Raw genomic sequence first — 103,113 nt, forward strand, 5'->3', positions numbered from 1 at the left:
ATCAATGTTAGAACTCTCCTCCAGCTGACAAGAAATAAAACACGAGCACAAATGGCTCTTTTCTACTTATACTCATCAGTCTGATTGCAACTCTAATGGCAATAGCCTGCCTGTTTCATGACAGACTTGCTCCAGCTGTGAAAGAAAACCACATTTATCCATTTTGCTAATAGAAACAGGATAAAAATAGCATATCCTCAGAGACCCCATCCCTTACAGGCTGTCGGCAGACACCTTGACCCATTTCTGCCATCTGTCAGAGCGGATGTCTTCTGAGCTGATGCAGTTGTGCAATTTGCCCAGTGTGATGGCAATAACTATAAAACTCTACATAGAGAAAAGGATCTCTGCTGCAATTCAAGATGATTGGTGTTTGTATCCCCACAGTAATCTGCAGCTGCTTAGAGCTGTCCTCACATTATGGGGTATTCCACATGAATAGCACGGTGAGTTCAAGGTTAAAAGTCCACTGCAATTAGCTATGGGCTAGCAGGCTTGTCCTGGGAGCAGAACTGATTTACCACTGGGCTTCGGCTGTTTGCAGGCTTCCTACAGGATTTATTCATGCTCAGCTAAAAAACCGCAAGTCAATAACCCCCACCCCAAAGGTGCTCAGTGTCCTCCACAATACAAACTGCGGCAAAGAGAAATGATGCATGGCTTCAAGGGAAAGAGGAATTCTGAACTTCCCTCAGCACTTCTGCAGCAAGTTAAGACTCTGATCTGTAGTAGACAGCAGGCAAACAAGGTGAAGTTGCAGTTTTCCTCAATGGATAACTGCTAAAGAAAAATAGTAAAAACATTGTGTTTGCATAGGGATCGTTTCCAGTAATTTAAATGAAAATTGCACTTGAGGAAACGAGAGTAGGAAAGTACACTCTGTGTCTTTTAAAACTTATTTTTTAGTTAAAATGATTTAACAATTAAAAAGCAATCAGCTTTTCTTTCCTTTTGCCATGTTTATAAATAAATGTGTACTTTAACAGCCTATGCCCTGGCTGCACTATGTTAAACATTAGCTTAGGAGGATGGTGTTTAAACAGAACTCCCAAGAAATCCAATATATGGGGCTGAACTCTTCTTCCTCATTATTCCTGTGCAGGTCCATTAGCTTAGTGCATCGGAAGAGAACACAGCACACGCTTAAAGCACTGTTACTTGTCTTAGAATCAGTCCAAGTGAGAGCAAACGCAGTGCTAACCTCTAGTGCTCTCCAGTGGAAAACGATGCAATCACCTCGAAGTTCACCACTTCTCAGGCTTTGGCGTTTTTTAGAACACCCATTGCTTTATTCAGTGCTGCCATCAGGTTCCTTGACTCCCTTGTGCACAAAATACTCATATTTAATGAAAAATAGTGATTTCCCCAATTAGGAATTGTGTCCTAAAAGTTGTGCTGGGGGAAGTTTAGATTGGATATTGGGACAAAGGAAGGGCTGTCAAGCTCTGGACCAAGGCTGCCCAGGGAAGTGCTAGAGTCACCATCCCTGGAGGTGTTTAAGACTGATGTGTAGATGTGGCACTGAGGGATGTGGTTTAGTGGTAGACTGGGCAGTGCTGGGTTAACGGTTGGACTCGAGGATCCTAAAGGTCTTCCCTTTTCCTAGACCATTCTATGATAAAAATCTGGGATGTGAAGCAGCGCTGAAGCTTTTCAATCTCAGGTGTTTTCAACTTTACTATGAATGTCTAGAATAGCTCACACCATTCCCGTGACAAAGCACATGATCCAAATCCCTGGAAAACCAGCCTTAGCAACTGCAAGATGCTTTCCAAGTCGTGTTATTGCCAATAAACCAGGATTCCTCATATTATCTGGAGACCTTATCAGAAATAAGGGCTCCTTTCGCTGTCAGATGAGCCAGCACAGCAACCCAGGAGGGGTTTGGGAGCCACCAAGTCCTGAGCTCTGGGTTTAGCTCCGTCAGTCACCCCCACGTGAGTCCCTCCGTCTATTTATGCCTCTGTGGGTGCAATAAATAGGTAGCGGCGCTTCCCCGGAGTTGTCAGTAGCACTTCTCACATCTTCCCTTCACACATGAGGGTTTAATGACACGGCCCACGGCTCGGAGCTCGGCCTCCCGCTCCGCAACCCAACACCCCAACGCCGCACTCCGTGTCCGCAGCGCTCCGCCCCACACCGGCCGCATCGGCTCTGGCTCCGGTGCTCCCCACAACGCCCCGCACACACCCCGGCCCCCTGCGGAACCCGATGGAGGCCGCGGCTGCCCCGGGGCCGCCTCCATCCCCACGGCCGCCGCCATGGCCCCACCCGCCCGGCGCGGCCCCGCCTCTGCCGCCTGACGCGCGCCCCGCCCCGGCGCGGCGGGTGAGGTCAGTGCCGTGCGCCGCCGCCGTCCGCCCCCCGGGCTGCAGGCGAGGCCCCGCCGCAGAGGCAGGAGGAGCGGCCGGGAGCGCCCTGAGCTGCTGCCGGGCCCCGCGAGGGAAGGCGCTCGCCGGCAGCCATGGAGCTGGCGGACGGCGTGGTGTACCAGGAGGATCCCGGCGGCCCCGGCCCCGCCATGATGTCGGAGCGGGTGTCGGGGCTGGCGGGCTCCATCTACCGCGAGTTCGAGCGGCTCATCGGGCGCTACGACGAGGAGGTGGTGGCCGAGCTGATGCCGCTGGTGGTGGCCGTGCTGGAGAACCTGGACTCGGTGTGCGCGCACAGCCAGGAGACCAGCGTGGAGCTGGAGCTGCTGCGGGACGACAACGAGCAGCTCCTCACGCAGTACGAGCGAGAGAAGGCGCTGCGCAAGCAGGCCGAGGAGGTGAGGGCGGGCGCCGGGCCCGGAGCCGGTGGAGGGCGGCGGCTCCGCGCTCCTTCCTCCGCGCAGGCGGGGGGCACTTCCTGCCCGACGCGGCGGCGGCGGTGGGGCTGCCGAAGGCGGGGAGCTGCGGCACCCGGGCCCGGGGAGCGCCGCGGCCGGTGGCGGCTCCTGCCGGCTCCAGGGAAGGAGGCCCCGCGGTGCGGGGTGTATCTGCCTGAGCGACCCGGGGCCACCAAGGGACGGGCTCGGGTCTTGATGCGTTTGTGGAGCGGGCAGGCGGCGAGCGCCATCCCTGCCCGTGCCGCGGGAGCCGGTCCGTGGTGCTCCGGGCAGTGCCGGGTGCCGGTGAGCACAGCCGGTGACGGAGCTGCCGTGTGTGTCCCGTCCCTAGCACCGCTTCTCTTGGCGGCCTCTTAAGTAACTCTCCCTCAGCGCTGGTCAGCAGATCCAGAGGGGAAAAGCAGCCCTGCTTAGCAGAGCAGACATGGACCCACGGACTGGCTTCTCTGCTCTTTCACTTTCCGTTTGGATTTTCCCCTTGTCAGGAGGCAGGTTGTCCGTGTCAAAGCGGTTGTAAAGGGTATTTACAACAAACAGGGAGAATGCATGGGAAAACCCATGGAAATCTCCGCTGTGTGAAGTTCTTTGGAGACGGTGCATAGAAGCTGCAGTCAGCAACAGGTGGTGCAGGCTGTTCAGTGGCACAGGCTCTGCCTTCGGGTGTTGTTGCAAAAATGGAAATAAAAACACCTAAGAACTATTTCAGCATAAATAAACTTGTGAAGTGTTCTTTTCTGCCAGATTATAAACCACCGCAATAGAAAGCAGCTCTGCAGGACAACTTCCTCCAGTTCATTGTCTCGCCAAACTCCTGTAGGGAATTGGATTGACAGCATTATCTGTAATAGAACAAGCCATCTTACAAGTCTATTTCCAGACTTGGTGCCCTGTGCTTATCTCCCTGTGGTGTGTTTAGTTTCTTAATTTCCCCAAAATCAGAATGACAACAACACCACTGAGGGTGGAGACAGTATTGACAATGAAATCTAATTGGGAAACTTCAGCCCTGTACAGATATTTGTATGTGGTATTGTTACAAGTGAGGGCAAAATGTTGCCTGCATACTGTTGCAGTGCTTTGTCAGTTTGTTAACAATCAGTATGGTGTGAACTGTGTCCCTCCAGCTCTTGGACCAATAGACCTTTCTTCTTCCTTGTCAAACATGTGGTTGTTGTAGGATGCCGTATGGATTTCAGTCTGGGGCCTGTTGCCATAAAGAATCAATCGCTAGTTCTGACACAAGCTGTGTGTGAAAGGCTTTTTTAGCATACATTTTATTTTTATTAAGAGCATAAGAGGACTGAGAAATATTTTCTGAACTAATTAACGAGAAAATCAGTTGTGCTTAAAACACAGGCAGCACTTGCCAGGTTGAAAACAAGCAGGCCTTGGGAAGAACAGCAGAAACATAATGTGATGAAATAGAATACGGTGCTAATTGTGGTGGTGTGGCTCTGCAGGAGCTGTATGTACTGGTGCTGGTAGTGTATTTCGCTGCCATCCCCATTCCTCTGTGTCATGTTACATTAACTTGAAGGCACTGCAGTTACGTAGTCTAAAAACTAGTACTCATGCTGCAAGACACTTCGCTAATGCTTTCCAAAGTGCAGTTAGACCAAAGACCACGTTTTCACCTGTAAGCGCAAAGGTCACCTGTTATGTGCTGTACGTATGTGAAGATGTCTGTCATAGATACAGCACGGTATGTTCATGAGAGGTAGATGGTTTATTCAGGTCTGATTGTTGCACATTTTTTATGAATGTAGAGATAATCCGATGGGTGCAGTATGGTTGAAACAGAAGGAGGGACATGAATATAGCACTGTTTTTCTTGGACAACAAGTTACTGGCTTAGTGTGTATCTTTCCTTGTGGAGGTTGCTTGTGTAAGCTGACAGCAAAATGGAGAATTTTGAGCTACTAAGTTCAGTATTCCATACCATCTGTTCTGACTGCCCTGAAGAATTAACATATCCCTTTTTACTTTCTGCTTGCTGCTTAGGAATTTTTGTTTGCAGCAGTATCTTGATGAATATGAATAGCTTATTACTTGAATAGGCATCTCCTTACACCATTGACCATGTTACTAAAGACACATCTTGAAAGTTAATGCCCGTGGGCTTCTATTAAGGTGATTTCAGAAGTTCTGGGCCTCTTCAGTCCTCTGGGCAGCAGTCATGATCTTTTTAGTTGCTGTGAAGTCCCCTGTCTGACTCTCACCATGGTATGTTTTGTGATATGGCTGAAGTAATAGAGGAACCAGCTGTTCTGTTTACAGTTCTGCATAACTTATCTTCCCACTTAGTGAATGCTAGGCAGCACGCCCTGCCACAAAGAGGTGGGAGAGGAAGAACATTTTGGGGTTCTGCTATTTTATACACTAGTAAGCTTGACTCCTGGAGGAGTACACGGCTCCATACCTGTGTGTATGGTGCGGGCAGAAGGTGTTTTGTGTAGACTTGGAAACAAGATAAAATCTGCTCCTTCTAGCCATGTCAGGCTGCCCAGTGTATCTTTTAGCTTCTCTGCTGTTGGTTGGAATTAAGCTGCTCTTGAGATCTTATGTTAAATACATGGTTGCTACTTTACAACCATGAAAAAGGATTTAACGCCATGAAAATCAGTTGAGGCAGCCATCAAGTTCACTTTTCTAACTGTTCCCAAAGTTAACTTTCTTCCTTCAGATTGTATGTTAAGTAAACACTCTGCAGTAAGAGTTTAAGTATTTTATGGGAGAACAAGAGTAAGATCCATTGTACAGAAAGTTTGCTGAAGTAGTGTGAAAGTTACTGCGTTGTTTTCAGGAGCATGTGTTTTTCTCTACCCCAAGTCCAGCTGAGCTGGCTTTGTAGTTAATTCTCTTTACCTGCTCCAGGAAGAACTTGCTATTGGCTGAAAAGCTGGCATTCATTGCAGTAAAAATTACTGAAGGGCATGTCATAGGGTAATAAAGACTGCCAAGTAGGTGGAACCCTGACATCCGATGCGCTTGGTGTTGGAACTGGATTGTGTGACGGGAAAGCAAGTTAAAATATAAGAAAACAGAAGATGACTTAAATATAGGAAAAGATGTTTCATTTGGCTAGCACTATATTACTGAGTGATTAAATGGTTGTATGCATATGAGGTCTCCAAATGTGTATGCTGTGTTGTTCCATTGTGTAGTCTGAGTTTGTATTTATGACAGTGTTTATTGCTGGAAACTTTAAGTAGATTAAAAATGGATGACAAAGAGTTCTGAACCTTATTGGTGAAGTACCTTTTATTGGAGGTCTTTAAGAGTAGGTTAGGCAAATGTTTTTCTGAAGTGACACAGTTGATACTGCCTGGAGAAAATGGGAAGGATTAAATGGGAGTTGCCAAACATAGTTTCTGAAGGTATCACAGGCTTGGATTTCAGCAGCAGGCACATGCAGGAGGAGGTGTGCATCATATCCTGTGCTTATGCATCATCATATCCTAATCAAAATTAGGATCCAGACATCAACACAGAGCATCTGAGCCTTGAAACAAGCTGACTTGTTAAGGGCCATTGTAGCCATATATTCTATTATGTTGTGGTATTGGGTGTGATTCTTTCAGAGGTGGATTGGTATCCTTCAGCTTGTTCTTAAAGAAAAAAGCACCAAAAATGTCTCACTTCTTGTTAGAGTTGTAAGATATGGCTTTGTGGCTTAGGCAGGATGTCAGTTAAAATGAGGAAAGCTAGAAGTTTGTCTGCCTCATTATTTTGCGTAACCAGTAGCTCAGGATGAAACAAGAGTACATCTAATATCTGTATTTTGAGTGGCTATCATGTTCCTATGTATGTTGTGGGATGTATGTTAAATAGTGCAGGTGGTGTGCAATGTTTGAATATACTGCCAATGTAAATAAATAAAAGAAGAAAAAGGTCTTTCAGTGTGGATGCTCAGTCTATCTTTGACTTGCCTAGTCCTGCCATCATAGAATGGTTTGGGTTGGAAAGGACTTTAGGATCATCTAGTTCCAACCCCCCTGCTGTGGGTAGGGATGCCTCACACTGTAGTCATACAAGTGTAGTCAGGACAAGGTGATCGATATCCTAGGACTCTGCCTCTGTTAACACCATTGGAAGGAGAGATGAAACCAAATAGAAACAAAGTCTAAAGTATTCAATCCACAATTTGCTAAGCTGTAGTTTTCAGCAGAGGAAAAACAAGTTACCCAGCTCTGCTTATAAAAATGCTTTGAAGAGATGCAACTTAAATTCTAAGTTGAACAAATTGAATGTAAACTACTGGAAGGTAACAAAAGCATTTAATACAAAACTTGTTTGCATCCTTGCTGTTGAAGGATTTCAGAGGAAATATTAAATGATATCTATCTTTAGTTCCATGAGTAACAATGACATTGATGGCTTTGAACGGCTGTTTATTCAAAAGTGTGATTGTCACTGGTCTTTTGCAAGTTGAGACACATCTGACTTTGGGAAATCATCAGAGAAGCAACTAAACAAAGATGTTACAGTTCTATAATTCTTCTTTCATATTTTCCCATGTTGAATGTAACAAGCCATGTGGGTCTTTAGCCTCAGTGCCAAATTTGTGTCAAACTTCGAAGCCCTTTTCTATAAGGGAGCCTGCTAAGAATAAGCCAGACATGACTTGAATATTTAATATAAAAGGGGCAAAAGTTTTGTATCATTTGCTACCAAGGAGACATGGAACAAGTTGAAAGTTGGAGTTTTTCAGCATGACACTGACAAATTAATCTTCCCAAACTTTGTGTTTAGGGGGTAAAAGGCTTTTCCACATCTCTCTTTTTCTGAAGCAGGAGAACTCACTTTAAATCATAGAACCCAAAGCAGTGCTACCTGGGCTTATGTCAGCTGTTTCTCAACTGTTTCATGATTTAGCTTCAAGCACAGTCATATGAACACCATGCCTAGTCCTGTGATAGCCTTGTCTGAAAGGAGCTCTTGTTCCAATTCATAGATTTGGATGCATTTCTACAGTAGAAGTAACATTTTAAGCAGAACTTCTTCTGATGACCCTGTAAACTGAAGCTATTTTCATAGGGTTATGAGTGTCTGCTTTTGTAAAAGCTATAAAACACAGTGGCTAAAGCTCTTTAGAAGTCAGTGTGCGCATAAGTCAGTGCAAGCATTTAAAGTGTTTTGTGCCTCTAAGTTTTCCTAGCAGTATGTAGGAAAACACATTCAAATCACCTATAACATCACTATTTTTAAGTTCCTGCCTCCTCTGTCTCTTTGCTTCCACGTGGTACCCAGCTGCAGCTTGCTTTCTCACCCTTCAGCTATCTTGGATGTCTGTTTTTTTTCTGCAAAGGCTTCTTCTGTGCTCTTTCTCCTTGTATAATGGGCCTTCTCCATAACTTGTGTTTTGTGGCCTTGCCTTCTCTTTGCATTGCAGAATAGAGTGTACTACATGTCCGAAGATATCTTTGGCTCTTGGTGTTCTTTGTGCTAGCGGTACATGTTGACTTTCTGAAGGTTTTGGTTAAGAAAAACAGCAAAAGTGCTTTAAAAACTGCTGTTACGATGAATTGGGAACTTTAATGCAATAAAATGTAGACACTGACTGATGTATGCAGCAGTGAGACACCAAGTCAGTAAACCAAGGTAAGCAGCAGAGGATGGTGATCAGCACAATTGCAGAGTGCTTGGGAATAGTTTTCTATGCAGTTGATGAAGACTGTAAGCATTTGTAATTTATATATCAAATGATAAAAGATTGGGTGGGAATTAAAAGACAGCATATAATTTTGGTTTGCCCTGTTGCTGGCATGTCCCTACTGTGGTGTCAGTCCCTTTGTGGTTTACAGGTGAAGATAAGCTTCACCAGTGTTCAGTCACATCTAAGGATGCCCAGACTTTCTGTATTCATGTGCAGTGTTGACAGGCAAGTGTCAAGTTAGGAAAGAAGGAAATAATCCATATTTATGTTAGTCCCAGGCAGGCTTCATTGAAGTAGTTGGCACTTAGTTGATAGCGATTACACAGAGTAGCCAAGGTGGGATGCTTGGCTGGTGGACACTGGGCTAAAATAGTGTTCTTCATGTTTAAATGTGTGCTGTAGATGTGTTTAGGAAACTTGCTTGCACCCTTCCTTGCTGGGGAGGACTGCTGTACTGTTTCCTACATGCTGCTTAAAGTGAAAGTCTTTTTAAAAACAAATCTAGGAATGATTTCTCTTCTTTCTTTTTGGAGAAAGAATTTGCTCAGGCTTAAAAATCCAAACCCAAACCTGTCATTAATTGTTGAGCTTAACTGCACTTTTTTTTGTTTAGAAATTCATCGAGTTTGAAGATTCTCAAGAACAGGAGAAGAAGGACTTGCAGACCCGAGTGGAAGCACTAGAATCACAGACTCGACAGCTTGAGCTAAAAGCAAAAAACTACGCTGATCAAAGTAAGTAAAATATATTGCACTCCCTGTAACTGATGGTAGTGTGTTAACTTCTGTTCTGTGAAATGATAGCACAGGTATTTAGCACATGTATTGTCTGATACCTGTATTTTGACAGATAACTGGGTTTACTCTTGTGTAACTTTGTTTTCCTTAGTATTAAGGCAAACAAATCAGATACAAGCTTGTGACTTGTAATCTGATTCTTCTGCTGTCCTACTTGTGGTTGTTTTACCTTTAGACCATGCCATTTTCATATTTACCTACTTTTTCAGGAGAAAACCTGAACATGTAGAACTTATTCCCTGGTTAGTGATTATAAAACAAGTGAATTTTCTTCCCATTAAACTGTTTGTGCTAAAAATAAATGTAACCTTCACGTTTTGAAGCACTGCTGGGATGAGAATACCACTGATGCCGATTTTCATTAGCTTTTGTATGATTTCTGCTGCATTATTTATTTCTATGAGGCACTTAGTTTTTACAGAAAGAGTTAGGGGAGATCACTTCCACTTTTAGAGATGTTCTGTGTAATTTACAAAAGCTTGTTTAAGTTTTGGAAGAGGGATAACAATGATCAGTTCTCCTGATACACTGAAAGTTACAGCGTGAATACATTGCAGCTTAGACATTCTGCTGAGCTGCCTCTTAGCCAGGTATGGTCATTGAATGACTCTGGATCACCCGCTTTTCTACTACTAGTTGAGTAAAGGGTGGAGGAAAAAATACTCAACCCCACATGAACCTTCTTGTTTCATCTCCCTCAACCCCCAGTCTTAAATTGAAGATGAAAGACCTATACTGCTAGTTTTTTCTGTAAGTGTTAATCGTGCAATGAAAGTTCTGATTTTTGTTTTCATTTATCCTTTTTGGCACAGTGTAGAAACAATGGTCAATGTGAATTAATGGAACATTTTGCCAAGCTTCTAAGCTAACTCATGTCGACATGAAACTAGCTTGTCTATCAGTTATTATACAGCTTTTATTGCTGGGCCATACAGAAATATAAAGCAAGACTGAAGCAAGACTGATAAGGTTGAGGTAAGATCAGTTGCGAGAAGCAGAGTGTCAATTGTCAAAGTAGCCCCTTTGCACAATTCTTTCTTCCTTTATTTCTACTCAGCTGCCTTCTCTGCCTATAAGGCACCAAGCTGTAGCTCTCTTTTGGAACTGAAGGTATAATAATCTTCTTGTAAAGTTTAATTTTCAGTGGCATGAGTGAGTCTATAGCATATTAGAAGTATTAGTGCACTAGTGTTAAGGTTAAAGTGGGTGACATGCAGAGCCGAACCTTTCTGAAATCTCAGTTGTCTAGAATGCTGTTGGCAAACCTTAGAGGTGTGTACTTCAGGTCCATTGCAGTTAAAATATTCTTGGATTCTGTACTGTGATGGAGGAACCCTTCAAGCAGTCTTTTCTAGTGAAAACAGGGATGATTGTTTCCTAGGAATGCATCTTTAAAGGTCAAGTCAAGCTAAAATAGAGAATTGAAAGCATATTGTAGAGACTACTATCAGAAATGCTGTGTTTCTTGTAAATAGGAATGTGTATGTGCTTAAAAGCAACAGCAAAGGGGAAAAGAAAACATTGGAAGGAGAGCTGAGTGATCTGTTTTCCTAACGAAGCACACTGTTTCCAGAAGGCCTCTGCTCTAAGCCCACAGCCCAAACAACTTGTTAATGGGAGACCCTGTACTCTGACAACAAGATTATGGTGTCAAGATTGCATTATGTCATATAAACCTTTACTTTTTCTGTTACTGTAATAAAAAGTACAAAGTAGGTGCACAGAAAACTAATTTGAATTCCTGGCAATGTATGTGACAGCACACCTGGTGTTTCTTTTACACAGAAGTTACACTTACCATATACTGATGTGCACAGCACTGTTCTATGTTGTTCTGTGAATCTATTTGTGTGAAATTCTTGGTTTTGCCTTGAATATTAAGCCTTAGTGTATGATTTTAAAGCTTTAGTTACATTTTATGTATATATATGTGTGTGTATCTTTATAATGACAGTATTTGCATGAGAAAATTGTTCTGATAGAACCACCGAGTGTTGGCTAGAAGTACTTGGTTTTTATTTGTAAGAAATAGTGTTGGTGAAACCAGTTGTACTACCTTAAAGTTCTGATGCTGGGGCATTGACTTTTAAACAGTTACAAAATGGTTTTATTGGAGAAAAGCCTCTTGTGATGGCTAAGATGCAACTCTGGAGAAGCAATGGGGTTGTGTTGAACATTGAGTTTTGCTTATCATTTGGGTTGGTAAGTTGTCTGGGACAACATGAAAGACTGTTGCAAAGGTTTTGACATGCTGCTGATGCAGAGAAAGATCAAAGGGTGTAAGCACAGTTGTTGAGTACCTAATGAATATTATGCAAGTGAACTGAATTTTGTGGTACTCTCAATTTCTAAGGCATGAAAAACTGTACAAGCGTATATATTGGTGAAGTAGTCTAAGTCTACCTTTTGTTTTCTGTTTTATAGGCAAGGTGATTTGTATGTCCTGTGATAACAAAGGTACCAATGTGTTGTTTTAATTCACTGGACACAACTACAAGTTGTCTTCCTATATTTTTCTCTTCTACTTCCTATGCTACTGCCTATGCACATAAATAGTCTGTGGTATTGCCAATTGGTACCATGTCAACATGGAGAATGGTGATAGTATTATCAAGGAGAATGGGAATTGCAAAGCCTGGCACAAAGCAAGTAACCAAGTAATACCTGGCTTTGCTTTTTCTTGTGTCAGTGCAGAGTCTGAGATAAGCAACATCAGTTTATGACATGATTAATAGAGAACAAGAAAGACTTGTCGCCTCATGCAGTACTTTAACTACCAGACTGCCTGCTTCTTGTAGGCTACTTCCTGTGTGCTGTGTGTTTTTCCTCAAACAACCAAGGCCTGTAAGAACAAGTTTTGTCTATTAAAACATTTTAATTCATTGCCTTAAACACTGTCCAAACTAGAGCATTTTTAGGACAGCTCTTAAGTTACATGGTCTGGTTCCACATGATCGTACATGCCAGATAAAATTGCTCAAGAACCCACAGTTTTGTAATGTCTTGAATTATAAGTGCATGGTTTTGCAATCTTTGTGGCTGTCACACTAAAGAAAAAGAAATAAAGAAAAAGAAATTTTTATTTGCACTTCAGTTTATCATGTGGGATAGCATTAATAGCCACATGTGCAACCAGCTGGGTGGGGATAAATCTGCCATTTGAAATTAAAGAAGTGAAATAAGAAGCTTATTCTGCCAACCAGTTTCTAAGTTCCTGTGGTTCAGTCATGGTTTTCATTGCATGACAAACTCAAGCAGTTGCTTTCAGCCACCTCTAGATGAGTGAACTACCCTAATCTGCGTTTCCATAGGAGGAAATGGAAAGAGGGAGCAATGAGAGCGTGACCTGGTGGCACTGCTGGGAGGAGTGTGAGCCGTGGTAGATGATGAAATCCTGAATGTTGGGGAACAGACACGTATTGAGTTACCAATCTTGTGTGATGTGTAGCACCCGGTCCTGGTATTTGATGGGTTGTGGTGGTTGCCTAAGTTTGCTGCCAAAAAAAGTGTGACATGTTGCGTCCTGGGATGTATTGGTAAACTTTACAACTGCTTAAAGAAGGGCACTAGTGTAAGGATTTGTGACTTCTAATTGAGTGCAGGAATGTGCTGCAGTGGTGTGGGTTGCTGGCCTGTGATCCATCTCATCTCATTTTGCACTACTGCTCTTCTCCTTAACCATCTGTGGTTACCTCTGCCCTCACCTTAATGTGTGCTGGCTGTCAGCACCACCTGTGCAGGGACCAAGGGAAAGAGTACCCATGCTCTTGGGGGTCTGTGGCTTGTGGCAGTTAAAGCAAGTTAAATATCACAGAGTTCCTGGAGGTTTGTGTAGGGATGATGTTGGTACAAGCAGAGTTTTTGGAAGTGGGTTGTCAGCAAGCTTGTGCTGAATACGGGCAGATGTCTTTGGTTTTGTGACTTGACTTTCATGGATTATCTTTCTCAACAGCAGAGGGCAGCTCTGAATGGTGTGGAGGGGCAGTGAGCATGGAAATGCCAGGGTTCCAAAACCCTATTAAACATAAATGTTTAATACTTAAATTTAATTATGTTTAATATAAATTTAATAATGTTAAATGTTTAATAATGTTAAATATTAATAAATTGAATAACTTTAAATAAATTTAATCATGTTTAATACTTAAATTTTTCTCTTCTCCTTCCCTTCCACTCAGTGATGAGTCCAAGGCAAACACCAGTCTTGATATAATTTTATGCATTTCTTACAATAGGTTGTATATATCTGACTTTCACATTATTTCAAGTCTTTGCTATGGTGAGACTCCTTCGCTCTCCTTGTAATTAGTTTGCAGCATTGGAATGCTTCAAATTTCAGCCTTCAATCTGGAAAACCAGGCACATAGAGCTGTTAAAAACTTGTAATAGAAATCCACAGCTCACTTGTCCAGCAACACTCCATAAAGGCACATGATACTGCTTTGGATACTGCTCAGTCTCCAGTTACCGAAGGGGATAAGAGCCTTTCGTGCTCATGTGATGTGCTACTGAGCTCTGTGGGCACTACAGAGGTTTAATTTATTTCCCTTTCTTGCCTCCCTTTTTGGGAACATTGTTTCTGTCTATGTATTACAGCCTGTAAGTTAATTATTTTGGTGTAGAAGACAACTGTAGTGTGTTTTGGCTTACTTCAGGAATAAAACAGCTTTGGGTGTGCTTTCTGGAGGGATCCTTCTCAGAGTAACTTATTTATAAGAGGATCTGAAAAGCATGATATCTGCATGGTTGAGGTTCTTTCAGATGGAGGTGGTAGGCTGTGGGAGTAGAAAGATTTGGTTCCTTTTCTGGATCTGCCTAGTGCTGAATTACAACCAAGGTAACGTACTGCGTTTGACAGGACAAACAAAGCACTGATATATTTCCATAGCTCAGTTTATGAAAATCTTGGCTTTTTAATTTATGCTCAAGTTAGATGTTATTTGGGGAAAATAAAAAAGGGCTTTTAGGCAAAACAAAAACCTCAAAACCCAACAAAACAACGAAAAACCAAGAAGCAGCTCTTGCTTTTCAGAAACCAAATGTGACGCAACTCTCGAGGTGATTGTATTTCCTATGTCAGGTGACATTGTGCAGCAATTGCTGTTGCTTGCTGCAGGTTTTATTTGGAATATGAGACAAACGTTTTGGCAGCTGACCTAAAAACATGCAGATTTGATTTCCTTGGAAGCTGAACAGAACTATTGCTTTTGTTGGCTTCAAGAGAAAATGCAAGACCCGGTTCTGTTATCTGCAGATGTTACATTATTTGGTATTTGATTTTCATCTGAGCTAAGCAGATAGCAGCATTACTGTAATGTACACCCAGGTACACAGCCTCTTGATATGATCTGAAGGCATCTGACACTGAGATATACCTGCATAGAGCTGCAGCAGCAAGTTAACACAGACCTGTCTAGTTAAGAGGGAAACTTAATATGAGCTATTCAGCTCATGTTGTTTTGGGTTTTGACTTGAGTTGTGATCTGTGCACATGATGATGTGAATAAGTAAACTGGCATGAAATGCATCTGTCAGTAATGTTATTTCTAGGTATGCCTCAACCTTCTATTTATTCTAAGGGATACAAGAAAGGTTTTCAATAGGTCCTTGAAAGAAGTTGAAGAGTTAAGGGTTTATTCAATAGGGGTCTGGATTGTTCCTACCTAGTTTTCAAAGACTGAAGCAGCAAAACTCATCTGCTGTCCAACAAAGAAGAAACAGCAGCTGGACTTCTTGTATTTCTTCATTAACAGATTCAGAGCTTACTGTTTACTGCTTCTTTCTCAGTGCAGCAGTTTGTCATCCGCATGGGTTTGTTTACAAAGCACATTCTTCACTGCTCTTTCCTCCACTGTGCCTCAGGTATCGGCTAAACTTGAAGAATTATGGAACCCCAGACTGGTTTGGGTTGGAAGGGACCTTAAAGCTCATCCAGTTCCATCCCCTGCCATGGGCAGGGACACCTTCCACTAGAGAAGGTTGCTCCAAGCCCCTGTGTCCAACCTGGCATTGAACACTGCCAGGGATGGGGCAGCCACAGCTTCTCTGGGCACCCTGTGCCAGTGCCTTGCTATTTAGAGTATTTCAATAAGGAGATGTGTGAGCATCAAACTCTACTTGAAAGGAAGGCTTTGGTTTGGACTAAAGCATTTCTCAGTTACCTTCTTGCTGCCTTATGCTGGGAAGTCACAAGAGTACCTGCTGTGTGTGTTGTGTCTGGAGTCAGTAGCCAGCAGATGGAGCAGGGGGTACAGTAACAGAGTCATCCTGCAAGGCTGGAGGTGAAAATAAAAGGGAGTAGAAAATTAGAGCAGCCGTTGGCCTGCTTTAAACTTGTCTATTAATATACATGAACAAAAGTGATGAGAGGAGGTTGAAATCCACTGACATATAATTAACTGCTCATATACTTTTTTAAATGAAGAAGCATTGTGCTAGTGATTTAGGTGTTGGAGTTTGTTATAGTAATTCCGCAGCTGTAAATGTCGCAGTCATAAAGAAAATGGCTTTAAATGTCTCATGGAATTTTAGGTCCCTGAGTTGCCACTGGTTATCTGGTTTCAAAAAGCAGTCTAGGCTGCTGCAGCTTCTGTGCTCAGGCTGATTTCATGTTGGATTTCCTCAAAAAGTGACTGGTTTCAATAGCCAAATGTAGAAATGGAGCCTCCACTGTTTTTGAAACAGTCAGTCAAAACTTTTCTCTTTGAAACACTGTTTTGACCAGAGATTTAGAGTGAAGTTGGTGCTGGATCCAAATGCTTTTTAACTTGATTTTGAGTAAAAGTTGGCTTGTATATATCCTTGTTCATCTGAATTTCAACCCCTGTGAAGCATCTCCTGGCATATGGTTGTCTTTATATCAAAAGTTGTAGCAGAACATTTAAGGAGATCTTTTAAGTTCTATATCAGGTTTGTGGTGATAAATTTCACTGATTTTGTGACTCTGAGACATAGTGAATACTTGAGCAGTCCAGAAGTGTGAGAGATAAGATCATGCAGCTGTATGCATTGATATTTACTATCAAAAGAGCATTCTTGACAGCTAAATTATCTTTGTAATTAAAGTGTCCTGCTTTTTAAACTGAGAACTAGACCTCTAGTTCACAATAGTAAGAGCTACTTGAAGATGTCAGTCTTGCTAAGGAGCGAGATTTATCACTTGCTTTACAAATCAGTTTTCTATGCTGATTATTTCCAGATGTTACCTCTTTCAGGTTAAATACTTGTTTGATAGCTTCAGTCTCTGTTTCAGTCCTGGGTTCATGTGTGTGCTCTTTAGCAACTATTTAATAGGTTGTAAGGTTCTATTGGCTCATGAGATTGATTATGCTTGTTCTATACCTTAACTTCAGCATAGGACCTGCTTTTAAGAATGGATCTGGATGAAAGCTGTGCAAGGAGAGCCTTCAGATAGTCTAGTGCTAGGAAAGTCTCGTTAATGAGCTGGATCCCTGTCCTGGCTTGTGTAGCAGGAATTTGTAATTCCTCTTGAAGGCATTGTACCAGTTGGATTTGGCGTTCTAGCAGGTCTGTTTCTCTTTCTCCCCCTCAGGCTTATCAGCAGTTTGAGGCAGAGGACAACATACAGATGGAGGGTGTTCCAATCTTGGTAAAAGCCATCAGACTTGGGAGGTAAGCTCTGATTTTTGAACAGGCAGGGTGGGCAGCTTTGCTGCCTCATTCCTCGTAATGCTGTCAAGAGGCAGAAACTCCAGAGGCTTTTCTCTAGTTTGCTATAATATTTAATCTCCCATTTTTAGGTGTGATTGGTTTGAGAGAACTTCAATTAGGTTTGGTACTTCAGGTCACGGAATGTGTCAGGATATTGACAGTGCTGGAGAAGGTTGGAAGTAGCCTTTGGGCATGAGTTTGTGGTGTTGCTCCAGTGGATGCTTTTTCATCAGCCTTAGAACTACTAGAATATTTGCATTTTATGCTCATCCTTATGATGCTGGAAGACCTTTAGAATTTTTCCATGTAGACGTTAACCATGAGTAGTGAAACTTTTTTGATGTATGTTATATTCTGCACACATAATATCTTACACAATGAAATTTTGCTACCTTCTGTGATTTTAACAAGGGTATAATGGCTTTATGAAGGCATTATAACAAAAAGAGTGGATATTTTGCTTTTAGGATATACATTGTCAAACTGTTTTTATCATCTACCCATTAAGATACCTGATATCTTAGTGGGGAAAAGTCTTAGACTGAAATATCCGAGGAGCTGTTTTTGTTGTTAGTTAAGTCAGATTGATGGGAACTGTGTCTGGTTGCTGCTTTGCAGACCCAGCATGTTGGGCAGTGCCAGTGCCCAGCTCCATTCCTCCTGGGGGGATGTTATCAGCATGGTACCAGACTTCCACTCTTTGTGTGCTGGTGGAGTAAAATGGAACTGGGGACAATTGGTTTTAAATGTACTTGTAGGTGTCAGTGGATGGCGTTTTATTTTGGTCTCCTATTTAGTTTCCTATTACTGCTGATGGGAATATACCTTTAATAGTGGCTTAATATGTTTTTCCATGGCTTTGGGGCAAGAATCTGGTGGTCTTCCTCAAAATCCTTCTGGCTGTTCTTCACTAGGTTCAAGTATCTTTTATGTTCAAGTCTGTAGTGGTCTCCAGCCCTCAGGGAATATTTGATCTCTTCCGGAGTGCTTAGATGGCAAAGAGGAACATATTCTGTTGGTTGTTTTGTCAAGATCAAGGCATGATTTTGGTAGAATAGATTTCTGGTGTTGTGTATCATCCTGCTGGTATTGGAAAAGCCTGGTTTGAAGATTATTGATGTGGTGTCTGTTGTGGGTATATAAATTTGGTGTGCATCTGCTTACCACTGGAATTTCCAGCTCTAGGACTGTAACATGTTACACAGCTGGAAGTGGCTTCCAGAAGAAAATGCTGAATGTCAATTACATCATCTTCTAGGCCATTTCTTTTAGCCTTTCTAAGTAACAAAAATAGTTACAGGATTAATAGAGATAACCTCTTAAACTATGCAGTACCCATATCTATGTACATTTGTCTTCTGTGACTTGGGGAACTACTTAAAACTGGGCTATAGAAGGAGAAAATGGTGTGCTTTCTTATGGAACCTCAACCCTTGTGTGAACTGTTATATCTGTAATGGCAGGAAACACAAAGGTAGCTACAAAGAAGGTGTTTGTGACACCAAATGTGTCACTTCATTAAGTGTGCTGTGTCAAGTACTATTTCCCAGAATGCACTGGATAAAATTAATCTCTAGGAGCTGGCTGTGCTGTCTAGACACGAGCATGCCAACAGCCTCGGGGTGCATCACTGTGGTTTCTTTGCCAGCCCCTGGTGAGGCTGTATTGAACCACGATTTCCCATCCAGCATGGAGCAGTGGTGGTTCCCAGGAGGCAGTGTGGCTGCCGGCCTCCCCCTGGGTGCTTGTTTCTAGGAGAGGGACCTGATTTCCCAAAGCATGAAGCCAATTAGTCATGCAGTTTGCACTTGCTGATTTCCAGGCTATTTGCCTGTCCTAAAGCAGGTTTAGCACAGCGGAAGGGTTTCCAGGCCCTTGGTCTGCGGGGAAGGAAGACGTGCTGGGAGCTGTAATGCAGAGCCCAGAGATGGTGGATTCCCAAGTGAGCTCAACCATTGCTGGTTGGGGTATGGGCAACTAAAGCCATTGAGTTGTGCCTTGTAGCTGCTGACCGGTTGTTGCTAGGATGGCTGTGATAGTCAGCTGTTGTAAAATGTAATTACTTCTGACTACAATGCTGGTGGATAAATCTGGTTTGTCACATTTTGCTTTTGTAACTACAAATTCTGACACTTGTTTCTGTAGGCATTTAGCACAAACTTCCATATAACCTCCCTTTAAATGTATGAGGAGGTTTAAAACATCTGTTGCCTAAAACTAGTAAACTAAAATCTTCCATTCATTAGGTGTTGTGTCTCAAAAACAATGTATGTATGTATTGTGCTTTTATATTTTTATTCGTGTTGTGCTGTTAGAACTTGTACATACTTACAGCTACTTGACCTAAAGGGGTTTTTGTTCAGTTTTGAGAGCAGTGCTGAAATGAAAGTGTTCAGTCTTCTGTTAGTATAAATAAAATTTGATACAATAGGTATTTATAGGTGGAGTGCAAAAGGTGTTGTTAAGGAACTTAATGTTCTTACGAGAGCAAGATTAGATTAGGAGCTAAGAATGTTTACACAGATTTGAGTGAGTAGACAATTGTGTATTCGGGTTCCAGCATTTGGTTCTGGCAGAGATTGGGTTTTTTAATTGAAAATACTTGCAGTAAAGTATTGTGCCAAAATACAGAGATTTGGAGCAAAAAGCAGTGGTATAGTGAAAATTCATTTCAGAAGATCCAGTTGGCAATAGGAAGATGTGCAAATGGCAGAGAAGGTGCTGGTATTTGTCCTCAGGTAACGTGCATTTGACAGCGAGTCTTTGGAGATGGATAACTATGAATTTCAAGTTTCCCAGGGGTATTTAAATGTGGCAAGTGGAATAAGAGAAGCTCAGTTATGGAACTTGAAATGTGCTTATGTCACATAAATATTGTGCCTCGAAGTACCTAAACAAATAGATGGAAATTGATTTTAAGCAGCAAAAAAATGATTTCTGAGTAGAAACAATAAGTTGTGTGAAGAAAATTCTGAATTTTTTCAGCTTTTCTGCAGGTTAATTATGCAGGGGCATTGCAGTTTGTTACAGTTAATCTCTTAATATGAACCCATTGTCTAAAAGTTCTACTAAATCTGGTAGGTGTAGTGCTCGTTTCTTGGAGTACCTACAGAAATACTCAGGTATTTTCTTCTCCTTAATCTATTGCTTTTAATGCTCAGTGGAATATGAGTGGGTGCCAGCAGAACTCTTCATTTCTGTACTACAGCATATGACTTGCAGCTATTTTAGACAATTCCTTGTTCATATTTGCCCTAGTTAAACACCTCTGGAGATGATGGGTTCTAGGAAACCAGTGTGGAGCCTTTAGCTGGAGCTCACAGCTCTCATTTGAGACAGTAGGTACATGGTGTGGCTTCTCTCTCTTCCTGTGGTTCCTGTGTGCACCTGTGAACCAGCCTGGATTGATGGGAGCAGTGGTGTCCTTGAATATAAAAATCCCCTGTCATTGGACTTTCAATCAGCTAGGGAAGATAATATTGGGTTTTGAATGAGAACTGCAGATTATAAGCTTGTGCTGCTGCTGATGTACTTGGGAAGCTCAAGTGATGAGAGTTTAAAAACACAAGAACAAACAAGCTTTATATCCCAGTCTCTTCACTGCTAAGAATACTCTTATCACTGATCTGGTTGCCTGGTCCCAGGCAAGTCCATCTTATTTACTAGAACTCTGTATTGAATTTTAATTCTTCTATATTTTTCTTCTTCCAGTTAGCAGACTTGAGGAGAGGGAAGCAGAACTCAAGAAAGAATACAATGCACTTCACTCAAGACATACAGAGGTAGGTGGTTATGCCAAGATAAATTCAGGGAATCTGTAAAAATGTGATCTGTGGAAAACTGTTGTGAGCTGGGAAAATTATTGGATGGATTGGTTTATTCACTGATGCTTGGATGCATGTATTGCTAATGTTAGTTGTAACCAGGCTTCATCTGGCTATGTAGTTTTTTCCTCATTTACATCTAAGTGTCTGTTTCTCCATATTAGTTTGATTACTCATTTGCCCATTTTGTAGCTTTGTCAGAGAATCAGAAGTTTTAAAAAGCAGGAATTTACTTTTTCATATTTCAAAGTTAATCCTTCAAGGAAACAGGAAGGCAATTGCAATTTCTGTTTGCATTTTCTGCAGCAGTTTTCTGTGCTGGTTTTTCTTGCACCATGGAGGGAACAAAAACTTGCCTCCTACTGAGATTCATGATTAAAGGAAGTCCCTGCCAGGCTAATTGATAGCTGTTGAAAACAGGGTTTGCTAATGAACATGGGACAAGTTTGACTCTGTCAAATAAGCCACAATTTTAAAGTTGATTCTGAGGCATAAAGGGACTTGCAGTGCTTTGATTTTTAGTAGCAGGTCATCTTCCCCATGCAGGGAAGCTTACTACCTGACTGGTATACTTGTTTTAGTGAGGGCATTATTATATTCTCTGAATAATTCTTATTAACCTGAAATCCCAGTACTGAGTACAGTTCTCCTCCTTACTCTGATTGCTCTGCCTTTGTTTGAAAGGTCAGCTAGCTGCTTTTAGATCATCACTAGCAAGGAAGGGAATACAGTACTGACTGTTCCTAGTTCAAAAGACCACATGTGGGGAAACGGAAAGATGACAGATGTTAGGTTTTGTTACTTTTAATACTTCCTTAGCAATCTTCAGATGAGTGCATTATACTGACAGCAGCCGAAGGTGGCTTGGAACCACAACCAGCATGTAGCTTGAGTATTGTGTGGCAAGACTTCTATAGCTCTTAAATGAAAATATTAACGCATTTTCTGAAATCCTAATGTATTTAACATCGTTTGTTACTAAATAATAGCTGTAGAATGCTGCATCTATTGAAAATGGAAATTTAAGTAAACTGAAAAGCTTAATGCTCCCTAATTAGTTTTACACCCTTTTGAATTGGAAGTACTGTGTGCTTGCAGAGTTTTGGCTTATTTTAGTTAGAACCTCTGAGTACTATTACTATAGAAATGGCACTAACTGAATGTATTGGGCACCATTAATTCAATGAAATGCTAATGAAATATTCTGGATATCTTTTTACGTAGGTTTTGCTCCAAAATGGACAACAGCCCCTGCTGGTTTGATTCCAATTTATTAAATGCTTTTACATCTTAAATTCACTTTCTTTGGTGTAGGGAGAGGTGTTTCCTTGGGCTTTATTGTTACTGAGGTGACTATGTCCTTTCTTCATAAATAAGGTGTAATGCAACATGGTATATTCACACCTCTGTGCTCATGCTTTCTGCACTCCTTACTTCCTTCTGTCTTTGCTTCCCCAGTCTCAGCATTATTTATTTTTGTCATTTTTAATGTTTCAACTCCCCCTTTGTTTAGAAAATACTTGGCTTTTAAAAACAAACACCTTCAGGTTAGGGTGCTTCTGCTTTTGTCTGCATAGACTTTGATCCCTGGTTTTAGGTGACAAGCATGCGTACGTGTTACTAGAAATGCACACAATCCTCAGGACACCAGCTGGCAGCTGCTGAAATGCAGCAGTGTATTAAAGATAGGAGATGGAGATTTGATGGGGGACTGGGTTTGTGGGCTGGGAAAGCTTGGGTCTGGGCTGGGAACTAAGGACAAAGAACAGCTACCAGTGGTGTGGCTGTTGATTAAAGGTTGGGAGCCTTTTTGACAACTGTGTGACTAACCTCAGGAAGCTAACTACATGTTCTTTATTTGCTGAGATATTTTTGAGCACAATGAGAGAGACTGTTGTGAATCTTGGACAGTATGGACTTCCTGCTCTATCTCGCTTTAGTCATGGACTGAAATGTCAGGAGGTCAGTACTTTAATGCTGGTATCTGGTGTTTATGACTCAGGGACTGAAATCTCTGAGGGCTGGAGAGAACTGATAACAGCACCCATCTTGCCCCATCCTCTTTGGTTCCCTGGTTCCCTTTCTCCAAACGAATTCTAGTGTTCTAGGTCTGTGTAGTAACTTTTTAAATGCAAGATACTTTGGCAAATATCCAACCTACTTTAAGCATTAAGTTACAAACTTTATTGGCTTAAATATTTCTGTCACAGTACTTGTTTCTGAAGCCTTTCATGTTTTTCTAGGAAGGAGTATGTTTTTCCTTCTGAATCAGCTTCACCATTGTCTTTGCAAGTGATCCATCTTTGGTAGTTACTGCCATGGCCATTGTTTTTATTTCAATTGACCAAATAATGAGCAGAGCATTAGAAAGTGGGATTTTTTTGGTAGCTCTAAGATGTTGGCAGTGATTACTTTGACAGATGTCTTGTTAAAGATGCAGCCTGACTACGTTTTCTGCAATCTGGATTTCTAGCAGTTTGTCTCTAATTCTGCCTGTCTTCAGTATTTGCTTCCCTCTATTCTCCCTTGATTCTTAAATTTAGAGCGTAGTATTTCAGATTATGTCTTTCTGTTCCAACTCCTGAGTTCACTGAGGTTCTGTAACTATGTCCTCTTTTAGCACTAACCCTACTTGCCTTCAAGAGGAACATTTTTCACAATGAGGACAATCAACCATTGGAATAATCTCCCCAGGGAGTGGTGGGTTCTCCACCACTGGACACTTCTAAGGTTTGCCTGGGACATCTACTCTAGGTCATGCTTTGCCTCGAAAGGTTGGACAGGATGATCCTCGATGTCCCTTCCAGCCTCATACTCTGTAATTCCGTGGTTCTGTCTGTGGTTACCTCTTTGCCACAGATCACTGCCCTGCAAGCTTGCTGGCTCAGCAGCTCACAGGAGTTTCACCTCAACAGTTTCAGTTGAATGGACCAAGACCTACATAAACTGAGCCACGGAAAGCTACACCTGTGATGTGGAGAGCTGAATCCCTCACCACAGTGTCATTGTGATACGTACATGGTGTCTGCAGCTGCAGCTTGGTAGAGCTCTGGCAAGAACCTTTAGCCTTCTTCACCCTTCCTTTAAATTAGCTTCTGTCATTCTCTTTGCTCTCCATAGAGTGGGAGATGAGCTAGTGGGTGTGAGTGGGATGTATTCCCTTAAGCTTCTTCCCTCAGTAAGTCAGTGCTTGAGCTAACTGCCTGGATTTTAAATGGACTGGAGTATGATAACCTGAGCAGTTGCATTGGCAGGTTAGAAGGTGGAGTGTAGCTGCGCATTGTAGCAGGTAGTGAAGAACGTAAATGTTCAGTCAGAACAGAATGTACGCATACAGCCTGAACATGTTCTTACATCCATATCATGCTTAGCTAACATACTGTCATTCTTGGTCTTCCTCTGCTTGCAGCATATCTTGATCTTGTGCTGATCTCCCTCTGATTTTCCTCTGTTCTCATGCTCACAGCAGATGAGCAATAAGACAAGTATGCTGGAATCTAACTATGCAAAGTCTTGTTTCCATCTTTCTCTGGCTACAAATGACCAGATTCAGGAAGCAGTAATAGAGCCAGAGTTCTGTGTGCTGTAAGTTAGACTTCTGTGCTAGAAGGCAAATGCAGAAATCTTCAGACCTTTGCTTTATAGACTTAGAAAGGAATTTTGCTACTCAATTATAAATTTATCTCATACTATTTTATTAACTAGAAAATTGACTTGTTATACTGCCTGTCTAAAGGCAGTTCTGTCTTCTTACATACCTCTTGGTGCTTTTTTTACCTTTGCTGCAAGAGACGATGCCCTGCTGATAGTGACTTTTAGAGCAAGCCCCCTGACTTAGGAGGCAAAGGGTCTTGCTTTCTTTTTTTCCATAGTTGTTGGGGCACACTTCATAGCTATGGCACTGGTGTCCATAGCTATCTGTCCATGCCATAACTATGGCAGAAGGCTGTTTTATGACTCAGTTGGGAAACTGAGGCAAAGCAATACTTTAGCATCTACTTCAGATTTGACTAACACCTGTGACACCTCTATGTACAAATTTCCAAAGTAACATTCCTTTTTTTTTCCATTTAAGGAAGTGTTTATCTTTATCCTTTGGGAAACACAAAACTAAGATGGTTCAATATCTCTCCCTGACACAGAATATGGGCTTAGTTTAATGAAGCATAATTGGGCCATGGAAGTTTCTCAGTGTTTTGCACTGATACAGTGTGACAGAGCAGCAAGCCTGTCTCTGGCACTGGGAATGGATTTTGTTGGGTTCATGTGGATAAGCGTATCCCCAGCAAGTCCCTGTGCAGGGAAACAACCTTCTAGGTGGATTTGACTAGTTACAATTGTGAGTAAGGGTGGGTACCAGTTCCAGTGTTTTTGAGATGAGACTTAAGCTACCTGTTCAAACAAATAGTTTTTCCAAAGCTTTATGCTAAGCATTGGCAGCTTGATTCATAAAGCCTCAATTTAACATCTTTACATGCTGTTGTATTTGCCAGCAACATCATCTTGTATGTGGATAAAGGTGAGTCAAGCTCACCAGTGGGAATGATGGTTTTATTTAGGTGACAAGCTCACCACAAATCCTGAAAGGTAAAAGGTAGTTACCTGGAAGTGTTTAGGACTCCTGTTCTGAGTCAACTTGATTCAAAAATGTCTATTACCTTAATAAATTCATATTATGTGGGACACAAATTGGTCGCACATTCCCAAAGGGAGGAGCCACTTGTGCCAAACTTGATGGGATCAGCAGAATGAACAGCGAGGGCTGTAGCACTGAGCCTGGTCTGGCAGCAGGAGCATTACAAAGACCTGTCCTGGGGGAGTTAAAGCGTTGGTACAAAAAGGAAGGAGGAGTGAAAGAGAGAGGAAGGTATAAAGGAGATGCTCTCAACCTGGTTAAGGAAAAGGTGCAGGTAACAGTAACCACGAGATGATATATTCACATTTGTTTGTGACGAAGTACTAAGGTTGTGTGCATTGGGAGTGGTTGTATTTGTAAGGGTAGGAATAGCAACTAGTGACAGGATGGTAACTGTCTTTCAGTGAATGAAGTTTAAGACTTAGAGAAACCTCTAGCACTTTCTGCAGTTGTTGACATTGTCATGTGCCACATGAGGAAACCAATCTGAGTGCTTTTGAGATGGACAGACATTGCATGGTTGTCACTTGCATTCAAAGGGAATGGCTTTTATATTTGTGCTTTAACATCTTTAGAAGCTCCTTGTGGTCAGTTTGTACACAATGTGCCCTGAAATGAGCTAACGCATGAACTGTGAAGTGCTGTTAACTAAGGGTAGTTCCTCTAAATTCTGAGTTTATCTTTAATCCCCTCAGCTAACGGTACTTGAGCAATGTATTTACAACAGTGCTGAGATGGTCAGTATTTATCACACCTTCTTTGGAACATTTGATGATATTTAAAATAGTTGCAGACTTCAGGGGCAGCCAGGTGAGCTGTCAGGAGAAAAAGGTTATGGAGGATGACCTACTGACTGTAACTCTTACTGAAGAGAAAGGTAGTAGATGTAGTCCTTTATTGATCAGCTGTACCTTAGTGTAACTTCAGTAAGAATTCTGCTGAGTAGAGAGCAATTAAATCAATTTAATTGTATTTTTAAATTGTAATATTAAAACAGTTTGCTTTGGCTAGCTGGGTAAGCTCACAGCAGAGCAAAACTTTGGGTCAGATTTAGAGCTCTGAGAATTCTGGTTTTATTTGGACCAGGATGGTGCTTCAGGGATATGCTGAGCCTCAGAGTAATTTAGATTGAGATCATCTCTGGAGGTTATCTGGTTCACATCCCAGTGGTTTTGGGGGGACTCTTTAAAGGTTTGGTGTAGATGGGCAGTGAGCTGCCTTCCCAGTAAACTACAGTATTTAATTTAGTATTTCAACCTTTCGATTAAGTGGTTTTTAGTAGTTGTGAATCCATGTGCTGTGTTGGGACAGATTTGCTTATTTTACCATCAGCATTATTTTCATCTGCAGAACAACACTAAACCACATAGTCCTTTGAATTGACCTACCCTCCAGCCTCTATATGTGGATAATAAATGTGATGAGACATTTCAGTAAACAAGAGAACAGACTGAGAGGAGGGAATCAAGTAGGTTAAATCATATACTTTGCAAAACATGGAAGTTATGCAGGTTTTACTGACCCTGCTCTTTTTTCCCCAGTGTGTTAGTTGTTCCCTGGAAGGGTACTGGTTGCGTAGCTCCTTTTCACTAGCTAAAAAGCACCACATGTGTTGTGTTGAACATTTTACTGTGAGAAACCAATTAGTGTGCTGCAAATTAAAGTGCTTGCAGGCCCATCGGCTTTTGTTCAGTAATATCTCCTTTTCATAGTGAGGGGATACATGAACAGATACAGAGCCTAGATACAGAATGGTCTAATGTGGATTTCAAAGTGATGCATTTTTTCCCCTAACATTTCTAAACTAATTTGGATTACAGTAAACCTGTGTAAAACTGCACAAGAACCACTGGAACACTGAATTTTAGTTGCTTTGGAAGAAACAGCAAAACCAGGAAATATGGATAGTTGAAGGTGAAGCTTTCAATTCTTTTGAATTGCTTCTGTGTGTGAGCAAGCATTAAAAACATCAGAAAACAAATGAGATGATCCTAGTGAAATGCTGCATTTATATCATTTTGTTGGAGGATAAATGTGAGCTTTTGACAGCAGTTAAAGTATATTATATAATGTTTCTCTAAAAATAGCAAGGTGGTTTTTTTTTCTGGTCTGAATTATTTAGTTCAGGTGAATGCTGGGAAACCCAGGATCTGTACATAGCCAGTACTTAATTATATAGGCTCTCCATCAATCGGGGTATCTTAAGCCAGTTCACTCCAGTAGAAAAATGAGTATATATTCACATACAGCTAATGCTGGCAAGCAGTGTTTGTGGAGAAGCTGATGGTAACGGAAGGCAGCAGCATCTAAAGGTCAAGCTTATGGACTTTGGACACATCAACCTTGACTTGAAAGTAATGTGGAATTGCAGGTTTCCAGGTCCTGCTGAATTTAGTCTTAATGAGTGTAACTGCCCCCGGAATAAAAGGTTATGTAATATTGGTTGTGTTAATAAAGCTCTCCTGAAAGCGTGCGTATAGTCTCTACAATAGCAGAAGACATTAGTTTTATGGAATAGGTATTTTGTTTCCATAGGAAGCCATTAAGAAACAACCTGAACACCTCTCAGGAAGGAAAGTACACTGACATCTTCTGCAGTGCACCTGTGATTTTCTCATGTACTGAGTGCCCTATTCATCTCTGAATGTGAGTGCAGAAATGCTAAAAATACCAAGTGTCATGTAGGCGTCTCTTCGGGCTTTCCCAGCTTTCATTTCAAGGACACGTATGTCCAAATTAACCTTTTGGAGTGATGCAGTGATACCTGTAACTTCTCCCAGTGCATGTCCTGGATCAGTTACACGCTGAGTAGCAGCATCCTTTGGCTGATTGGAATTGGGGTCTGTTAAATAAGTCATGACTGCAGGAGATAGCATGTTGGCCTGGGGCTGTCGCTCTTAAGAAAAAGAGCAAGCAAGAGAAACTCTTCAGTGCTGAAAATCCACCTGCACTCGCTCATTTTTGAGATGTCAGTTTAGATGATGTAAAACCAGAGACTTCACTTCTAGAAAATATAGAAAGCTTCAATTTATTTGAATGTAGCAGAAACACCCCAAGATGCTGCCTTCAAATTTCTGCCAACAGAAATAACCTGAGTCTTAGATTGTGGATTCATTATGCTTAATATTTGAGGTACCTGTTGTCTGACCTTCACAGTACTTTGCAATTAGCTTGTAGGCTTGTGTCACAGGATAAATGTTAATATCTGCCAGATATAGAGGTCTTAAAAAGCCTCCAAAATGGATTTGACCATGGTACTTCTGTTCAAAACTCCTTTGTAATATCGCATGCACGTTGTGTGCCCTTAAGATGTTCCCTGTGCATGAATGCACAAGTGAGTTCTCCAATGTATTTATTAGGGGCTTCTCTTCTGGTTTGTGGTTTTACACGCTGCGTAATTTTGCTGCTCTTTCACCTATTGCTTTTATGCTTCTGAATGCCTTTACTATTTTTAGCATTACAGGGGGAGATTATATTGTACTGGCCAAGAATTACATGGTTGTAGTAAAAGTAGATGTAGTTAAATATTTCTTGTTGTTTCTCTGTCCTTTTAAACAGATGATTCACAATTATATGGAGCACTTGGAAAGAACTAAACTTCATCAGCTAACAGGGGGTGACCAGCTCGAATCCACACCGCACAGTAGAATTAGGTAAGCTATTTACTATGCTCTCACCCTGAAATGAAAGAGAAAAAATCCGTTCATTTGTGTTTGCAAGACTTTGTTCTTTAATCCTACAACAACGGTTTGGCTGAATCAGAAAGATTTGTTGTATGATTGGAATGTGGTAAGAGAATAGTGTAGAAATCAGTAGAAAGAGGCTTTTGCTGTTGCACTGTTAAATGTCGAGATACACTTTATACATCAGCCTTAAATGAGTTTGGCTTTTTTGGAGTGTTTGCATTCAGGTAGGCAGGGAAAATGTCAGCAGCTGTCCCAAACTAATGGATATCCTGCCGTGGCTTTGTGTACGGGTTGGTGGAGGTGTGCGTCGTGAGACCTGCTTGTTCTAAGGGCTTGATGTGAATATATTATGCAGATTTTGAAGCTTTCTAGCCTATGAACTCTGCGTGGAAGGAGGGGAGAATAACTCCAGGGCTGGCTGTGTCTCTGCGTTGCTGCATCGATGCTGCGAGGGGGAGGAGAGCGGTGATGTCATTGCTCTGGAGCTGCTGCAGAAGAGTGGAAAGCTGCTGCTGATGGCATTGTTTTTGTGGCAGCGGCTGAATGACAGACTTTGCCTACAAAGATACACCCTCGGCCCCTGTGTAGCCTTCTCGGTTCCGGCGTTTCACCATGCCAGCACAGCGCCATGAATCCTGGATGCATGCTGCTATTTGTGTTTGGCTTCGTTGGCGGGGCGGTGGTCATTAATTCTGCTATCCTGGTGTCTCTCTCGGTTTTGCTGCTAGTGCACTTTTCTATTTCTACTGGTGTGCCAGCTCTGACGCAGAACCTACCAAGGATACTCAGGTACTCTGCCCTGCTGAACCTTGGCTTCATGGGCTCTTTCTATGTTCTCTGCTTTCCATTTTCCTTTCATACAGAAAGAGCAAGGGTAAATTAGAGATGTCAATTGTGTATAGATTTCAAATTCTTTTGTAAACTTGTTTATGAACTGGGATGTAGCAATATAGGTTTTTTTATACACTCAGATTTCATCACCTTCTAAATAAGTACAAGGTCAGTTTATGTGTATCTCTTAGAAAGGTATTACAATGGTTTATTGTAACCTGCAGAAAAAGCTGCAATAATGTCAAGGATAAAGCTCCTGTTCAGTGTATTGTCAGGTAGGTGGCTGATCTTGATAGCCATAGATGTATGCAGTCTGAGCCCTTGTACTATTAAATTTCACATTTTACAGTCCAAACACCTATGTAAGATGAGTTAATTGATGATCACAAACCCTCAGAAATTAGTTGATCATACTAGTTTTAAGAAATCTGATTGTTGGTTGGTGAGGAGAAAAAGAAAATCTTAAGCATCAGAGCTATTAAAGCCTGTTCACTATTGTTTAGCCAAATGTTATCCTCTCCTCTTTTTCTATACTTGTATGGCCAGTTGCCAGCTCTGTGTGTCCCCTCTCAAGTTATGTTCTGTTTGTCCTAGTTGCCTGGAGCAGTAGCAGAGATGCATTAGAATGTTGTGACCAAAAGTAATCTTGACATGGTTTAGTGCTACAATTACAAATGGAGATGAGCTGAGAAAGTTTTAAAATGCGGCTTTCTGACCTGAAAACCTGACATACTTTAATTGTGGTTGTAAATTTAATAGTAAACTTTATGTATAAAGTGGAAAATGCTGGGAAATAGTGTTCTCTGAGAGCCGTGTGACAAATACATGGTGTGTGTAGACTTTCTGTAGTAGATGCATTTAGCATCCATCTCTCAGCACAGAAGAGTTCTTCCAAAGGTTAAAAGCCAATCAATAAATGAAAGAAATACCAATTATTAATAACTGAAAAGAAACATGTATGAATATTTAAATACAAAGAAATACAATACATTTGAAGCATAACTCTATAGATTGATCTAGTTAGTAAAGCTGTGTTTGCTTAAAAGGAGGGGGGAAAATCCAAACCCGAAACAAATAACCACCAGCTCTAAAAAGCCAAAGCAAAATACTGAGTTTCAGTAACTTTTATTAGATTTTATATTTAAGCAAGCAGATGGCTTTAGAAATAGGGTTTTTGCAATGTGCTTTTGTTCCCGTAGGGAATATTTAATGGGACTGAGGGGTTTGGGGAAGCAATGCTTTTTCCCGCCCTTAGTAATTGCTTTTAGGAATTGCAGGAATTGGGCTGCAGTCCCTTAGTCTTCATTTAAAAAAGATCAAAATATAGGATGAAGGAATCTAACTGTAGAGGAACTGTTTCTGCTTTTCAGATTTTACAACAGCATCTGGTTGCTTATCCTAAATGCTTCAATACATCACTTCAGAATATTAGTTTAGACTTTAAAAACATGTGCCTGCCTCCTGCTCGCTGCTGTATTTCAAGGTGTTTCTCGGACACTGGGGGAGTAGAAGGGGTTCTTTGCTTCCCAGCCAGCAACCAGGGAAATAAGTTGAAATTGCTTCAGTTGAATTGGGTAATTTCATCTAATGCAGGCACACAAATAATAACCTTCATTCCCAAATGAAACCCCCCTTTCAAATTTCATTTACTCCATTGCCTTGCAGTGCACCTGAGCTGTGTTTCAGCTCATCAAAATATGTTCAGTATGAAACTGATTTAAAACGATTCTGTAAAAAAGGCAAATGTCAGTTGTGAATGTGTTTTTTGTCACTCATTTTGTTTAAATTCTCTCCTCTGAGGACCACAAAGAAGATGGGCTTTGTGGCATATCCTGCAAGTAAGCAAATCTGCCTGCTCTGAACCATTGCTCTGGGAGGCGTTTCCCAGGGCGAAGGCACAATGTGGGCTTTATCACCGGCTTTCTTTGCCCCTGAAGGGCAGCTTTTTCCTCCTCTTGTTGCTGGATTCCTTAACCAATGAAAGGGTTTCAGGCTGTCTTTTGACATAATCTAAGCTTGTGTGGCGTGTCTTTTGTTCCCCACACACATTAGAGTGGTGGGAAACCTGAAGAAAAGCAAAACCTGTTACAATAGTGGGAACCCTTGGAATCAGATTCTCTTTAGTTCTGTGGCTGTTTTTCATGATGACCTGTCAGCACACTTAGTTTGCAGGTGCTGAGCAGTATCTGATGCTTTTTATTTTCTAATCCTGACTGCTCTTGCTTTACTTCGCTAAACCACCTCCAAATCAGTGACCTAACTTGAAATAATATTTATGAAACTCCAAGATATATGTGATGTGAGAATTAGTTGCAAAGATTTCTGTGACAAGGAGCATCTTTGTTCTACTTGTACTGGAAAGGTTCATGCGATTAAAATTGTTTTGCCCTTTGAACATTGTTTTCTTGGCGATGTAAAATTAACAAAAGGAGTTTATGGCTTAATTGCTAAATACAATCCTTTCTTGGCTACCTTTTCTTTTATGTAACAGGACAAAAACCCCAAACCCAATGAAATTTATAGGAATTCTTGCTTTTCAATATTCCCTGTAATGTTTTTGCATATAATTTATATGCAGGTACTAATTCTGCACAGTCTACCTAGGTTGTGTTTCATTTGTGAAAAGCCTTGCAAAAGAAAGTATATGTGATTGAGATTTGCCTTTTATGATGCTGAAATGTGAGATTTCACGTATCTTAATACTTTGGATTATCTCTGCAGGGTACTTACAAGCAATGTATTCTCAGCATAATTTTCTGCCATCACTTGTGCACATTTTTATCTTTGTCTTCAGTATCCTTAGAGCTGTGCTGGTTGATTACGGTCCTTCTGTGTTTCATTGTTCTGACTGAACAAATAATTTGCTTTATCTCAATTCTATGCCTGGCTGGTATTTTTCCTTTTCAGGGCTGGCTGCAGCATCCTCTGAATTGCATTCTGCACACTGTTTTTGTCTCCTGCTACCAGGAAGAATTAATCCTTTTGTTCACTGGTCACACTACCGATGGGGAGATTGACTTGGGGGTATTCTTTTTTAGAGGGTCTATATATGAAGCTTTGGAATTTCCAAACATTATTTGCTATATGGAAGTGATAAAAGTAGCAAAGATGGTGAAGAGATGAAGTAATTTGCCTTACTAACACAAGCTTTTGTATAGCTTTAGGGTGAAGTCAAAGTGTTAAGACTGCACAATTTTTGGCTGTGCTAGTTTTTAACATCTGTAATTCCTTGATCCAGTTGTTTTCAGTTATACAAATCCGTGTAATTCCTGTGATCTTCAGGAGAAAAATACTATGCATTTTGAGATGAGTTGGACTTCAGGCTGATTTTTTACAACTTCAGCAAATGCTTTAGTTAAGGGTTTAGCTGTTGCCTGTTGTAGCAGTTATGTGGTACTGTATCTTGCATAAAATGTGCAAAATGGTCTTTTTAAGAGTGGCTGCTAAGAACCATAGATTGAAATAAGGAAGCAGTTTCATCTTACGCTCCTCTTTGTATTGCAATTCTGTAAAACTTTTGTTTACTATAGATTAGCTACAGTACAATCAATAACTGCTATCTAAAGCCATGGAATAGACTGTTTGCAATCAGATGATGTGAAATGATGCTGTAATAACATTCAGTTTGTACATTGTGTATTTAATAAGAGCACAGTGTATGAATGTTTGAACCTATGGTTTTACCACTACCCACCTGGTTTCAGAGGTGTACAGGAGAATCAATAATGTGACATCTGAAATGACTGATGAAACCTGTCTCTCTCTTTCAAACAGAAAGGAGCGTCCGATATCACTGGGCATCTTCCCATTACCTCCAGGAGATGCACTGCTTACGCCTGACACACAGAGAGAAGCGGGGGAAACACCTGGGTCAGAGCACTGGAAATTCCATGAGCTAAGCCAGCCACGGTCCCACACAAGCCTGAAGGTGAGCACTCAGCTTGGCTGCCTTATGTGCTCAGAGAAGCTCCCATAAACAGGTTATAGGTTGGTGGGGGAAGAAAGCAAATTGAAGGGGAGCTCGGAAAACCCTAAATCACCTTTGTGTGAGCCAGATATGTTGCTTACTCAAATGAGCTCTGAAGGAATTTACTGGAAGAAACAGAGCTTGGGTTGCATTTTCCAAGTGAGTGGTAATATAGGCTACTTCTTCTCTTACTCATAGGAGTGGGTTTTGTCTTTCTAAGGAACCTTTCCAAAAGGTCAGTCACTTGTTCTTTACACATTAGATATGTAACTAGATAGTTGTAAACAGGTCTGTTGGTTTAATACTGGTTTAGAAGGAAAGCTTTGATTACTACACAGGCAGTACTCTTAAAGCAGCCTCTGTTACTATCAGGCATAGAGCGTAGGTATACCACAGAGCTGAGAATGACCTAACTTTCCTAAATTAGCCTGTGATTATGATTTCCCTTACATGTAGCTTGGCCATAATTCCTGCAATTGTTCAGTGTTCCAACAGTGAGCGGGTGGCATAGAACAGGCTGCAGACATGGAAAAATGGGGGAGTGGTGTTGGAGTGTGATGAATCTGGCAGTCAGGACTAGGGTGCATTAAAACACAGCAGGAGGAGAGAACTGCAGGGTGGTGAGCAACCCCACGATGTGTAAAGTCTCCCTTATATATTTATGTCAATGAGGGTTTTTTTCTTTGGAAGACTATGAATGTACTGTTAGTTCTGAAAAGGCAGTCAGCTGAGGGGAATTTCCTCCTAAGTGAACTTCATACCTAGCAGTGAAATATTAAACTGATAAGAATTAAAAAGCTTACCACAAATTATTGGAACCCAGGCTTTTTTCTCCTAAAGGTCATATGAAGATAATCTGAAGTATAAGTAATGGTTAATTATAACCATGGTTATAATGGTTAATTATAAGTAATGGTAATTATAACCATATCAAAGTAATAAAAAGGAGTTTAGATCAAAAAAGTCACTTAAGCTCTTGGCTAGGACCATTTTTGTATTTTAAATTTGTCCTATACCAGTTAACATCAATGGATTGACAGACTTCACAAGAGCTGCCTGAAATACAACTTCAGAGTAGGTGGAGATAAGGTATAAAGGGAATTCTCTGATCCCATCCTGTCCCCTGAGAAACTTATATTGGTTACTATATATTGTCAAAATAGGCTTCTTGGTGTAGTTCTAAAGATAATGAACTGCTAAAAGATTATTCACAGCACAGACTGTAATCTTTCAAACCTAGTTAGGGTAAGCTTGATTAGGTCCAAAGTAGCATCTTTGGTTTTAGATGAATGTAAAGTACTTCTGAAGTCATAACCAGGATTTGAAACTTTTTTCTCCTTATGCTTTCATTTCCTCTGAATACTTTAAACATGAAGTATAAGGCACAAGCAAGATTCTGCTGCTTTGAGGCATCTGTTTTGCTTTCATGCGTGAACATTTAATTAATGGTGTCTCTTGTAAAAGTATCACAAAGAGAAGGTGTCAGGAGAAATGCAGACGGAAAAGACCGAGTACTCTGTAGCTTGCATAGTAGTGACATTGCTGGATATCGTAAGACAACAATACACTTAGCTACAACTCATTATTTTCTGCTTATTTCTGCAAAGCATTGCAGATGAGCTGCTACTTCAGATTTAATTACCTAATTTTTGAACTAATTGGCCTTTTTCAGGCAAAGTCTTTTGGCAACATTGCCAAAGAAGTCCAGTTTGCTAAGCCAACCTAGCAGTGACTTTCAGATGCTTAGGCTTTGAGATATTTTTTGATTAATTCATTGTCACTTAATGGAATTGTGTTTCATTTTCCTTAATTGTAGAACAAATGTTCATGATTGTTTAATCAGCAGAGTTCCAAGAGTTAGCTAACAAAATAAATGCAGTATAGTCAGGAATGTGAAATAGATGGGATTATTTGAAATTCCCATAAGGAAAAGACTGTTCTCTTCGCTTCTTCTCTTGTGCTATCAAGCTGTTTTTCTTGAGCTTTGTGTTGGAAGTCGGTGATCAGTCTGTGCTGCATCAGTTAGTGCATGCTTTCGGAATACAAAGATGTAGAAACGTTTCAACAGAGCCAACAGCTCCACTGAGGTTTTATTCCTTGTTTGTGTGAGCTCTGGAGTCCCTTGGTGAGGGGTAGCATTTCCTCCCTCCTCTATCTGCTTGCTGAAGTATGAATCATTATCCAGTGGCTAAACTTCACCAACTCAAGAGGCAATTGAGTAAATTGTGTAGCTTTCCTTCCTTTTTTGTCTTATTGACACACTGAGAGATGAGTTTAGGGGCATCTGTTATTTGACTGTATTTTTGAATAATTTTGTCAGAATATCAGATATCATTAATTGTGGGGTTTGTATTTTACTAAAAAAGGATAAAACCTGCAATAATTGATAGGCAGGTTTTGAAGTGCTGAATTTTGTGTCTAGGGCTTGCAAATTCCATGTGGGGATGTCATTATAGGATAAAAGCTTTATATTGATGCTGACAAACATAAATGTGTGTTTCCTGCCTACCCCCATGAATTAAATGTTTATTTTTCCAGGAAGTTCCAAAAGTAAAAGTTTTGAAGTTATAATTCTTGGTAATGTTACACTGTGTACAAATGGGGGAGTGTGTGTCTGTATGCAGGTCTTACCTAATTTTCTTTTAGATAACCTTAAAATTCAGTTTCCCTTCCTTTTCAAAAAGGGATGCTGGCAGTACGATGAATTCGTGCTTCATAAAACCTAAACTTGCTTCATTCCTGCCAAGTTCAGGTTTCCTGAGCCAACAGATACATTCTCTTTAAATGTCACAGACTTGTCTGGGAGCTTTGCTTTCACCTCCAATTCCCAAACAAAACCCTCAAAGAACCTGTTATCAAAACTTACCATCCTGCCTTCACTGTGCGCACACCAGCCTCCTTGTTTCACCTTGATCTTTACCAAGGAGATTCCTCTAACTCTGTATGCTAGAAAATACTGGCCTAAGCAGACTAATTTGTTTTCCTATCTTCAGTGTCTAAGTCATAATCAAGACTTCTGCATGGTGGTGTGGCTCTGGTCCTGAATGGGCGGTAAAATGTGAATGAGAGGAGACAAGCTGCAGAAGAGGGCTGTTAGTAATACCAGGTAGTAGCCTCTAGTTATATCAAACACAATCGCCTGCCCTCGAGCACAGTGCCTGATGCAGCCCTGTCTGAGTAATGGTCATAATTGTGAGTCAGGAGCTGGATTAATCGCCAGACTTGTGGTTCTTGATGCGCTGTCACTGACATGTAAACTGTTGCCAGTAATCGGCTTCTAAGGAGGAGCTGTTTACCAATATTCCACAGTTGATCTGAATTCAACCAGACAAGCAATCACTGCAGTTCAGTGTCTCCTTCCCAATGTCATCCAGGACTTACAGTTAAGATTGGGAAGCATGTAAAAAATAGTCTGAATGCAAATGCTATACATGTATATCAGTAAAGTCATTGTTCTGCATCAGTGCTTTAATAAGAGTATGTTTGAAGGTATCATGCAGATTTAGCAAAATTGATTTGATACCAGCTTTGGGAAGATTGAGCAGTTCATTGTGCAGCTAGGAGGATTACTAATATGGGAATACTGCCTGTTGTCTAGGAGACTTTACCAGAAAACCACCATAAAGTTGTGACTGTTATTATCAGCTGAGGTCAAATATTAGCATTAAAAACAAGGGCATGTTTTATGTGGTTATAACCTTCCTAAGAGAAGTGAAACAGCCATAGTCTAAAGATGAATCTGGCAGTACTGGCTTATTCTTCTCATTCCTGTTTCTTTGCGTTTGCATATTCTTTAGTAAAATACAGTAATTTTGGTTTTTGTTCTTCAGTTTATATGCCAAACTCTTCTAATAATTCATTGAGTTATTTTTTTAATGGCAATTGCTGTATTTTAGGATGAACTCTCTGATGTTAGCCAAGCAGCCTCAAAATCTACTACTCCAGCATCCACAGCTGCTTCAGATGTACCTGTACTGCCTGCTGAAACTCCTCAGAAGGAAGATGTTGAAGGGCTTACAAAGGGTGCAGATATGCCGAATGAGAAGCTGGACATAGGCAAGAATATTGAAGTACAGGTAGCTCAAGAGACAAGAAACGTGTCCACTGGTGAGCTGCTTTAACTCTTCAGTGTATGTTTACTAGGGACCTCATTTAGTCTCTTATGAAATACCTTAATTATTGTGTCACAAATGAGAAATCATTTTTGACTCTGGTTTTAGGAATACAAAGTTTTGCTAAGAGATACAGGTCTATTGTTTATGGGTAGCTTTAGCCCTTAGTTTTCTAGAATAAGAATAATTTATGACATTTCCTTGTAAACAACAGAAGTGACACTCATCTAGACATAAAAATTCATGAGGTGATGGACATCTGCTTGGTTTCATTTGCAGATGTAGTGGGAAATAACTGGCATTGGATGACGTATGGTAAATTCAGGAGATACTTAGAAATTCCACTGTCTGCACTATCAAAATCTGTAGGTCTTATTAATTACCTTGATAAGTCCTTGAACAGAAGTTTACTAAGTTGGTGATAGATGAATAACAACGGCATGCAGGTAATGTTGTTAAGTGGTGGTGATCTTGTCTATGGAGATGTATCACTTGCTTTTCCCTAGGTGGGAATGAAAATGAAGAAAAATCTGAAGTTCAGGCAATCATTGAATCAACTCCCGAGCTGGATATGGATAAAGATCTCAGCGGATATAAGGGTTCTAGGTGAGTTGTGTGTTACGATGTGAGTAGGAAGACTGAACTTAGAAGGTACCAGACTTCAGTTTTGAACTCATGACTTGTTTAGAAACTTTACCAGACTGAGATCATGCTTTATATAATGCATCTCCTACCTCTGTGGCCTTGTTTCCCCAAATTCCTTCTGAGCTTTTGACTACAACAGCAGTTCTCTTGCTACACCTGATGAATGTTCAGGGTATTTCATCTTACAGCTCACTTAAGAATGTTTACATATTCTCTCTATATGTTGAGCAAAGGGTCTAACTAAAAGGCCTTTTCTCAGTAGATCCAGGTTTCAAGGTACTAGCAGTTTCCAAGCTGGGCCCTTGTGTGTTTACCCATATCTTTAAAATCTGGATTTATGGCTGACTGCAGAGTTACAGCATTTATTAATCAGATTCTGATGGAAGAATCCCAGTGTTAGCAGAATGCATTCACCTGAGTCCGCTTCCCTGCAAGCTTTTCCTGGTGAAATATAACATTTATTTCCAAAGCTCTAGAGCCCCATGGAATAAATGCACAAGTGCTGTTTGAATAGTGTGTGTGAGATGCCTGATCTTTTAAGCAAGCCTGAAAAAAATTTAGGGTCTATCCCCAAGTCCTTCAAATACATTATGTGTCTGTGTATTTCACTCCTGTGATGAGGTAGGGAGAAATTACCTTGTATATTGAAGCTTAATGGCATAAAATTGTTGCGTGAAAGGAGCCCTTTTTCTGGCCAGAGGAATATTTTGATCTCTGTTTGGTTCTCTTGCATTCTTGTTATATTAAATGACCTTCAGTTTGGCTGAGCTGTTTGTTCTTCAGGCATTTGGGCTGACTAAGTCCTGACAGGGCTGAATTTCTATATGCCTAAAGGTGATATGCTCTAATTTATTAAACTCCTGAGCAGCTCAATATCAGCAGCTACCTCAAGTTTGGGATCTTGATGCCAAAGTAATAATTGAAAGTAGAATCTAGGACTCTCAGCCAACTGAAAGCTTCTGAGAATTTTACTTCTGGATTTTTTCTGGGGGGAGGTAACAGATGAACTGGTAAAACCAGAGATGGAGCTTTCTTCATTGTGGGAATGTTTTCCTTCTGCTTTTTGATGTCTTGTTTTAATTCTTTGAATAGCACTCCTACCAAAGGCATAGAGAACAAAGCATTTGACCGTAACACAGAGTCACTCTTTGAAGAGCTGTCATCTGCTGGTTCTGGCCTAATTGGAGATGTGGATGAAGGTGCAGATTTACTGGGTAAGAAAGGTTATTTAAAGATGCAGCTTACAGGAACTTTTCTTGTTAGTGGAGTGCTTAATTATCCTTGCTGGATTTACTGTTAGGATTCATTTGCATTAAAATCATTTGAGTATCATCTTAAGATGGTCATTGGAATGCAAAATAGCAGGAGAAAGTGATTGTTCATTCTTTCAATATAATGATATCAGCCTTAATCTTTTGGGGCACTTCTTTGTGGTATTCTCTGTTTCAGTTTTCCCTCTGTTCTCTGACACAAGGGTGTTTATCTCAAGCAAGGATGTCTGTCTTGTACTGGTTTTAAGTAGTTTAATGCAGATTGTGCCCAGTCTTTAATGCCCTGGCTTTATCACCTCTCTGTGGAATTTAACTTGTAAGAGAGGATTGCAGCAGAATGCAGTCGTGGTAATTTGAGAATCAAGCCATTAACTGGAAGGGGAGGGGAAACCCACACTTTTCCCCCTGCTACTTGTGTGCTGACTGAACAAAATAGAAGTTTTGGGAATATGAGTTGATGGGGAGCAAAAAGGTCATTAAAAGCATCTCTCTGTAAACATGACAAGATATTTCTGGCCATATTGATGTTCAGGCCTTATTTTGAGATGATGAAAGCTGGTACTATGGAATGCATGAAATGCAAATGCAGCTCTTGTGTGTTTTAGAAATGGGTTGTATACAGAAAATCAACTATTTGCTTCTCTTGTCTGATGCAGCAGAAATACAGATTGTCAGTAGTATTACTTAGAACTGTTGTGTCTGCAATCTGCATTTCTGGTTGTTCAGTGTTCCACCAGAAACTTAATGTCAGGCAGGTGATGTTTCTGCAAAGTATTACTCACCAGGAGTAATGGGCCTGTCTCCAGTCTGAGATGGCTTTTCTTTGTCACTCTGTTGGCTTGAGCAGTGAGGACCATCATATCCTTATTGGAACATACTTAATCCAAACCTCTTACACTCTGTTGTCACATGGGCAATAACACATTCTGCGTGCAAAAATGCAGATACTGGGGAAATACCAACTTCTATCCATTAGCTATGTGATTAATTGTATAAAGAAACAATTACTGTCAGGACTTCTTGACAATAAATACTTTGTTTTCCATGGACAAAAATATAACTTTTTTAGTGTAACCTATCAAAATGTTGTCACTGACTACTTTGCCATTAACCTACTGCAGTGTGTGCAAAATGAGCACATTGTTATAACTGCATTTGTAATGTAGAATGTGTTGGTTTAAAAGTTTTACTATACAATCATCATTTCACTCTGAATACAACCATAGTCCAGATTACTCTCTATTACTTATGAGCCCCATCTACAACCGGGTTAACCAGTGTATTGCGAGCGTTTGGACTGTTCTAAGAAAGCATTAAACTTCAGTTTGAAGTTCTGTCCAAGTAGTTAATTGGGATTCTCTAATCTTTTCTCTTGGGCTGCATACCCAGGGGAATATTCTGGTGTGTATGCTTCTTTCTTAACACAAGTTCTCTGAAACCTGTTGCTTCTGCAGTTAGGCTGTTCTTGGCTGCTGCGCTCATCAAATACATTCTCTGCCTTTTTTTCCCTGCTTGGTAACATATTTTTTTTTTGCCTTTGCACTCTGGCTTTCTAATTTTTGTTCTTGCATTATAAAGGGGGTTGAAACCTGTTGGGAAGTGATCCCAGGTGCTTTTATCTGTGAATACTGGAAACATTTAAAAAGCAATAACCACTTGAATAAAACCTCTTGATGACTGTAGTGCAGAGGATTTGTCCAGATATTGGTAAAATAGCGATAGCTGATCCAAGTTCCTTTGCTATTAAATGTAATTTAAATCCAAAACTCAGAGAAATTCCAGAAGAGGAAACTTTGGCTTGCATGTCTACTTTTAGATACCCTTTTTTGTTGTCCAAATATCCAAGTCATCTGTTAGCAAACTTACTTGCAAGATTGTGCTCATAGAGTAATTTAAAAAGCTTCCATCATTAACTTTTCCATTAGTTAATATTGAATCAGCATAATTCCTGTTACCAGTGTAGTGATTATTTTTGCTGTGCAAGATGTAAAATAATTATTTTTTGCCTGAAAGTTTGTATCTTTTTTTTTGTATATATTTTTTTCTTTAAATCCTGCAAATTATCTGATTTTAGGCATGCAAACAGGAGGGTGAGAAATTGGTTTTCCATAGCAGCATTTTGATTTGAACCTCTTACTGAATGGCTTTGCGTTTCTTCCAAGTACTGGGCTTCTAAATGATATTGCAGAAAATGAGCTAGACATTTCTTAGGTTACTGATTTTTTCTAAGAGATCTAACCAGTAGAAATGGTTGTGACAAACTTTAACAGCTGTCTCTTGTATAAATCCTGCTTCTAATCACATCCCATTGCCCTTTGATTCCTTTGGTAGCACCTTTGTTTTAATTCGCTCTTACTTCATAAGTCTAAATCTTCTATTGCTCTTCGCTCATACTACACCTTACATGAACTGTTTCTTGTTCTTGTTTTTGCTCTACATGGAATGCATGGGCTTTAAAGACCATAATTTCTTTGGTAAGGTATCATTTGCTCTGGGGAAATCTGCAGGGCTTTTACAATCTGAGCTTTATAATTCAGCATGTCTTGTGTCTATAACTGGTATACTCTTGTGTTTAACATGGTATAAAAGACTGTTGAGCATTTTAAACCTAGCTTTGTGTGCTGATACTTCTCAGTAATGCTGTGGTTGTTTTCATTTAGTAGTACTGTAATCTTCAAAATGGATAGTGTAGGTGGAGGTAGCACTAGCCACTAGTCTGTGGCTAGCCAGGGTTACCTTTAAGCTTTAATTGAAGTCAGACTGGGAAAAGGTGGAGGGAAAAGCTAATTGTAGAAGGTAGGTCAGTCCTGAAACTTCAGATAGTTCACAGTCTTACTGGCAAACTTGTCATACCTAAAATTCAGCTGGTTTTAGACAATGGCAAAACATAGGTTTTATAAAAGCATCCCTTTTATCTGATAATTTCATGTATTTGTTTCTTTTAAAAAGGAATGGGTCGTGAGGTTGAAAACCTTATTTTGGAGAACACTCAGCTTTTGGAGACAAAGTAAGTGAGAATATAGTATGTAAAAAATCCTGGCCTGCTCTGTTGTATTTTGTTCTGTCTTTAATATCTTCACACACAGAAAAAGGAAGATATACAAATGTACTTTCAGTTCCAAGAATAGTGGTGCTACAAGTATTTTGAGTCTGCAGGTCTATCTGACTAAATACATAGCTTAATTCTTCTAGAATTCTAGTATTCTTCTGGAAATTAAGGATCTAAGAAGCAAAAAGCTGCTTTTTGTTACTGCTACAGAAATGCAGTGCTATGTCCCACTGTGATCCACTCCCTGTACAGTTACAGCTATAACTGCAGAAGCTAATCCATTGGAGCACTGTTGAGGAACCTCTAAACAAACTGTTCTGATTTATCAGTCCTTTTTTTTTCTAATACACAGTTGTGAATGTGTTTGGGCATTTGAGATTTGGGGGGAGTGAGTTTGACCTGGTTTAGAAAGCTGTACTTCTTACAGCAGCTCTATGTAAGAAATTTGTAGGTCTTCAAGAGCAAAATCAGGCTGAAGCTTTACTATGAGTCCACAGTCATCCTTGTAATGGTGTATTTTAAATGTTTGTGTAGAAATGCACTGAATGTAGTGAAGAATGATTTGATAGCAAAGGTGGATGAGTTGACCTGCGAGAAGGATGTACTGCAAGGTGAATTGGAGGCTGTAAAACAAGCAAAACAAAAGCTTGAAGAGAAGAATAAGGAACTGGAAGAAGAGCTGAGGAAGTAAGTTTAATGCCATGGTTGTAAAAATGATAGATAAAAAAACCCCACTGTGGTATCTAATGCAGCTATCTTTCATTTTGTATTTAGAGCTCGTGCAGAAGCAGAGGAGGCAAGACAGAAAGCTAAAGACGATGATGATGTAGGTGTATGTGTGTATGTGGGGTTTTGCATTTATAATTCACAATGGGACATTATAAGCTCACATGCGTTGAGTGAGTGCTGCTAAACTTTACCGCTTAATCAGCAGTGAACTTCCTCCGTGTATAGAAAAGATAGAAGATCTAAAGAGCACAAGTAAACTTAAACAGACCATGTATAGTTTTCTTTCCTTCCTCTCTGCCCATTATTACGTTCTTTATGTTGAGCTGTTTTTATTCAGATTATGCTACATACAAAGGATGGGAGGAGAGGAAGGTAAAATCAAATCAGTTTTACAAAGCCCCAAATGATTTGGAACCTGGAGTTGTGCCCTAAACTGACTCTTATTGGAATACAGAGGCTGAGTGCAAGGCCCTACTGTGCTCCTTTGTTTGTCCTATGCTTGTTTTTTTTGTGTGTTCAGAGTGATGTCCCCACTGCTCAGCGGAAACGTTTTACTCGTGTTGAAATGGCCCGCGTTCTGATGGAAAGAAATCAATATAAGGAGAGGTTGATGGAGCTTCAGGAAGCTGTCCGATGGACTGAGATGATAAGGTAAAAGGTTCTTCTCATAGCTCCTTGGATTTTACAGGCTTTTGATTTATTCTTTTTTTAGCTGCAGAGTGATCTGGTCAGTAGGTTTTGAGGCCTTAATTGTCCTGCTTGTGTCCCCACATGCCCATGAACAACTTTGGTTTTAAGTTTAAGCTTCATAGCAGCCTTCCAGTACCTGAAGGGGCCTACAAGGATGCCAGAGAGGGACTCTTCATCAGGGACTGTAGTGACAGGACAAAGGGGAATGGGTTTAAACTTAAACAGGGGAAGTTCAGGTTAGATACAAGGAAGAAGTTCTTTACTGTGAGGGTGGTGAGACACTGGAATAGGCTGCCCAAAGAAGTGGTGAATGCTCCATCCCTGGCAGTGTTAAAGGCCAGGTTGCACAGAACCTTGGGTAACACGATCTAGTGTGAGGCATCCCTGCCCATGGCAGGGTGTTGGAACTGGATGATCTTAAGGTTCTTTCCAACCTTAACTATTCTATGAATCTAAGTTGTGGGCATATAATTTAACATTGTCTGAATAGGTTCTTGATGATATCTCAGTGAAGATGCATTACTTTGTATGATGTGCAATAAGCATCCCTGGAAGAAATGTGTGTATTCTGTAACATTTACAAAACTTGGTAATTGTAAATAAGATTAATTTGGTGGGCAGGAAAAATTGATATATGTGTGTGTGTGCGCGCACATCTTAAAGCAGTGAGCCTGGTTGTCAGAACAGGAATAACATACAGTCTTCAGACTGAGTGTAATCCATTTGTAAGGATTTATCTTAAACAGCTTTAAAACTGTGCAAAGTTTATTAAATATAAACAAAGATGGTCACTTGGTCTAATTTGCATCCTGAATATTGAGTTGTCTGGAAGGTATGATTTTCAAAGCAAAAGTGTTCTGCCTTGGAGTTCAGCCCAGCTTGTTCTTGACACATCCCACATGTCCAGAGGTAACACTGTCATTTGGTGCCGCCTGCTGTCAGGCAGAACAATGGCATTTGATTTTCCTATTGTCCTCAATCCCTGTGAGCCATTTGAGTCTGAGAGGAAAAATACATATTCCCAAGCAGACATGACTTGCTTTTCCATAGCTCTTTATCTGCTGTAGAAAACCTCTCCTATCTCTGTTACTGTGTCTGTGGCTTCAGGAACAATCATTTTGTAATTTTTTTTTTCACTGATGTGTTGAAGAATAAGAGGCTTTAAAATAAAAAACAATAGTTAAAATATTAAAGAAGTAGGAGGCAGAAGAATTTAGGATGGTTTGCTGTTTTCTTCTAGCTGTTTTCATTGAAAAGTGTTACACAAATTTGTCTCTTCTGTCTGAAAAGCACTTCCCAGTTGTGTGTTTGATGCAAGTAAATGTGGATGATGTTTCCTGTGTTACTGCAGTTCACCTAGTGAGAATTGCAATATTGTGCTCTGATCAGAAAAGAAGTGGCAATGGGAAGAAACAGGCTTTGATACTTTTGATATGTTATCCTGTTTTTTTTTAAGTAAGAGTTACACACTGTTCCTTTCCTTTTTTTAATTAATGCTTACTCAGTAAAGTTGGAATTCATTTCTTGTAGAGCATCAAGAGAAAATCCAGCCATGCAAGAAAAGAAGAGATCAAGCATTTGGCAGTTGTAAGTATTGAAATGCAGCTCACTGGCAAAACCAAATAAAAGACCCTCACCAATTAGCTGGCACATTTTTGTATGTTAGCTAATTATCTTTTGGCAGATGAAGATGTCTTAACTCTTCTCCTCTTGTTACCTAGCATGCCAGCTCGGTAAGGCTGTTCTTGAAGACAAAATGTATCGTAAGCTGCATCACGTAGTGAATGGCTGTGCACTTTGTGAAGTTAAATGCCAAAGTGCTGTTATTTTTTTATTCTAGCCTGATATGCACCAGGACTCTTGTTCTGATTGTTTTATTATTATTCTTTTTAATGGTGAAAAATAGAAACCTGAATAGCTTGTGTGGATTGCATTTATTTCAGCTTCCTTTTCCTCTGTGAAGTCCAGCTTAATGGTTGCTTAAACTCTCCATTCTAACTTCAAGCTCTTTAAATATGAAAGTGTTATTCACAACAAATAACTGTCAAATAATCCTTTTGATTTCGTGGTTTGCTGATAGCTGTTCTCTTTTAGCCTGGGAAATGGGATTTTTTAAGTGCTCTGTGCATGAACTAATATGGTTCATAAAACTGTCTTCCAGATGTGATGCTCACATCCTAATTTTGTTGGTTCCCTGTAGATGCTCATTCAAGATGAAGATCCCATTAAATTGATAGACAAATGGGATAAGAATTCCCTTAGAATTTTTCTTACTGACATGAGTTTCTATGCTTTGAGAGTGTTGCTGAGTGTGGTGGCTGATGCTATGTTGGGCTCCAGTTTCTTAGTCTAACTGGCTTGAGCAGGCTAGCATATGCAGTGTTTTGTCTACATAGTTAAATTTAGATGCAACTTACAAATCTTAATTTCCATCTTTCTGTTTCCTTCTAGCTTTAGCAGACTCTTCAGTTCATCTAGCAATACAGCTAAGAAACCAGAACCTCCTGTCAATGTAAAATACAATGCTCCAACCTCACATATTACTCCATCAGTCAAGAAAAGAAGCAGCACCTTATCTCAATTACCCAGTGACAAATCTAAAGCCTTTGAATTCCTCAGTGAAGAGTAAGACATTTTGCTTTTATAATACTAGATATGCTTTATCAAGTATTTGCTCTTTTATTTTTCTGAGATAAATAGTATGTGGATAGGTGAAGTATAATGTTCTGAAATGAGTGTTGATACATAAGAAATTAACATGGTGCAGACTGAAAAGTGTTACTGGATGAGAACTTTGGGAACCTGGCAGTAGTATTCTCTGTGGTAAATATCACTGCCTTTCATAAAAGTGCATTTAGGCACAGGAGGCAGCACTTGGTACACTTTATAATACAAGTGGTGTAGCTGAGCAATAACTGTACAGGTACTTTCACTTAAAGTTCAATGGAAAAAAAGAAAAACATGAGTCAGGCTAGCAAGTATCTGTAATTGTTTTTCCCTCCTGTCCTTCTTTTTGGCAGTGTATACTTTTGGCTTACAACTTTTAAAGCTTCTAGTGGAGGTACATGACCCAAGTTTATTGTCTTTAGGGATGCTGATAACAGACTTTCTAGTTTTGCCTGTCTTTCACAGGTCTCTTAAAATAGCCTACAGGAAACCTGGTGTCATGTGAAAAACTAGTGATCTTTTTAGTAACCCAGTGCTTCCACAGAGGTCTTGTATTGAGTTTGACAGCAACTCCCATTAAACAAAGGATTTTAAAGAGTATGAATGACACGTTCTTTAATAATGATTCTTCCCTAGAACTGAAGCCAGTTTAGCCTCACGCAGAGAGCAGAAGAGAGAGCAGTATCGCCAAGTGAAAGCACATGTTCAGAAAGAGGATGGTAGAGTGCAAGCATTTGGCTGGAGTCTACCTCAGAAGTACAAACAGGTATAAGGCTCATGTTTTGAAATGTAGCGGTAACAACTTCATGTTTTGTGAAACTTGAACAGAGAATAATTTAAAAGCTTGTGCTTTGTGGTTGAAAGAGACTAACAGAAACCACAGTGCAAAGCTCTTAATTGTGTTTAATGAAGTCTGAGCAATTGATTCCAAAGACTGTAAACCTCCTTTAAATAGGAAAACCTTTCTGTTTCTCCTTTTTTTGTCCTAGGTGGCAAATGGTGGCCAGGGTGAAAATAAGATGAAGAACTTGCCTGTACCTGTTTACCTGAGACCTTTAGATGAGAAGGATACCTCTATGAAGGTAGGGTGTACTTACAGTGATGATAAAGAGACTCAGATAGCCTATAGCTTGAATAGTCTTATTTTGGCCTCAGTTGTTTCCTTTTTTAACTAAAGGTGTTTCTTTCTAAAGCATAGGGGAATTGTAAGTTAAGCTTCAGTAGAAATGTACATTAAGGTTAATGAATTCCTTAAAATGGACTACATATATATAGTGATTAATAATTGTTAATAAGCATATTTAACAGTGGTGTGTCTCTTTTTTGAAGTTTGACATGTAAGTGAAGTATTTCTTTTTCTTTCAAGCTGTGGTGTGCTGTAGGGGTAAACCTGTCAGGAGGGAAGACACGAGACGGTGGGTCGGTGGTTGGTGCTAGTGTGTTCTACAATGATGTGGCTGGTGCAGACACAGATGGCAACAAGCAGCAAACAGGATCTCAAAGTAGCTTAGACAGACTAGATCAAGAGCTCAAGGTAAGGTCACCTGAAAGGCTTGTTGAATAGTTAATGTAGTTAAATATCTTCACAAAATATTAATCTACAGTTGTATGATAATTGGGCTTATTACAATTAGGCTTATTTTTCTTGGGTAGTCACCACCCCAAGTTGTTTGGGTTATTGAATCCAGCTACAAAAATATTGGGATTATTTCCTGTGTACCAGCTTGCTGGCAAATCTGAGGAGCAAATTAATTTTGCATCAAAATCATGCGCTTCTTATACCAGTCCTGCCAGCTTTAAAAGGCATTTGTGACAGGATTGTTCCATGTTCTGACTGCCATTTAAAACAAGGGCTTTTAGGTGTCTCTGGCATTATTTAAACATGTGTTAGTCTTTATGTTTTCATGAAGAAGCAATAAATGGAATTCATAGTAAGGACATAAAAACAAACTATTAACTTGGAAGTGTTTTGGGACATCACATTAATCTGTGGTGATACTGAGTATGGTAGCTGGCGTGTAATTATGTTCTTATGTAGCTTTATACTTGTCTAATTGTATAATTGTGCAGTATAATTATTTTCTGTAGTTTTCTACACAAGCATAAAATATGAGGGGGTCTTATATTCCAGATACATAGATAACAAGTACCAATATGTGTTTTTACAATGGCATTAAAGATATTTAGTGTATCACAATTATGTAAAATTCAGTAGTTGATAATGCGAGAACATACAAAACCAAAGGTAATAGTTCTCTTCGTGTCCCCTTTCCTGTTGTTTCTCACTTCTGTTTTGCCTTTATTCTCCTTTAGGACCAGCAGAAGGAGCTGAAACATCAGGAAGATTTGTCCAGTCTAGTTTGGATCTGTACTAGCACACATTCTGCTACAAAAGTTATCATTATTGATGCTAATCAACCAGGAAATATTCTGGACAGTTTCATTGTTTGCAATTCTCATGTGCTTTGTATTGCCAGTGTACCAGGTAAAGACCTGTGATGGTTTAACTCTTATTTTAACTGAGTCTTATTTGGATTTTCTTATGCAATGAAAGACCAAAGATGGGGTAATTGATGTGGTAAAATGTTACTGTAACAGCAAGAAAAAGTGTTTAGCTGTAGAGGAAACTATTGGGTTTCTCCTCTTCTACTCTTTGGTTGCCTCCTGACCTGAATTAACTCAAAGGTAGAGAGATGTCAGCAACCAAGACTATTTTGTCTGCGATATTATAAATTGTGCAGTAGTGCCAGTGCTGTATGGAACTATACGTTTGGTATTTGTTGACACATCATAAAGAAAAAATGTTGGCTTTCTTATTCCTCTTCAGTCTCTTGGAGATAAGGAGCAGATCTTGGAACTTCCTATAGAGGGAATCCTTGTTACATTGAGAGTGTATGTGGATAGTGTACTGAGGGAAGTGTAATAGGAGGATATTACAATTCTGGAGAAGAACTAATTGTGCTTTTGGATTTCTTGTTTTTTGGCTTCTGCTTATTTAAGATAATGCTTTTACTTTGTGAGCTTTGGCAGCATCTTTAATTTCTGCTGATCATGTTAAAATAAGCTTGTAGATAGGTATCTGTGTTAAATCTCAGTTGCTGGAGAGTTCATTCAGTTTGAAGCTTAGTTTGTGACTAGATAGAAAACTGAGTCACCTTTATCCCTTCAAGAAACGTGAGTTTAATCTCTTTCAGGAGCAAGGGAAACCGACTATCCTGCAGGAGAAGAAGGATCTCAAGAAGTAGATCCCAGTCAAGTGGACAAGTCCTCTCTGTGTGGAAGCATGACTAGCAACAGCTCTGCAGAAACTGATAGCTTGCTGGGAGGAATAACAGTGGTTGGCTGTACTGCAGAGGGTGTTACAGGAGCACCTGTAGCTCATGATGCAAACGGTGCCTCGCCAGTGACAGATAAACAGTCAGGTATGAAAACCTTACATATGTCAGGGATGGCCAAACACCACGAGGTGTAAGTGAAAAATTAATGGTGTACTTAATGTAACAGCTTCCTGTAAGCAGTGATATCATGAAACAAACACCAAATATAGGAAATCATTTGGAAGTCTGACATATTTGCACTGTATAATTGTAGCTGAACACTTTGTGGAGATGACATTAAATGGGTGTACAAAATTCCTTCTGTAAAATGCTTTTCAGAGAACTCTTAACTTGTGCTTGGTCTAAAAAGAGCTTTTAAGTTATTCAGTATTTGAAGTGCAGATCTTGATGACAAATATTAGGGAGAATGTGAATGCCTTCAATCTTGTAAAGTCTTAGTAGAGGTTTAAGTGAAGCTGCTTGCTTTACTGGTAATCTTAATACTTTGTCATATGCCCTTCAGAGCTGTATGGTGATATGATTGTTAATGGGTTTGTGGTTGTTGGATTTGTTCACTGCTCTTCTAGTTCATCACTTAAAGGGCAATCTGTACTATGAGTCATTGATTGATACTTAAAGTGCATTTGACACGTGTTGACACAGTGTAACCTACTAAAGTTTGGGTGTTTGTAATCTGATTTTTTTCAGATGAACTATAAAATCTGGATTGTGACCATCTGGTTGTTACAGCTATTCACTTAGTTCTGGCTTACTTAAGTGAATAAGAACAATTTCACAGCTGTTAAGCATTTCAACTTTTTTGTTCCATAGATACTGCAACTGAAAGTAATTCAGTAGATGAGAACATTCCAACAGCAGAGGAGGCAACAGAAGCAACAGAAGTCAATGCAGGGACAGAAGACACAGCTGATATTGCACAAACTGGAGTCTACACAGAGCATGTCTTTACAGATCCTCTGGGAGTGCAGAATACAACAGAGGCATCTCCAGTGTACCAGCCAAGGTACACAGTCTCAATCCTCATACCTCTTAAAATGTATTTAGAAAGAAAAATATTGTTTGTAGAAACATAATACAGGAATGAAATAACTACTGTTTTTTTCTTCCTTGTTAAGTATATTGGGGTTTATATAAGTAATCTTGGTATAAGACACTCTACACTTTGCTTGCGTGGAAGGGTCACCTGTGTACAGTTGTTTGTCTGTGAACTCATATCCCTCAAGTACAGATACCTCTACAAAGGAGTAGTGAGTGTCTACCACTTCGTCACCATGTCCTCTCACAGGCTTCATGTGAATGGCACTAGAGACGCCTCCTTGTTTGATACCTAAATAACTTCCAGTCAAGTGGTTCTTCAAATGTATGTTGCTTTTCCCAGAATAGTCAGTCTGTGAGTAATTACAGGAGTGGAGTAGTTTGAAAGCAATCAGTACTTCAGATCTTCAGCAGTCTTCACTCTTCAGACACAAAAATATCATACATCTTATTTATCTTAACATGTACCTCTGATGCTGTGACTCTTCTGCCATTCCCCAGGGATAACAATATTGAAAAGTGTGAATGGAACCTGAATTTCCTTTTATAAGTAAACATCCTCTGGAAGAAATTCATTGTTATTGAGGTTTTCATCTGTATCCTTGTACTTTCCTGCTCAGTTACAGGTTTTGTAAAATGCTTTATGTCCTTCAAAAGTCAGTGTAGAAAGTAACAGCAAAGAATTGAATGTTAGGGTTATAATCTGAGTAATCTGTGCACTTTATCCAATGTATTTTAACTGTGCTTTTTTTTTCAGTACTGAGTCAGAGTTATATAAAGATGTTGCAGTTTTGCCAAATGAGCAAGATCTTGTGAGAGAAGAAGCCCAGAAAATGAGTAGCCTTTTACCAACAATGTGGCTTGGAGCACAGAATGGATGGTAAGAAAATGCTCATCTTATTAAATTCATTTGGAAAAACTGTTTTAAACTTGCTTCTTGTGCCTGCAGGCCCAATAACTGTCTCAAGTCAAGATTAAGTGCAAGAAGATCTCAAGAAAGCCATAACTTCGTGCACTTTGCTACATTTAGGAATTACAGAATACAGAGTGTTGTAGGTGATGAGCAAGCTCTTTTTGGTGGATAACCCTTGAATCTGCAGGAAAGTTTTGCTTGGTTTTTTGTAGTCAAAGATATTAAGGCCTCATGATCCCATAGCTTTCAGTATGGTGTTACCCTGGAATAATATACTGCCCTTTTTACTGCAGATGTATCTGCACAGGAGTTATGTTTTAGGCCTCTAAAAAGCCATCCTGCTGCTTAGAAGTTTTTTCTTTCAGTCTATACATATTTTTCAGTGGAAGACGAAAACTTTCCCTTTGGTGGAATTCAGTTATAGGGGTTTTGCTTGTCTTTTTTTTTTCTGTCTGGTAGACCCTTCCTAGTGCTTTTAATCCCTCCTGATTTGTCTTTGCAGCCTGTATGTTCATTCGTCAGTGGCGCAGTGGAGGAAATGTGTTCATGCCATTAAACTTAAAGATTCTATTCTCAGTATTGTGTAAGTCCTGAAAGATGTAAATCATAATCAACCTTTGTTAAAATACTTGCAAATTAGTTTTATATTTCCTCCTTAGATATTGGGAATGTCAGTTGCCATTAATGCATGCATGTTTTTCAAGGGGCAGTAGAAAAACATTTGGGGAGTAAGGAAAATAAGAGGAATCTTCTGTTTGTTGGAAGTACTACAGGTCAAATGATCTGTAGCTGTATACTTGGTATTCTTAGTGGTTGTATACTCAAAACAGAGGTTGTTACCTTGGTGTTTTCTTCAGGCATTGTAGCTAGATGTATTTTAAGCTTTCTGCTTTGGATTTTGATGCCTTGTTACTGTCCCTTCTCTTGAGCTATAGTATAGAAATCAAAACACTAGGGCTAACATCACTATAAAAAGCATGCGGAAATCTAAAATGTTTGTACCTTTGAACTTGCAGTTTGAGAAATGCAGTCTAATAGTGTATATTCTTGTGCCTCCTTTTTTTCCCAGACATGTAAAAGGAATAGTATTAGTTGCACTAGCTGATGGAACACTAGCAATATTTCACCGAGGAGTTGGTAAGCATTCTATTGGATCTTGAAACTAGTGAGGTTGGAACAGCATTTAGGGAAGAAATGTGCTATTTAGAAACAGTGTTTTGAAAATGTATTCCCCAATGGCCTTTTTACAGGTTTGAATCTTGAGAAATCTTCCTAGTATTTCAGTTGCAGTTTTGGGTACCATTTTGCATTGTTGTGGTGCATTCCTAGAATTTTTTCATACTCTGAGAAGGAGGAGAATGGTTTCTATCTGAGCTAAATAGTGAAAAGCCTGTTGATAAAGTCTTTGATCATCATCTCTTCTGCTTTTGTCACGCTCGATAGTCATGTCTTCTGTTCTGTTCTTAGTGTTAATAATTGTCTGTGGCCAAGTCCCTCAGTGAGAATTTTGTAAACTCAAAGTCTCAGGGGTTTATAATCTTCAGGGATCTTGAGTGAATGTCAGTGATGATCTGTGGCTTAGCTCAGTCTACAGAAGAATTTTACTTGGTGTTGAATGACCAAATTTAGTATGTTTTTAGGAGATTTTGGGTGCTTTTCTGGAGATCTTACAGCATGTTCTAAAAAAATCTTGATGCACTGGCCAACATTTGTGTTCAGTCAAGCAGCAAGTGCCTAGTGCTGTGTGGGTAGTTGCTTGTAATGTATGCTGCTGCCTGTCCAAGTAAAGCATTTACCACTAGGTAATTTGCTGGTTTTAAAAGTGTTTTGGTGTGTTTTGAACATGAGTCAGTGTACAACCTTATTATACTAAAAACAAAGTAGCATTTGGGATGTTGGTCTAACTAGGGTTTTTTAATGAGGAGCCTAGCCATAAATTTGCATTGATTTATCCAGAGTATTACAGTGCTTTTAAAAAATGAGGCTGTTAAGATACTCGTTTGTACTTTGAAGTTCAACTCATAGGAACCTGTGTTTTGTTCTGTTTTTAACTTTTCCTTCTGTTTTTAAAGATGGTCAGTGGGATTTGACGAACTATCACCTCTTAGACCTGGGCCGGCCACATCATTCAATAAGATGCATGACAGTGGTACATGACAAAGTCTGGTGTGGGTACAGGAACAAAATCTATGTTGTTCAACCAAAGGCCATGAAAATAGAGGCAAGTTACATTGGTGTCTAAAATAATTCATTGTTAGATTTTAATGCTATCACGTGCCACAGCTCAGACTGCAGAGAACAGTTGTTTTGTCATAAGTACAGAAACAAGAACCAAACAAATTTGTCTTGGAGAAAGACTATTACATTTTCTTAAGATATTTTCATTGTTTTGGAAAACTTTAAGCCATGATGAGACAGTTCCCATTTATTGAAACCAGTTGGGGGGTGGGGAGGTAGGATAGTTCTCCCCTTCTAGCTGGCCAGGAACTAGAAAGTGTCTTATTGCAGAGCTTGTAAGGCTAGCTCCCAGCCTGTTCTCAACATGCGTGCCTCATTATGTTCTCCACCCACCCCTAACCTTCTCTATAATCTGCCTTTGCATACTTCAGAGGTTTGTAAGTGTTAATCTTGAATGTACTCTCCCTCCAGTTATGGAATAGTTTGTTTATATAAGGTGTGTAAGCTGGTGTTTCTGCAGTGCTGTGTGTGTACCTGACACCTCAAGTACAGAAAGGATGTAAGGTTTCCGAACCATTAGCAGAATTAATACTTCAGCTTTTGCTAATAGGCCTGACACATGGGTCAGACCATTTGAAAGTGACTGCTCTGCTCTTCTGAAAATGTCAAGTGCCTAACTGATAATCTGCTTCTGTGAAGACTATGTATGTATATGGGAAAACCAAAATGAAGGAATGCATACAACAGTGAAATTGTTTTGTGTATTTTGCATGATGGGTTTGTATGCAAGAGCAAGGCTTAACAGAACTAGGAAGAAAACTACTTTTTGGGAATATGTATCGTGTGCTGTGACAGGAGGACCTCATACCAAAAAGGTGCCAGGTTAAATGGAGGCAGAAGCCAGAGCAGGCTGGGATATGATGTGTTAATGAAGACCTGGTAGGAAACTATGGCTTCGAGATCACACTCCAGGGAAGGGTATCAGCATTTTTACTGTTACTTTATCAGCATTGTATGGCAGTTGTAGCTTAAGCTTAACACTATCTGCTAGTGATCTTGCAAATCAGAGGGTCATAGCCGACTTAAGAAAATGGCCAGTATTGATTCTGAGAGTAACAGAGAAGTTTCTTACTCCTTCTTGTTTCATCTGCTAATTTAAAATCCGATCTTTTATAGAAGTCATTTGATGCACACCCAAGAAGAGAAAGCCAAGTGAGACAGCTGGCATGGGTGGGTGATGGGGTATGGGTGTCTATTCGTCTGGACTCCACCCTGCGTCTCTATCATGCGCACACATATCAGCATCTTCAAGATGTGGACATTGAACCTTATGTAAGCAAAATGCTAGGTAAGTTGATAAGAAAAAACTGTTGTATTCTTCCACTTCTTGCTGTCTAGAGCTTTCTTTTCCTGTTATGGATCAGGCAGTTCTCATGGCAAACTAAGGGGAAGGGTGGATTGAAGTCAAATCCTGTTTGTGAGAGTGTGAATCTGGAAGTAGAAGCTTAAGTCAGTCTTTAAAGCATGATGAGGATGATAGATCTTCTGATACAGCCAGCTGGTCCTACTTAATATCTAAGGTGTCTTTAAAAGCTCAGAACTAATGAGGAAAATGGTGATTGGGTTGGGCAGGCATCAACAGAGATGCTAAAATCTTTCTCTTTTTTACTATACCGATACCTTCTTTTAAATCTTAAGAGTGGGAAGAATTCATTACTTGCCTGGAAAAACTGCTTCTTTTTCAAGAAAACACAAATGCAAAATGGCAAATTTTTTATTGCTCTTGAAGCCAATAATCTTTCTGAGATTTTTTTTCCCATTCATGTTCATGTAAGAGCAGTGTGACCACCTACATAACTCAACAAATACAGGTCATGAGATACCCGTCGCAAGTAACTACTGAGCCATTGCGCTTAGCTGCTCAGCTGCTTTCTGCTTCCCTCATAGTGCTAATGGATGAGAAATCAATTTTAATAGATGGGAAACTGTTATCTTACATCTGTAAACTCACCTTTTGTTTTGTTTGAAAAGCTAGCCCTAAAAGATTTTCTTGTGCAGCATTATGGAGCATTATTACTTTATGCTTTCTCACAGTTAGTCTTCTTCTTTATAGGTTCACAACTTAATTGTTGTAGCCTTTTAGGCTATCTTTACAACTTAAATACTCCTCTACCTTGTTTCTGTTTGAAGTGGGAGGGAATTACTTGTCTGCGTGGTTTGGGAGTTGGAGTTAAGATTCTGTTATGGAACTAAAATTATTCTTGCTCATAATTTTTGATGAAAAGCATCTTTTGTTTTTAGGTACTGGTAAACTGGGATTCTCATTTGTGAGAATCACAGCTCTTATGGTGTCTTGTAATCGTTTATGGGTAGGAACAGGAAATGGTGTCATCATCTCCATTCCATTAACAGAAAGTAAGTAAAATACAAATGAATAGCACTGTGCGATATGTTGTAGACACAAAGAGAATATTTAACGCCATTCAGATGCTTGCTAATGGATAGAAAGCTTTACTGCCAGGTGTGAATCTTTCAGGTTTGTAACAGATTGGGCCTGTGTGATGTTCAGCAGCTAATCTGTGCACGTGGTTACGATTACTCTGAGAAAAAAGCACATCTCCAAAATCTCCGGTACTTCAATTTGAGCAGAGTTGCTGTAGCTTGAATGAAAGAGTCACTTTGGAGCTGTTACAGACATTAGCAGTGTTTATAGAAGTTTATTGTTCGTAAGAGATTACTTTCATTTTCTAATTAATGATATTTTTTATTACCGTGTAGTCACCAAAATAGATTTTTGTTTGATTAGAGCAAGTTGGTATTGTTGCTAATTTCATTTGCTAATTTCATTCATGAGAGTTCATCACAAAGCTGGTGTAAAGGACTGGAACAGCAGTAGTACTGACTGCATTAAGGGACATACTCAAAGTTGCAGAAGTTCTAAACACATTCTAAAACAGGGCATGAACTTCTAGGTAAAATTCCAATGATGCACATCCAGGTATCTGCTTAATATCAGACCCCAAAGTCTTGTCATAGGCTGAAACTACTTGGGGGTGGGAGATGAAGCATTCAAACATGGACAGTTTAGCCTTGGGAGAAGGAAACAGTCTAGTTCAAGGGCAAAACAAACCTTAAATAGGTAAAGTTTGGGAAGAATCTTTGTGTAATTTGATTGCATTTAAAATGAACAAAAACCCCAGTGCTTGCGCCTGAGAGTAATGTTAAAACACATGGACAGAAGTTTCAAACAATAAAACGCAGACGTTTGATAGTCCTGGTTGTACTGTTGCTATATAGAAAGTACAGTCTGATGGATCATTTTAGTGTAATTTAATAGGAAAAACTCTTCATGTTGTATCTGCTTTGTTGAACAGCACATACATGCGTTGTTTCTCATACTGTTCCATTACATTGTCCATCCATTCAGTAAATGTCTTTTTTTTGCATTGCATGAATGTATTAAGGGCAGACTTTCCATCATGAATGTGAATTACTTTAAATCATGCTTTCAAAAATTAGAGCTCTTAATTTGCATCAAGTTTAATTGTGTTTCCAGAGGAGTTTGGTTTTAGCATGGTAGTGAATATGAAATCAACCCTATTAAAGCTGTTCAGTTTAATTTCAGTTTTGCTGGTTGTTCATGAATCAGAACAACTTTTTTGGGGATAGTCTGAGAGTGGGTTTGAGAACTTTTGTTGCAGATAGTCGTGGTTGTCAAAAGCAGTCACATCCTCAGATCAGCAGTCACATATTTTAGTTCCCTGGGTCTCAATAGCAGGGCATCTTTGAGATTTGCAGGTGATGTTTCAAAAGGCACTTGAAAACATGAGTTGTTATTTGCTACTTTGGTAGCCTCCTGCCAAGGAAAGAGCGAAAGGGGAAACGCTGATAATAAGTAATGAACTTTGTGGTGATAAAGCACATAAAAGTGCCAGTGCTTTTGTTCATTTTGTGCTGAAACTCCTATGACAAGATGCTGTTCTTTGACTTTTTATTGAATCATCTGTAATTAGCTATTTACTGGTTTTAGGAGCTAAAATTTTAAGCTCTACCTTATCAACAACCAAAATGTGAATGGTGGGTTCTCATTAATCCTTCTCCTCTACTGTCATACCTATCCATTTCCCCTTTCCTCCTTTCTCACTTTAGCTGTAATCCTCCACCAGGGACGTTTACTGGGGCTGAGGGGTAAGTGCAGATCCTGAACAAAAATCTATTTTCAGGCTTCTAATAGCCACTTCAAGGCTGTTTCCCACTCCTTATAGATTTACCCTTTGTATGTTCCTAAATGTTTTTCCACTTGCAGTTACTGCATTGCAGCAGTTTTATGTTTGCTAAATGGCCACCAATCTGCTCAGCAGTTTAGCATATCATCCTGTGTTGCAGCTGAACTTTCATCCAGACTTTGTTTTTCTTCCAGCCAATGTGATACCATACCTTTATAACTTTGTCATTAATCCACATCATTTACTGTCTTGTTACAAATCACTGTTTCTTTCACTACTCTGATAGTCTTTGGAATGGAGATGGCTTGTATGTCTAGCATGAGTACTTCTGGTTTAGTGGATATTAAAACTTTCTGGTTAAAAACTAGATGTAGAATGATAATAGGGTAGCTCCTTCATGCCCACAGGTGGCTATATTTAGAGACTTTATACTGGCAAGGGGATACCCTATGATTAGTTGGAATGAAACTGTCTTTAATTATATGCTTAAGTACACTGAATTTGCTCTTGCAGAAACACATTAGTGGTACTTATTTTTCCATGAAAGATACAGTCCTTTCACAAATTATTTCTTTCCAAAAGTAGGGTATTGAAATCTGGTGTTTATGCTAGACTAATAAGTATCCTGCTCCATTTTCTGATGTACTTAAAATAACGAAGCATGCAATCTTTTTTCTTTCCAGCTCTGTCTTGAATTGGCATTGCTGCCCTCCTGTTTCATTTTTACCTAAGTTGGCTTTAGCTTTTAGATGGTACCATAAGGTTTCTTAACAAATAACCAGTGCTGTAATTTGTATTTTCAACTCAAAACCACTTCTTTTACAGCTAATAAAGCAGCAGCAGGCTCCGGAAACCGTCCGGGGAGTGTAATACGTGTATATGGTGATGAAAACAGTGACAAAGTGACTCCAGGGACATTCATACCATATTGTTCAATGGCACATGCACAGCTTTGCTTCCATGGGCACCGTGATGCTGTTAAATTCTTTGTGGCAGTACCTGGTGAGGTTTTATTACCATTCTTCCAATGCAGTTTCTTATTTTGCCCTCATTTGCTTAGTTAAATGTAGTGTTTAGGGCAAAGATAGCAAGTGTATGAAAGCATGCAGTCAGAAACTATTTATCTTTTATTTGCAAGACTTGTCTGACTCCTAAGTGCAGTATTGTTTAATGGGAAGAAAAGGGTTTGGTCACAAAGAAATGCTTTGCTTCTGTCTGGGCTAAAGGTACTGTGATAAGGGAGCACTTGCCTATGAAGAAGGCAGTCAGCTGCTAATTCATGTCCAATTTAAGAGCCTGATACCATGCAGGAAGGATGAGCTACTGAGGGAGTAGCCCCCAGAGGAAAGACTATCAGTTGAAAAAGCAAAAAGTTGCCTAGAAGCTGCAGTGTTTGAATGCCCTCTTGGCACTTCTGTGCACCTTGTGTGCTGCAAGTCTATGACAGAAGTTTGCCTGAAGAGCTGACATGCATTGAATAATTTCAGTTGTTGTCTGAAAGGCTTTAAGTTTGTTTTAATGTAATTTTCTAGATCTGCCTGCCTGTGCTGTGAAAAATATCAGGAGGCATTTTATTCTTTTGTTTTCATTGAACTGACCTGAGCAGATTCTTAATCTCTTTAGAGAATGAAATCAGAGCAAAGCTCTGTCCCTTGCTGAATTGATACTAGACTCCAAAGTTAAGTGTATTGTTAGGTATCATGTCATTTAGTGACCAAATAGAAGCAGTAGTATTCTGCAGGGTGTGACATAAAAATGTATTCTCTTTCTAATCCAGGTCAGGTTGTTTGCCCACAAAGTAGTAGTGGTGGAACGGAGCTAGCAGCTGATAAAGTGGCCCAAGAGTCCTTCAACCAGAGTCCCTTAAAATCAATGTTGGTGATAAGTGGTGGAGAAGGATACATTGACTTCAGAATGGGTAAGAAAACTGAACTTAAAATTGTAACCTCTTCATACTGCAAGGTCATTAACCAGATAATAGCATGTGTTGTGATTGCAGGGTGCATTTGTGTAGCTGGTCAGTAGATGGTCTTTACTAAGCAAGCATAAGGATAGAAGTATTTTTATTCTCACACACACACCCCTTCAGCTTTTCCTCCTCCCAGTAAACTGTGACCTCTGAGATGACTGTGGAAAAAGGCTTATTTGAAACTCTGGTTTGGAGTCATGCACCACCTTACAGTTTCTGCTTTCATTTTTCTCTCTCAAACTGCTGGAATACATGTCCCTTAGTTACTGAAATATGCAGACTGATGATGAAGTCAAGTGTTATGTGAATGACACTCAAGCTAAGATTTACTCATTTTTTGAGTGAAAAGGGGAAAAGTTCACATACCTTCTCGTGCTCTTCTGATTCTGATCCTGGCTTTTCTTGACTAGCACTTTGGCATGCTCTAGCCCATAGAAGATTTCTTGTTTAAATGTTTGGTTTTGAATTTTGTTTTAATCGAAGCTTTTGGGGAAATAAGAGTGGTTGTGGTTCTGTGCTTAGAATCTGCAGTTGGAGACCTCGACAAAAAGGATGTAAAAAGGAGTCACAACTCCTGGTTTTGACCTTTTGCTTAAATCTGTCTAGAGTGCTTTTCAAAACCAACCACATGGCAAAAAAAAAAACCCACAAAAACCACAACAAAGAGCAACTCGTGAAGGCCAGCCCAGATTCTGCCCACCCCAGTACTCAGTGATAAACATGTTCCTGCTGGTAACCCCACTGGAGTTACATGGGAGGCAGGGCTTGAGCAATTCTGTGCCACACTCTAGTGAGTACTAATACCTCTGTACTTGTTCCAAGCAAACTGGTATGGCCACATACCAGATGGGCATTTTGCTGTCCTTGTGGCATGATACAAAGCTGTGAATGTGTCAGTGCTAGAGCTGCATTAGCTCAGCCATTATCACATTATTGCAGCAATGGCTCAAGTAAGTTAAGGCTAATTCTGTGTTTAGATTCCTCAGTCCTCTGAAGTAGCCTAACCCGAAAACCAGCCAGACTGCTACTTGAAACCTTCCTGAAGTTGTAGGTTGGTTCCCATTTCATCTGAGTAAATTGATGTTCTGCTGTGCCACAAGACTGCCTCTGTATTATTACTGTTTAGGTGTAGTTCTGTTCTGTGGCTGGTCTGTCACCTTGATCCAAGTCAGCTCCTATTACCAAGAGTTCAGATGGAGTTACAGAACTGCTTTTCTCTTTTGAAGAGCAGTAACGGAGAATAGGCTTGGGGCTGTCTTGTGCCAGTGTATGCAGAGCTTTGACAAGCTGTGAACAAGAGGAAGGAAGGGGAAAGGTTCATCACAGACATGAACATTGCATTGTCTCACTTCTGCTTAGTTACTGCTCTGATTTCCAAAGCACTTGATATGGTTTATGTGTTTATGCTAGCTAAACTCACAGCATAACCATCTCCTGCCTGGGAGGTGCTGCATGTTTGCAAATTAGGTGGTTGTTTCTCTGCCTTAAAGAGTTTTAAGTAATGGAATGTGTAGAATATGGATACTGGCAGAACTGCAGTTAATTTGGGGACCTAGAGCTGAAGAATATGACCATCAGAATACTCTGCTCTGAAATAATTATGCAACAGACTTGCCATCTGTGATGTATATAGTCACAATCTTGAATCTGATTTTATATAAGCATATGGCAGCTGCTGTCTTTTAGTGTATTTCTTGTAAATCTAGATGCTACTTGTCTCGTTTCAGTTGATGTTAATGCTGTTCTTTATTGTCAGCCTGAGTCAAAGCTGTTGTTTTTCAGGTGATGAAGGTGGCGAATCTGAACTCCTTGGAGAAGCTCTACAACTTGAACCTTCTGTAGCCAAAGCTGAGAGGAGTCACTTGATAGTGTGGCAAGTAATGTGTGGCAGTGAGTGAGGAGCCTGTAGGATGCAGCTGGAGACCTTAAAAAATATAAGACAAAAAAAAGCAAAAAAAAAAAAGCTTCTGCATGTTTTTTATTTTGTGAAACCTGTTTCACTACATGATGTTGAAGCGTTTATTTGCTGTTTAACTTTATATTGCAAATCTGTCACACCTTTAACTATACAGGAATTAGCTTGTGCTGTTTTACTGCACCCGTGTTACATGGAAGAGTATAATGAAATCAGATCTTTCTCAGAACTGGTGTGCACACCATAGTAAGCAACTGAGACATTAGTTTTACTGTACCACAGCAATCTAATGTAGCTCACTTCTTCGGTAGTCTCACTTGAATTCAGCTTTATTACAACTGAGCTTCATTTCACTGTATAATGCATTGAGTAAAACAGCAAAGTTATTCCCAGAGTATTAAGAGAAAATGGACAAATTATAAGATGGATTATTAAGACTCATCCAAATACTCAGTGAGGGCTAAAGCAAACTGTAAATTTCCGCTTATGTTTCCAAACCTGGCGAATCTTGCTTTTACATAGTGTCAACGGTTTAATTTGTTACATCCATCAGAATTTCTGGGGGGAAGAAGAGATTGTATAGGAATTAAGATGACAATATTTAAATAAAATCATGTGTTTTCACTGTTGAACCTCTAAAGTTTGAGAACTGCTGCCCTCGATGAGCAATTTCTGAGCATAGTGTTTTTCCATCTCCCTGACATGGAACTATTCGGTTTCCAAAGGGTATTCTTAAGATGATTTAAATTTGGAAGTAACTGTAAAATTATTGAACAGGGGATATATTTTGTTCTTTTCTTGTCTTAATTCCTTCTGTCCTAAGCACTAGAATGATCTTCTCTGCCTAGCTGGTCAAACTCATGAGGCACTACATGTGTGAGGGTTAGAGACCTCGATTAGAGCATGAGAAAAGACTGAGGGTGTACAGGAAAAATGCATTCTGCCCAAGTGAGATTGTAAAGGAACTTTAGTGCCAGAAAATTAGGTAGAAAATTTATTTTTTTTTTTGGTAGTTGCATACCCAAATTAATGAAAAAAAAAGAAAAAAAAAAGAAGCAACAATGTTAGCAGGTAACACTAAGATTGAGTAAATTGATGGAAGTCTGGAGACTCTGATATTAGGCTGACATTCTGTCTACTCACCATCTATTTTTTTGAACCATAAGTGTGAGTTGAAGACTGTCTTCCTTTTACATTGAATTTCCCACGTTCAGCATCAGCCCTAAGTTAAACACTTCATGATTTCTGTACTTCAGAATGCTTTTAATCCCAGATTTGTGCTTTCAGTTAGTCTCTGGAAAGTCAAAGTTTTGAGGGGTTTTAAGAAACATCTGGCATTTACCCCCAAAAAAGGCTGGGACTGTTCAGATGAGCAGAGAAAGGGAGTGACTTGATGATGGGAGAGAACTGAACAGTTTCAGAGGAGTAAATGTAGAAACACTTTTATAAAACTGCCTAAAGATTTTTATGCAATAGGAGCAGTTCTGGTCTATCAGGCAAACATGTGTTTATATATTTTCTTAATTTTTTAAATGAACACATTTAGCTGAGGTCTATTGTGTAAATATATATTTAGGCAGCTTTTTCAAATGCATATCATAGCTGATAAACCAGAAAGCCTCCATTCAGGTCTATTGGTTAGATTTATATGTATAAATACTTTTTAAGCAACATATTTTGTACACAGCTGTTCTCTCGTAAATATGTATTTAGGACATGAACTATGTAGTAAAAGAATCCTTATTAAAGATATCTAATATCTTGGTAGTATTTTTCTCTTCAGAATGCCAAAAGTGATGAGAGCATGTTGTTCATAATTTGCTTTCCAAATTCATCTTTAACGTCACTCTTCAAGTACTTTGGCTTAAATATGAAGTCTGGGAGCTTTTCGGAACCATACAAATACAGAAAGTAACCAGAATAAACACTCTTGGACCTATTTAAAACTTACATAGACATGTATACTGAACCTGAAGCCCATCTCAGTTAACTTACGAAATTGGATGTCAAAGCAAAATGCTGTCTGAACTTTCACTGTTGTGCAGAATCTTCACTGTGAGTGGTGCAGTTCCATTGCTTCTCCTGCCATTTCCTGTAATGATTTTGTTTCCCCTTTGGAAGGCACAGTCTCCAAAGCTTTTGCTCACTGGTTGATTGTCACATTCTCATGTTCTCAGAAAAACAAAGCGCACAATTCCTTGGTTCTTGTGTAGCATTTTAGGTGTCATTGGTGGTGAGCCGTTTTCTCGGAGTGGCTTTCCTGCTGTCGAATAGAGCAGTTCAATCTGGCAAGTGTGTACCTGGTCTTTTGCCAAATGTATCTGGTCCACCGTGCCATTTCAGTCACCTCAGTGGGCTGACTCCTGCAAATATTCCAGAGAATGATTGTTTCTGTCCAAAAGTGGAAGGGTTTTAAAGAGAACAGTAGGATAACGATGTACCACTGTGGGTGTAGGTAGAAGGCACGTGCACTTCTCTGTATTTCTCATTTAAATCTTTATCCCCTGTCCTAAGGCACAGTAGATTAAATGGGTCCCTATTGTCATCACAGTGCACTGGGATTTCTAAACCCTCCTGCAGATGGCTTTGAATGGTGAATAAAGCACGTAAAAAACCCGGGCATTGAGATGACAATACACTCCTACAAATCTGTCTCAAGAATGTGTTTATGCATACACTCATGTGATTAAAGCATCATATAAATAGGAGCTAATCTCTTGATACCTACAGCTTGTGAATAGTTTGGAAACATTTCGAGCACAAAATATGCAGCACATTACTTGCCTGGGTAAGGGTGTTTGCATGGTAAAGGTGAAATGCGTTGTATAAGTTGCTGCATTGTCCATTTCTTGTAAAGGTCTTCCTGCGTTGGATCAGATAGAGCTGACAGAGCGTAGACACTTTATCATAGGCTGCCTTAGTAACAAACAAATGTTAAACCTGTTTTATTATACTAACTGTTCTAAAGAACGTGTGTCTTTTAAAATGCTGTGTAACTGAATATTTATTTCCATGTGAGTATTATAAAAGCTACCAAAGGATTAAACCTGACTTAGCACTCTTGTAAGTGGCCCTGTTGAGGCAGTGTCTTGTGAGGGCCCTGCTCTGTAAAACAAGACACGATAAACTCAAATCCAGTTCTTTAGGGAAACGAAATGTGGGGGGTTTCTTTTTCTAACAGGGTTATGCCATAATGTAACCACCCATGTTGCACCTCAAAGCATTTTTCTATACACTTAATGTCTCTCCCGCCCTCTAACAAGATTAAGTTTCCTTTATTAATTTCTGTTGATGCACATTTCTCAATCTTTTAAGCATATATTTTAAAAAACATTTTATGGTCTGTAATTTTTGGAAGTTTTGTCTGTTGGACACTTTACGCTGAATTTTACTTGCCTCTGTAATCTGAGATGGATACTACAGCGTTAAACTTGCTGTCTGTTAAAACTTGAGGCTTCTTTTCTGTGAGCAGGAAAGCTCATATAGCAGTGTAGTTATTTCAGTATTTATTTCTATTATTGAATCCATGGGGTTCAGAATGTAACTTTGTACATGAAATATATATAAATATGTATATGAAACATGCATCGGATTGGTGTGTTCTTTGTAATCTATTGCATTTGAAGGTTTTTGATGCTACCAGAAGGCATAAGCATGGGGTATTTTACACTAGCAGCCAAATACTGCCATTGTAAATAGAGATAGCAATGTATCTGAGTCAGCCCACACCTAGTGTAACCCTGCTGTCCTCCTGGACCTAAGTAACAATGCTGAAGAAAGGCTTTGTTCACTGACTGAATGATGCCATGCTGTCTTCTGATTGATGGGGTAGGAATCTAGATGAGATCTGCCTAACTGCAGCTCTGGTACTGGTCCTGGAATCTGTTGTTCAGGTTTTCTTAGCACCTTACCAAAGATCCACCTACGCTCACACACACAGTGGCTGCTTACTCTGGAGCAAAGGAAGCACCCTATTTATAAGGCAGAAGAATGAGGACTCAGTGACAGGAGACTCATTTCCACTGCAGAAACAGGACACTGGGCTAGAGCTAGGGTTTAAGATTTTTGTGGCTCATCTGCCACTTTCTATCCACATTTGTCCCTGATTGGTGTGTGACAAGTGGCTGTGCTGCTGGAAATACTTGGTTAACCTCAAGGATAATGGGCTGGGGGGGGGCCTGGTGTGCTTGGGCACAGTGCTGTCTGATCCCTGTGCAAGCGGATGTTGCTCCTGTTCCTCTCCAGCAGTAGTGAAGGGCCCATGTAAAATAGTTTTGTTACTTTTGAATACCTCTGGGGTGCAAATACTTCATACTTGGAGGTGCAAACATAGGAATTGGTTCAGAGAGCACAAAGTGTCCTGTTACCAGAGCTGCACAAACTTGAAATTGTATCTTAGTGATTAAAATGGTATCTCTTTGCTCATTTACTTGAGTTTTCTTCCACGATTTTTGCCTCTCCAGAACAGCTGAACTGACAAATTTCCCTCCTGGCAGCGTTCATTCTCTGGATGTATCCGTTCACATGGTATGTCACATCATTGCAGCATGCGTATGTATGAAATGGGAGGAAGCATCATCAATCTTCACACTGGGGACATTCAAGCTCTTCTGGCAGCCCCTCAGGTCTGTGGGTAAGTTAATGGAATTGTGAAGTAGGCTCAGGTGTTACAAATGATGGTTGGAGGCTGAAGTTTGAGGCCATTATAAATACCCATGTCCTTCTGCAGTGAACGTGGTGGTAACAGGAAAAGTACTTGCAGTTTCTGTAACATCTCTAGAAAGTTCTCTCAGTTTTATCAGTCTCAATTTGGAATATGTGAACTGTTAATAATCATACAGGAAGTGAAAAGGTTTCAATGTGGATGTATTTTGCTGGAAATTGAACCTCAAACTGAGAGAGAATCAGGATTTCCCTTTTTCTACAATGGAATACAAACCAAAATGAGATTCTTTTTACCGTTTTCAGTATCCTGTCATCTGTTTGAAAGCTGCCTGAGCAATGCAGCTTGTACAGATTATTTAACATTCTGATGATCTTCCTTGCCTGGGCAGGGACACCTTCCACTGGAGCAGCTGCTCCAAGCCCCTGTGTCAAACCTGGCCTTGAACACTGCTAGGGATGGGGCAGCCACAGCTTCTCTGGGCACCCTGTGCCAGCGCCTCAGCACCCTCACAGGGAAGAGCTTGTGCCTAAGAGCTCATCTCAGTCTCCCCTCGGGCAGGTAAAAACTCTTTCCCTTTGTTCCCATCACCGGATGCCCTTACAAAGTCTCTCTCCAAGCTTTGTCAGCCTCCATAGGCACTGGGAGGCTGATTTTGCATGCTTATACTAGCAAAGCTTTTTTGCCATGACAAACCCCAGGATGCGAATTGCCTTCTTGCTTTTCAAAACACTGGAAGTTGATGGTGGGAAGGGAGCTGATGAGAAGTGGGTTGTTGCTGCTTGTTATCTGCTTATGCTTTTAGGCAGGATGGAAGCCCCAGGTTTCTGTGTTCAGACACAAGGTGGTGCTCTTACAATTCAAAGGCAACACGGAGACCTAGAGGGAAAACAGGGCTGGAGTATTCTCTGCTCCCTTCCTTTCTCCCAGCATCCAGGTTCCCGGTTCCCTCTAGCCTTCAGGATAGCCCAGCTCCAGTTGGCAGGAGGGATGTTAAGGACCAGCTGTGTTCATACCTGCCTGCAGGACTGCAGTTGAAAAGCCACAAGCCAGTAGCAGGTCTGGCTGTAGCAGTGATGAGGATGATGCCTCTCACATGCACCCATGGCCCTTTCCAGCCCCGATGGACTTTGGGCTATGTAGGTGGGTTCTGCTGTCACCTCTGCATAGAACATCACTGCTCTGTCAGCTCTTAGCTCTGGAGCTGAAATGAGTAAGGAAAAGAAAAACCAAACCCTGTAAGTTGGAAACCTTCCCAGACTTCACATCTGCTTTTCACTTCCAGCTCTCTGCATGTGGGGACATGGGGAGTGCTGCATCCCAGCAGTGCTGGCCCTGCGCTGGCTCTGTGCTGGTGGGGATGGAGCTGCCACCAGCCAGGTCCCAAGTCTGGTGTCATTGTCACTGTCTCATAGCCTGGTTTGCAGACCCAGTTCTCATGATCTGCTGAAACAAGATGAAGCTGATGCTTGCTTTGTGTTTAAGGGGGAAAATGCTGGTAAGTGCTGTACTGGGTCAGACCATGCATCCTGCTGTCCTGTCTGATGGTGGCTGACAGCAAATGCCTGCTGGAAAGAGCAACAGGGTAGACCCAAAGGTCACCCCACACCCTGCTGCGCCTTTAGGCTTGAAAACTCCACTTGTACCTTGTGGAAATAAGTGAATTGATGGGAAATGGTGCAGCTGCCTGCATCTCAGCAGGAAATCAGAGAGCACTTTGGTTTATGAAGGCAGTGGGAATGCCTCTGGATACTTCTCTGGATGTGGTAAATACTGAGAATGAGATAAAGTTTTACACTTTTGCCACTTCTGTTTGTTCAGGCATCATGTGGGTGCTGCTGCAGGGATGTGGGTGCCACGCATGGCTCTTCCTGCTCACTTGGTTGGGGCATTTGGGATTTGCTCCCTGGGATGGCAGAGAAATGTGTGGGGATGAGGAGCACGTGGGTCACGTGTGAGGAGTTTCAGTCTTTGAGGTGTATTGGTTCTGGCTGGGGTAGAGTTTTCTTCATAGTAGCTGGATGGGGCAATGTTATGGCTTTGTGCTTAAAGCGGTGCTGATCATACAGGGATGTTGTGCTTCTGCTGGGCAGTGCTTGCACATTCAAGGCCTTTGCTGCTACTTATTCACCTCTGGCAATGAAGAGGCTGGAGCTGCACAAGATGTCAGGAGGGGACCAGGAAAGCTGACCCCAACTGACACAAAGGATATTGCATGCCATATAGCATTGTGCTCAGCATAGAAAGCTGGGGCAAGAAGGAAGGGGGAGGATGTTTGGGGTGATGGCATTTGTCTCGCCACACAACCATTACATCCGATGGAGCCCTGCTCTCCTGGAGATGGCTCAACAACACCATGGGAAGTGCTGAATGAATTCCTCGTTTTGCTTTGCTTGCATGTGTGGCTTTTGCTTTACCTACTCCTAGCATCATAGAAACAACCTGGTTGAAAAGACCTTTGAGATCATCAAGACTCCAACCATTACCCCAGCACCGCCAAGGCCACCACTAAACTGTCTTTATTAAACCCTAACCACAACACAGGCCGGATCTGGGAATGTTTGAGGTGGGATACTGCCTGGGAAAACTGTTTAGGCTGATGGGGGAGGCTGAATCCAGGAGAGAAAAGGTGCTGAGGACTTCTTTTGGCTCCTAATTGATGTGTTCAATGAGAGAACAGCAGGATGTGTGTGTGGGCAGGGAAAATCGAATTCTTGTCAAAATTGCCCAGAAGATAATGAAAATCCCTGGGATGAGGCAGGTGAATTGTGTGGCATCCGCAAAGCCATCACTGTGGTTGACTCACTTGCACGTAAACTGTGTGGGTGCTTACTAGCAGAAAAAGCTCTTCTGCCCTTTACAGATGTGTCTGCCTCTGATTCCTCCTGGGAAGGAAGGATGCTGCAGCCGGGGTGCCCGTGCCCAGCCAGACCCCAGATATGCAGGGGGTTCAGGACCAGCCCTCAGAGCCACCGGAGGTGCCCATCCTTGCCTTGCTGCAGGGGCTGTAGTTTTCCACGTGTGGAAAAGAACGTGTCAAGAGGGAGAAATGGCACCAGGCACATCCCTGGCAGTGCCATTGCTCTGAAACACCAGGATGGAGCAAAGGCTTCATGCAGTGGGGGTAAGGAAACAGTTTTGCTGCCTTTTGGGTGACGACGTGTTGTCAAACTGACCTGCCTTTGGCTCGACGCAGCGAGTCAGAAGCCTGGCTACTGCAGGCGTTGTTAAGAGCTATTTCTCAGCCAAATCTCTGCACTTTTCAGGGTGCTCGAAGGTCATTTCTCCATAGCAACCCACAGCAAATGTCAGGATTGGGCCCAGGGCACGGCTGAACTGCTGCTGTGAGCAAGAGTTGGGTATGTGGCACAAGCCAAGGTGGAGCCTGTGCCATGATCCCTGTGGGGATGCTCATCCAGGTGAAAGATGTGGCTCTTCAGCCCCTTCCAGCCTGTGCTTTGCTACACTCCTGGTATGCAGGCTCTGGGCTCTGATGGTCAAAAGCTCTTTGGCACTGGGAGGGCAAAATGCCTGCTCTTATGAGAAGGAGCAGTTGTAATCACTATCAGAGGCATCTGAGCCCCTCTCACGGTAGTGGAGAGGGCAGGAGGGATGGGTCATCACCAGACTGGGTCCTGGGGGTTCCCTCCAACCATTCAGCTGGGAAAGGTACACAAATGGGTCAGAAACTGCAAAAGGAACCACAGAGGAAACTGTTGGGAGGAATGAAGAAACTTTAACAAAGCTCTTGGGAGCCAGTGGCAGTTGGGGTGATGGCAGCACTTGGGTGTTGAGAGTGTTCCCATTGGGGATTTGCAAACACCATAAGGTGTGAGCTTAAAGGAGACAAAGGAAGGAGAACTAAACCAGAGGAGGTCCTAAGGGGTGTTTCCAGCCTGTGAAGGGAGGCAGTGCTGGGCTTGCCCTGCTGAGGAAGTGAAAATCTGTTTCTATATGGTTCAAGCACACTTTGCTGGGCAGCTTGTGTCTGCAGCAGCCGGGCTGCACGATCCCCAGCTGGGCCATGCTGCTTGGTGCCTGCTAAGTGCTGCTTTAGGCTGGGATCTATATCATAGTTATATACCATACATATATACACCATAAAATGTTAGTCTATTCTCAGGCTGTTCCCAAAAAGAAAACCAGAGCTAAAACATCAGTTGAGAGGGTGATGCTTCACAAGAGCTGCAGATCAGGCACAGGTTGCAAGGGTTTCAGCACTGGTGGTCCTGCTTCTCCAGCTACTCTACACCCAAGTACTGCCCTTAGAGCACCATGCACAGCACGCCTTCCTACAGGGAAGCTTTGGTGCTGGGACAAGAGATACAGGAGGTTTCTGGCATCTCCACAGCTGCTGCAGTTTCCTGTTGTGTTTGTACAGATTCCATTCTTCCAGTGCATCTCACACCCTGCATGTGCTGAACCTGGGCAGCTCTTGTCACTTCTCATCAGAAACTAAACCAGTCACTGGTGCTGCAAACCCTGCCTTCCCCTCCAGCTGTGAATCACCCTGCACACTGGCACTGCCTTCCTCAAGGGCACTGAAGTTACTCTCAGAGCAGTGGGGATGAAGCCATTGCCCTGCAGCTGGTGCAGGTGGAGTCTGGGGTTACCCAGATTTGGGCTGCTTTGCACCCAGAGGTGGGAGCTGCTGCATGAAGGTGTCAGGTCCTGGTGTGGGTGCTGATGTTTGCCTGCACGTGTGCTGCCTGCACAGCTCCAGCAGCTGGGGCCAAGCCAGCCTGAAGGGTTAATCAGCCTTGGGATGTGTGATTGTGGGGCATAGTGGAGTAGTCCTGAGAGCAGGGCCCTAATCTGTGTCATGGGTTTGGTCCAACTGGCTGCAGGCCCTGGTACCATGGCACTGCTCAGAGCTCCTGGAAGGACTAGTGCTAAATCTGGGCAAATTCCTGGCAGATGGAGCAATATCCCATGGGTCAAAACTGCCAGTGCTGGCTGTAATCACAGGGTGTTGGTTCTTAATGTTGGTGCTGGACAAGGAGTGAATCTGCAGGGAAGCCTCCAAGGTGATGCTGGCATCAGGGTGGCTTGTGGAGAGATGCTCTGGGGCCACCCTGCAGCTCTGGCATGGCAGCAGAAACACTGTCATTCCCTGGGTCAGCAACTCTCCAGAACCAGGTCCTTCTGCAAGCAAAGAGGTGGATGAAACCCCCTGTTGAGTTGAGCTCTTTAACCATTTTAATTCGCTGTCGTCTGAAAGGGTGGGTGAGGGCTAGGTAAGGAATGCTGTCAGCATCCCTCCCTGCAAACACCTTGGGCCAAGGCTGGGGTGAGGTTTTCCCACTCGTGAAGCCTGGTGAGAGGCTGAATGTTGGTGCTCTCTGGTTCTCCTACACCTTGGAGCACCCCATTTCCAAACCCTCCAACTGCTCAACCTCACAGCATCTTTAACAGAGCCCCAGTCAAGAAATGCTGCAAAATGAGCACATTGGGGTGCTGAAAAGGGAGCCCCATCCAAGGCCTGTAGTAAATGAAGTTACATAAATCAGTAGGTGATAGTTCTAACTAAGCCTAAATCCACATTTCCTGGATTTTATAGCTGCTGGATAAAAATATAAAAAATACTAAGTGATTGGAATAAGCCATTCGATTGTCTCTTAACACAAATCCTGCGCTGGGAAAAGCTCCTCATCCCATGATCAGGGGGTTGTGCTCTGTGGGAAGCCCAGGGATGCTCCCAGAGGAAAGCTGGGTGCAAGCAAGGACTGAGGCCTTGCCACACATCTATATGCTGTAACCAAGGGACTTGGCCAGTGCCACATCACCAGATGGTGATGTGATATTGGCTCTTCCCTCTAAATGGTGTCAGCTTCCAGCATCTTTATTTCTGCAGGTTTTATGGCTGTGGGGAGTGCAGGAACCTATTGGTTTTTAAGAGTCATTTAAGGTTTTATTTGCCTGACAGCACTGTGCTTCCCGGGATGCTTTAGGAAGTGGGGTAATTAAATGTTGTTATCAAACACACTCACTTGGGGAATGCTAAACATCTGCTATTGGTTACTGCAGTTTGGGGACTGTCCTGGTCTGTTCAGGGCTGTGACAAGTGCTGGAGCTGAGTTGGTGGCCCAAGGATGGGCACCCAGACCCTGTGCACTGATCATCCTGGAGCAGGTCTCCAATTCAATATCCCTGCTGGATGAGTGGCTTTGGAAGCATGGTCTGGGTATGTTGAGTTGCTGTGGGGTGCTTGGGGCACCAGGGATACTCACCCCAAATATGACCCCTGGGCTCAACAGCCTCAATCCTGCAACCTTCTAAGCATGCACTTAAAGTCGCAGCACATGACTTGAATGGGGCCATTCATGTGCCCACGGGAAGCATCCGCTTCCCTTCTTGTGGGATTAACAATGCTGCAAACCTTAAATCAGGGCACGAGAAGGGAGAAGTGAGGTTTGCCCTCAAAATACCACGAGTTCCTTTGCTGCCATGCAGGCAGCAATGATGGGTGCGGACTTTGGTAAAATGGGGAAATATCTTGCTGCTTTCCCCCTTCCTGATGTCGTTCTAGCTGCACCTAGCGTGGGTCAGTTCACCAGTATCAGAAGACCTGTTAAAAGCAGCAGTAGCTGCCTCAAAGACCTCTGTGCCTTTGCTGGAGGAGATTTAAAACCAGGAGAGGGACCTATGGAGGCACCTGTGTTATACCTGAGACAAGTCAGCTTTTTGCACCACTGACTCAGGAGTAGACATAAATGTCACGGATGAGGCATCACTTCAGCTGGGGCTTCCCAGGATGCCACACAAAGCAAGTCAGGGCAGTCTCACCCTTTTCACAGTCAATGAAGAAAGCGTTCTTGCTTGCAATAACTACAGGAGGCTGCTCCCACATCTCCCTTGGTCTTCCATCACCTACACACCCTGATTATCTCACTCTTGCTCCTCTTATCCCATATTTTCCAGTCATTTCCATCTCTCTCTGGATTTTGCCTTCTCGGTTCAGCCTGAGCAGAACACATTAAATGTGTCAGTCCCCATGAGGTTCCCTAAACCATGCAGCACAGGGGCCCTTGCTAAGCCTGCGATCCTGCCTTGCTCTCTGGGCTGTTCCCGAGGATCTGCTGCCTCCCTGCCTGCTCCTTGGCTGTTATTTTTGCTGAGAGGTTTTTGTGCTAACTTTCAGCTCATGCTGCACTTTGACTCATTTTAATATTGTTACTATCTCAAACCTACTCCTTGTCACATACGTGGGGAGTAGGCAGGAGACATCCAAGAATCTGAAGCCAAAAATAGGGAGAATTGAGAGAAAATAAAATGATGACTTTCAAGCTCTTCTGACTCAAACCCAGTCTAGCTCTGCAGGCACAGAAGGTCTCCAGGGCACCCAGTGGGATGCAGCCTTTGGGGTGCACCCTTGGGCCTGCAGCCAACACCAATCTCCTCTTTCCAGCCCCAGTGCTGTGCTTGTGCTGGTCAGGACTGCACTGGCCATGCCATGAAATCCAAAGTTCTTCTACATCTCAACCCTGGATGGCTCCAATGTCCTTCAGTCCACTTATACACCCTCTATAGACCATGCAGAAGCAGCACCCGGAGGCAGGGACAGGAATTGTGAGAGCAAGCTATGTGCTTACTGACAAAGTGTTGGGTTGTTCACACCAGCATAAATGTGTTGTGTATCTGTCCCCAGCACCCTGCACTGGTCCTGCTGCTGGAGCCCGTCTGTTCATCCCTCTGCTCGGAGCAGGGCTGCCCCTGCCACCAGCCCTTCGCGTGATGCATCAGTCTGTGTCTGGTACCCACCACGTAACGTATGGGATACGGGCATCTGCTGGGGCAGTGGATGTGCATTACCCTAAGGCTCCTCCTTCCATCACCACACTGGAGGTAAGAGGCTCCACACTGGGTTAAAGCAGGTGTGTGTGGGGATGTCAGCCTGGGGAGCTGGCATCTGGCTGGGTACCAAGTGAGCCGATGTGAAGGTGTCAGTGCCTGGTTCTCCCGTTGTGGTCGGGGGCAGTGTTGGTGCTCAGGCTGGGTCTCAGCTTCTCTCCATACAGCTCAGCTTCATCTGTGCCATGCAGGGGTAGTTCCCAGCACATGGCTTACACCAGACTTCTTCACAGGTAATGGAGAACACCAAAACCCACCACGTTCTTTATGGCTCGTGCCTGCTTTAACTTCACTTGGGGTCATGGCAATGAAGTCATGGATTTGTGGTTAAACACTTTACCTCTTTCATTTCTGCTGCCCGTTCTCAGAGCTGAACTAGTTTTGAATGCACATCTCCCAGTCTGAGCTTTCCTGGTCCCAGGAGAGAAAATGGGTTCACTGAGGGCTGTTGTTGTGATGTTGAATCTCTCCTCTATCGCAATGTCATAATGTTTGAGTCAAGTGTTTCCAGGGAAGAGCAGCTCAGTTACACATTTCTGTTTCCAGAGGCATTAAAGAAGAAACCTTCCACTTGATCTCATGCACAATATCCTATTTTAACAGAAACCAAATATCAGGCATAAATTGACTTGAGAGGTACCTTTTAACTGACCGTGGTATTTTGATCTGACTACAACGACGTGTCATCAGGTACTGAATCCTGGGCCCACGGGGCTATGGGGTAAGCATAGCCATTGGGGTGGGAGTGGAACCTCCTTCTGCATCAATGTTATCACACTTGGTTCTTGCTTTTCCCTGCTGGAACAGGGCACACAGAGGAATCAGTGGTTCCTCCTGGCCAGGGGGATGCTCTGCACAACACGTGCATGTTGGGAGAGCAGGCATGGCCCGAGAGGCTCCATGGAGGGGGGCAGGACACATTCAGGCCTTTGGCCTTGGTCATTTCAATTGCTTTGAGCACCAAGTAGGGTTTGGGGGAAAGCCTGGATTGCAACCAAGCCAAGCACACAGTGCTGGGCCCAGCAGGAGGCAGATGGCTGCACTGGAAGTCTCTATGGAAGGAGACCAGGAGCATGGCAGTGGGCTGTGCCCGAAGCAGTGGTGCTCCAGCCTTTACTCACCCTGCAGGAGCGGTGCCTCATCCCCTGGAAAAACCCCATCTGCATGGGGGGGGTGACAGGAGCGTGGTGGCCCCAGCGGGGGGTGACACCCCCTGGTGCCCAGTGTCAGCCGACCAGGGTCTGTCCATGCATCATCTATTTCCAGTGGCACGCTGTGAGCCCAGGACACGCCGTCTCGGCTGCTAAACCCCTGTGAGTTTCCTATTGCTGGAGAGGCCCTCGCTGGACGCCCCAGGGGCAGTTAATTCCGACCAGGAGCTCTGACGGATTGGATCCTATCACCTCTATTTTTAGTGCTCTCACTTCTGCTGTGAGCCCTCGGCCTCTCTGTTTGTCCTTTTATTTTCAGTTTCTTATTGCTGTTCCCTAAACTTGTCTCGGCACAGGTGGGCAGCAGCTGGGGAGGTATTTTTGTCCCTGTGTGGTACAAGGAGATGGCTACAAGGGTGTGAGGGGCTGGTACTGCTCCGATGGGCAGCTGAAACCCAGCAGGGGCTGCAGACGGTGTATGGCAGCTGAGCCCAAAGGCAGAGCCCCCATTCCTGGGAATCACCCGCATCCCAGTGCTGCGGGGATGGGCACAGCCATTCCTGCTGCAAACAGGCTGTGGGGGGTCCCTCTTGGCCATTTCCAAACTCACCTGAGGATGCAGGAGGGGGGATGCTGTGTTGGTTTTGGGGTTGCACAGCTGAGCTTGGTGAGCTCTGGGTAAGGAAAGATGTATCCCTAAGGCAAGTGCATCACCAGCATGGTTCTTCCTGCACAAGTGCTATGGGGCCATACAGAGACAAGGGAGCAGAGGGTGACAAAGGCACAAGTAGAAGAGCTCAGAGTCCCTCCTTGCTGCAGCCAGGGACACTGGTGCTGTGTCACCCTTCCCTTGGCACCGGGGCCTCTGGCAGGGACCCAGTGAGCTGGACGGGATGGGAGGAGGAAACCTGGCCCTGGGGGTGAGAGCAGGGCTGGGAAAGGGATACCCCATCACTGCTGGGTGCTGACGGGGCATGGAAACAGCCGGTGCTCAGTTCCCTGGAGAGCAGGCACACAGCATGGACATGGGTAGGGAAACCTCCCCTTGGAGCGAGCGACCCAGGCAGTGTCCGGTCCTCCAGGCATTCTCCCAACTTCTTCCTACCATCTCTCTGTGGGCTTCCCAGCATCACTCCATCCCCTCCACACATCAATCCTTTCCCTCTCTGCAGGCCAGGAGCTCATCCAGAGGCTCTCAGAGGGATCTAAGACTTTGGCAGGGGAATGGAAGGTTTTTGCAGCGAGGTAAAGCAGCTCTGCTGCTCCGTGCATGCTCTTGGTCTGTAAATGCACGGCTCTGACCGACAGGCTGGGATGTCCCACAGTGTCTTATATAGAAAACCCAAAGCATTACCTGTAAAACAGAAGTACCATTTGCACAGGTTATTGGTGGATGTCTGTGCTGTGGGCACACAGCTCACCCCCATGTAGTGTGTGTAGCTCTGTGACTGAATTGCCCGAGTACTGCTGTATCACTGCCCATGCACCACCAAGTTACCCCACAACTTAACAATGCAGATTCAGTTTATGAACATTCAACCACACTCATCTGACCGTAACAAATCAAGCACGCTGCCTTGAAGCAAAACAAAGGGAAGTCACAGCTTAAGCCTGGGTACAGGTGGTGAGCATCAGAAACTGAGTCCTCTCCAAATCCATGACAGCGTTCCAAAAGCCTTTGTGGGATGTGGTCCTTTTCAACCCTAGCTATTCTACGTGCTCCTGGAGAGGATGCTGCCCAGCATCAGAGTGCAGCCCATCTGCATTCAGTGCTGCTCAGCCACAGGCAGTGACTGTCCCTCTGCTAATTGAAGTGTGAGGAATACATTTGAGTTGGTGCAAGACATCTGCTTACCTCAAAATGAGCTTTTCCAAACTCAGTTATATTCCTCCCCCCACGACATATGCTCAGGTGAAGATGAGGACGGGATCAGTGATAGATGGAAGAAGCAGATGCGACAACAACAGGGGTGGGTTGGGGCTGGGGGAAGCAGAATCTGACATCGTGCTGTATTTGTGGAGTCTGTAACTGACAGGAACATTTTAGGGCTGTGAATGCAAGCTGACGTATGCGTGTATGTGCACGCAGTAATCCTGCTAGGACAGGACATGCTGATCACCTTCAGGAGAGGGAGTTTTAGGCAGTCTTTTCCAAACAAAATCAGCGCCTAGGATTTGTTGTTGCCATGCATTTATCTTTTGTATTGTCCCTGATTTTCATGGTTTATTGTAGCAACCTTGGTGCTAAGATTGGGTTTATTTAGTGCACTTTTTATGGTCCAGCTTCCCTTCTGCTGGCTGCTGGCAGCTCTTGAATCATAGAATCATAGAATGGTTTGGTTTGGAAAGGATCTTAAGGTCATCCGGTTCCAACCCCCTGCCATGGGCAGGGACCATTGCCAGCTGGATGCTTCCATCAGTCTTCATGGACAGAGGCTTAAGCTTTAGCAGCAAAGAGCGGATGGCTGCGATCCTGGGATGGGTATCAGAAGGGACCATGGGAGTCTCCTTGAGTGACAGGCAGATCACAGCACACGTAATACTGTGGTGTTTCTGCTAATCTGTTGAAAGCACAGGCTGGTGATGTACAGCACTTACACACTGCGGATAGCAGGAGGAACGGAGGGCTCTGAGCACACAGAGTCCCTGTGTGAGAGATTTACATCAAACCAGACCGTGTGGGAGGGCCAGATGCACAGTGAAGTGACAGGGCCAAAACTTAAGTCCTTTGAAAGCTTCTTTTTCCCCACTTAGCCCTTATGTGAACAGGGAAATTAATCCTTTGGACTGCTAAGTATGATTTACTGCATACACTGTGTCCTCCCACGCGTTAATTCAGGTAGCAGTGGCAAGGCCTTTCCTTGTGTATTGGGTCAGTATGAGGAAGTTCACAGAGCCCTGGGCAAGGCATTCTAGGAGGATTGTCAGTGAGAATGTCCCTGTGTCTCTAAATATACAAACTGGGTAAGAAACGCAGGTTCAAAGAGGCAGGTGAGACAGCCTGGGGATGTGCTGCAGAGAGAACTGACTCGATGCTGCTCTTCTAGGCTGGAAACAACTTCAACTCCTGCTCATGGGCTAAAACATGTGTGGTGAGGGTTGTGCTCACGATCGACCTGAGCTGTGGCTGGAAGCAGCTGCAAGTTTCTCAAGGTTTGGTCCCTCCTCTTCCTACCCCGCAGACTTTTTCCGTTGCACAGAACAGTCATCAAACCCTCTAGACTTGGTCTCCAGCGCTCTGAGATCAACTCAAAGCTAACCTGAGCCCAGCGGCTGCAGTGGGTGTGAGAATACAGCAGGTTGGCTATTTTTGGTCAATGACTAAAATGAGAACACACATTTCCTGGAAGGACGCAGGTACTGGTGTGTGAACCTGCGACCCAGCACAGAGAAGGGGACCAAAGGGGACCTGCTGTAGCACCCATCTCCATTAGGGAGCCAAACTCCCTAATGGCCAGCATAGCGGTGTCTACATGGGGGCCCCTGTGCTTTGCTAGGCACAGGGCATTTGGATAGGGATATTGCTTTTATTGCCTTTTTCATGTGTTACCTCTTTCACTTTAGGGCATGGCTAAAACAGAACAAGGAGTAAGATTCCCAAGGACTGAGGAAGAGGGATGAAAGCCTGGACTCACCAATCCTCCAGCCTAATGAACCCCACTATCATCCTGTCCTAAGGACAGTAGCAAGTTTGGAAGCTGAAGATACAGAACAGGTAAAACCATGGCAGCAGGAGCTGCCTTGCTTGTATTCTGAGTTTTAAGTGTTTATGAAGGGTCTGTCCCACACGGATCCTCAATGCTGTCAGCTCCAGCATTTCCCAGGTATTAAGCTGAGAAGTACTTGAGAGACAGAGATTCACCAGAGCATTCAAGTGCGTGCCCATCGGAATGGCATCCAAAAACTCGGCTCAGCAACTTGCTTTCATTTGGGAAACACCCCAGCTCAGTAGGCATGTTTTACTGGAAAAGAGGTTTTCAGTGCTGAAGAGTAGGATGGAGTTTTCTGCAGTGTAATTATATCTGTGTGAAGGCTTCAGCCTTTTTTCTCTATCTGCCTCCTGGCATTGTGTGACTAAAAGAAAATCTGGGGTTTGTTTTTTTTAATCTTTTATAGTTTCTTACTATTACTGCAACGAAAAGAGTCCTCCAATATTGACGTTAAAAGGTCAATGGCAGGGAACAAGTTGAACTTCAGGCTTCAAAAAGGATTTCTAACTCACAGCATCTGAGCAGTCAGGCCATGGTTGACGCAGAAAAGAAACCCAGTTGCCCTTTTCCTTCAGCTGCAAAGGCCAGTTCATGTTTGTGTCTGTACAATGAGGGATCAGGGGGGGAATCTGGCTTGTGATGGAGGCTGGGGGCTATGTCACTGCAGCAGCATCCAGCCGGAGCGCTGGGTAATCCCCTTCCCTGCGGAGTGCCTTTCCCTGCCCTTTTACAGACAGGGCAGCAATGCCTGTCAGGGCTTGCTGGTGGGATTCCTTGGATCAAATGGCTCCATCCACACCGTCTGCATTGCTCCTGCCTCTTTGCAGCATCCCAAGCAGCTGTGCTTGATGTCACCTACACCAGTGACCGAAGCCCTTTAGGATGGATCATGTCCCAGAAAACACATGCAGCTTTCAGAAGAGCCTGGGGTGCTGTTAGCTGCCCCGGGGCACAGCTCAGAATAGCTCTGCTCAGGTTTTCTTTATCACAGCAGCTCTTACTTCCTATATTTATTTACTGCTCATAACAGCAATGCTTTCTGCTTCTGTTCTGCTGCTTCAGGCCATGGGCTTTTTGAAGATCAGCTGGAAGCAGACCAGTCCCTGGCCACTGACACCAGGAGGAGTTTGGATTTGGGCTTATTCAGCTTTGCTCGCCTCTCTTTATCATCAGCCAAACCAAAACCTTGGATCCTGCTCCCCATGAATGGTGGTAAACTTTGGATCTGCGCTCCTGTAATAAGCCGCTGTTTGCCCTGGCTGGCTGTTTAAGACTGTAGAAAAGATATTTCTAGGCATTTTTTATTAAACAGAGAATGACAATAGAAAAAGAACCTTGTGCAGCCAACTCTTGTGTCCAACTCTTTGGCTTCCCATGGGAAATGAGTAACTGGAATGAGACAGTGAGATAAATAACATTTAACTGACATTGTAATGAACCTTGAGCAGTCTGCCCCTATGGACAACCTGCAAATTATCTCCATTGCTGTTCCATGAGATTTTCAAAGAGGCCGTGGATTATTCACCAAACCCCCTGAAACAATTGGAATTGAACAACAAATTCCCAGTGGTCTCGTTTGAAGAACACCAGCCCTATCCCTATATGGAGGTAGAGCTCCAGGTTAAATGCACCATAAAAAGGCTTGGATTTCTTTGTGTGGGATGGCAGCGCAGAGAGGGAGGATGATTATGTTATGCGTCATTAACAGACCATTGAGCCCATGAAGCCATGAGGTTTTGTTACTTGTTCCTGGATAGCTGCAAGGTTAATTTGGCCATGAAAGCTGAGGTGGGTTTTGCAATGAGCCCTGCTTGCTGCTACAAGTACTGCCAACAGCAGGCTGAGATGGGTGGAATAAAGAGTGTAACATAAGACCTGGCAAAGGATCCTCATGGTCCTTGAGAAGCAAACGGGGATATGCACACTGCAGGGACCCAAGTGTGTGTCCAGAACACCAAGCTAGCTTCGAACCAGCCGTGTCAGCCAGCAGACATGGTGTGGCTGGGCAGGTTATCCACCCCTGGAGCTTGGGCAGGTTTTGCAGCCCATGCTGGGTTCTGCCTTGCTGTGACCTGTTGGTAACAGCGGCCTCCCCGTCAGAGCCCTCTGGTCAATGGGATGCTGCCTGCATTGCCAAAGGCTCAACCTTGTTCTTGGGGTTGGAATAGAAGCCACCCTGAAGATCTGACAGCTCTTCCAAAGCTACTTTTGAGTTAAGTGTTGGGGGATTTGGCTTAGATAAAGCTTATGAAGGAATTCTCCTCATCCTGGTCTCAGTGCATCCTTCTGGCTGCTTGAATTTTTAGGAAGAGAGGAAAGGAGGGAGATGTGTGCAGCTGCCCTATCCTACTGCTTTCATTTGGATATGAAATACCAGGGAAGACAGTCTTCTGGCTGTACATATTCCCAAAGCGCAGCCAAAGGTGCAGTGAAGGAATAAAGTGGGGATCATTCTGGGCAGCATCTCCGTGTTGTGCTGTCCAGCCTCCAGGAAGCAAAAAGCAGAAGATGCTGAATCCCTCCCCATCCAACCAGTGTTTGCACTCCCAGAAGTGCACATGCAACCAAACCAGAAACTGGGCTATGAGAAAGGACATGCAGCAGATACATCACACTGCACGTGTTCTTGTTTCTAAGATCATCTCTTCATCATTTCTCCATTAAGAAGTAAATGGCTTTTTCCATCTCAGAAGCTCTCGCTTCGCAGCTCTCTAGCAACCCTCCCTGGTGTTAATTAGATGGTCTTTATGGTTTCTTCATTAAGATGGTAAGATACACCATCCCCATTTTGTAGGCAGATAAATTCTAGCAAAGCAAAACACTGCTTATGAGCCCGCGAGGTTGGGGCTGGCTGTCCCATCTGCCACTGCACAGAGGATGAAATGGTGAAGTTATTGCTGCAGAGCCAAGGGGACATTCCCGTGACTTGTAAATGTACCTGCAAGCTTGCAAAGGGGACACTGAACCATGCGTGCAGCTCTTTGGTATTTGTCAGCAAACTGAGTTTGCTTACCCATTCAGAAGTTAAAAAACAAAGGGCAGCAAAAGTAATAGAAGACATAGCCAAAAACTTAGCAGGTCTCCAAACAGAACTCTCCAGATTTATGCTCTGTTGGTAAGACCATTTTCCCTGTATGAGCAGTAACACAATCTTCCCCTGCTACGTGAGGTTCAGATAATGTGTGTTTAAGGTTTTATGAAGATTAATTATGTTTATGCCATACAGTAGAGTTTTACCAACTAGATGTGGATTTCCAGGAAAAGAGGTTATTTCCTAAGGCATTGGGTATGTCTCAGTCCAGTAAATGAGCAGCTGCCTCCCTTGGCTCTGCTCTTCAGGGCATTTCTTAAAGTGCAGTCTTGGATCACACTGTTCTTATAGCATTAAAAATAACCAAAACAGTATCAAGTGAATTGCAGGAGCAGGCAGAATGGGGGTAATAAACAAAGTTAAAACAGCCTGATAACAATATCCTCTTCCCAGACAAGAATAAGCACTACTCTGTGATGGTGGAATATAAAATCCTTCTTGTGACAAGGCATTGATTTTCCCAAAAAGGAAAGGGAGAACAAACTGCAGTCGTAATGCAGCATGTGTGAGCACTGTGAGGGTATAACGATGACAACACTGAGTAAGTATCTCATCTGCAAAAGCTCTGGCTGCATGACCTTTAGCAGCATTCAGGATCGTGTGTCTGTTTAGGATGTCATTAAACAAGAGAGGCTTCCTCCAACTGAGCAGTGTGTAGAAGTGATTGGAGTGGTTTTGAAGGGTGAGATTCCAGACTGGCTAGTTAACGAACTTGGAAAAGCTACGTGTCAGTAATAAACCCAACACACAAAAAAGAGGCTTGTATGGTAGCTCTTTACTCCATGTTCAAGTGAGTAACCAGGTTTCCATGACTTGCCTTGTAGAGGTCCCAGTGCTTGGTGTGATACAGATCCAAAGGTGGGGTATGAATGTCTTCAAGTTTAGATCAGCTAGAACAGTCCTTAGGGTCTTGGTAGTTGAGCTCATGGTGAGTGGATGGCTACGTGATCGCTGACAGCTTTGCAGCTCTGTGCAGTAGGGAGAAAGGAGAGACTGCAGGGAGTTGTTGGTGCTCAACCCAAGGATTAGTACTCTAAAGCTAAGGGTAAGTTCTGAGTGGCATTTGAAAGCCACTTTATGGAGCAGAATAATGAGAGTGAAGAATTGTAAGGTAGCTTGAAGACTGACATTAATTACCCACTAATTTTCTAGCTGTGATCCATGAAATCCTCGTTGCTGATCCCCAGACAGATGGCTAGTCACATATTACGGGCTTCTCCTCTTTGTTTCCATCTGCTAGATTTCATTAAGACAGCTAAAAATAAAAATACCCCTAATGTTATTTTTCCATGCAAGTTACTGCTGCAGTGATTTGATGCGGCTGTGAATAGGAGTTTCCAAGCGACAAGGATTTCTTCATTAATCTGTGATCCGTGGCATGAAAAGCGACTGCAAACCCCTACACTTAAGACTCATCATGAGCACTACACTCACTTCTAAGTGCTGTTTATCTGCGAGAGTCAGTTAAAACCTCTTTTTCTGGTAAAAGGGGAGAGAAGAAGCTGCTGTCTCTTCTGTGCAGAAGAAGTTGCTGTTTTCAGGTTCTAACCAGTTGTAGATGGCGCCTACGAAATGGAGATGTAATCAAGGAGATCCCTCAGGCATGAAGTCTTCATTCCCTCTAAGTGGTAGGAATATCTCCAGGAACAGCTTCCCTGCCCAGCTCCAAGCCTCTTCTCAGCTAGCACAGTACCTAAAAACACCTTTGGAGGAGAATGCATTTTTGGAGGTTTTTTGGTTTTGTCTTGCAAAGATTTTTTGGCTTTAATGCATCTTTGCATGTGGGGAAGGTGGGTTTGTGCACATACAGTTCTACCAATGTCAGTGTTCAGTTCCTTATGTGTTAAAATGTTTTTCCAGGGAACCTAAAGTCCCTTCTATTCAGACTGCAATTTACTTGTTTTCCAAAAGGGACGTAAGCCTGAACCATGTCAGTGTTGATAATACTTTCTAGTCCTTTCCTGCCTTTCCCACAAACTCTCCCTATTTGATGAAGAGACAAATACTCTCCCTATTTGATGAAGGAGCTTTAGCATGTTCTACAACAGGCAACCGAGGGGTGGCCCAGAGCCCCACAATGAGGGCAGAAGCAGGCAGCAGGGAGCCCAGCAGCAGCAGCTTGGTGTGATGAGGAGCTCCAGAACTCAGCTAACACTTGCTCTCCAGAACTTAAACTGAAATCTGGGGTTGATATCTCAGACCTGGGCTATTTTTACTCTCAACTACACAAGCCATTGCCATAGACTTCCTGAATGGTGATCACAGATGCTTACGAGAGATGAACTCAATTACTTTACCCTACTTTTAAAAGTCTAAAGCAAGCATGCTATTTTAGAGCATGCAACTCAAAAGTGCCACTAGGACTATGTCTTAGTGACACTGCCCACGACACAGGCGAGAACCTTTGCTCTCACCCCTCCTTTAGTAGTTGCTTCTGCTTAGAAAAGCAAGCAGTGTCCTCACCCTACTGGCAGTGTTCCCATGAGGAAATTCCTCCTCCCAGGCCGGACTATGAAGCCAGTCATACAATCCTTCCTTCTCTTGGATCATGCTGTTTTCCTATTTGCTCGGGCTCTCACTGCTAACCCCAGCCCATCACCCCAGGGGAACCTTTGGCTCCATTCTTGTGTCTGTTCTTCCTCCTCCAAGAGCAGTTATTTGAGTTCCACCCTAAGATCACACTGACTTAGGCCCCAGTTTAGCAAAGAATTTTATCACACGCCTAAGTGTAGTTGACTTAGACCTTCAATCTGTTTTTAGCTTATCAGAAGCATGGGTGGGTAAAGCCATCATCCTCTTACGCCCTCTTGGCTCCCATGGAGGTTGACCGTTGATGAGCCAAGAGTGCATATGCATAAAGTTGAGCAGAAACTGAGATAAGGAGCACTGCTGTACTGGAGTCCATCCAGCATGGTGGCTTGTCTTTTAAGACCTACTTATCTCCACACGACACTGCGGAGGTGTCAGCTCCATGGCTGTGACACACTGCAGGTTATTGGGTACTTCTACCCCAACTCATAGTAATTAAGTTAGTAATGAAACCTTGGGTAGTTCATGCCTTGCTCAAACTTTGCCTTGGATTTTAGGAATCCTGAACAGGGACTGCCTTCAGGATTAATTCTGAAGTTTAGGAGCAGAGAACGTGGCTGAGGTTGGCAAGGAGCAGTGATTGCCTCCAGTCCAGAGGGAAACAATCCCATAATACTAGAGTCAGTATTTTATTCTGCTTAAACTACAGTGAAGTTGGACACAATAGAGCCTCATTTTCCTGTAGGGCCTCATCGAGTCAGTACAAGGGTTAATGACAATAGTTAAAGAAACAGAAAGACATAATGGATTTTGCTTAGCCACTTATAACCTTTACCTTCAAAGTCTGGCATACTGAATTCAGATCATATAAAAATTCCAGTGGTAAAGGGTGGAGAAAATTGAATGTTGAATGAAGACTTTTGTTTTCCTGAGCAGAGCTGAAATGAAGAAGCTGGGTTGTGGCGATCAGATTTCTCCTATAGGTCAGAAGTTCAATGTATCATCAGATTTCACGTCATGGGGCTGTTCTGTTTCTAATTGCAACCAGCCTGGGCTCTGCGCATCAGAGAGCTTTTACTCTCAGCTCCTTCCATAAGATATATATTGATGTCGAAGTAGTAACTAAATCACTTTAAATGTATTTTTAAGAGTGAATCATTACCTTTCAATTCTACAGCATACCAGAAAATGAAATTAGATGCTGGCTTATGTTCATATAATATATAAAAGCTGATACACTTCACCGGATCGTTGCAACCCCAGGTTTATTTTGCACAAATTTAACACAGGCATTAAGCTATGGTGGCTATGGTCTGAGATTCAAAGATATCTGGGAACTCTTGGCACAGAGGAACCAAACCCCTGAGAAATCCAAGGGCCCAGGCCCCATTTCCAAATGCCCCCTGTGGGGACAAATAAAATGCATTTGAGCTGAGTGTAGCTCATGCCATTGGTGAGAAGGGGATCTGCGCAAGCAGCACTCTGCAGCACAGGTCCTGAGTGATCCCACTCCATAACCAGGTGAATTATTTATACATCCTGGGAAGAGAAACTACAGGCACATCTCAAGCTGAAATGAAAACAAACAGCTTAGCACTTAGCTGATCCCTGGCTTTTTGAATAATTTAGGTTCATCAGAGACATCCATGGTGGAGAAGCGTGACCTCCTATGGACTCCCATCCATCTGCAGGATTAAATGAGACAGAGTGAGCGCAGGAGCTGTTTGGCCAAATCACAGTCTTAAACAGAGGAACAGGAGATGTTACACAAGGATGATGTGGGGCAATGACTGAGAATCAAGTTAGGGATCTCATGTTGGTCCCATAGCTAATGAAGGTTAATCTACCAACCCTAAACCAGTTTTACACTGTGTATGTCTTCTGCTGGGTGCCTTTCAGCCCACCTCTGCTTTAAGACATCTTTGTCTCATGTGGTGATTACTCTCAGAGACACTTTATCCTTCCTACATCCAGAACAAACCATCTTGTGACCTGCAATGCGTTCCCTTCTTAATAAATCATCTTCTAAACATTTTCATACTGAAAATAGGGCTTTCATGGGTTTCAGCTTACTCTGGTTTCCCATGTTAGGAAGAAGGAGGCTTTTGCTGGTGCTCTAGGACAGCTTTGAGATGCATCTTGGGAGAAGAGTGCCAGCCAAGAGGAGCAGGACTGCACAGAAGACACGTCTGTGTTCCTCAGATGCTATGAATTTCTCTTAAAGCCAAGAAACCTGAAACTGCAGTGGTAAGTCAGACTTCCTCTCGAGATGGAGTCAAGGCAGGCTAATTTTAGTCATCATGCACTATGCAAATCACCATTCCATAGCTCAGTTTACTTTTTCAAGTGCTGACAGACAGACTTGCTGCAGGGAATAGACTCTTCATATGGGTCTTCCAGAGGTTTGAAACCAGCTCTCTGGTTAGTGGTGCTACGCTCAGATGAAGCGGGTGTGTGCTTGAAGGGGCCCTACTAGAAAGCAGCCTTTCTATAGGGAAGGTTTAGATGAGTGGTTTAGATCATATGCTGGTTTTCTAACTGGCCAGAATTAGCTGTTAGTGGGTTTTTTGGAATATATTTTTGGTTCTACATGTAATTTTTCCTTGCACACTCCCCTGAAGAGCTGCATACCATGGGCCCACAGGAGATGATGGGAGTGATGGTATCTGGATCCCTCACAATATCTGCAGATAAAGGAAAGAGATCACAACTGGGGTTTAGATTGATCCCCTAAATATTTGGCACATTCACTGAGTTCACTTTTAACTGGGATTGATCTGACTGCCTAGGAAAAGGGTAATTCTTAAAAAACTCTATTATTAGGCTGTGATTCATGGCACCCATTTAAAGGCAGAGGCAGATAAAGGGAATGTGGAGCAGCAGAAGCAAGGCAGGGTACGCCTCCAGGAAGCCCCGGCCTTAGCAGGCACAGTAAATTGTTACGTTTCTCTTCAATATTAAAAAGCTTTAGCATGCAGACTTTCATCTGATAACTTTCATAATGTCTCTATCACGAGTCAGACTAGAACTGAATTGTTCTTTGTGTTTAAAAGAAACAATACTCCATTATTTCTTATCAACCTATCATAGATAGCTTTAGAAACTTTCCTTTCTTAACTTCAAGAATAACCACTTCCAAGTTTGATGTCTTACCCATAACCTTCAAGGCATTTATCCATCCAAGCAGGTCTGCCTGGAGGTGAGTTTGGGAAGGGGCTTTGAATCCTGAACTCAGAGTTGAGGCTGGAGATTAAAGCAGGAGCTAGTTATTCACTGTGAGTTTGTTTTAAAAGGTGTTCCTATGTTCTGTGGTTGATCTTGAATCTTTAACTTAGGTACTTTGGATCTCAGGCCTGAAATGTAGCGAGTGGTCAGAATTCCTCCTTGAAATCTGTTGCAGGCTTTATGGGGTTGGATTAAACATTGGATTAAAATGGAATTAAAAATTGTGCATAGCAAAATCTGATCTAGATATAGTGGTTGTGCAATATCCAATTGCATTTAGGGCATGGAAAAGCACTGCCACTGTATCCCTCCAAACGCAGCGAGCTGCTGCCTTGTGCACTTATTTCCACTTCTGTGAACAGTTTGGTACTTTGTAAGAGGCCGGCGATGCTCAAAGACACCACCAAGATTAACACAAGTAGGATGCACGTGGAACACGTGGCAGCTCCCCATTGGTAGGGTGGGACTGAGGGAAGATATCTTTCCCATTGTAAAAGCCCGGGACCATCCCAGAGGGATGGCCTGGGGCAGAGGCACGGGAGCCAGGCTGCCGCTGGATGTCAGTGGTTCAACGCGGAGCTCGCTGATGGATGCTCCCAGGAGGGGGCTCAGGGGGCTGGAGGCCACAGAGGTGGAAATGATTCACCCGCTTAAATCTTCCTACAACTATGTCCCATGGATGGGGAGCCGTGTCCCAAACCCAAGCCCACGGAGCCATAAAGAGCTCCTGTGGAGATGAATGGTGTGTTTGTGCTGCTGGGTGCTCCACCAGCGGAGCAGAAACGCTCGCTTTCGGTACGGCTGCTCTCTGGTTTTGTATGTTTTCAGTGTCATTTCATCACCCCTCGGCTTCCTATTAAATCTGACCTTTCCAGTGCACTTGAGTGGGGAAAGGTAATCACCTACTTTGCTTTCTTTGGGGTTTTACGTCATTGCATATGACAGGTAGATAAATGTATCTGGAAAATAGTGTTGCATGTGAGACTAGGCAGGCAAGGATATCTGTGAGTAGGTCAGGATCCACTTGAAGACCTGCCAGGCCTGCCTCAGCAGGAATATGTTTTTCAAGCTGGATATTTAACTCCCACTGGCCCCCATGAAAACTCAGTGATTGCAGAAAATCTTTGCCTTTGAATAGTGCAAAGAGACACCAGGTCCCCCTTGCAAGCTGCAGCAGTAAGGCCATGACTGAACACGGAGAGGCTTCTGTGATTTGTGATGATACAAAGAGCTGGGAAGTTACAAAGGAATATTTCAGGTTTCATACAGCGGCTAGAGATGGATCTGAATAACGCTGTTGTGCAACCCTTGGACTGGATCTGAGCCTGTATGTTGCACAAAATAAGCATCACTCAGAAGGGGTTTAATACCTACATGCAGCATAAACATCAGGGCTTCCCCAGGGAATAACAATAACCTCACACAAACAGCACCCTCACAGAAACTTAAGGCAACTCTTTAATTAATGCCACTATAAAATATACCCATCAAGTGTGGATTTGACCTGCTGGCCACTGACAATAGTAATTGCTGTGACATGGTGGTAAATCTGAAATGATGACAAAGCAGGAAAGGTGTTGGAATGCAGCATGGCTGCTCTTTGGGTCAAGCAAAAAATAGCTTCCTTACAGCAGTGTGTATTTTATATGTCCAGGAGCAGAGCAAAAGAGCCTGCACTGTGCTCTGTGTTGCTACAGCTGTTTATTCTTATTGCTCTTTAAGGGATCTGGAGTCATCCGGACGCACTCAGATATTCAGGATATAACCTCAAATGCAACAACAAGGGGCTGAGGGTCAGCTGCAGCAAATTCAAGGGCAGGGCTCCCACCCCTTGGGGTGTGAAACCCCTTAATGAAGAAAATGCCTTGGTATCACAGCTTATACTTCTCATTTTACTCATGTAGCAGCTCTACTTAACATTGAAGTGATTACTGAGTCAGTTAACTTGATACTAAAGCATCATCCAATGAAAACAAAGGCAGTTTAACTAAAATTGGGTTGAAAATGCTCATTAATTAAACTAATTTAAATTTACATAAGACGAAGGCTTGCTAACACTCTTTCCCCCCCCCCCCCCCCTCTTCTTATCTAAATGGGACTAATTATTTCTCTAATTATGATGTGATTGTGTGGCTTTGGGATCATTGATTACAGATGCGCTTCCTCGCCTTGGTGTTTTGTCTGAATCCAAGCAGAAGAGAGGGATGCTCCTCTGGGATGTGCTGCTATTCATTCTGGCTGCAGTCTTGACCTTAAAAAAAGAGGAAAATAAAAAAGTGAGTAAGCTGAGCTATTTATAGTTGAGCTAATTATTTTGATGTGATATGACAGCAGTAGAGTCTGTTTTCTCTTCACTCAATTAATGGCAATGGAAAAAGCATTCAATACCCTTTTAACAGGATTCACTGTCTACAATACAAACCTTTGCTTACTGTTGTAAGATGCAGGATTTTGCAGTAGAGCAGTGGGGGGCATGATGCCGTCTTGTGTTTCTGGGTGATGCAGGAGAAGCTTCGATGTGAGGAGCTGCAAGGGGGCTGCTGTTATTACAGGCAAAACCATCTACTATCAGTGAGAAGGTAGAACACAGCAAGCCTGTACCAACCACCATGTAAAACCATAGAGGTCAAAGTTCAGGTATGTTCTAGGATACTTGGTGGATACCAAGGAGTGCTGAGGCACTGGCACAGGGTGCCCAGAGAAGCTGTGGCTGCCCCATCCCTGGCAGTGTTCAAGGCCAGGTTGGACACAGGGGCTTGGAGCAACCAGGTCTCATGGAAGGTGTCCCTGTCTATGGCAGGGGTTGGGACTGGATGAGCTTTAAGGTCCTTTCCAACTCAAACTGTGATTTGGAGTTTGAAGTAGCCAAAGCCTTGCTATTTGCAAGTGGGGAAACCAAGGCAGGGGCAGTTAACTTGGCAAAGCTTGCAAAGCAAGTAAATGGCCAGAGAGTGATGACCTTGGTCTGTGGTCTCTGACCCATCCAGTGAATCAGCTTTACACTGATCTTCAGGTGGATTTACATTGTGCTTTTCATTGTCCTCCCCTGCCTTTGTGCTGTTCCCATGCACAAACCCTGGAATGAGTCCAGCTGGGCAGAAAATAAACTGGGGAAAACGGAGGGGACAGAGGGGAATTTCTTGGATGTTCTTTTTGGTGCCTGTTACTGAAGATCCTGTATCAAAACCCAGCCCTGAGCACCATGATGTGCTTTCTAGGTCTCTGGGGAAGCTGCTGATATCACCTACTCCTGGTTTCTGTTTTCTAGCTGAAGAAGAAGTTAGAGTCTTATTCCTTTTTGGCATTATATATATATATAATTTTGGCATAAAAACCCAAATATGGAGCAGACCCTTATCTTTAACCATGACAGAATTAAAAATCCTAAACTTTTGGTAGTTATTTCTGGTGGAAAAGCACTTTACTGTTGAGGCTCAGGTCTTGCTCCCCCTCCAAGGCTTATAAAATAGCTTTTCCCCCTTACTCCTCACCACCCTCAGGGCGTTCTGCAGCTTCTCCCTCTCTGTGACCACACAACTCCTGCCAGAGGATTTGCTGTGTATTACAGGGCTTTCTCCACTGTTGCAAGAGAGGAAGGAGAAAAACCCATGCTCCCTCCTCCTTTTAAGGCTCTGATCGTATCCATGGGACCTATGCACTTCTCCGGTTGCTTCTGGTGACCTTTCAGGCTCTGGGAAAGCAGGTGCTGTTTGTGAAGCCTTTACGTGACTGCCGCTTTGTTTCCCATGTATTTATCTTCTTTAAACATGTGGGTCAGGCAGCTGCAGGTACAGTGCAATATTCATGAGAGGCTCTGATTTATGCAGGCGCAAGGCTGTGCAGAGGGATTACAGGGCACCGAATGTTATATGCAGCTTTGATTTCTTTTCAGGACCAAAGGATACAGCCAGAGTTTCTCTAAGTTGGGGTTTATGAGAGCCTCGTTCATACATGTTTTAAAGGGCCCCTGTATCTCCAGCCTTGCAAAGCCACTGCTCTGAAGGATGGGGCGAGCAGCTTGCTCAGCCATTGCAAAAGTCAATGTAGAAACACAGTCAGGGCAATTAGTTTGACACCCAAACAGCCTCTGCGTGCAGAGTCGAGGCACTTGGGCAGTATTTATGCAGCCTTTATGCAGCCTCAGCACTTCCCTGAGTTACAGAAAGAAACTCCATGAAATATTTAGATTGTAAAACTTGAACAGGGATCTCTATGCCGTGCGGTGCCAGCATTTAACTTCGTGGCTTCTAAAAGCTGCTCCAGTGCAAATGAAGGAACAAGAGATATTTGTGGCGAGTCTGGACATCATTTGGGCCTCCGAACTTCCAGTTCTGTGCTGCACACTGACACAGCTCAGCCCTGTTCTGACTTAAACTTTGTGCTTAAATATAGCCCTGTAACGTAGCATGTGTGTCTGATGCAGTGAATTACCCAGCCCTCTCCTGCTTTGGGCATTACACGTTGACTTACATGTACTTGCATCCCACACGGCTATTTTGGGGAGAGAAATGGTTCTTTGGAAAGTCACCAAAGTTTTTGTAATGGAACTGGAACCTTTGGTACATTCAGAAACCTGATAATGGGTTTCTGGTGGGAGATGTCCCTTAAACACCAGTTTAAAGCATTGAGCCTGGCACTCTGTGAGTGTCTCCAGTCCCAGAGTCCCTGGTGGATGGTGGAGGGACCTGCTCTACTCTCCACAAGCACAGTGAGAAGTCATTCCCAAACCTTACAACTCAGAACAAGGCTCATGCTTGGTGTTCCAGGATGGGGTCAACGCATGGTCCTGCCAGTGAGTCCCAGGTCCTCATCTTGTGGATGCTGCTGTTGCAAACATCTCCAAGTCTAACCTGGGCAAGCACCCACCTGCAGCCAGTGTCTTCAGCTTCTATTTCTGCAGAAGGGGAGCTTTCCTTCTCCCCTCCCTGCCATGCCATCCAGGAAAACAAAAAGGCACTGCTAACATCTGCTCTTTTCTCCTCCTACATGCAGGCTCTTTCTCGGCTCTCTATTAAACCCCTTCCCACACAGCGGCGTAGGCAGGCTTATGCACATACATCTCAGCGTACAATCCCTCCCATCCCTTGGGAGCAACATGTGCAACAGTGACTGGGAAGGGTTTATTTTTGTTCTTCACTAAGTCTTTGGTTAACGGGCTTCTCAGGCTCCTCTAGTGCTCAGCCCGCACACCGTGGAATGGCAGGGCTGACATGGAAGCTCATGGAGAGGCTGCCAGTGGGTGGAAATGGATGCAGAGACGTATGTAGAAGTTTCCCATTGCAGTGTGATGCTCAGGTGCATTTACTTCTACCAAGAGGGGTTACTAAGGAAACAAGGAGCCATTTTCAGGGATAAAAATAGCAGGTATTTCTAATGAGCAATGAAAGCTATACTTGTCCTTCACCTTTGATGTGATGGGGCCTGTTCTTTAGTCTCTTGTAATTGAAAAGTGTCTGATTTCAAACCTTGTCCCAGTCCTGTCCCTGGGGCCCACAGCCGTGGCAGGGTGCCGAGCCTCCACCATGAAACACATGAGCTCTGAGTCACTCCAGCTCTTGGCAAAGGGAAGAGGAGAATCCATCTGGGCTCGTTCCATCCTGAAAAACTTGCCATGTTTCGCAATTTGCACATTCTTTCTCCTCCGATTGGAACGGTTTGGCTGCTCCTGAAGCTGGCATGGAAAAATCCCCATCAAAATAGATTGTGCTGAGAAGTTTAATCCGAGAGGTTCAAAGCTAAACAAAGCCGGCTGCTGCGTGGAAAGCTCTGCAGAAAGATGCTCAGCTTTTCCCCACAGCCCTCATCAAGCCTGGCTGACAATTATTGCTTTGTGTGTATGTTGCATCCTAGCTAGGATGGGTACAAAGTTATGTTGTCAACAAGGCAAGAGAAGAGCAGAGGTTTGCCTGAAGGGTACATAATAAAGGCAGAGGTTTGAAGGCACTGGAAGAGGTAGGATGTGCTGCTCTGGTCTCTTCTTGCAAGGCCAGAGGCAGGATTTGCAGTGCTGGGCTCGGACTGTGCAGAGAGGAATGGAGAGCGGCTGATCTCCAGCCCACCTGAGGCTTGCTGAAATAAGTGATTTACTGGGTCAGAAATAGCAGTTATCCCTGGAAACACAACAAGATGATTAATTGCACCGCGAGGCATTGATAGTTATGTCAAGAGTACCTACTTCATAACATCAAAACAGAAAGGGTTTGAAGATAGAGCGCTACTCTGTAAGGGGAAAAACTTTCCAAGTTAAGAAATCAGATCCACAGACCTAAAACAATTCAGAAGAGGCTGTAAAAGAAACATGAATAGGAGCAACATCATTAAGAAGGAATGCTTCAAAAGGAATTCTAATCCCCAAGTGAAGTTCTCCAGTATAAAAGAAGGTTTTTTTATTCTAATTGTATTTCCTGAATAGTGTGTTTAGTTTGGGGGGATGTGACACAATTGTGTATTTCCCACCATTCAGAAAGTATAATTCCCCCAGTTATCACAAGGAACACTTGCTCATTAAAGAAATCAAAATCTAAGCTTGCAAACCTGCCGCCTTTTGCAGCGTGATTAACTTGCTGGCTTCCAGAGTATTTAATTCAAACAAAGAGAAAGTTCAAAGAGAACAGTTCAGTTTATCTGAGTGTATAATTCTTTTTCCTGGGAACACAGAAAAAAATACAACATAACAGTTTCTGTTGGTTTTGATAGATGTACAGTCCCGTTAGATCACACCCAGGCCATCCTGAAGACATGCTGCTTTTAGACTTGCAAGCAATTTTAAAACCCAATGCACTGGAAACTAATTCCAGAAGAAAGGAAAGGAAAAGATTGTTTTTCTTCCACTTTCCCTATTCTTGCTAACATTTGTGTGCAAATGGCAATTGCGATAGGGAAAAAAAAGAGGTGATTGTAGCAATGTGTCTGTTTTGCAGCAGGAAAGGGTCATGTGTTTGGGGTCTATATTATACCTGGCAATGACAAATACTGCATGTCCAGCTGCGATGCTTTCTAGTGATATAAAAGGTGTGTATGAAGCAGATCACATTCTAGAAGGATCGGTGCTTTTCCTACAGGGAAATAATAGATGTTACCCAAGCTCTGAAACGCTGCTCCCATCACACTGGATACAAAGGGCTGATCCAGAGCTGAAACCTGTGAAAAGTCCCCAGAGCAGCTGCAATGTCGCCTTCTCTTGCAGGAGAATGAACTGTCTTTACCCAACCATATTTACCCAAGGGGTTGCACTGCTTGAGAGCTCTGTTTCAAATATAGCAGCCCCAAGGCAGGTCCCTGGGGGTGCGATGTGGTTACCCCTCCCAGGAAAGGAGTTTCTCCTCTGCTGATTTAGGGCACGTTAAAAGTGGTGGTACTGAGGGTGAGAGGAAATATAAAGGAAGTTTTTGGTAGTGCATTTCACAGCTTGCTTCAGGATCCTATATATTGCCTTTAGGAAGCGTTTTTAACTGACCTGGAATACAGTCGCACAGTGTTTCCAGCAGTCACAGGCTGACCTGGGATACTGCTATTTTGCAGTTTTTAATAAGAGTGAAAAGTCCCCAAATTATGGGTTGCACTGAATAGTGGTTTGGGTTTGGGTGGTGCGGTTTGTTTGGGGTTTTTTTGTTGTCTTTCACACTATGGTGCTGTTTTAAAGCTATACCAGTGAGGCCAGCGAGTGTGGTCACAGCTTCCAGCTCAGCAGATCCTTCATTACTTACCTGGGAGAGGGGGAAGTGAAATGTTTTCCTAAACAGCCCTGCAGGACACCCGATCTCTGGGCAGGTATCACTGTGCTGACCTCCGCATTGGCACCAGCACAAAATGCCCACTGGACCTGCCAGACCTTCTGGGTTCACAGGGTGGTCAGGACAAGCAAGTGATGGGAATATTTTTGGGATGAGCTGGGATTCCCCCTGGGATCCCAAATAGCACGAGCAGTCTCACTATTTAAAATGAGTTTGAAGTCACAGAGTGCAACACTGGCCCGTTCAGCCCCTGATGGCTGCTCCTCATCCAGCTCAATGTGACTGAGATTGAAGGTTGTCAATTAGAGAGAAATTAAAAGCCCTATGAAGAAGAGTTCATGCTTAAAACAGCACTGGAGTTTGCCCAGATGCAGGTGCTGTTTCCTGCCAGCAGCATGGCCAAACCAGCCCAGCTTCAGTTCCAAACTGAGGGTGGTGAAGAGTTGCAAAATACCTGGTTTTGAAACCTACTTGTGCAAATAAATACTGAGTAACCCAGGCTTCACCTGAGTGCTCTGGTTTCTTAAAGAGGTGCAGACCTAAAGGCCTGGCTGTGAACAAACCTCATCTGAAAAGTGTCATAGAATCCACGCTGGTTTGGATTGGAAGGGACCTTGAAGCTCTTCCAGTTCCAACCCCCTGCCACAGGCAGGGACACCTTCCACTAGAACAGGCTGCTCCAAGCCCCTGTGTCCAACCTGGCCTTGAACACTGCCAGGGATGGGGCAGCCACAATGTGATGTGCTTAGAGCATTCCATTAAAAGTGAAAAAGATTGTGAATGTTAGCCCTTTGGTGAGGAATTATTGCTTAAATGAGGAAATCAAAAGAATGTCTGCTTTTGGCTTTCAGTTTTTTGGGGTTTTTTTCTTATTTTTAATTTTTATTTTATTAAAATACATCACCCACCTCCCAGCACTGACAGTGTTGAAAGAACTGCTTTAAACCCAAGGCAAAGCTTTTGAGCCTTCAAGAACTGCTGGCAGGGAGTAAACGCTGCCATCTGCTCTTACTCCTGCATTGTCTGTGTGAGGGTTTAACTTCAGCCCTGCCTTGCTGCAGCCATTCCCTGCTCTCCATGTAAAATGGACACACATTAGCCTGGATCTGACAGCACAAACCCAAAAATCCATGAGCTTTTCAAGGCCTTTTTTGGGCTATTTCATTTTTCTGCATAGTCAGTATTTTGTTACTAAGCACTTGATACTGGGTTGGATGCTGAAGGGATGATGGCCAGTGGGTTTACATTTAAGCCCATGTCCTGTACAACAAGGGTGGCTAAAGGATGGGTCTTGTATCCCAAATGAAGCAGGGCTGTCTTCAGCCAGCGTGTTTCTCAAAAGCTTTTCCATGAGGCATTGCTGAGCCTGCAAAACAGGGTTTTCCTGCAGTGGCAAATGTGAACACGCACTCAAGTGTTCTGCTCTGCTGCGGGTAGAGCTGGGCAGTGCTGCCAGTAACCATGAATCCCAAGAGCAGCTCAGTCAATGGCAGCACAGGGCTCCTTTTTACTTGCCTCCTGCAAACCTTTGTGCCTCTGGGAATCGTAAAGCCAATGTGGGAAGTGCTGGTGTTGAGCAGACCTGAAAGTTTCCATTTCCCCAAGCATCTGTGCAGAAAAAAACATAATGAAATTAGTTGATTTATCCCACTCCAGCAATGGGCCAGAAAAGCACCGTGTGGCTCAGTAATACCAATGGTGACTCTAATTTTATTTTATATATTTAAAAGCCTTTAAATATTTGCAGTGAATTGCTCAGGAAGGAATTTTATAAATTGCTCATTTCCACGGTTGTTTTGATAAAAATTCAGAATCAAGTTTTGAGGAAAGCACCTTGTTTGAGACACTTTAGGGCAAGCACAAAGCTCCAACTCAGCTGAGCCAGCACCTGAGATTTATTTGGGCAGTTATAGTTAATAGGAAATGCAAGTCTCCTAAGGAAATAACATTTTCTTCTTGAGCTGGTGGGGATCTCTGCAGACCATAGATGATATTAAAGGTCTTGTGGGTGCTCAGGCAGGTATTTGGACAGGGGTTTGGGTTTTGGGTGCCTTTTTCCCTGGGGTGCCTCAGCTTGCTCCAAAGCTCTGCATGGTTTAGGCTCAGACCAGTACAGCAACAGCCACGTTTCCTTCTGTTTGCGGTCACTGAGTTTATGCATCCAAGCTCCGAATCAGCCCAAGTTGATGTGAAATGCTGCCAGCACGGCTCAAGATTTGAATGTTTGAGTCTAACCAGGAAATCTCCTTTTGATGAAAGTCAGGGAGGGGAGAGGCTACGATCTCTGTGTTATGTGCACTTGAGTGATTCTATCTCCAGTGATTTTATCTGCAGTGAGTTTAGCATTCAAAAGACCCATTAAAGAAAGAAAAACTAAAGGTTTGTAAAGCAAAGTTCCAGTTCATGTAAACTTCACCTAAACTTCACTATTTTGTATTAAGATATCTGAGAATGCGCAAACCCCATTTATCAAATCTTTTCTATGCTGGTTAAAACCCTCCTGTGCATCTCGTAGAATAAGAGAATGGTTTGGGTTGGAAAGGACCTTAAGATCATCCAGTTTCAACCCCCTGTCATGGGCAGGGATGCATCACACTAGACTATGTCACCCAAGGCTCTGTCCAACCTGGCCTTGAACACTGCCAGGGATGGAGCATTCACCACTTCTTTGAGCAGACCATTCCAGTGTCTCACCAGCCTCGCAGTAAAGAACTTCTTCCTTACATCTAACCTGAACATCCCTTGTTTAAGTTTAAACCCATTCCCCCTTGTCCTATCCCTACATCTTCTTGCAAACCACCCCAGTGGCTGGATCAAGCCATGCTCACACAGGGATGATGCTGTCATGCATTGCTCTGGAGGGCTGGTTCTGTATGGAACCCCATGCTGGGACGGGAGCCTAGAAAACCCAGGGACACTTCTCTGTGACAGAGGTGTGAATAGGATAAGTTTGTATTTGCCCAGAGCTGGCTTGGCTGGGCTGAGAGATGAAGGTCATCAAGTAAAGGAATCTGTGGTTATTTATACACAGGGCGCCCGCCACTGAGAGCACCAACATCTGATCAGGAGCTCCCCTGGAAGGAACCCCCATGCACCCAGGGACACACACACAGCCCACCCCAGGGTGCATCACTTATCAGCAGGTTCCCTCCTGCTTGGGTTTGCAAATATCCCGCTTTGGGGCAGGACTGAAGGGCGAATGTGTGAGGCTTGAACCTGCCTGACCTGGTGGCAGCACTTGTGGCATGAGTTAGTGGGGAGAAACCCGTCACAAATCGGGTCCCTGGGGCTGAAGCATCTTTCATCTGTGTGCAAATGCTGAACTCGCACAAGTCAGAGTTTCTTGTCTTAGAACCCACTGCTGGTTTGTGCAGTTTAATGATTTCCTTACTTATTTTTGTAGTTATTTATTTCCCTTCTCTAAAGGCTCCTGGCTCCTTCACTTTTTTGTTAATGGTATTTTCTGAGCCTGTTTTCAAATTAAATGTTAATGAAAGATGCCTTGCTTGAGAGGATGGGGTTTGAGGAGCACTTGGGCCTTATTCAGCAACAGCACTTGATTATACTGAGTTTAATTTCACAAAGTAGCTATGCACATGCCTAAAGCTAGGTATGTCCTTAAGTCCTCTGCTCAGCAAAGCATTTAAACACGTGCTCGCTTTAACCAGAGACAAGGGACTTTTAGCATATGCTCAAAATACTCCCCTAACCTGCAACCTGAGCGGCTCTGGCACACTGTTACCTTCCTGCTTTTCCAGAACTGGTGGATCTGTCACACTGCTAAAAACATTCCCAAAAAATAATCCTCAAAATATCCTATTTCTGGTAAAAAGGACGCGCTGTCCCACAGCGTCCTCCCTGGTCTGGGGCTGCAGGGACCATTGCCAGGGCTGGAAAGGGAAGGATGCTTTCCAAGTGAGCGAAGCTCTGTGGTTGCTCTGACTGGTGTCTTGCTCTATATTTGGATGTTGTTGTACATGCAGAGTGCAGGTCCCTGCCTGAAGCATGTGGGTGTTGTTGAAATACAGATAAGTGGTCAGTGCAATTTGACCACTTTGCTGGGTACATCTGAGCCCCTTTGCTGAATGTACCCATTGTGGTGGTAGTTCCTACAACCCCCTTTCTGCTCTAAGGCTTTGACAGTGTTAGCATGTTTAAGATCAGACCTCACTGGGGGGAAAGCTCACACTGGAGATGTTCTGGGTAGAGTCTGGCAGTTTGTCATAACAGTCAGCAGAGATGGTCTGATGTCCAGTCCAGCAAAGCCAGGCAGGATGGGATCAGCAGGGTTTCCCCTGGGATCACCTGTTTGGTTCCTGGGCATCTCCTGTGCTGAATTTCTCTGAAACCCAGAAGATTGGCAGCACTTGGACTCTCAAATCAAATTATCCTGGAAAGCAGAAAGACTCTAAGCCCTGGCTGCGCCAGAAATCAGTGCTTTCTGGGATTCAGTAACAGCCTTAAATCACAGCTTCTGTAACCCACATTTGGAAAAAGCATCACTCAGATTTTTGGTCCAGAGCTTCATTGTGATGCAGCCATTCAAGAGATGCCCTAAACATAGTACCAGTGGCCAGAAGTGGTGACACCATCCTATGTGTTATCATCTGGCATGTCAGGCACCATCACCCCTGTGAGCAGGCACTCATGAGCTGTGGATAAATAAGGTCTTTTCTTCTGTATTTAAAATTAAAGATCCCTTTAAGAACAGTGCATTCTTGCTGCCATCTTCTCCTGTGCTGCTCTGTTGAAGTCACAGAGGGTACAGATGAGTATAGTGGGTGCTGGCTCCTATCCTGCACTTGGAAACCAAAGGGGTGATGAAACACAACTGTTACAGTGGTGCTTTGGGTCCATTCGCTGGCACTTTGGGTAAAAGCTACATTTTCCAGCATAAGGAACCTCCTTATTCTCCCAAATAAAACCAGCTGCTGATCAGGTAGTTCCAGCACCAGGTGAAGGGCTGTGACTGGGAAAGGAGAATAAACAGATAAAAAGTGCTGGTTTCCAGATGGGAATGACCCAAGCACTGCAAGAAAGATCAGACCCATTCCCAGCTATCCAGCCAAAGCTCACCCTTAGGATGGGGCAAAGCACAAGTCTAGATCCAAAGAGCTCTCAAGTGGTTTGGATTCAGGAATCCACTCTGGTTGTTGAAGATGTCGTTCCCTCTTCACCTGCCTAGTACCCTATTGTTTGCCTTGGCTGCGTGGCTCTATCAGTAGAGAGTCCCTGGCTTTTCTTTTTGCCAAGGCATGGGGGACATTTAACAAAGCACATGTTTTCCAGACGATATTCCTTCTCTGCAAAGCTCTGGGCTATTCCTGGCTTTTTAAAAAGTCTTTAAAGAGAGAGGAAAAAAAAAAAGGAAAGTTGTTTGTGGTGCTAACGGTATGGAATGAGCTAAAGCTTTATGCCATTTTTAGCACTCTTGGAACAGAGAGAATTGGAGGAACTGAAAATATATGCTTAATCGCCCCCAGGAAAGGCTGCCATAATATTTTGGGTTGCATAAGCAAACGAAATTGGAAATCTGGAATGTATTCAAGACCTTTTGATCGGGGAGCTTTGCAAGTGCAGAAAAGTAAAAACACAGACAGATGGGGATTAGAGTTGAGCATCAGGAGAATAATTTCCTCTTTTAATTTCAGTTCCGCCAACATATAAAAAGCATTAACAATCCACTTACGTAACGTGCACCCGAGCCCAGCTATAGGAGCAGGAATGCTCAGTGTAATGAAGCCGTTACACAGCCCATGTCTGCTGCGTGGAGGTAGGAGTCACTTCGCACAAGCAAATGAACAACCCCCCCCCCCCCACTTCAAAATGTTCTGGCCAAAATTAGAACCAGTTATCGAGGCTAATAGGAGCTGCAGGGGGTTCAGGGGAAATTGAAGCCTGCTCTGAGATACTGCTGGGTTCATGAAATCCAATTGACGATGACTTGCAAACCCCAATCCACTCCGTTTTTTTCTCTATCTTTGTTGCTTAAATCAGCTTCAGTGGGAGAAGGGAGATTAAGGCTGAAGAGCAAGCGGAGATATTTGTGCTGATTGTTTGATATTGGGAACAATAGTCCATAATATACTTTGTGTTATTCTAATAGTAGGATCTCTGAGAGAAGGCACTGCAATGTCCAGAGGCTGGTAAGAGCCCCACAGATTTGAGGCTGCAAAGGCTGGCAGAACAGATGAGATTTCTGCTCTTGCCTGTTTTCCTCTGGGGATATTTTTGCATACAGTGGATGATGCAGAGTGATGCAGAAAAAAGTACTAAGAGGATGGTCTAAATAAGACCACTTACATTTTAGGATCAACTAACCAGACATGACTCCTGAACAGGTTTTGAACAGTCGCTGGTACCCCACAATACCCATATTAAGAACTATTTGCCTACTGACATCAACTCCCCAGACTGTTCATGTCTGCAGCCTTTAGATAAAAGCCTCTTCTTCCAGGTAGCTATTTTTTGTTAATGTTCTTTTTTTTGCACACAGATTGAACTGCAGTTACTTCTGCTTGCATT

At 42.5% G+C, this 103,113-nt stretch overlaps 1 protein-coding gene across 6 annotated transcripts; it reads left to right on the plus strand.

Moving 5' to 3' along the window:
• Nucleotides 1-2,392: 2,392 nt before the first annotated feature.
• On the plus strand, nucleotides 2,393-66,220 carry SPAG9 (sperm associated antigen 9). Of its 6 annotated transcripts, none has more exons than XM_034067315.1 (31): nucleotides 2,393-2,770; nucleotides 9,100-9,220; nucleotides 20,666-20,736; nucleotides 22,003-22,035; nucleotides 28,973-29,067; nucleotides 33,706-33,859; nucleotides 37,795-38,005; nucleotides 38,517-38,616; nucleotides 39,748-39,869; nucleotides 42,876-42,933; nucleotides 43,510-43,662; nucleotides 43,750-43,801; nucleotides 44,225-44,355; nucleotides 45,925-45,981; nucleotides 46,846-47,019; nucleotides 47,698-47,827; nucleotides 48,051-48,143; nucleotides 48,428-48,595; nucleotides 49,375-49,546; nucleotides 50,259-50,483; nucleotides 51,210-51,402; nucleotides 52,192-52,314; nucleotides 52,850-52,930; nucleotides 53,417-53,484; nucleotides 54,420-54,568; nucleotides 55,702-55,873; nucleotides 56,827-56,940; nucleotides 58,675-58,713; nucleotides 59,577-59,753; nucleotides 60,529-60,669; nucleotides 62,503-66,220. In XM_034067315.1, the coding sequence occupies exons 1-31, from the start codon at nucleotides 2,465-2,467 to the stop codon at nucleotides 62,616-62,618; spliced, it is 3,999 nt and encodes a 1,332-aa protein (XP_033923206.1). In that variant the 5' UTR covers nucleotides 2,393-2,464; the 3' UTR covers nucleotides 62,619-66,220. The 6 variants fall into 6 exon arrangements, with proteins under 6 accessions (XP_033923206.1, XP_033923205.1, XP_033923208.1 ...); XM_034067314.1 differs by having other exon boundaries at nucleotides 2,394-2,770; nucleotides 50,256-50,483; XM_034067317.1 differs by lacking the exon at nucleotides 58,675-58,713 and having other exon boundaries at nucleotides 2,394-2,770; nucleotides 50,256-50,483.
• Nucleotides 66,221-103,113: the final 36,893 nt, after the last annotated feature.

The sequence above is a fragment of the Melopsittacus undulatus genome, chromosome 11 (genome assembly GCF_012275295.1).
Source record: "Melopsittacus undulatus isolate bMelUnd1 chromosome 11, bMelUnd1.mat.Z, whole genome shotgun sequence".
Classification (NCBI taxonomy): Eukaryota; Metazoa; Chordata; class Aves; order Psittaciformes; family Psittaculidae; genus Melopsittacus; species Melopsittacus undulatus.

Coding starts and splice junctions, on each gene's coding strand:
- SPAG9 (XM_034067314.1), top strand. CDS start 2,465: ATGGAGCTGGCGGACGGCGTGGTGTACCAGGAGGATCCCGGCGGCCCC. Junction 22,036..28,972: donor ATGGACAACAGCCCCTGCTG/GTTTGATTCCAA, acceptor CCTTTTAAACAG/ATGATTCACAATTATATGGA. Junction 45,982..46,845: donor AGATCAAGCATTTGGCAGTT/GTAAGTATTGAA, acceptor GTTTCCTTCTAG/CTTTAGCAGACTCTTCAGTT.